A 121,896-nucleotide genomic window follows, 5' to 3' on the forward strand; every position below is an offset into this window, starting at 1 on the left:
TCGTCCTAAAAGCGTCCATAAGCGGTCACATTCAAACTTTTCTTAACCTGAAGATGACCTAGGAAAATCAAAACATTGTTCTCTGCTTATCAATAAAAGTGATAATACCCATACCAGCCATTCTGAGATACAATGCTCCACGATCATGTCACTTTGTATGAAAAAAGTGCTGGAAGTGGAAGAAATATTTTAAAAAATCAAAAGTGTAGAAATAGTTTTACCACAAAGGAGGGAAACAAAATAGAAATTCCCATAGTATAATAAAACTTTCTTTATACAACCTCACAAGGGAACATGTCCAACATCCAGTCTATAACTACATCACTTTTCTGTGTTAATGATATTATATAAAGTATAATTATGTAAGTGGGTTTATAATTCTTCTACTTTTGTATAAACAGTAACAAATCCATAATGCTGATGTATAGAAAACTCTTAGTATTTCTTAACTTTGTATTTTAATTATTTATATAGCTAATGTACACAATCCTGTTGCCTGCTCATTGCAAAAGGGGGAACAAAAGTTGCAAAGAAAAAAATATACAGGTTATGGGTCCACATAACTATCCATTCTTTTGGTGTCATATTAACAGACTTTACAGCATGTGAATGGCTTCCAATAATTCAATTCACAGGAACTTCTAGTTATTGTACAATAAGCATAACTTAAGTTTGACAAGCTTAATTCACCTTGCTTACTGTATATAGAACAGAAAAAATAAAGCACAGACATAATGTAGAACATAACCTCTTGCAAGGTTGTACAGAAACATTTTATAACATCATGCCTCTTCCTACACTGATATCCTCACTCTTTAGTGCACCCATTCCTATACTTTAAATTTAAATTTAAAAGATTTTTCAACTGTTTTATTATAATTATTTATTTTACCTAATGTTTCTATTTTTTACAATTTTAAGTTACTTTTATAATAATAAAGAATACCCATTAGAAACAAGAAGTACTTAACTAGGCCTTTTTTTGTCAACTGTCAATGTCATTAACTCTAACTTTGTTTATTAGAATGATACTATTTTAAAATTTTTTTATCTCTTAAACAGTGCACCAAAGAACAAAACATGCAAAAATAGACAATGTTCCATTCCTATCACAATTTTTCTGTTTTACAACTATGCAATAAGAGCCCTTAAAGATTCAAAAGCTTGTTGAAGTGATTCCCAAGGGAATAAATTTTGAGCTGCAAGTGAAACAAACAATTCTCTGTCTAATGAAAGCAACATGACATAATACACAATTTGTTAAAACTTGTTGTTTTATTGGTTAAGTTATAAATAAAATAATATTAAATGTCACAGAGAATCATTGGTAATTTCTGAAAGAGAGAATGTGACAAATGACAAGGATCATATTTTCTATGTAATAACTCTGCAACAAAATGAGACTGAAGTTTAACTATGTAAAATATATTTTCAGTTGAGCTACAGGAGGACATTAATAAATCAATGCATATAATGAATTGTTTGTTTATATTTTAAAATCTGTACGTATTTATTTATTTATATTAATCATCCATCTTACGGAAACACATCAACATCTGAAAATTGTATAGGCTAAAATCACAAATTTTTTAAATAGTTGTGTTACAAAATGATCTTCAAAATTCAGTGTACCTCTATTTAAACTCTTAATAGAAACTCTCTTACCAATTATGTCCCAGCATTCATGAAAGGAAGAGCAGCAAGTGATGATTTTTCAATTAGTACACAAACAGCATGGCATCAATTCTCCACCTATTCCACGAAACAACTTTTTTTCCATCAGAATGGCTGGAATGTTTTGAATCTCTCTGATAAGTTCAGCACCTAATGTAATTTCAAAGGAAAAAAGGAACTTTTGAACATGCAACAAAATATGCTCATCTACAGAATGTTAGCATTTTCCTTACCTGAAAGCATATTTCTGATAGACACCTTCACACACAGAATATTTTGTTTCCTTACATATCTGCTTATGTGATTTACATGCTACTAGCTTTCAGCTACCTCCCACGTTAAAAATTATATGTTTAAGTTGAACTAAACTAGTGTATGATGATCTCTTTCCACTAACAGAAGGGTGACAAAACCTCCTTATGCAGTAACTCCTCTGCATAACTATGACTTTCTTAAGGTAGCCAAATGTCTCATCATCTAATTAGTGATACTCATGAATTGATTAATGAGATTCTAGATTCCCACTGTCCTATCTACTATCTAGCAAAACCACAGCCAAAGGAATGGGTTTTGAGATATCAGGATCCTATATGATGGAAAAGGGTGCAGAAAAAAGAAAATGTACTTACCATTTTCAAAAATTGTACATAGTTTCATCAAATAAGAGCAACTTGAGAGATTCAAATCCTGCAGTAAACAAATTAACCAGATGATGAAAATAATGGGAGCTGAATTTGCAGATTCTTTCACAAATCAGCCTGAAGGATTTTGTTCAAGGGTGGTAAAATTAAACAGATTCCAGTGTGAAGAATCTAGTTTAGGGTCAACAAAATAAAATGCAAGAGAGTGAGACAGGTAATGATTTTTATGTAACAATATGTGAAAGAGCTTGTAAGCATCAAATTCAAATGGAAAAAGTTGGTGAACCTGTTCAGTAAGAGTAGAAGGTAACAGATCCCTAAACAAAGAGAGGTGCCAAAAAGGTGACATTCATACAAGCTAACACATCTTGAACCAGATACAAAGACTGGGGTCCAAATGAGCATAGATATGAGAGACAGAAAGGAAGATAAGAGATAAAGAGAATCTAGGAAGCACCAATGTCATTTTATCTCTGAATGACTGTAACCACAAGTGAGAAGGATGTATGTCTTCAGAAAAAATATGACATAAAACAGCTCAAATGTAGCACATGTGAGAACATGTAAAAGTGCATCAAGGTCTAAGTCAGTTATAGGAGTTGGATGAGGTGGTTGATAAATAAGGAAGGATCAAACACAAAGTAGTGATAACAGAAGAATATAACACATGGTGGTAATGGGAAAGGAAAATGTAGTTTACAGAGCTGCCCAATAGCCAGCTATGATAGAAATTGACAATCCATGATCAAATAACAATTTAAAAAATAACTAAAAGGTGGGCTATCACAGGATGGCCTGGAAAGTGATTGGTGGATGAATTACTGTTGAAAATCTCAATTCCACTGATAGATTAAGTTGTTGGATGACAGGAATGGGATAAGAAGAAGACTACATGATCAGGGAGTCCTGTCCTAGAGGTGATAAGACTGAACAAATTGTACATAAGAAGAAAAAGGGACAACACCCTTTGGGTGATAGAGATCTATGAGACTGGAGAAAGTGAGATGGGAAACAAGGTAGTAGAAGAAGAAGCATAAATAACAGCAGATAAATCAGAGAAAATCACTCATACAAGCCAAAGTTATGGCTGACAGTGATGATTGCCAGAACTGAAGAATAAGGAACTGTAAACAATAAGAGTGGAGGTTTGGTATTGAGAGAAGTAGCAAAGGTATCAAGGATATGTATTCCCATCTAAGAGCAAATCCAACAAAAAACTTGATTCTGAAAAGACCATTCACAGTTGGTAGAATCTGGTCTAGTTGAGAGAGAGTCAAACTGCCACCATTTTTGAAACTTACCCAATGGGAATGACCCCAAAGTAGTAGGTCCAAAACATGGAAGCAAAGAGCCCTGGAAGAGGTGCCTCTGATTGTTGAAATAAAGTATGACAATGGAATTGTTAGAGTGGATTATGACCATCTTATCCATGAGAAAAGGAAGGAAAGTGGAGCATGCCCAATAAACTGTTAGAAGTTTAGCATGATGTTGATTTGAAATTAATGCTCTTCTAATGTTACGCTATAGTTCAGAGATATAAAGTCAAACAGTTCCTGCAGAAGATTATAAGTAGAAGAGAATGAGTCTTATGGAGAAGGGGTAAGAAAAAGTCATTCATCCTTGTCATTAGGTCACAATTCATCAACAAAGTGGGCAAGTGTATCTCAAAACAGCTAGTATGGGTAAGAATACTTTTATTGATAAGGAGAGAACAATGTCACTTGCAAACTCTCTTTTTTCCTAACCTGAAAATGGCAAAGGAAAGTTGAAACATTGTTCTCTCCTTATCAATAAAAGTGTTAATATCCACACCAGCCATTCTGAGATACATTTTTTATTTAAAGTGGGGTTCTTGTCAACAAGAAAATGGGCAATGCCAAATGATTCAATTAAAAGATAATGTGCACATGCATGCAAGAAGAAAAAAAAAAGAAAAGAGCATGGCACTAGAATGCATAATCCTGATAAATAAAACACAGGAAATATCTAGAGGACAAGGTATTTAAGAAGCTATAAAAAATTGTTCAATATGTTAACCTTGGTCATCCAGGTGAAAAGAGAGCACTGGAGAAGAAAAAATCCCTTCATAATTGCAGGACAACAAGAAAGTAGTTCAGATACAAAGGCCTATAACCAGATGCATGCGTCAGTTTTTTAGGAACCACAAAGAAAAGAAAGTAATATTCCAGAGTAAAGGTTAATACTCTCTTGATGGAGTTCTTGGCCAAGAGATCTTCCTTGTTTTTTTGTAAACAAACATTTAAATTTGGTTGAAATCCAAATTTAATAAACTACTACAAGTCTCACGTACTTAACTAATATTTTAAAAGCATGTACATTCAAGACAATGCAGGAAAAGAAATAAATTATTCTGAGCACAACTGCTTAGGGAGAGTTACTACACAGAGGTTTTGTCACCCCTCTCCTACTGGTGGAAGCCTATTGTTACATGATGATGTCATCATGAACTAGTGCAGTTCACATTAGACATGTGATTTTTAAATGAGAATTACCTCAAGGCTAATGACATACAAATCTCACAGGCAGATGGCTTGAGGAATCAAGCTGTTCTGTGTATGGAGGCAAGGTATTGTGTTAGAAGTTTAATGCTTTTGGAGAATAAATATTTATTTAGAACTAAAACAGATGTACTTAACTGTTTCATCAAAATACATACACACTGAGATCACTGATTCATGCTGCTAGTGCTTGGATTAGCATATATTGTAAAATTTGAGAGAGATAAAGTATGAATCCACCAGATGTATTTGCTAAGTGTTTGTGTTAAAAGTAGAGTCTATCATTTGTTATACTTACCTTGCTTATTGCTTTTTAGAGTTACTACCCTAAGCAGTGAATAATGGCAAAAAAAAAGGTTATTTTGAAAGCCATTTCAAAGCAGCACCTTTTACATTTTTGATAAATACTCATCTTTCTTCATCAAATTCATACCAATAAGAAAAAAATATTTATATAAATTAGCAATTATTGCTGCAAAAACATGAAATACTGAAAACTTGTGTGGTTTTAAAACCAAAGTAAACAAACTGGTGATGGAAATATTGGATATCTGTTCTAGAAGTGTTTATTTTGTTCCTTTTGATTTTGACTACTGAAAATACAATTTTGTTTGATAAATGAACTCAAGAAAAGAAAATGCAGTACAATTCTTCAATCTCTGAGTACATTTACTTTGCAACAACAGAAGTTGTGATCCCATCACATACTCGGTTTATTTTGAATTACAGTGGAAGTTAATAGCATGCTTAATCACTTCATATGTTTTTATATTAGTTTGATATTAATTAGTCATATAACTTTAAGAAGTTTCTGTTCTTATGTTTCAAGTTTTAAAATTATAACACAAAGTATAAATTCTGATCCACCAACAAGCAACCAAAACATGCCAGTTGACGCTGGCTCTCCGTTAATAAATGATCAGCATATGCTGGTCAATACCAATTCACAAGTATACAACAAACAAATGCTGGTTGATGCTGGCTCTCTAACAAATTATATTAATTAATTTAATAAAACATGTTTGTTAATACTGACTCACCAGTAAGCAAACAATATATAGTGGTTTACTTGTCCTCTAGTAGTGACTCATCAACAAGTCACCAAAAAAGGATGGTCAATATAGATTCAGAAGTAAGTGACCAAAACATGCTGATCAATACTGTATCAAGTTCCTAACATATGCTGGCCAACAGTGGCAAAACACCAATATAAGCTTATTAACACTAAATCACAAATAAACAATCAACGCATGCTCTTTGACATTGGTGTTCCAGCAAGCGATCAGCACATGTTAGTTTATAATGTTTTGTTGTTTTTTTGTTTTTTACAGTAGCTGAGAAATATCTAGTGATCAACAATGGTTTATTAGCAAAGCATCAGCTAGAAGTCTCAAAAAATAATGTTAGCAGTTGCTGGTGGATCTAGAATTTTAAGCAGGAAAAAAAGCAAATTAAATAGAAGTTTTAAATAAAGATTTAATTTAAAATAAAGAAATATTAGATGAAAATGTAAAATCGAAAATGGACAGTAATTAGAAACTACAATAGACAGTTGCTCTCAAATATTATTCATACCTTTCCAATCACAAGTCCGAGATTTATTATCTATATGTTCATCTACGTTAGACCTAATGCCAAAACATTAAATGTTAAAACATACTTAATATATTTCACTTTTACACTGAAAATTTTAGGTAAAAGCAAGTGTTATATAAGTAGATTATAAACTCAGAATATGCAATTCAAAAGATATGTATAAAACATTGTTTTAGAACAAAGGTCTAATTTATTTTCCATTTTTATAATTTTTAATTTATTAACTATTATTAAGTTTATATTTTAATCTAATACTTATTTCACATTAATTCTTTATTTGACCTTTCTGTTTAATTTACCTATGAATAAAATCTAGTTTGTTTAAATCAACAGTAACCAAATTTATTTTGTCAACCAATGTAGATTTTGTTTCTGACATGTGCTTGAGCATTTTCTTTTGTTGTCAATATTTATTCTTTGCAAATATTTTTGAGCTTTCTTTTTATTGTGAATCTTTACAGTTACTTATTAGACATCAGTGAATCTAAACACCAATAAGTTACTTTGACCCACAAGATATTAAATTGAAAACATTGTTTAACTGAGATTTATTAACTTAAATGTTCAAGAAATGGATACCAGTCCTTGATGTTTGAGAAAACACAAGGCTGCAAACAGTCTCTGCTGAACAGTACATGGGGTTGATGCCATAATTCTATTCTTTGTTTACAAAACTGGACAGTCAAAGTTAATTTGTTTTGTGTTGTTTTTTCTATTATGCACACCTGTGGTCACATTTCAAGGGCAAAGTAAGGGTAAGAGGCAATATAATATCTGGTACATTAGTTTAACAAATAAACAAAGTAACAATCAATAAAATTTTATATTACTTCCAGTTTTACTAGACACAAATGTTATAATCTTCTTAAAGTATGGAACATAACATCTAGCCTAGAATCCTATGACAATTACCCTTTTTTAACTTATAGACAAGAGTAAAATGGTATTTAAATTTCTTACTAGGAAATGAAATACAAGTTTCAATATTTTTCAAAAACGAAATGTCACAAACTTACATAAATACATATCTCATAAAAAATCAAGTTAATTTCAAGTAAATCTACTCTGTGTATTAATTTGCACTAAGATCCTTTGTCCTATTGTGTTTAACTGTTAGCTAGTGGAGCATAGTCAATCATTATCCTTCCAAATATTGTGTACCTGAAAATCATCTACATCAACAATGTAATTGGTTCTTGAAAAAGAATTTCATCTGTTTCAGACTCATCATTTGAGATGCAATTATCATAATTATCCTCTTCGTGATATCCATAACTGTCATAAGCATCAACACAATTAATTTCAATTTTATTGAACAGGTCTGACTTTCTTTTCTTGGCCTGCAAATTCTATACACATATTAGAAGGATTTTTATCAAATTTTGTTTTCCTCATTTTTACCATAAACTTCTCCAGGGCTCCTTCTAATATTTGTTTCTTTTTCTCATGTGTCCATATAATATCATTTATTTTAATCAACAGCAAGTTCCCAACCACTGCATTTTTTTAAAATTAATCCTTTGGTCAGTGAGGATGTGGATAATGCAATTACACTCTGCCTCAACAACACTATTACTGGACACTATGCAGAGCACTATTTCTACCAGCATACAAACATCCTTAAATTATTTTATTCTGTGTAGAAGCACATGCTCCCAGAGATTCTTAATTTGACTCAATTCTCTTAAATTCTTTTCTTTCTGAGCTTATCTTAACTTCAACAAAATTTATCAATTTTAGTGCCTCAAAAAGATGCTCTATTATGTAAATGTAAACACTCAATATTTCTGGTGTAACATGTTATCCCAGTTTGCTGGATCTATTCCAAACAGCTATAATAACAAAATAACATGTCAACATGTGTGACCACCCTAACTCTAACAGGAAGGAACCTAAGAACCTGAAATTTTTCACATATACTAAGTGGACCTTAAGGTTATAAGGACTTATACACCTGCATATTATTACTTATTCGTGCATGTGCACTTTTTCCGAGGTAAGCAATTGAAAACCACACAGAAAAAAAAATGTGATCACCATAACTCCATTAGCACCCATACTAAGTAAATTCTGAAGATGTGCAACTGGACTATTAGCATGCACACAAGAGTCTTTTCAATGAGGCAAGCCAACAAAAAAACACACAGAAAAAAGTTGTTCCTTATATTACAAATAAAAATCACAGACAAACATGCATGTGTGTGCATGCACATCTTAGTCTGATCATCATAGCTTTGAAACTTGAAACTTTATGCCCATACTAAGTGAATTGTGCATGCATGTATGTATATATGTATGTGTGCATCATTTTAATGAGGTATGCTAACAAAAATGCACATAGAAAAGCAGTAGTTCCTTATATAGTAAAACATGTCTAAGCCAGTATCTGCATAGGGAGGAAACTTGTACAAACCAGAAATATCAAAATTTTGCAGTATTATCTTATGATTTCTCTTATAAAATAAAAGGCCCTCTATATGGCAAAACCTGCGTAGCACGGACAAAAAACTATCTTTCACTTACCTCATCTATCAACAAGTAGAATTAGAACCTGAGTAAGGCAGAAAAAATGTTTGGATTAAATATTGAGTTCTTATTCAGTGAATAATTTCTTTAAATGTTAATAAATTCTTGAACATATTGTTACAGTAAGTATTGATTAAACATATTCTGTTCTTTTTCTCCCATCATTATTTTTGCAGTTAAATTTGGTTCACAATTTGTAGAAATATATTAGTCTTTTAAGTGCAAAATTCTACTCTTTAAATGATTCTCACAAAAAAAATAAATTCCATAACTTCCATAATTTTAAAATTTAGGGAAAAATCACTTAATACCTTCATTTACTTTTTAAAAAGCTATTAAATATGCATGTAATCTTTTAATGAATTTAGCATTAAGGTTAGGGTCAAACTATTCATCATTACAACCCAGAGGATATTGGAAATGCAGATGAAACAGCTTTGTTTTTCAAAGCTCTTTCCAATAAAATGTTGCAAATTAAAGAGAAAATTGTTCCAGAAGTTGCTATTCAAAAGAACAATTAACTGTATTTTGATTGCATTTGCTGATGGAAAACTAGAGAAACCACAGGTAATAGGTAAAAGTGAAAATACAGGCTGTTTCAAAATTTAAGGAAGAATCAACTTTCCATGGAATGGAAAGTAGATAATAAAGCATGGATGACAAGTGTTATATTCAAGGAATTTTTAAACAAATTAAACAAAAAAATGGAACAAGAAAATACAAATATTCTACTTTTCCTAGAAGTTGTTTCTTATGATGATTCTAGTGAAATCCAAACTCTGATTGAGAAGACTGATGCAGATGATTCTGTGAATGTTGACAAAAATGTTTTAACAGAAACTGATAAAATTGATTTAAAATCTATAACAGAATCACAAGATGGTAACAGTGAGAGAGATTCTGAAGATGAACAAAATGGAAAAGATAATGGTTGGTTGGCTTTTGAATTTCGCACAAAGCTATGTGAGGGCTATCTGTATTAGCCATCCGTAATTTAGCAGTGTAAAACTAGTCATCACCACCCACTGTCAAATCTTGAGCTACTCTCTTACCAACGAATAGTGAGATTGATTTTCACATAATGACACCCCCACAGCTGAAATGACGAGCATGTTTGGGAAAAGATAGTGAGAAAATAGAAATCCCTGCTACATCACAAATGTCAAGTTATATTAACACTAACAAATTGTATACAAAATGAAAGGGAAAATGAACTTTGTGAAAAGGCTGTAGAATTGGCATTCTCTTTTAACTGCCTGAAAAAGCCCATTAAAAAAATGAAACAGTTGAAACTGGAGACTTTCTTCAAATAAATTTGATTATGATTTTGTGTACTTATGTATATTTTGAATGACTATTTTTGTTTTTATTCTAATAAATACAGCATAAACAGTATAATAACTTTATTCATACACATCTTACTTCCCTTGAGTCAAGCAAGTATAACGTTCTGCTAAAAAATTATATATAATTAAGGAAATGTACGTTCACTGTCTAAGCCAGAAAATCTGCTTAAGCAAGGAATTTTACTGGTCCATGTGATTCCACCTTAAATATGTTACTGTATTATGAATAGAAATCAAAAGCATGTACCTTTATGCACGTTACCCCCATAGCTCCATGAAGAAAGTAACTAGAAACCTGAAATTTTCTCTAGAAGTGGGTTTTCTCATCATCATGGATTATTATTTCATCACGGCGATTGTACGAGAAGTGCAAGTCTTTGTGTTTTCTTTATGTATTTGTACCTATCTACGTAACCTTTATGTCTGAACTAGCATTACATTACACCACAATTAACAGTACACGTTCATACGGCCGTAAAAGAAACTAAGAAACTTTCAACAGAAAAAATGACATCTATTTCATTCAACAATGCAGAAAGAAACAACTAACCCCTAACTTTGTAAAGATAAAGCGATCAACAAAATTTTAATCAATGCACAAACATTATCCAAAATTTACAGAAAAACTACATAGAGCCATGTTGAACCCAAAATACAAGGAACTACATGACTTACAAAACAAAAAATAAACCTAGACCATCAACTGGCATACTGCATTAAACCAACAACATAACATCAACCAAAACAACACTAGGAGCGACAGGGACAAAAGATCTGCCACAACAAAAATCTGGAGAAACTAAGATGCAATCAACAGAAAGACTCAACACGATAAACTATTGACTAACCTCATAATTAACAGATCCAACCGACAATTAAACACAGATGAAATACATCTAGTTAACAAAGGACTCAACTTCACAACAGCACCTAGATACATCCCAACCTAAGAAATGAATGCATGTTTGGAAGACCTAGCCAGGAGACTTGTGATAACTACCACAGAAAACAAAAAACAATCGAAAACAACCAACAGAAGGAAGACAACTTTGACACTTCTATGGACATCTAACAGCCAAACTTCCAAGGAAAATTACAAATTTATATTTTCCAGAAACACCTAAAACAACATCTTAAACAATTTTTTCAAAGAATTTTCTCACGAAACCATCAACATAATTTCAGAAAACAGAAAACTAAAATACAACCTTACAAAAAAATACATTAATTCCATTAAAACCTAAAACAAGACAAAACATTAAATTCTAAAACAGATAAAGAAAATGCTATAGTCATAATGAACATGAATAAATAATCCAAAAATGAAAACATCCTATCAAACAGAAACAAATTTAAACTAATACACACAAATCCAACAAAGACACATGAAATGCAACTAAACAAAATAATACTAAAAACACTTTATTCCTACCTACACATGAATGTCTCATGCACACTAAAATATGCAGCATCCCCAAACCTCATAAACCAGATTGTCCATTATGACCAATAATGTTGACATATGAATCGTTTAATTACAATCTTGGTAAATACATAGCATATCATTAGACATTCCCAGCAACCAATTAGCAACCCTCATAGATTTCACCACGATGAGGACAAACTTCATGTTCAACAACCACAACTATAGACAAACAAATGGCCTTAGCATGGGCAACCCAGTATCACCAGTTCTTGCTGCTATTTTTATGACACAAGTTGAAACACAAGCAATTAACACAGCATTACATCCATCACTATACTGGTACAGATATGTAGATGACACGGTTGCAGGATTCAGATCTACAGAACACATACTTAATTTTTCAATCACATTAATGCTAAACATCCCAACATCAACTTCACATGTGAACAAGAAGGAAGCAATCAAATATCATTTCTTAACCTCAAAATTACAAGAACCGATACACAATTTAAAACAGAAATCCACCGAAAAATCACCCATACTGGATTATACATTCCTTGGGACTCAGCACATGAAACAAAACAAAAACTCAACATATTAAGAAACCAAATAAACACAGCCATAAAACTATGCTCACCAGATAAAATTAACAATGAATTAGACAAAATAAAACAATACTTCATCAACATCAGTAAGTTTCCTCCACAAACTGTACAAAACATATGCACACACCTAGACATAAAGCAAAATCAACTAACAAAAGTAAATATATCCCAAGAATCAAAAATCACAAAACCATATACTGCTGCATACCATACATTCTTGACATCAGCAGAAAAATAACCAACAATTGGCAAAAACTAGTAACAAAATATGACATTCCAGTTAATACCAAATTTATTCAAAAACTGAGGTCTATACTATGTAAAACTACACTAACAAACACCACACCAACATTATTTATAAAATACAATGCGATAATTGCCACGACTTCTATATTGGAGAAACAAGTAGAAAAATGGAAACCAGATTCAAAGAACACAAAAAGTCACCTTCACATGTTTTCGAACACTACAAATCAAATAAACACAACATAACCATAGAAAACACCCAAACACTTAATAAAGAAACAAACATAAACAAATGCAAAATTAAAGAAGCCTTACTTATACAACAACTCAAGCCTAAAATAAAACAATACAAAGGATCACCTTTATACCTATATTAATAAATATAATCAAACATCTAAGCAAGTTGCCGAGTGGCCCGCAATGTCCAATGGGAAAGTCAAACATAGATAGTTTGCGCCTGTGTGAAGATTAAGTGCTATATAAGAATATGCATTAGATTAGATACTAGATGGTTCCATATTTGTCTCGAGCAATAAAGAAAATTTAATAAGCAAATCTCGTTAATGCATAGGCATTTAATCATTGGCGCAATGATGTAATATTTCCATAAATATGAAATCTCACGAGTTCCAATTGTTCTTCAAGATTTACTTACTTTTGATATTATTTCGTAACAAAAATGGTAGCTAATTGTAAAAGAAATGTTGACGACAAAAACCTGCAGTTTCATAATGATTGGACTGCACAATACTGTTTTGTTCAACAACAGAATACTGTGATTTGTCTGCTGTGTCATTCGACAGTAGCAGTGGCGAAGGTATCCCAATATAAAGCGTCATTATGAGTCGAAGCATAAAGATTTCCATAATGTTGTCAGTGATGAACAAACAGCTCAAATTGAATCTCTGCAGCAGTCGCTGAATCACCAGCAAACGTTTTCTCAAAGCAGTAAGCAGATATAGGTGCAGCATGTGAGGTCAGTTATGAAATTTCGATGATGATAGCAAATTCTGGCCGACCGTTCACTGATGGTGATTTTGTCAAGCCATGAATGATTACTGCATCAGAAAAGTTGTGTCCAGAAGCAGCTCATAAGCTACAGATGGTGGCTTTGAATCATATGACAGTTCAATGAATAATTTCACACCTCTCAGCAGACGTGACAAGGCAGCTTACAAATAAAGCAGCCAACTTTGTCTACTTCTCTTTGGCAGCAGATGAGTCGACTGCCATCAGTTCAACAGCACAGCTTCTAGTTTTTGTTTGTGGTGCGTTGTCATCGTTTGATATCATAGAGGAACTAATTGGCATGAGTTCCATGAAGGGTCAGACAACTGGGTCTGCTCTATTCGAGGAGACAGTACGACTGTGTAGTAGTGTTTCATTGGATTTCACAAAACTGGTAAGTGTGACAACTGATTGAGCACCAGCCATGACCACAGGCTGGTAGCACTGTTGATGAAGCATTGAGGAAAGCAGAACAGAGAGTTGGTGAAGTTGCACTGTATTATTCACCAACAGAACGTGTACAGTAAAGAACTTGGTTTTCAGGCACTGATGGCATAAGTGACGAAAACCTTTAATTTCATCAAATCAGGAGGGCTCAATCACTGTCAGTTTCAAAGTCTTCTTGAAGAAATAGATTCAGACTATGGTGACCTTGTGTATTACTGTGAGGTACGCTGGCTGAGTCGAGGGAAGATGCTCAGAATATTTTGGGAGTTGATTGATGAGGTGATAGAATTCCTCAGAAGCAAGAACAAATCACAGAAGTGATTTCCATGACTGATCCAGCATGGCAAGCTGATTTGACCTTTCTGGTTGACATGACACAACACTTGAATGATCTGAATTTGAAGTTGCAGGCAAAATTCAGCTTGTCTGTCAGCTTGTAAATCACATCTCAGCTTTCAGGACAAAGTTGCAGTTGTTCTGGCAGCAAGTAGCATCAGGCAACTTCATGCACTTTTCAGTCACAGCTACAGAAGAATCAGGACATTGACACACAAGTTTATGTTGGAAAGCTAGATACCTTGATTCAATCCTTCAACTCACGGTTTCATGACTTTGACCAATGCAAATTGCTGATGAAACTTTTTGCTGATCCGTTCAGTGTGTCAGTGAAGGACTTGTCAGCAGAATATCAGCTCGAACTTACTGATCTCCAGGAATCTGATTAACTGCGTGCTATTTACCGAGAAAACAGTTTGCTTGACTTCTACAAAACATTGCCTGATACCTTTGCTAATCTGAAAGAGAACGCACTTGTCCACACCAGCATGTTTGGCAGCACCTACTGCAGTGAACAGGCTTTCTCGCATATGAAACTGAACAAAAACAACACTCGCAATCAGCTGACTGATGATCATCTTGAAGCAGTCTTGCATCTTTCAAAGTCAAATGTCAAGCCGGACATCTTTAAGCTTGTAGATGACATGCAGCACCATCCGTCACACTGTCTTTGTGACAGTTGACGTATCAGAACATTTCTTAGAATAATGTGCAAACTCTTTGATGTAATCATTATTTGTGTGTTCTTAAATGTGATGTCCATCTTGTGTGAAACAACTGTGGGGCGATTTTAATCTTCACTTTTTTGTGGCCCCCAACGGTTACGAGAAGTCTGTGGCCCCTGACTCAAAAAGTTTGTGCACCACTGGTATAAATGACATAATTTTACGCTAAAATGGATTTATAATATACATACTGACACAGCCACCTAGAATATATCAACTTATTAACCTGAGTAAAGCCCAGTACTTTCACTAGTACTTTCATTTCACTTTCAAAATGAGGAAACTATTGATTCAAGACAAGCCTAGAAAAATTGCAGTTTTCTATGATTACAGTTTTCTCAACTGTATACTTTGTTCATTAGATTGTAGTTGACACTGAAGTTAATATATTCCCTGTTTTATTTTCATGTTGCCTTGAGCAAAGTGTTGTTAAAATGACAGGAACCTTTTTACATTTCCAAATTAAGTTTGAACTTTTTAAAAAGATTTTCACAGCGTGTACTTGAAGTTTCTTTGTTAACTTACTGAAAGGCAGTATCTGACAGAAGAAAATGTTTTCTTTTTCAAACCATACAGACATAATAGAACACACATCCAGTACATTTCTATGAGCAATATTTTGACAGAAAAGCAAAGTGCTTCATCTTTTTTAAGAGCTCATGATATTTAGTTAGTACTACTCCCACCTTGCAAATGACAAGGAAATTCTTTATTGTATCCTCCAGTTACTCAGTAAACGATTTGCTCCAAATCATTTATTGGTGTACACGCACTTTACACAAAGTTAACAAGTAACCAAATCTAAATTTCATAAATACTTTGGTTGGTTAGTTAGTTGATTTTGTGTTTTATGGCACAAAGCAGCTAGGCTATCTGCACCAAACATCCAGTAAAAAGTTAAAGTAAATTTAGTAAAATTTATAAAAGGAAATTAAGGTAAAACAAAATAAAGTTTAAAAAACATAAATTGCATAAAACCAATGTTTACATCTAGTGTACAACATTAAGAGAAAAACTACAATAATACAAGTTTTAAAAGGACTTTCTGTAGCATAATTGTAATTATCATAGCTCACCAGGAAGACTAACAAGTAAGTACAAAAACCACCATCAGTCACCAACAGTGCCACCCCACTATGCACTTGTCCATCACACAGCCTGTCATTTCTGTACAAAGAAAACCATCGAAAGATAACTGTATCAGCAGGTTTCAGAATTGTTTCCTGTAAGGAAAGACATACAGGATGGTAGGAAGCAATCAGTGTTTTGATGTCATCTAGATTAGAACATAAACTTCCATTGTATCAAGGTGGTCATTTTTATTTACATGTAGGTGAACTGGGAGGAGAACCCTTCTGTTTAAAACCACGTCTTTTTTCCTTACTGTCCTTATTCAAGGGAGGTCTATCGACCTCCATGAGTCCTGCCCTGGGTCAATTGAGCAGGTCTCTGCTGTTGGAAGAAGATTCCAGTGACTTAAGATGTGAGCAAATGATTGTTTTGCATCTTGGAGTGGGAGAAGATGTATCAGAGGAAATAATAATCAGTGATGTTGAGAAAACCCACTTGTAGAGAAATATATATGCAAAAACGGCTCATTTGGGTTGTATATCAGAGGAAATGCCTGTACTTGCAACCAATGGAAGTGCATCTTGGGATTTGTTGGAATGTATGTGAGGGACAGAGATGGGTGTTGAAACTGTTTCATCAACTTTTTTAGCCATGGAGATCAAAAGACTTTTCATTTGGTTTGAGAATGTTTTTTTTGAAGGCACAGAGAGATCTGTTTGCGCTCCCACTGCAGTTGTGGAACGAAGTGCAGCAGCATACGTCCGAGATGAAGTGGTGGACAGCAACTGACACAATGATGGTCCGTTTCACACTCACAGGCATCATGGTCCTTGCCACTGCAACAAGCACACGTCAAGGGACCACGACATGACGTCTTTGAGTAACAGAACCGCTGACACTGGAAGCAGGGAGGGTTTGGAATGTATGGCCGTACTCTGCAATTAAGGTAACCTGCCTTGATGGTGGCAGGTGGATGTGGTGATGTAAATGTCAGAACAAAGATATCGGTCAGCATCGTAATTCCATCTTTGTGAGATACGCCTCACTACTGAAACTCCTTGAGTAGAGAAACAAGCAAGAATCCCTGACTCGGGAATGCTCTTCAAATCACTCTCAACAATACCTCCTCGTGATGAATTCAAAGCAGCATGAGATGTAATCTCAATAAGTATATCCCTAATGCCTTGAATGCAAGAGGAATTCAATGTGTTGAGACGTGGATGTTTCCACCACTATGCCAACACTGACTTTGGAGAGCCAGCAAGTCCCTCTAGTCTCTTCTGAATGAAAAAGGGAGACATTTGCCCTAAAGGTTTGCCTGAAAGCGAATGTACAATAAGAAAATTAGGTACAACAAATATTACAGATGTTGAAGATTGCCACTCAGAATCTTCAAGACATACTCATTTACCTATGGACTGTTTCTTTTTCTTTTATTTGGAGGATCTATAATATAAAAAGAGATGTTTCAGTGCCCACTGACCCCACCCACCATAAAGCCCTACGAGGGGATGCACCACAATGTCAAACAAGGACACTGCAGCAACACCAGGGTTTTATGAGCACTATACCCAAATATCAGCATCAGATACAATGTCAACAACACCTGATGAGAACATCCAACACTGGTACTTGGCTGACCCTAGCCCAAGTGGATCAGCCAACTGACCCAAGGGGGACTACCCCAAGAGCACCCAACTATGGGAATTCTGGGCCAAAGTGAAAAAGGGAGATTAAGGTTGGACCCCTCAATCACCAGGATCCTATCCTCCCCTTCACAGATCGCCATGCACGGCAAACGTGGGTGGATGTTTAGATCCCAGAGGAGGTAAACTGAAAGAACAGAACCTTCCCTGGGAGGTCCCTCACCATATACAGGAATCCACAGTGAGGGGCAAGTAATTTGAAAATGTGTTAAGATACATGTCATAAAGTTAGGCATTGACTACTAACTTATAAATGCGTACAAAGTCAATAATAATTTTTAATGTAAAATAAGCTTAGTTAATTAAATTGCGAAATGTATCTAGCACATGAACATATGTTCTGGTAATAATAATTTTTTCTCCACTTTGTTGTAATTTGCATACATAGGTATATACAGACAACATTTGGGTTGTATTGAAATAAAGATATATTATATTGACTGTAAAATGTGGGTGGTTGATGATACAGACTGTACATATAATGACAATCCATGTAATAGTTATAATTTTGAGTAATGAGTACAAAAATAAGATATACACATACATAAAACAGTTTCATCTTTTTTTAATTCAAATGATGAATGACAATGTACTTCACACACACATGTATATGCATACACTTCATCACTTGGTGTCAATGCCTTTTCACTTCTTTTCAGATCTTCTTGTGATTAGCACAATCCTTCCACCAAAATTTGTTTACAGTATATTTTCTTAATGTGTCCTTTGAAGAAGAAAATCTAAGCTGTTCTGACATACAGTTTGCCAATTATTAACAACAAAATACTTTTAGCCAAAATACTGGCTAAATGGAACATATTACAATTGAAAATGAAACGAGAACTGAACAATAAACATCTCTGATTAATATCACAGCCCTTGCAGCCTTGTGTCATGCAGAAAATCAAAGTATTTTATAGACTGAAATTTAAGTAATAATGAAATCTGATAAAGCTCTTCTTGCTGTATTGAATTTATTAATAATTAATAACCAGTTCTGTAATTTAAAGATTAACCCACTGGCTTATTACACAATATTATTAAAAATATTGTAATACTGTGCATGTAATATCACTAGTATATATCAATTAGAATTAAAGTATTGGAATCCTAGCCTGTTTTGTGTAAATAAACAATAGCAGACTGCATGAAAAGTGACTCATGACCAATTGGATGTGAGCTTTAATAAGAGCTCACAAAACCCATTTTATGGACATTTCCAATCATATGTTGAATGGCACCCATCAAATATGTAAAGCCAAGGATATTAATTTTTATTTAGTATTGTGAAAAAAATTATAAAGCAATTCATGTTGCACATAAGGCACTACTTATTTCCAAAATAATATCTTTAGAAATTGTATATCAAGATCTATGAAAATAGATGTAGCAACATGATTTAAAGATAACATTTTGCAAATAAATGTAAACCAAGTTCTGGTGGTCAATAATGCAAAGAGAATTACTACCAGAAATAACAATATTCTGAAACTTCTAAGAAACAATAATCAAGCTTACTAGGAGAAGTTCATGAATAAACACTAAGAACTTTGTTTTCAACACTTGATTGAGTCTTTAATTAACTATCACTTGACATAGGCCAAAGGATGAAACTAATTACATGATATTTGTGTGAGGATTGTTTCCTAGTAATAAAGTAATTTATTGATACATTTTGTACGAAGTACTTACACACACGTGATGACAGGTACAGATAATTAAGAAATACTTAAACAGATGAAAACTGCAGATCTCACCATAATGAACTACTAACTTTCTTACTTTTGTACAAAACTTTTATAGAAGCAATGCTTTTATCATTTACAGGTTAACCAACCTATGAAACATTTTTCTGTATAAAGAAGTTTCTGGTGTGTCAATAAATAAAAAGAAAATTTTCCAGGTACAGTAGTTTAGAATTATTTTCAAAAACAGCTAAAAAAAAGTCTTTCTTTAATAGTCAAAATACGTTACATATTAGATAAAACACACAATTTCAGTAAATACATACCAACAATGCCCTGTATCTTCTGATTATTTGATTTTGCATAATTTGCAAGAGCATGAGTGATCTGGGCAACTGCCAGGATTCCTCCATGTCGAGCACATAAATCTATATCTTTGGTTAAAGGTATAAGTTCTGGTAGAGCTACCTCCACCATTAATTTTGGAGCTGTTGATGTAAGATTATACAGGGTTTGAGCTGTCAGTTCTCTGATAGAAGTGTCCCAGTGTTGAACCTTTCTCTTCAAGAGATGGTTAATCAAGGGTACAGTGTACTCTGGAAACTGAGCTATGTAGGCACTAAAACAGAAACACAAATCAAAACTCAATACATATAGTATGATAGTGTAACAAGCATTCTGACACTGGAACAATCAAGATATGAGAAAAATAAATACAAGCCTAACTTAAATCCTGATGAATGTAACTACACTTACAACATTGTCAGTTCTAGCCCTAAATGTATAGAATTGGTGAAATACAGAAGTTAGCAATTTCCTTACCTGAAAATATATTTTAGTGCATGTTCACCTCCACACATGGAAAGATTCTTTCCCCCTGAATTTGCACATTTTGCCAAAGAGATTTGCAAGCCATTTGCCTCATTAAAACTCTCACCTAATTTCACATGAAAGCACATTAATTTGTACATCAATGCAGCAGAATCCTCCACCAAAAGGAGTGTGACACTCCTCCATGTACAATGACTCCCACTAAATTCTTGGTAGTGAATCTTCATAATTTGATAAAGCAATGAATAAATAATCACCAGAAATGCGGGGAGGATGGGTGTGAATCTGTGAGAAGGTATCTATTGAAAATACAGTTTCAGGCAGGGAAAATGTTAACTTTTGAAATTAATACTCACTTCCTCATACAGAGAACTAGAATCCCATAAGAAGATGATGGAGGAAACAGTGCAAAAATTACCTGGGTGAGCTCCTTTTAAAAAAAACATAAGGCAGAACTGTCTGTGGAAGACAGCATCTCCTTGCTCATGTAGGAGAAAAGGCAAAAAAGCCAAAAGTGTGTTGCAAGGACGAGTAGAATAGGTACACAGCCATCTGAGAATTTGCACGCAAACTGTTTGACAGCAGATATAGGTAATAAAATTGGAGTTTGTTATTTGCTCACCTCCTCTACCATCAGAAATTGAAAATTCAAAAACAACTGTGGGAGAAGGACCATAGTGATAAGTGTGCATGGAATAGAAGCATCTCTTGTTCTAGCTTCAATGTTTAGGTCCCAATCAGTAAGAATTCTCCACTGTCCACCATACCAGTGACTGAAAATTGGCTAGTATATGGCAAGGGTTTCTTAGATTCCACTTCATAATAGAGGAGATTTCATGTTGGAAAGACCTGGAGAATGTGCTCAATTCTTTATCAGTTTCTCTGTCTAGAAACATCTTTCACTGGAGACAGTACAGTCAGTGACTGCAAAATGTTACATTTAACAGCTAGCAAGTACTAACCAGAAAAGTTCTTTTTCTAAGAAAGTCCACAGATGGGTTCAGTCTGCACTGCACATTTAATGTAAATAGATGTATAAGTATCATGAGAAAACTTCAAGTAGTTTTGCAGAACATTCCATCTCACAGATAGCACTAGTAGAGCCAAGGTTGATGGTATGAGTGCTTTCTATTATGCAACATGATGCAGAATTTTAAAGAGGATTCAAGAGAAAACTGTGGCACATACATACAAACAATGGTAACCACAAATAATAAGGACGACATACATGGCTATGGAGATGATACACTGAACAAGTTGTTAATGATTTAATAGGATCCTGACTAAAAGTGTGGCAATATGTTTGCAGAAAAACTTAAATGAAACAAATGAGTACAGCACTTCTTTTTTATAAACATAAGATATCTGATGATTTGTCATGTGTGTTGAAATGCATGTGAGTGAAAGGTTTTATTGTTGTTTTTGTCTGTGATGAAGCAGAGGAGCCATAGACAATGGAGAAAGTACCACAAGGGCAGAAAGAAAATGCTCAGTGCAAAACAGGTGACTAGACACTATACGTTTAGTACGAGAATGGAAGAAGGTTGGGCAAAGCTAAGAAGAAATGAAGGGAATTATCCAGTCAATAAGAATTAGGGTCAGTGTGAGGAAAAATTAGGAAATTTTATGGGCTACTCAAATACTCAGAGTCATGAAAAGGAAGTTGGGAGTATTATATTTGAGAACAGGTGAAGAAAAGCCTTTCATCCAAATAAATGGATCACTAACCCAGAACATGAATAAATAAATCAAGAATCTAAATAATATGAATGAAAATGCAGGGAAACTAATGCTTTAATAAACAGAAAAACATAGAACTGGAAATGTAATCCCACTGGATGAATAGAAGAAAATATAGTGAGAGGACTGGGTGGTTGGAAAGTAGAGAAATGTACCCAAAACATAAATCATGGTTATCTATAAGCTGGGATGAATGACTAATGGAAAGAGAAATTCACAATCTAATATTGTGTGACAACCAAGAAGAATAGAAAAAAGTGAGGTTGAAAAATGGATGGACAGTCTCCTCCCCTTCAAGACATCAGAAATAAGCAGTTTAAAGCAGGAGGTGAAAATAAACTGGTTGAGACCAAGGGTGAGAAACAAATATCAAGTGATCATTGGCTTATTTCTATGGATGAAGTGAAAGGACAAAATGAAGACCCCAAAGAAAGGTGGAAGGGTGACTTGAGATAGGAAGGTGTCCTTCTCAGAAGGTTCAAACAACAGAGGAATAACATAATGTTTAGGAACAACAATTGACCTCTTGGTCCATCTCAGTTGTCCCATCCTCTAAGCAAAACTAAAACTAATAAACAAACAAACTGAAAAAAGTTTAAAGCCAGCCCTTATCAATTGTATATCTCATTAAATTCATGTCTTTCCTATATACACAACATCTGAAGGCAAGTCATTCCATAAGCCAACCATCCTATTTGAAAAATACAATTGTTTTAGCTAAAGACAGCTTCTACCATGCCTAAATCTGTATTTATCTTCTCTAGTTCTATGATTCTCACTATTAAGTATGAAAAATGTTGACACATCAACTTATCAATTCCTTTTACAATCTGAAAAACACTTCATTCATATCCCCACTAACTCTTCTTTTTTAAAAAAGCAAATAATTTTAAGGATCTTAATCTTTCTTTATATGACAATCCTTTGCTCCCACACACCATTCTAGTAATCATTCTCTGAACCCCAACAATTTAATGAGCCCAATACTGAATATAATATTCCAAATGTGGCCTAACCAGTAACCCGTACAATTAAATTATAACCTTTTTAGACTTGTATTCATTTTTTTTCTGTGTTAAATACAAGTTTTAAATTTGAGTGAATGCAATGGTTATTTCATCCATTTGAATATCTTCTTTAAAATGACATAAGAAAAGTTCATATTATCATCTACTAGGCTAAGTTAGGGCCAGTTTCTCTTGTAGCTGAAAACATAAGAAAATCATAGGATCTGATCCTTATATGTACAACATACATCCTTCTGCCTATATCATATTTTTATGACCAGATGCTATATTTGTTACATTTTTGTATCAAAATTGAATGAATCTGCTCCTAGATTCTTTCCAAATTAATACACAACTGTTATCAAGTTGCAGGATGAAATAATACTGGTTCACATATTACTGATCTGTTGTAGGCATTATTTACATGACTGCAAAAAACTATGTTGTGGCTTGTGGATACTAAAAGACAGGCTCCCTTTATAATGTCACTATGCAATGATACAACCTCAAGATACTTTAGTGTGCTTCTGGTTCTGTCTGAAGCAAGTATTTTTCAATTATTGCAAGCCATATTGACATACAGTAGTAAATTAAAATTTTTATGATGGTCTACCTTTTATAATTGTTCATTAAACAACTATGATGGTTTAACTTTATTGTTATTTATGAAATTAGTTATATATTAATACAGTTAAATACTATAACACAAATTACTTAAATTTAATACCATAAGTTACTATATGTTGTAGAAATGCAAACAAATGTGCATATTATTTAGAATGTAGCAAGTTCCAACTAGATGTATGCCTAACAACAACACAGCCTGTGTGATAATTGACCACTACGTTATCTTAGAAGAAACTGTAGCCAAATTGCAACAGCCTACTTTTACTGCTGACTTTCATACCCATGAAACAGTGTAATATCTTTTGAACTCTAACTGCTACAATAAACAAAGTTGAGCCATATAAAATCTGTCAATTACTTCAAAGTCAAAAAGTGAGTATCCTTTGATTACAATGACCCACAGTGGACAAGTAACAGTCATCTACTTATGTTGTGTGTGATGGTCTGCTTTGTTTCAATACATAACTGTGAAATTAAATGGAAGCAATCCCACATTCTAAAAACAACACTTTAATACCTTTGTTTCCAATTCAAAATAAAATGCTTTGTGTGGCTAGCATGGATTATATGATTAGTAAATCAATTTCAGTCTTCTTTCAGGTCTGTTACCTGTTCAAGAAATTCTGGAGTATTTTAAACATTCTGATTTACTTGAATTTAATAATTGAAGCAAGACTATGAGACCATTATTCATACACATTCACATACACAGTATAGGCTACATGAGCAATCATTCGTCTTTCAAAATTTATAGATCATACTGGAGAGATTTACACATTTTGGTAAAAAGTTTGGAAAAAACAACATTTATATAATATTTATTTTAACCAATGATTTTGCCTTTGCAGCTTCCTGGGATTTGGAACACAACTGTGTTCAAACACAACTGTTTGATATTAAAATGTTCTTTAAATTACAAAACTAATTGTAATGTGCATCTAAAAGAATATTTATTATTATTGTTTCATTCTTATTCTAATATCACAGATCAGTGTTAATATAAACTATACAAATAAACTATTACATAACATATAGCACTTTTATACAAGATATAAAAATAAAGAGAACTACAATATGTTCTATGGCCAGCAAAACAAACTACATAGGTGGAAAACAGAACCTATTAAGAAACCACAAATGGAAAGGATACAAAGTTTACTAACAGTGTTAAAAACAAATTGCAAGACTTTATGATACTCCAAAATATGCATGTGTTAAACTGAAAGTAAGAGTGTCAAGTGTATTTGTATGTGTTATTTTTAATGGAAGTTGTGGTAGTTTAGTTACATTTGCCACCCATTGTCTTTATTTATTTTTGGATTTTTTTTTGTTAACAAGTATAGCTTCCACATATTTTCGCTGTTAAAATTTTTTTTACAGCAGAGACATTTTAAATAGGTTTTGGTTTTCACATTTGTATAGCAAGTGTTCTGCTGGAGTGACTGTGTTGTACATACATATATAATGCACTTCTGTATTTTGAGATAGTGTCAGCTGCTTTGCAAACAAGTACCAAATGTGTTGGAAGGCTAAAAACTAAAAATTACTCTTTAGATAATACCTTTTTGGTTGTGAGATCTGATTTACTATAAAACTTATAATTTTTCTTATACTAAAAATGTATTTCTGATAGGTACTTCCCTCTTCTCCCAAGATTAGCTTTTCCTATTTTTTGCTGCCCTCTATATGTAATTTGTTTTTATAATTCATGTTACAAGCATTTTGCACCTCCCCTACCAGAATCAGACTCGATATGTTTCTCACACATCATTTCTCCACCAGAAAAAATGTACTACAATCACCTGGCATATATGATTTCCTCTCTGCATCACTACTGAATCATAACTTCCAAGTTTGGCAGAAGATGTAATTACTGGAAGACTGAGATGAAGGATGGGACCAGAATATTTTTAGCATAGAAAAATTATAATTTCTGTTGTGGTTCTTCCCTCTTCTCATAAGTATAGCTAGAATCCCACATTGAAAAGGAAGAGGAACTGGTGCAAGAAAGGGACAGATGTACCCTCTGAAAGTGTCCAAAAGATACTTCTGTTGAGGAAAGAAACAGATCAGATAATCAGACAAGATGTAGTGCATTACTTCTGAACCAGGTATAACATTGCCAGGAACAACTAAGAACAAACATCGCAGAAAAGGAAAGGAGCACATCTTAGTGGAAGATAAGTCAGGAAAGTGATCTCAATCAAAGAAATATATAATTTGATCCCTTAGAAGGAAAGTGGGTAATGGAGGATAAGTCCCATGATGTAATGGCTAGGATATGGTAGACATTACTTGGTAAGTCAACAACATCCAAAACCTCCTCATTAGGTACCAACAACTGCACAAGATAGGAATGAGAATCATACAGACTTTACCTCAAGCCCTAAAACCATGGATGTGAAGAAAATATCAACTTCAGTGGCATGACACAGAATTAGCATTGAGACAGAGATCAAAGAATGTATTATCAAGTATCTGTGGGAAATCCATTACATGAAATCAATTCTAGTGACTAAGAGATTGGTTTTAAAATGTCCAAAGGTTAATAACATTACTGTCACAAGATAGAAGAAGAGTGCCCAGGACAGAAAATTTCCTCATATACCATCCATGACCCACTACACAGAAGGAAGAATAAAGGGAAGAAGATGGACAACCCCAAATCTGTGTGAGAACTTAAGTTGTCTGGTTCACTTTGTATCCAAATCCAGCCTACAGGATACTAACCTCTGTGCAAGGATAACATCAGGGCACCAATCATAAAGATGAATTGCACCAAGATGTCTCACTCAGTGTTACATGTCACTCAATTCAGAGGATGATATGCTGTGTGTCTTCTACACTAGCAGTACAACAACACCTTATTCTGAGCTGAATGGTTATAGTTATCTATGTGGAACCCATTCAGTGGTTTGTCTCCACAGTCAACAACCCCAGCAGTTTGTAACTGTTAAGTGGTAAGGATTCCCATCTACAACTAGAAGAACAGGAGGAAGAACAGGTACACCAAAAATAATGCAATGGGTGATCACAAAACCCTATTTTGAAAAGCATGCCATATTAATTTAATCAATTGAAGCACGGCAGGGATGGACAGCCATATCCTTCTACTTTGCCCATGCTGTCCATGAGCAGTATGGAAGATAAATGTTTGAGGGGTGGTCCACATGCCTGACATCAGAATCTTCTCCAAAGGATGACAAGAATGAGAAGCACATAGTTTTAGAGAAAGAGAGTAGGTAAAACCATTTGCTGTGATCCATTTCACTAAACAATTGAGGGCAGTTTGTAGCTGCTGCTTAATAAATCTCATGCTCAATGGCTGACACTGTATGGTAGACTCAATGGCTGACACTGTATGGTAGAGTTATCCACTAATGCCATTAATCTTTACAATGAAAATTGTAAAATTCAAGATGCATCCATGAGTGCAAGGTCAAATTAAGGGTTTTATGGACCTTAGGCATTTCAACTTACATAGGACCCCTCAACACACAATCTCTATTTGCAATACAATTACAGTCATAGCTTGAGGATTCCTAATTAGTGTGAGGCCCTGGCTTCAGCCCAGTGAACCCATGCCTTAATTCAAGGTTGTCTGAGGGACTCCAAGTTCCAATGGCAAAGAATGGGAAAGTGACAAACCCACATGGACTTGGAATTTACAGTACATTAAAAATGTTCAATAAAAATGGGCAAATGGCCATGAAACCAACATGAGTGGAGGTCTTGCAGGATGCTATACCTCCACATAGTATCATAAACCTTCTCAAGGTAAAAAATACAAAAATAAAATGTTGCTTCATAAAGGCTTCCCTGATTGATATTTCAAGTCAAATCAGGTGGTCCACAGTGGAGTGCTGTCACCCACACAGAGTGGGTGATAAGAGACTGTTTAATTCCAGGAACCAAACAAAATGAGCATTAATCATTCTTGCTAAAATCTTACAGAGACAGCTCATCAAAGCAAATGCATGGTAGTTTTTAGGAATCTTGGGATCTTTCCCACGCTCATGAAAAGGGAGGATAATAGCATGGTGCCACAAATCAGGAAAAACATTCTCCTACCAGATCTGGTTAAAAACAACCAGAAGAAGGGCAAAAGAGGCAGGAAAGAGTTGGCACAGCATCTTGTAATGAACATCATCAGGTTTGACTGATGCACTGCCAGACCAATGAAGAGCAAGCTTGAGTTTCACCAGTATAAAAGGGAAATTATAGTCATAGAGACAATTAGCCTCAAAGGAAAGAGGCAATCACTCTATCCAATTTTGAAGTTGGGGTTGAAGGACGTGGACTCAAGCAGGCACAGGAAGGATTGGTGGGTACAGAGATTGGAGAGACGTTGATTCATCTACTTTCTTAACCACAGAGGGCAAAAGACTCTTCATACAGTTCAAGAATGACTCTGATGGGGGCAATGAAAGATCTGTATACACTACCACTGTAGCAGTTGAACCTAATGAAACAGCATATGTCTGAGATGAAATGGTGGGTAGCAACTTTCAAGCCTCAGGGTAAAAAATGTGGTGATTTTATTATAAAACAATCTACCTATTTTTCTTACACCCATCTAGGGCAAGACAAAAGTAAGAGAGGGTGAGAGCCACTATAATTAATATAATGAGGGCCCATTAAGCAGTGAAAGGCATCATGATCTTTGTCACCACAAAGAGCACACATCAAGGTACCACAACATGATGTTTTCAAGTGACTGAGCCACTGACATGGGAAACATTTGAGAGGGTTAGGAATATATGGCCAAACCTCACAATTTAGATAACATACCTTGCTGGTGGCAGGTGGATGTGATGATGTAAACATAAAATTAGGACACTGTTTGGCAGCATAATTCCATCTTTGCAAGTGAAGAAATGCCTTACTGCAGAAACTCTTTAGGTGGAGAAACCAATGAGGATCTCTGGCTCAAGAATGTTATACAAATCCCTCTCAATAATAACTCCTTGTGATGAATTCAAAGTAGCATGGTGAGTGACCTCAATAGGTTTAACTCCAATGGCCTTTGAATGCAAGAGAAGTTCACTGTTATATATTTAAAAATGGCTGGTATGGGTAGAGAAGGCACCACTAGAAAAACAAACAACGTTTCGACCTTCTTTTTCTTTGTGAACCTGACGATGAGCGAAGAAGGTCAAAATGTTGTTCACTCCTCTACTAGTGCTTTCTCTATCCATAACAAACGTTTTTAAATATATAATTTTCTCTACAAGTAGGTTTTCTCATCATCATGGATTAGAAGTTTAGTGTGTTTTGGAGTGGTTGTTTCCACCAAGATGTTCCCTAAATGTAGCTTTCTGACTGACTTAGGCGAGCCAGCAAGCCCATCTAGTCCACTCTTTTTTTAAAAAAAAGGTAGACCATTTGCCCTAAAGAATTTTCTGATAAAGAATATAATATCAGAAAATGAGGTACAGGTGTGAAGAAGTTAAGGATTGCTGTTCAGAATCTTAAAGACATGGTCATTTACCTATGATCTGTTTTTTAATATTTTATTTTTATTTGTGAATCCATAATAAAGAAAGAACATTTCAGTGCCCACTGATCCTACTCACCTTGGTTCCTAATGAGAAGCATGCTGCAATGCTACACAAGGACATTTCAGCAACACCAGGGTTTCATAAGCATTATACTCAAACACCAGCATCAAACACAATGTCCACAACACATTTAGAACATCCAGTACTGATAATTGGTTGACAGTAACCTCAGTTGACTGGTCAACTGACCTTTGGGGAGACACCCCAAGGCTGCCCGTCTACAGGAATTCAAAGCCAAAATGGTGTGTTAGTTAGACCCCTCAACCATCAGGAACCTCTCCTCCTCTTTATGGGACACCATACATGGCAAACACATGAGTGGACGTTTAGATCCCAGAGAAGGTAAAGTGAAAGAACAGAACCTTCCCTGGGAGGTCCCCTCACCACATACAGGAATCCACAGTGAGGGAGGAAGAGAATGTCCTCAGAAAACCCTTCAAAGTTTCTGTAAAGAACCTTACACAGGAGATGGATTGAGGAGAGGTCCTGCAAAAGAGTCATCAGGATAAGACAAAGATGAGAATACTGAGCATTGGTAAGATGAACAGGAGATAGGGGTCCCACTGCCCATATTCATCTGAAAATAATATACAGACCTAGCCCCCACATTAAACATTTATTTCAGTACAAATTTCAAGCACCTAAACTTTTACCTTCATGGCTCATTGTTCACAATACATCATTTAACAATATCTCTATATTCACCAAAGAATCTTCAAAACTTGACCTCCACATTAATTATAGTCTCATAATTAATAGTCTCATAATATAGTCTCATAGCTAAAAATCACCCAATCCTCAAAGACTCACAAAGCTCTTTATATCTAAAAAATTATTCTAAATTTTCATACTTGGCTGTTGTGTTTTATTTATATATATCATATATATAAACAATGTTCTACCTGTCCATTTACTGCCTTCTTTAATAACTAAGTAATTAAAGATTATGTTACTATATTATAACATTAGTAATCATCTTTGTAACACAATTTTCAGATTTTGTTGAAGATGGAATAAGTTATTTTAAAATGTTTGAACTTTGTAAGTAAAATGCTTTATGTTTTATCAACCATCACCATCTTCAATATTATACAAACAATTACCTCTTTTTGCTTCCAGTTCACTTTATTCATATGGGAAAAACGTCGACAAGCTTAGTTGAATTTTTAAAAACTCTTGTTACATGTTTACAAAACCTAAAAAATTGTGTCTGTTCATTGGTTATTACATAATGAAATTTAAATTATTTAATGTAGTAGTACAATTTAGTAGGGTGAAGTTTCATCAACAGTCAAGAGCAAAAAAGTAAGAGAACCAAAGTAAGTGCTATATTTCTTGATTTTTATGTCTATTTTTAGTTATCATTATAAAAGTAACTGAAATGTAGAAATTAGAAACATTTTAGGTTCAATTAGATTAGGTAAAATAACAAATAACAATAACAGTTTTTCATAAGGTATGTTCACAGCAATTCACAATTAGCATAAGCATTATGCAATTTTACAGGGTAAAACAAGTTAATGTTCTTTAAAGAATTTTCAACAAAGAAATAATTATAAATTTAAAAACTAGAATAAACAAATGTAGTTTCATGTTACAAATTCAATTCATTCTAGAAATAAGAAAATGGTAAATTAGACTTTTTTATGGTTACAAGGTCACTCAAATTAACCTGTATACAGGTAGGTTAGAGAAAATAACAGAAAAAATATAAAGATTTACTGAGAATAAAAACTTTTGAAATTTAATTTGAGGGTTTACAGATACAAATTAAAATTTAGATTTTTAGCTGAAAATTTTTTTAATTTTAAAATGAAAAATCACTTTGCGCACAGTGCAGTCAACACTTTGATTCCATATATTCATGGAAAAATTTTAATAAAAACACCTTAAATAATTCAAATTTACTGTCTCCAAAAGATTCTTAATGATTACTAAAAGCTTGCAATATTTCCTGTAGATACACAACACATATCACAAGTTATAGCATGGAAATTATAAAGGTAAATTTGGGGTCAATTTTTAGGTTGGATTGATCCAACACATTTTACTTATGCACAAACAGGCTACTTCTTTTATTGTGAACTGTACAGCTGTTTATATTATACTTCAATATCATTTATGTTTGTCACTAAACATTTGTTCTTTGTGGTTCCTGATTTGCTGTCATATGAGGTATACCATGAATATATGACATAATCAGCCAGTTGTCTAGGTAGTAATGAAACTGAATTCCTTGCTGAAGAAAATAAGTAACTATAGTGGAAAGGACCACTTTGGTTAGGAAAAAAATGAGCTGCGGCCAGGTCAAACGGAAGAGACTAAAACTGATAAGCATCAGTTTTGTAAATAATCCACAAGAATGGATGAACCAGACAGCAAAAAACATCTGCAATATCTATCTTCATCTATTTGCACATTCTATTTATGGCAAAACTATTAAGGCTGTCTTCTGCTATCCTTAATTTGAAAGCATTGAGAAAGAGAAGGTAGACAGTCAGCAGCATTCTATTAGATACCATCTAAACTAAAGAATTAAACGCCACTCTTATAATACACCCACAGTTTAAAGTTTGAGAAATAATTTGTGGCATTGCAGGGATTCAAATCCAGCTTACAATCATTGAAATCCAAAGCTCTAACATAGAGCCAAAGCTGCACCCTTCCTCTGTCATCCAGTAGCTCTTGTTTAGGTGAGCCCATAACTGAAGAAAATTCTCATATTAAATAAAGATCAGCACAATATCAATGTAGCAACAAAGAAGAAAGAAGATGCCAATCCTAACTCTTCTGGGGTATGATGAAGAGATGTAAATAAAACTTCAAAATGGGGTGGATCACCTCCACAATTGACCTCTCAATCACAATGGATCACCATTTGATCCATGCTCCTAAAATAAAAATAATCCACAGAACAATTAAATAACAGAGGAAGTAAGATGTCCCAAGAAAGGCAAAAAGCTTCTATCAAGTCATCTACAATCCACATTTCAAACATTATTAGTTAACAAACCTGGTAAGACAAACCATACTGTCCTAGACATTTAGGACTGAAATTTTGGCTTCAAGTTTATCTTTCTACATAAAAAAGTAATCTGCTCTTTTATAGCAGATGATGGAAGGAAAACTGGCCACAAATGTTCCACAGTGCCATAAGACAGTGCAATTCAAATACAGAAGGAACTTCCTCATATTCATTTTCCACAAAAGATGAAGCTAAAAAAGGCTAGTTTTAAATAAAATTAATGACAAATGAAACATGACTGGAAATGAAGACAGCATAAATGATAAGATGAACAATGGACACAGAAAGCCCACATAAACCTCACAGCTTACAGCAACTACAGGTTAAATTTTTTTTCCAGAAATAGTATGTCTAATATTGTCATCACTAATGTTCAACTTGAAATTTATAAAAACTTCAATAAAAACAACAGTTAATAATAGAATTAAGAAGCATACAAACTTAAAAAACTCTTAAACTTCCAAAAAAAAACCCTTTAAGATGTAGTCACTCAGGGCACCAGGAATTGTGTTAATGAAAAAGTTAAAAAATGCACATATAAAATGTATCAAGAGTAAAATGTACGCATATTTGTTAATAATAAGTTCCAAGTGAAGTGCAGTTAATGTAGTAATACTGAAATGACTAAATAGTAGGGATAACAGACACATGATAACATGTAATAATTGTTCCAAGATTATTTTAGAATTACACAATGCAATGAGGATGTTAAATAGGCTAGAAAGAAGTAAAGTAAAAGTGAAAATGTCCAAGTCATGGAACGAACCAAGAGTTATAGCTCAAAGTTAAGCAGAGAAACTGTTTCTTACAATTTTTACATACTTTTATTTCACTTATGTATTGTTGTTACCCATGTACTGTTGCTTTTCATACATGCAAATTTGAGAACATAAACATCAAGAATATTAATAACCTGATTTTAGATTTGTATCTGCACATCGAAAAATATTAAACACAAGCTAAGTACCTTTTCTTTGTCCAAGTTATAAACCTAAAAATACTTGTAAATGAATGCTATGATAAACAAAACAAAATTCCTAATTTTCATTCAATTTATTTATAACATATTATTACAGTGTTCATTATTACCTCATCAAAAGTTTTGTAAGCCTTTAAGAACTCAGTATGTATACACTATACAATGCTCAGGGTGACTTTATAGGAATACGTAGCAGCTAAAGTAGTGGCAGTAAAGATGTTTTTTCTTATCTGCTTTCAACAGCAAATTCTTAATGTCTTTCCATAGTGTTTTGCACTGTTAATTAATAGACAGTCACTGACCACAAAAGTGTCTAACAGGTTGAAGTTGAAAGGTCACAGGTCAAAGAAGGAAGTTAGTAAACTCAAATACGGCTCTTCATATCTGCATTATGGTGAGCACTGGAATAGAAACTTCAGCTGAGTTCATGTGTTAATGCAATAGCAATATTTATGTTCCCTCTGTATATATTGTGTTATGGAAACCTTATTAAAAGTTTGTTTTTGGTGTAAGTCAAAAATAACAAATGATCAATAGCAGCTATAATGGAGGTGCAGGGAGTTGTGAAACCCAATCAATATGATCCTTGTTCCAAAATATTATCCCATAAAGTTTAATTTAAATTGACTCAGGGATGTAGTAGTAATAGTTTGATAAAGAACTAACAAACAGATACGGATTTTTGTGCTTTATATGTAAATATATATACACACACACACATACACATACACAAAAAGAGTTTGAGTCTTAATAGTTTCTAATATATGCTAGTGGTTTTTATACTATTTTGTAACTTTTCTTTAGCAAAGAAAATAATGACCTTTAAGGCCACTGAAGTTATGCAAACATATACATTTTATTTATCATATTGACCAGTAATGCAGTTGACTGATTAATGAACTACAAAATTCAATCAGATGTTAGCTTTAAATGAATGCAAGCTTTTCTCCTGTTACTTCTAATAAACTACTCTGTGAAATATAACTATGACGCCATTTTTAAAACCCTTTCTGAGTATGTTACTGAGTAACATTCAGAATTTAATTAAACCACTTTACTGACAATGTATTTTAATGCAATTATCATTATCATGTAATATTAACTATGTTTTATTCTTTTATTTCAAAAGAAACTTCTCAAATATTATTTATAACTTGAGTTTTGATTTTTCATTATGTGCTCAACTTTAAGAGCTGATATAGAAGAAATTAAATGTCTCAGAGACATTCAAAGTAAGATGCAATAAGTTGTTTACCAATAACTTGAGTACATTCCAAGAACTTGTCCCCAAAGACGTGGTTGTAAATTTTTCTCTAAGATAAGCCATGCCTGCTTGAAAATAAAAGCTGTGTTGCTTAGCAACAGTTTTGAATTAAATGGTATGCTTATATCTAAGAGAGCTGATAGTAATAACCAATTATTACTAATACAGCAGTAAACACACTCATTTACAAATGAAGTAACATAAAGCTTAGTCTGTTGTTGCTTCATTTGTAAATAAGTATGTTTACTGTTATATTAGTAATAATTAGTTATTGTTGTCTAAAGCTACATCTCTAGAGCTTGGATATTTTTTCCTACCTTGTACATATTTTTTTTTATTCACATTTTGATTCACTTTTATTAATTATGTATTAATTGTGTTTTACAAGTTATCTTTGATAGCATTAATAATTTTTTTAAAAATTATTCCATATTTTTTTCACCCAGTTTTAACAACATTTTGCTGGAAATTAAAAATTTCTGTAAATTTTAACATCATATTGCCTGGGGTACTTTACTTATGTCAACACACATGAACCTGTGTGTTAAACACAGATAAAACAAAGATAAAAAACAAAATAAAGGTAAAACATTAAAAATAAACAATAAGTGAAAAGATAAGGATGTGAAATTACACATATGGCCCAAATAAGATATTTTAAAATTATTTAAGGAAGAGTTAAAAAGTATATATCAGGTCATCCCATAAGTAATGTCTGAAAATTTTATACAGAAAGTGCATCATCATTTCTGACTTTGTAGAAGGCTTTAATGACTACAATATGTAATAGGACGTGTATAAAAATGTTCAGACAAATAAAAGAAATTAACCCAACTTCATTTTTTCAGATCATTAGTCAAATAAGCCCTTATAAAGATGGATGTGTCTGAGGAGCACATTAGGCATATAATGCTTTACGAGCATAAACAAGGTAATAGTGCAGCAAAAACTACACAAAACATTCAAGGTGTTTATGGTGCAGTATCTCAATGAAAGAAAATGTTGAAGGTGGTTTTAGAAGTTCAGATCAGGTGACTACAGATTAAATGATGTGCCACGTTCAGGTCGCCTGCTGAGTTTAATTATGACTTACTGCTGACTGCAGTTGATAAAGATTGTGCTGTAATAGTTGAAAAACTAGCAGAGAAGATTAATTCAACTCATTCAACAGTTCACTCTCATTTGAAACAGCTTGGAAAGGTGTCAAAACTTGGAAAATGGGACCCTATGATTTTACAGAAGCCAACCTCAGAGAAAGAATGAACATTTACACTTTTCTGCATTTGCGTGAACGTAACTCACCATTTTTGGACAGGTTAATGACTAGAGATCAAAAATGGATACATTATAAAAATATTAAGTGCTGTAGATAATGGCTCAGTGAAGGTAAACTGGCTAAAGCATAGCCCAAAATGGACCTCCACCCTAGGAAAGTCTTGTTAAGCATTTGATGGTAAATTGTTGGTGTGATCCACTTTGAGTTGCTGCCACTCAATGTAACAATTACACCAGGCTTCTGTTGTCAACAGTTAGAGCACTTGAATGATGCACTGAAAGAAAAGAGGCCTGCTCTGATAAATCATAAAGGTGTTGTGTTACAGGAGGATAATGCATGGCCCCATACAGCAAAGATCACCATACAGCAAGGATCACATCTTCAAATATTTAAGAGATAGAGTGGGAAAAAACTTCCACAACCTCCTTATTCTCCAGACCTTGCCCCATCTGGTTATCATCTATTCTGAAGTTTGCAGAACTATCTTGATAGACACAAGCTTGGAACATCTGAAGATGTCAAAACTACCCTCTCTACATTATTTACCTCCAAACCCCAAGAATTTTATAGAAGTGGCATTCAGAAGCTTGTGAATCATTAGCAGGAAGTAATTAATAGTAATGGAACATACATTACTGATTAAATAACATTAAAAGCTTTTGAAATCCTCTCTCTTTTTCTGAACCTGAAATTGAACATTACTTAAGGAATGACCTGATACATATATATTTCTATTTCTTAATGTTAAGCATTTCAATGCTCTATAAGTTGATGATAATTGCTAGTTAGTGATGTAGTAAAAAAATGGAAAATAAAATACATCCACTTAACATAAAAAAAACTTTAGATAATCAATTAGGATGTTCTAGAGATTATGCGAGTGAAAAATGAAAACTGTAAGATAATAAATAGTACTTTTACACTAAAAATAAAAATCACCTTGCAGGTGAACTATCAGAGTACAAGCACTAACAATTACACTAAATAAGGAATTATTTCAGAAATAAGAAAAAGACATCATCAAATATTTTACTTTTCTGAAACTACATACTTTTATGAAAGTTCTTGTAAGTTATAAAACAATTTTAACCACTCATTCTACTTATCGAAAGAAATATAATGAGAGTTACATAACATTCTACATTTTGCAGCATATTGTTGTTAAAATGAGAGTTCTAGTTACATACACATTCAAGCACATAATTACAAATAGAAGTGAACATACTGGAGTTAAATACAACTTCATCAATTTGGTTTCAGTTTATGGGTATTTTAATGGTATAAAACCAAAGTTTTTAAATTTTTTTAAACAAAATTCCTTTTTTCTAATAAATTCACAATCACTTAGCAAGTGTAAATACAATTGCAAATTGTAAATATCAGGTTTAGTATGAGCTGAATTATTTATAGTACTGATTTCCTTCATAAATTTGGTGAATATGTTTACTGATTATAAATAATTTTTTCTACAATATTTATTAATGTGCACACTTTGAAAACTTACAATATATCTACATAAGTCTTGTAAAATAATTACCTTAGTTTCAGATAAGATTTAGTTCGAGAACCAACAGAAAAATAATCAACAGCAGTAACTATGTCAATACCATGAGGGAAAGTTCCCTGTCTACCGACGTTCTCTTGAAATGCTGCAGATGCTGCTCGCCTACAGTTTATTTCCCTTAAAATAATAAAAAAATTGAGTAAATGGTCATAAGTAAAGAAAACAAGTGTAATTAAACCAAAAATACAGAAATTCCATAATCTGAGTTACTTCTAAACAAACTAACAATTTAAATTCATAATACAATATTAATATGTAACAATTTTTAATTTGTCCAACCTTGTTTCATGTATTTTTCTATTCAGAAATAAATAAACAAGCACAAAAAATAAACATTTAGAAAAAGTAAAAACATTGGACAATATTAACAATGTGTACAATACAAAGAGCAAACTTATACTTTCATCAATACAAATGTATTTTAAATTTTTTATTGCAAGTCTGTTTCAAATTAATATATTTTTCATATCCAATGGTACTGGTCTTTCCTACAATCTTAGTAAACAATTTTTTTTTCTGTGAGCATATTGCATAACAAATTTCTAAAAGAAATGTGAAATTTTCTCCATGTATTATAGAAATTTTGCAACCTTGTGAAACACTTATAACAATCAGTTCTGGGTCCTTGAGGACATTTTCCCAGGTCTCATCCTTCACTTTTGGCATTTCAAATTCATCATGTGTAGTTTCTCAGAATGATAACTTTCAGCCAGCATTTGAAAATTTTATGATTGTTAATTTTAACTGAAATAAATAAATTGTGATAACTTTAACTCTCTTAACACAGGATCAGTTAATTTTATCAACCACATGACTTTTTTGTGTACATATTTTTAAAGATTTAATACTTCTAATTGTCAGTGTAGTGTGTTTGTCTTCATAAAATTTGGTAGGATTTCAATTGACATTGAGTTTTTCAGATATGACAAATATTTCTTTAGTGATGTATTTTTAATTCTTTCACGACAGGTCACAGGTCAAAGGCCATTTTTCCCTTAGTTTGACTTGCATTCAAAATTTTATAGAACTACTATTTTATGAATTTATGTCAATAAGTTTGAAATCAAATTGTAGATTATAATTCAAACTTTAATATTATATATGAGTTAATTTCATAACTTAAAATAAAATATGAAAAGAACACACCTAAGTATAAATATTTTTAGTGAGTTATGTGGTATGTTGAATGCAGCACTGTTTAAAATTAGATGCTTGTGATGTCAAATTAGGAACTCAAATTACTAATATTACCAAACTAGAATATACAATAAGAACCTGATATCCTTTTAATGTGCTGAGATATGGCTTATGTACTGAATCAAAGAGTGGCAATTTGCCTCATTCCATTTCTGCAAATGGTCCCTTACATACATTTACTTAAATAAATGGCATGTGAATAATCAGTCAATAGCTCAGAATGTCCACAGAGCGATTTTCTCAACCATATTAATCTGTGAAAAGGCTACCATGTTCTTTCAGTTGAAGATTTCAAGGAGATAGGTTAAGTCTGCTCAAAGTTTCATATTTTTTTAAATCTAAATACATCTTAGTTACTAAGCTTAATAAAGTATAATGGAATTGCATGGTATCAGTGGTTATTTATGAAATTTTGGTTATCCAAAAGTGTATGTAACACCTAAAAAAATATTTATTTGCTATCCTCCACCTCTAAAATTTTAAAAGGTTTAGTAACATGCGTCAATCAGCAACCAAGTTCAAAGGTGGTAGCTAGAAGAGATAATTGTTTGTTTTACTTCTTTATTATTCTATATTTTACAAAAAATAAGTATCATAACTTATTTTTAACAATAATAATCTAATTAGATACATAATGTATAATATCTTAAATGTTACTGTATAATATAAAATACTAGTCCACTGTAGCACATCCAGCACCTTGTCAGTTTTACATTATTAAATACAGTAACACGATTGCATGTGTATTGCATCAGTGCAAATTACACTATGTTAGCTAGGCATGACTAGAAGGTCAGTATAATAAAAAATAATAAACACACATGGTTATAAGACTTAACTCATTTAAATTAAACATTTGTAATTTTATGTTATGATACATAGTCATTCTAGCATCAAAGAAAAACATAATTTATATTTCCTAATTTTTTTATAACAGCTACAACATGGGTGAATTGGCAAATCCCCATACAGATTATAGAAAATAACAAAATATAAAGTCTTACTGAAAACAATCATTTTAAATGTATTTAGGAGGTTTTAGAGATTACACAAATAATATTTCAGATTATTGGGAAGAAGAATAATTTTTTTAATACACTTGGACTAATGACCAAACTGACTATTTACATTCAAATCTCAAGTGAAAATATTTCATTAACAAATACGATTTTTGTGTGCCAAAAACTTTACTGAATGTTTGCCAAATGTTGAGAAGGTACAAATTCTGTTTCAAAAGTTATTGGGTAAATACTTAATATGTGCAAATGTGTATATGAACTTGTGTATTTTATACCAAGCCCACTGTGAAAGTATTAGTAAAGTAAAATAAAGATTTGTACATAAATATACTCAGTATTTGTTTTTAATAATCTGTGTGCAAAATGATTTTCATGTCAAGATTTAAAATACCTTCCCTCATCTCAAAAATATCAAATTTCCTAAGTGGAATCCCTTAAAACTCCTAAATTCATTTCAAATGTCTGTTTTCAATAAAACTTTATATTTTATCTGTTATTTTTCTATAGCCTATATCTATAAGAAATCAGTCAATTTAATGGACCTCATTATCACCAAAGAAAGATAAAAAAATTAAGTTGTTTTCTTTCTAGAATAACTTCAAATTCTACCATGAAACTACATTCATTTATCCTAAGTAGCTTTAAACTAGTAACAGTATACATCTATCTATACTTAAATTTTATTGTTTTATTGCCCTTTGAATCATGCCTAACCAATAATATGCACACCATTTATAAGTTGTAACTGACTCAGTTATGTGGAGCTTATGTTACACTAATGAAATACAGTACCAATGAGCTACTTTGAGTTGCTCATTGGCATATCTCATGAAAATGTTTATTATTATTATTATATATTTCACATAATCTAAACTAGCCTAAAGATATCCCTATTTTTATATCTTAATTACTTTTATAATAATAAACATGAAAAACAAGAAATAAAGTTCTTACCCAGGTCTTTTATTTTACTGTCGACTGTCAATGATAATTATACTTATTTATACTAATAGTAGTGATGCACTAAATAAGTTTTATTCAAACTAATAATGTGCTAAAGAATGTAGAATAATGATATGCAAAAAGCAGACAATTTCTACTAACTATAAAAAAAGCCCTTACAAATTCATCCAAGCTAATCTTTATCTTTCCTGTGGGAATGGTGTTTGTATTAATGGAGAAAATAGCAATATAATATAATGTCATTTGATAAAAGAAAACCTTGGCTTTCTATTGGTATACATAATGTAGTATTAATATAAATCCTGAAAAGAGAAATATGTGACAGATGGGTGTGGCATACTATTTGTATTCAAATAAAGTAAGAAAAAACTATTAACAAATAATGAAAGAGTGAATTAGACAGATAGGACTGATAGGAAGGGTCCAATTTTCTATTTGATCGCTTTGTAATCAAACAAAATTGAAAGCTGTAAAAATTTTTTTTTAATAGTGATGATTTTATTATAGTGAATAATTTATGTTAAATTACATACTTATTGGAGGGGTAGTGAATAAAATAGAGAAGAGGAGATGTCTAGAAAAATATATGTTGCATTCCTCAAACTAAGAAAAAATTCAGGACATTTTCAAAATATTGCCCAATAAACTTCAAACATATATCCTATTAAAATATGGATTACTGGTTAAGATTTAGTGCTATACTAATTGATATAGCCTAAACAAAATGTAGTTTAATTAAATTTTGAATGTAAGTAATTAAAAACTTGTGAAAAGTGCAGTAAATGGTGCTTTGGCAGAGAAAAGTAAGACAAACCTGTCAAACACTGAAGTTATAAGCAGAGCTCCAGCTATTTCCATTACATAAGGTTTCAAGATTTCAGGACTGTAAGCTCGAGCAAAAGACCAACAAACATAGCAGGCAGCATCCCGAATATGTGCTCCAACAGAAAAGTTTCCTCTTATTTCATCATACACAAGAGCTTTCAGGACAACTGGAACTACCTTTTCAAGATATTGTGGCAACAGTATCCCACGCCTCCCTGTAAAATAAAAAAAAAATAAAAAAACAGAAGCAAAATACTGTAAACTATATTAGTTTTAGTTTATTTATAAGATTTTCCTACAAACAAAAGAGGCTGTACCAATCATTGATTGAAAAAATGATTTATATGCTATTGCTATATGGACTGGACTTATTATTTTTATTAAGCAAAACAAAATAACTTACCAAATGATGGAACACATTACAAAAGTATTAACAGTAGTTAACAATTCTAAACAATTTTCCATTAAAACTTGAAACATTTTGATGAATTAAAATATAATTTATGTTGATAGGAAATAAAAAAAATAATTGAACAAATATTGTAACTTACAATAAAGATAAATAACAAAAAGCAGCAAGGCTGTCCATGTATACAAAACTTTATTGTTCATTATAAAACAATCCAAAAATGAAACAAGTGTATGACTTACAGCTGTTTGTTAATTTTTTTGTTTTATTATAAACAGTTTTTTTTTTTTCTTTTGCCAAGTTTCATTCTACAAAAATCGTGATTATTATCGTGAGAATCTCATTAACTACAAGTTTTTCAATCTAATTGTTCCTAATCTTTAACAATTACTCATTCTCCTTTAGTGATTAGCCTGCAGGCTTAAGCTAAAAATCAGATTTTAATACATGTAATGGGCAAAGAACATATAGCTTATTATGTAGTTTAGTGCTTAAAAACAACCAAATATTACACTCTTCAAAACATTTTGCATCAATAAAAGCTATTATAATAACATACCAGTTACACTCTCATACATCTGTTTTACATAATTAACTCTAAAAAGTGGTGCCCAACAAATATCCTTTATGATTAACTCTCTCCCTATGAGTTCTGTTGATTCAACCTAAATATTGATCCCAAAATTGACCTTTAAAGTTTCCATACTATGATTTCTGATATGTTTTGTTTATCTTCATGATTATGCAAGCTTTCAGCAAGCATTAAGTCATTTATAAACAAAAAAATCAGGATTTTAATGAAGAATTTTCACTAAACATTTTCTATCCATTAATGTACAAAGTCAAAATGTTGATTGCCATGAATACAGTGATTTTCATGTTAAAAATAGAAATACTTCTCTTCATCTGAAAAATCTCAAATTTAATTTCCATAACCTCTAAAACATCCTAAATAATATCAAACAATTTATTCAGTAAAACTTTTTATTTTATCTGTTATTTTCTATACCCCAACTTTATAACAAGTTGATCAATTTGACTAACCTCATAACTACCGAACAAAATTTCAAAATGAATCGAAATCCCCCTTTTTCTGTCTAAAATGACTTAAAATTGTAACAAGAAATTAGTTTTATATTTAAAGTTTAATGTATAAAATTTATTGCCCTTTCAACTGTGTTTAATATTTCAACCATAGAAGTTGTATATCACAAGGTAAAACACATTTATTTTTGTGTTTGAAAAATTGTTATTATGCCATTATTTTAACTATAACCTTAACTAACTTAACTAGTTTTTAATTTTTTATATTTTAGTTTCTTATAAATTAATAAATCAAGCATACACATAAAAAACAAGAATACAGAACTTACCTGGGTCTTCTTTCTTTTTGCTGTCAACTGTCTATAGTACTTAATCTTATTTTTTACAATAAAGTTTTTTATTTAATTAAATAATGCTAAAAAAAACAATAATAATAACATGTAGATAACAGACAATGTCTTATAACTATTATAATTACTCTGTTGTTTCAACTGTGATGAGTATTATTAAAAATTCAGCTAAGTTTATCAATATGTTTCTCATTGGAATCAAGTGTGAACTGAAAGTAAAACAAACAATTTTCTGTACAGAAAATAATGTAATATAATATATGATTTAACTGATTAAAACTTTGGCCTTCTAATGGTTATAAATAATATAGTATTAAATGTCAGAGAGAGCTACTGGAAGTTTCTGAAAGAATGGATGTGAAAGATTAATGTGGCAGGAGAGGTTTCTATTTCTTATCTTATGGCTCTATAACCAAATGACACTGAAGGCTGTAGAAATTATGTTTTGCCTAAATTATCACAACATTATAGTGAGCAATTTAATGCTAAAACAAAACACAAATGTAATAACGGGAAGCAGTTACTGAACATTTTGAAACGGTAACCTCGAAGTACAAAACAAACAAACAATATTTGTAATTATAACAAAAATATGATATACATAAGAAGTGAACAATTTGAATATACAAGGTATAAAATGTAGCACAAATGAAACAGTTTAATTAAAACAGATTTAAATCAAGTAAAGAATGTGTATTACTTAGGGACAATAGAAGAGTTTTATGTATTATGCTTCTTTTATTTGAAGTTCAATATGATGTTTGGTTGTCGAAAGAAATCAATGTCCTGTTTCTGTGTTGTGCTGGTAGATAGCAGAGTAGGTAGGGTTTGTAGCCTTATTTCCAACTTTTATAGATGTGCCCATGAAATCACATGCTTGTAATTTAAGGCCACATTTGGTTTCACCAATATAGGAGACCTTACAGTGTCTGCATAAGTACAAGTAGACAAGATGTGAACAATGGGCAATCAGCATATAATCTTTCTAGTTGAAAGTATTTTTAAGTCTGAAATTGGATTTCATAATAACTTTCATGTCAATTTGGGGATAGTAAGAGTTATATAATTTATTCAACTGTTCTGAGATAAAGTATCTCTATTTTCCAAAATATGGTAAGCAAATGTAGAAAGGAAGTTTAGGTAGAGTAAGTACCTTAGGTAGTTTGACAAATAAATTAGTTAAGAATGAGTAAGTTATTTTCTCTAATAAATGTTTAGGGTGGTCATTTTAAAACAGAATGTTCTGTATGGAAGAAATTTCTTTTGAAGGGCAAGGTAGGAAGAGGTAAGATCCAAGGCACAATGTATTAGGCAAAAAATAAGATTGCCTATTAAACTGAATGAAAAGGCCAGTAAATGTGTTCTTATGAAAGATAGAAGTTAAAAATCCATTAGCATCATGATTAATAAGAACATCCAGAAAAAAAGAGTAATTTGTTTCAATTCCATGAGTAAAGTATATAGATGGATTTAGTGAATAAAAGACAGTCAGTAAAGTACTGGATATTATCTTTACAACAGAAAGTAAGGAAACTATTATTAACACACCTCCTGCAGAGAACAGACTTGAAACTAAAGGGTAGTAGTTGTCAATCCAGTTAGTTGGTGGTAACAAAGAAAAACTTTGGCAAGAATAGAACCCAGTGTAGAGCTCTTAGCAAATTATCTTTATATAAGCTATCTGCTTGTATAAAGTTTTTTTTTTCCTCTTTAACAAGAGTCTTTAGTTGAGAGTTCAAGCATAGATCTGAAATTAAATTTAGAAATACCATTAAAATGTGTTTTTAGCACAGAGATTAAATAAGGTAATATTAATGGTTTTGTCCAAGGGAATATTTGTCAAAAGAGAAGAAATATTGAAACTAGCCATCACATGATGTTAAAGGAGGAATTTACTGATTTATAAGGAAAATTGGAAGGAATAAAATGTAAATTCTTTCCTTGTAAAAGGTTTTAAGATTGGTACAAGGAATTTAGCTAGGTTACTACTATGAATACCTAAAGTGGAAAGTACAGGTCATAACAGGTGTCTGCTTTGTAAACTTTTGGTAGGCCATATAATATTCCAGGATGGAAGCCTATAGGATATAATTTGCTGTAAACACAATAAAAAATAATATTGCTTAGGCTTCTAAAAATCTTTTGAGGTGTTTTTTTTTAAATTGTAAAGTATGGAATAATGGCCTTTTGTTTATAAGTTTGAACTTATTCATATTGTATAAAACTTCAAGCACTTTCTTAACACAGTCAGCTTTGTTGAGGATAACAACTCCATTTCCTTTGCCCAATCAGGTGAGGATGATATTTTTGTTTTGGGTGAGTTCTCTGATAGCTGCCAGTTCTTCAAAGAGGAGAATATCCTGCATGTGTTATAGAAGATGGAGAGTGCTAATTTTTTTAATTCAGTAGTAAATAGTTCTCATGCTTCCAGCACAAGAATTCCCAAGGATAGAGAAAGTTGATGTATTTGTCACAAGCTGTCATATTAAGAGAAATTCAGGATTTTTTAAAGATTACCTTATAATATTAAGAACTTAATATAAAACTTACATGATAATAAAATTTGGATTATTAACTATATTTTATCCCAAGCATAGTCAAATACCATGAGAGTTTAATTAAATTTTGAATGTAATTCAAGAAAAACCTTGTGATATTTGTGGTAAAAATTACTATAGTGAGAAGATTAATTTGTTATTTCTTTGATATTTCATAAACATACGTTTTTGGTTGCATTACCAGAAACATACTGCTAGAAATTTGATAGTTTAACTCTCTCATTATGGACTTGGTTAATTCAACTGAGTTTGTGACACCAATCAGACCATTACAGTTTCAATACAATAAATTTTAGTATATTTTATGGATCCTCACAAAACTTTGCAAGCTTTCAGTAAATATTATAAATCTTTTGTTGAGAAAAATCAGTTTTTTTAGGATTTTTACTAAAAACTTCTCTATGAATCAGATGTGAGGTATTCATATTCAAATGTACTTGAATAAAGCTTTGGGAATATTTGTACTTGTATTCAAATACTCTGGTAAAGAAAATTAATATATCAGAATTTCAATTCAATGGTACACTATTTGTATTCAACAAAGTAAGAAAGAACTATTAAGAAATAATGAGAGAGAGAATGTGACATGTAGGAGGAGTTTGATTTTCTATTTGATAACTCTGTAACCAAATAAGACTGAAAGCTATAAATATTATAATGATAATTTTATAATGAGTTATTTAAGTTACGTTTCACTACAAAAAAATTTACATTTCTCAGACAAGGGGAAATTCAGGATATTTTAAAACATTGTCTTACAAAACAATAAACTTAAAACTTATACACTATTAAAATATCTAGTGTTAGCAACAATTTTATACTATACTAATTAGTATAACAAATAAAAATGTAATTTAAAATTCATTGGGGTTTGTGTAATATTGGTTGTTAAAAACTAGTTTAATTACATTTTGAAGGTAACTCACTTATAAACTATATTCTATATTATATAACTGAGATATTTATTATGATATTTTTTATTATATTTATTATTATTATTATAAACTGTATTCTTTATTACATAACTGAGATAAGCTTTTGTATTTCTATCACCACCATGAAGAACAACTACAGAAGTCTACATCTTTCTCTGGTACTTTGCCAAGTTGTAGCACCTTACAATAGCAACATCAGATAATGCTTTCAACATGGTCAAGGGTTTCTGCTTGCCTGGATTTGAACTGAAAACACTACCTAATGTGAGAGCTCTTCTACAGATAATGACTAAGAAGATAAAGGTTTTAATAAACCTAAATTAGCTGGCAGTTTATCCAATTTTTTTCCTGAACAGGACCTCTGCTTTTCCCACGTTACAGCTTTTGGTCAGGGATAGCACAGAAAAAGCTAGACCAGCTAGAAAGTAATTTCCAAAGCATCAGCCATCATGTCTTACAATTTAAAATCAATGCAAGCAACTGATCTACTTGAGAGAGTGGCCAGAGTTCAGTTTGTAACGCCTACTCAGAAGTTAGGTAATCTAGATACTGGTACATCAAAAATTACTTTTCACAGATCAAATTGTGCTTACAGATTTGGTGAAGGTACTGATAACTTTTGAGAAGGCAAAATATTTCATCCACGGTTATAACAATATTACCTCTAGTTATATTATATTATGGACTAATGCAGTCCAGATATAATTTTATGCTTGTCTCTGTACTTAAGAAATCTATTCATGTTCAGTTGACTCAGCATTAGATCCCAGATTTAAACTTGACTGGTGTTTCACTAGACCTATGGTCTAGGAATCCAATAAAATTCTCCTGCAGCAAAAAGTAAGAAAGTGTTCTCAATAAATAATCCTACAGCCATGGAATCAAAAGAGGACCATGATTCTCCCCCCCCCCCATTGCAAAAGAAGTAAATTCTACTTTTTTGCTGCCTTCACAAAAACCAAGCCACTTGATCTTCAGAGGATATAGAGATCAACACCTACCTCTGTTGTCCTTGATTTCCTAAAGAAAGCAACCATATAAATTGTGGACACTTTGTAGAATGGAAGGAAACTGCCTGTTGTAAAGACATAAGTGTAGAGAATATTTTGCAGGTTTTCCACCCTTCATATTCAGGCAGGCAGACGTGCGTAAGGTGTCGTCGGTCATATAAACTATTGTAATATCCACGAGAAAAACACTCCTATGCTATCTCTACTAGTCAAATGCTACCTAAGTGTTCCAGCATCTTCTTCTTCCATTAAGCATATGATTAGCATCAAAGACAAAACTCACTGATCTGATTGCTACAGCCTCATTGATAAGCCTGATGTCCATAAAGAACAAGAGATATAATATCTATAAGTGTCATATGAAAATATAGTTTTTGTTTTAAACATTTGTTATTGCATTTTGAAAAATAAAAGTATTGAAATATTATTAGTTGTTTACATTTGTTTCAGTTTTTACACAGTTTATTTTGTAATATATTAGTATTGAAGTCTATAATACAGTAATGATAAAAAACAAAGTATTCATGAATACATTCTTATGCAGTTGTATTCAAATACTTAGAATCTTTTCTGTATTCATAAAAATATGGTGCATTTGTATTTAAATACTCTTCTATTCAATATTTGCCCCAACCCTGATGTGAATATAAAGTGATGACTGCTCCAAGTGTAAAATGATTTTCATGTTCAGATAATACTTTCTTCATCTGAAATATCAAATGTTTTATGTTAGTAAAACGTTATATTTTATCTTATGTTTCCTCTACCCTAAATCTATATGCATCTGGTCAATTTGACTAACTTCATAACCACTATAAAAAATACAAACCTAAATTTTTTCTTTCCTTCTAAATTATGACTGCTAATTGTAACAGGAAATTGCAGTCGTTTATCCAAAAATAACTAAAAACTCATATCAGCATACATCTGTTTCTACTTAACTTTTATCGTTCTTTTGCCCTTTGATTTATGTTTAACCAAAAGTTCTATCACACAAGTTACAAACAACTCTGTGAATGTGTAACTCACATTACCCTATTAAACTGTGTAAAGCACAAGGTACTCACAAGCACACTTTTTGACAAATTATTATTAATCTTACCTAGTCTAACCTTATCTTACCTAATAATCTTCTAATTGTTATATTTATGATAATAAGTAAGGAATACACATAAAAATAAAAAATATAGCACTTATCTGCTGTCAAGTTTTAATGAAACTTAAGCCTACTTCTTGCCATTACTACAATTAATAATGTACTTAAGAACACCAAATAATAATATACCAAAAGCTAAGTTCTATAACTATCATAATTGTTCAGGCTTTCTAGCTATACAACAAGAACCTTTAAATATTCAGTGAAGCCAGTCAATGTGATTATTACAAGAACAAGTTTGCCAATGAAGCAGAAAATAGACAATTTTCTGTACAAAAAACATAAAATAATGCCATTTGATAGATTAAAACTTTGGCTTTATATTGGTTCTAAATAAAATAGTACAAGATGTTTAAGAAAACTACTGTTAATTTCTGAAAGAGAGAATCTAGTAAGTTGGTCTGATTTTCTAGGTTATTGCTTCATAAATAAATAAGATTGAAGGCACTATAAAACTTATGCTTTGTCTGAATAATATTTATATTATAATGAGTAATGAACATTAAATTTTGTACTTCTTGAAGGGGTGGTAAGTAAATTACAGAAGAGAGAAGACTTAGAGAGCAAATGTCACAATTCTCATACTAAGGAAGATTGAACATTTTTAAGAGTTTCCTTGTAAAATTAAGAGCTTAAAACTATATGATATTAATTTTGACTTATTATGTTTGATGTAAATTTTATTTGTTTACAATGATATTAAAGTAGTTTAATTAAGTTTTGAATGTAACTTTCTAAAAAGTCCTGACATGCAGACTTTGACCTACCTGTAGTGAGAAAGTTAAACAGCAATATGTTTAAAATATAAATATTATTCCATTGTAAGATGTATTCAGATTAAGAATTTTCTTTCTCTCTTGGTCAAAAGATGGGACAGAAATGGAGAAAACAAACTTGTTATAATAAGTTCACTTTTTAAAATGATTTTCTTCTATGACAGTACCTCAAGCAAACAACTTATATTTCTGTGCTGTGTATTTATTTATTATTACTTTAATTTAAAATATTTGATACACTTATAACTACATGAAATGTCACTAATTTTTATTTTTATTTATTTTTTATTAGTAAGCTTTTAATATAATAACTGTTTTGTATTGTTAGTTTAATATATGCATTTAAAAGTAAATTATATTTTCTAAACTGGATGTACTTCAGAAGATGGTACCTGGATTGTGGCTGAAAACATCATTAATAACAAAGGTACCCAAATGATGCAGTGCAATCTTTATAAATAAAGATGTAAAAACCTTATCTTTCACTAGCCACATTGATTACCAGGTTGAGTTTTAGTTTCACTCTAAGTACATAGTTTACTCTGATCAGAAGGTATATTAATAGCACCTTAAGCTTTCTTGCCTACATCACATTGAGTGGTTTCATATAAAAAAAACATTTACATAGAAATTACAATACATAAAAATAATCTCTTAAGGTTGTGAACTCTTCTAAAATCTGATTAGAAATAAAAGAAAAACATACCAAGTTCTGCCAGTGCAAGACATCCACCATGCCATGCAGAATCTTTTTCTCTAAAACTGAAAAGTTCTAACACTGATGATATTATGTCACCAGATAACACCTCTGGAAGACGGCCAGTAATGCGTCCAATACCTTTAGCAGCTGACCATCTATATCATAAACATAAATATATGATAAACCTATCAAATGTAAAAGATTATTATAATAATAATAATTATAATAGTTTTTCTACTTATAAATGTAGTCAGTTATTTGTTATCATCCTCATATGAAATTAATATAAAAATATCAACACCAATGAAAACACCAACTGATGGACCAACATTCTAATTATTGAGTTTTTGTCTTTCGGCATTGCACACTCCGAGATAAACTAGTATATCAAGCTAGTTAGTTACTACCTTCTTTAATGTTTAGTTCTGAACTATAATATACTGCTTGATTTTATCAGAATCTTTTGAAACATTAAAAGTTTTTTTCAAATTCTAAACCTACAGTGCCAACAGGCACTGCCAGGTACCATAAGATGTGTTAGAATGTCACAAAGAACTACAATATAAAAAAAAGAAAATAAATACTGTGCCATTAAAAAAACAACAGTTATTCCAATGAAATCAAATATAAACAAAGATAAAATTAGCACATACAATTAAAGTGTTTAAAAAAGATCAGCACTTTAAAAATTACTAAACAGACCTTCAAAATGATTAAGAAATGTTAGGGTTTGTAGTTTGTGATCATTAAGTTTCAGTGTGAAAGTTTTAAACAAAATATTTAATGAAAATACTTGTAATTTAAAGATCTGCTACTATTAAGCTAAATAAATATCTTTAAAGGTCTTATTAGAAAGATTACAATTTTTGTCTACAATGTATGAATACCTATGTCTAAGAAATGGAAAAAAGAGAAATATGTAATCAATATATATGTGTGTATAAACCAATGCTTTCACACAGTGATATCAAGAAACTATCATATTACACTACATGGCTAAAAGTATGTGGACACCACTTCTAATTAGTGGGTTCAGCTATTTCTGCCACACCCATTGCTAACATAGGCATAAAATCATACATACAGCCATGCAATCTCCATATGCAAATAATGTCAGTAAAATGGGTTGTACTGAAGAGCTCAGGGACTTTCAACGTGGCACTGTCATAGGATGCCACCCTTCCAACAAGTCAGTTCATCAAATTTCTGCTCTGCTAGAGCTGCCCCTGGTCAACTATAAGTGCTGTTATTGTGAAGTGGAAACATCTAGGAGCAACAACAGACCAGGCAGGAAGCAGTAGGGTACACAAGCTCACAGAACGGGACTGTCAAGTGCTGAAGCATGTAGCATGTAAAAAACCATCTGTCCACAGTTGCAACACTCACTACAGAGTTCCAAACTGCCTTTAGAAGCAACATCAGCACAAGAACTGTTCATTGGGAGCTTCATGAAATGGGTTTCCATGGCCAAGCAGCCACACAGAAGCCTAAGATCATCATGTGCAAAGCCAAGAGTCAGCTCAAGTCATGTAAAGCACACCACCATTGGACTCTGGAGCAGTGTAAACTTATTCTCTAGAGTGATGGATCATGCTTCACTATCTGGCAGTCTGATGGACGAATCTGGGTTTGGCAGATGCCAGGAGACCGCTACCTGCCTGAATGCATAATACCAACTATAAAGTTTGGTGGAGGAAGAATCATGATTTGGGGCTGTTTTTCATGGTTTGGGCTAGGCTCTTTAGTTCCAGTGAATAGAAATCTTAATGCTACAGCATACAATAACATTCTAGAGAATAGTGTGCTTCCAACTTTGTGGCAACAGTTTGAGGAAGGCCCTTTTTAAGTTTCATCATGACAATGCCTCTATGCACAAAGTGAGGTCCATAAATATATGGTTTGCAGAGGTTGGTGTGAAAAAACTTAACTAGCCTGCACAAAGCCCTGGCCTCAACCTCACTGAATATCGTTGGGATGAATTGGAACACCGACTGCGAGCCAGGCCTTCTCACCTGATATCAGTGCCTGACCTCACTAATGCTCTTGTGGCTGGATAGAAGCAAATATCTGCAGCCATATTCCAAAATCTAGTGAAAAGCCTTCCTAGAAGTGTGAAGGCTGTTTTCCATACCCCGTGCAAAACTAATCATGATGTGACATAAAGTAACTATCATATATACTAATGCTTTCACAAAGAGGTATACAGTAACTGTATCACATGTGTATATACCAATGCTTTCACACAGTGGTATAAAGTAACTATTATATATATGTATATACTAATGCTATCACACAGTGGTATAACATGGCTGTACTGTACTTATTTAATGAAAAGTTATTATAAAATCATGCACGTAAAACATGAAAGTTCAAATGTGTAAAATAAAGCATGCTATATTAATTTCAATCACATTTCTAGAAAAAGTGCATTAAATGCTGTACAACTTGTAAAACAAAACAAGTATTACTAATTTTTTTGTTTCAACTATGTAATTCATTGATTTACTCTTGGATGCTTTGATACAGAAAAAGAGAAAAACTTTACAGCCTCTAATAGTAAAACAATACATTTTCATAAAATTTTGTTCCACAATCTTTAAATCCTTCACTGAACCTAAACAGTCTTGTATGAGCTTAATTACATGAAAATGTTGCAAAATATTACCCATGTGCTTAATACATTGCACAAGACTTGCAAAAAAAATAGGCTTTGATATAACAGAAGTAGATATAAAATATACCACATAAATAATGGATTCTTCAGCTTGAGATTCTACAACCATTCAAATATATTTCAGGATCATTGATCAAGAATAAATGTGAAACCTGAGTTATTTTTAATTTGGCTTACAACTTACAGAAGTTCACAAATGTATTAAATATTTCAGAAGTGAACTTTTTATTGATACATATGAAATCATACTCCATATTGTATTCACACTATAAACGTTAAGCATTTAACACTAGCAGTGCATTTTTTTTTGTTGACCAATTCCCATTGTTATTCAACAATTTATAAACATTTTTGATGGACAAAACAAAATTGCTATTTCAATTGCTGTAATTTCATATTTTCTTTCCTTCTACTTTATAACAGGAGTTAAAAGTATTATACAAGGGGTAAAAATTATATGTGAAAAACATTATTACTTTTAAAAAAGATTGCAGAATACAAAGAAAAAAAATTACAAAATGTACTGAGGCCTGCAAAACTTATGTAGATGTATATGATACATCAAATAATGATCTATGTCAAACATGACACTGTTACAAGTTACAAGATAAGTAGAATTAAATATTAATATATATTTATAAAAGGAGAAACTGAATAAAGATAAAAAGATAACTTACACAATGTATGATAAAATGTTTACAAAATAGTATAAAATTACAAGTGACTATATACACCAAAACAGCGAGTGATTTAAAAAAAATGTGCAATTCTCTTTCAAATACATGTAAGATGTTCCTTCTAAAGTTATATGAATACTAAAAACTTTTATGATATCACTCATCACAATATGTAAATTAATATACTGGATAAACTTTGACAGAATGGTATTTATATCTTAATTTAGTAAACACTCATGGGCTTCAAAAAATGGGAAGAAGAAGCATTCTAGTAATTTGATAGAACAATAATCAAATATATGTGGTATATTCAGTTAAAAACAATATCCTGACAAGTATCAACTCGTCAAATAATAAATTCAACCAAGAAGTAATAGGAGTGTTCTGCAGTTATTTGAGAATTAAACAGGCTGGATGCACTTGAAAGTGAGTGGAAACAATTTTTATTTAGACAGAACAAAAAGTTTTATTTAGTTGCAAAGACATTGCTGCTACTGAATCAGTGAAAAGTTCCTTAGTTTCCCATACCCATGCAAAACTAATCATGATGACAAGCAAGCAGGCATTAACACAAAGTAAACAAATTCAAAAGGTAAACTTGCTTCTTTTTTTTTTTAATCCAATCTACAGTATCATCTTATAAAATATGTTCTCTCTTAGCAATGACAGGCTGTTATATTTACTTAATATTCTACTTGGCCAATCCTTTTAACCATGAAATATCCTTTCAGACAAAGTAGACATTATCTGTAATAATGAACAAAGAAACAAAGCCACTAGAACAAGGTAAGGCTTAATTACTTGCTGGACCACATATTACTGACATCACAGCACATAACTAAATAACTGTAAGTGTTAACAAATTTCTATATCATAAAACATGCAGAAAACATATCTCTTCACATTGTATATATTCTACTTATGATGTTTTTGAGTATGTTATCCCGAAACCAAAATCTACAGAATAATAGTGTTGCCTCTATTTAGAGAAAGAAAATTAACAATTTTTAATCACTGACTAACCATATCTATAGTTGTCAAATAAATGTGTATGATTGTGTGATAAGCAAGCACATCATGTTCTGTTGGATGTTGTTGTTTAGTGATTATTGGTGCAAAGCTGCTAGGCTACCTGTGCCAAACAACCAGTAAAAAAGTAAATATAAAACTAAAATTATTAAAACACTTAAAAAAGGAATCATGCTAAAACAAAACAAAGTCCAATTTTTGAATTAAAAACTTAAGAGTTAAAAAGGCCAATGGCCTTTAAAAATTTAAAAACACAAATAAGGGGAACAGTGTAACCACTGCAATTGACACTGCCCAATGTCAAGGGCGACCCCATGGTAAAAATGTGTTTAAAATGGTGCTGCCATTCATTATCATAATAAAAGCATGACAGTAAAATGTTGGCTAATGTGACTTGAGTGTCACACAGATTACACACTGGTGCATCAATCCTAGATAAAAGAAAGTGATGAGTTAAGAACTGTGACCAATGTGTAGCCTTGCCAGGACAACTTACTCCTTCTGATCCTTATGGAAGCAAGACGATGAAAGAGCTGTAGAAAGTTTGATCTGAAAAAGTTTATCACATTGCTCATTCAAAGTTAACTGCCAACTAAAGCAGAACCAAGCCTTGAATATAGGATGTCAGCGAGCTCGTTCCAGCAAATACTGACGTGGGCTGGTATCCAGAAAAACTAGATAGAAGTAAAGGGTAGAGAAATGAGCCAGTTGGTTTTGAATATCAGCAATAACAGGGTGAGAACTAATGTGAAGCAATTCCAGGGCAGGTAGAGAGCTAAGCAAGTCAGTATAAGCAGTACAGTTCAGGTACTGCATAGTTTCTCTGTGATTCAAGGCAAGAGAAATGGTGTACAATTCAGCAGCAAATGCAGAAACTGTTTGGACACAGAATCCACAACTAACACTGGTAGAGCCCACAGAGTCACCTGATTTCAAGCAATCAACATAAATGAAAATGGAAGGATGGTTCAAAAGGTGTTCGGCAAATAGAAGGCAGTACTTCCAATCAGGAGTATCCACCTTCTTCAGGTGACTCAAAGAAAGGTCACATTTGGAGATGGTAATAAGCCATGGTGAGATGGGCTGACCAGTGGATACAGCTATGTTATCCAAGGACAAACCCAATTAATTCAACTGCATTTAAATATAAATTCCAAAAGGAACAATGGCAGACTGTCTTATCTGAAAAAGCATGGCCCACTGAGGAAGGTAAACACAACCCCAAGTAGGTAATGATAATAGTTTTGAACCATACATTAAAGATAATTGCAAACAGCAGAGATGTAGAGGAGGTTCATGAGACTCAGGGTACAAACTATGGACTGGAGAAGTGCAGAAGGCCCCTGTGCAGAGCTGAAGCCACTGATGGTGAATAGGGTACAACATCTTCAAGGCCAAGGTCGTGGAAGAGCCACAGACCAGAGACCCATAGTACAGTTGTGACTGAATGAGGGTGCAATAGATTTTTAGCACAGAACATTGATCAACTCTTCAAGAGGTGGAAGAGAGGATATGGAGAATGTGTGGAATGAAGGTCATCTTTTAGTCAAAAATAACCCCCAAGAACTTTGCCTCAGGGACCATGGAAAGTACAACTTTTCCAAGATAGAGGTCAGGATCTTGGTGAATATACCATTGGCAGCAGAAGCGTATTCAAATGGTTTTAGAGTAAGAAATGTTAAAAGCATTTGCTGTGGTCCACTTCAGTAAGCAATTGAGGGCAGTCTGTAACTGCTGTTCAATAAACCTCATGCTCAATGAGAAATGGAAGTCATCAAAACTCTTTGCAACTGTAGAGGGGAGTTGTCCACTGATGGCTTTAACCTTTATTTAAAAAGTTTGACACTCAAGATACAGCCCTGAGTGACTCCAAGTATTGAACCCACATGGACTTGGAATTGCTGATCCATTATAATGTGTTTAACAAAAATGGATACATGGCCATACAACCCATACAAGTGGAGGTCTTGCAAGAAGCCAATACCTCCATGTTTCATGATAAGCTTTCTTAAGGTAAATAAATACAGAAACAAGATGTTATCACTTGAGAAAAGCTTCCCTGATTGGCATTTCAAGTCGAATCAGGTGATTAATAGCGAAGCTTTGTTATTGGAGCACACACAAGGTGGGCAAGAGACGGTTGTTTGATTCAAGGAACCAAACAAGACGAGCATTAGCCATTCTCAATAACATCTTACAGAGACAGCTCTTCAAAGCAATTGAATGGTAGTTTGAAGGAATCTTGGGATCCTTCCCACACTTAGGAAAAGGGAAGACAACAGCATGGTACCAAGAAATCAGGAAAAACATTCTCCCGCCAGATCCAGTTAAAAACAACCACAAGAATAGCAAGAGAGGCAGAAGAGAGATAGCACAGTATCTCATAATGAACATCATCAGGTCCAACTGATGAAAAGCAAGCTTGAGTTCCACCAGCGTAAAGGAGAGATTATAGTCATAGATATGACCAGCCCTAACAAAATAAAAGACAATCGTTCTGCCTGTGTCTTGATGGCTATGAAGGTGGGGGATGAGGCATAAATGCCAAATATATGAGAAAAGTTTTTGCCGAGAGTACCAGTGATGATTTGGGCATCAACAACTTCCTGGCCATCAGAGTAAGATCAAAAGGGGGGAGAAGTATACTGTCCACTGACCTTTCGAATCTTATCTCATATGACTTTGGAACTGGTGGTAGAAGAGATGCTAGAGGTGCATTTAATCCAAGATTCCTTCTGGCTCTGATGTCTTACCTGCCAAGCACGTGCACAGGCCTGCTGAAAAGTGGTGCGATTTGAAAGTGTGGGAAACTTACAAAAGGTATCCCAGGCCTGTTTTTCAGCCTTTTATACCTTTCTTACTGTGGAAAATGTGTTGAGGTTTTAGGAATACATTGAGCAGCTGCCTGGATAATACAGTCAGTAATTGCTGCCACACAGTTGTCTACCAATAACTTACAGATGATGGCAGGACGAAGTTCTCTGAAAGCAACTTAAGAGAGCTAGTTGGCTTGATCCAGATTCTGCCAGGGCATGTGGTTCAGGTGGCATAATCCATGGCCGGTCCTTCTCAAAATGATAGAAAAATTATCACTGCCCTGTGGATTTACTGTAAATCCTCTAAGAAAAGTATGAGAAAGGTGAAGGGGAGAAGATAGAGAGATCAATAGCAGTGAAAGACTGATGCATGAAAATAAGTAAAAGAACCAGTACTCCCATCAACATCAGCACCACCCCAGAGGAGATTATGTTCATTAAAATCTCCCAGTATTAAAAAGGGAGACAGTGAAGGCATCAAGTTCTGACTTATCATAAGTATCTTCATGAAACAGGTAGAGAGAATAAATAATGATGGTATGATCCAAGGAAACACAGATGGTTACAGCCTCCACGGGTATATCAAGTTGTAAAAACATGGTGAGCACATGTTGGTCAACCAGCAGCACAACCCCTCCCATGCACTCGTCCATCACAGAATTGTCATTTCTGTACAAAGAAAACTGCTAAAAGGTGATTGCATTAGCAGGTTTCAGAAACGTTTCCTGTGAGGAGACACATACTGGATGAATAAAAATCAATCAAATCATTAATGTCCTCTATATTCAAATTGAAACCTTGACAGTTCCACTGGATTAAGGTGGCCATTTTTATTTACGTGGAGGAAAATGGGCCAGGGATCCCTTCTGTTTTCAACTATGTTTTTTTTCTTTATTGGATGACGATCTAACAACCTCCCTGGATCAAGTAGGCAAGTTTTTGTCTGTGGAAAAAGGTTCAAGTGACTGAGGACATGAACAAATAATTGTTTTACATCTCAAGGCTGTCAAAGAGGAGGAACCCTAGGAAACACTCAAACCCGAAGGAAGTGGAACCAGACAGTCAATGGAAGAAGTGGCAAGGAAAGCGATGGAAGTAGACATAGATCCACCAGCTCTTCTAATTGTGGGGGGCAAAAGACTCTTCAGGTGTTTTGCAAACAACTCTGCTGAAGGTACTGAGAGATATTTCTGCACTCCTGACAGTGGAATGGAGTGCAGCAGCATATGTCTGAAATGGAGAGGGGGACAATAATTCCCAAGCATCTGGGTAAGAGAGATTATTTATAGTCTTCAAGCATTGCACCTCTTTCTCATCCAACCTTTTAGGGCAAGAAATAGAGTAAAAGTGGTGTGGACCATTACAGTTAACACAGTTTGGTTCCAGTTTGCACATGCAAGCATTGTGGTCTTTGTCACTGCCATGAGCACATGTTAAAGAATCATAACATGATGTTTTTGAGTGACAAAACTGCTGACACTACAAACATCTGAGAGGGTTGGCAATGTATGGTTGGACCTTACAGTTCAGAAAACTTGTTCTGACTGTAGCAGGAAGATGTAGTGATGTAAATATCAATACCAGAACATTAGTTGGCATCATAATTCTGTCTTTACGAGCAGAGATTTGGTGCACAGCAAAAACATCTTAGCTGGTGAAAGCAGCATAGATCTCAGACTCAGGAATGTTCTTCAAATCCTTCTCAACTCTAACTCCTCTGAAAGAATTCAAAATTGCATGAGGATTAACCTCGATGGGTATATCTCCAAAGGCCTTCAATTTCAAGGAGTTTGGTATGCTATGGTGAAGATGTTTCCACCAAAATGTCTCCAGAGCATAACTTCTTTACTGACTTAAGGAAGCCAGCAAGCCCCTCTAATCCCTTTTGAATAAAAAAGGGATACATCTGGCCTAAGGATTTCTCAGATAAAGAATGCATAATTAGAAATGGCCCAAAGGACTTGTACAGTGTCTTTCGTTGGCTTGTTGAGGCATCAATAGAGGTAAAAGCAAGATAGAATCTTGCTATCAGAAAAGACATTATCTCCCAATTAATATATGCAAGACTGATCAAGTAGCAATAAATATAATAGTCTCTCATGTGCACAATTACTTACTGAAAGCATGTAATAATTGAGCTGTTTAAGTACAATGTATGTACTACTATCCTATTAGCAGAAGCCAAGGAAACAAGTGTAAATAGATAGAGTACCTAGCACATTAATAGTTTGTAAAACTATAGATGGTAGGTAGAAATTTAAAAATACAGTTTAAAGGGCTCTGCAACTTTTGCTTTCTGAGTTACCAGGTAGTAATGCATGTACAGTTTAAGTTCTAGATTTTTTGTGTCTACCACTTGATTTACTTCACACTAATTTTGTTGCAAATTTGAAAAAAGAATCTTACCTTTTTTTTTTCCTATTGATTACAAACATGTACACTGAAGAAGGCCATGCAAGTTTGAAAATTGCTTTGAAAGTTTAAGAACTTTTTAAGATTCTGTAATGGGTTGGGAAACTTTATAGGTAACTTACAGTGTAGATCCTACACTGATGAGCTAAGGAAGGGAGAATGTATAGAATGAGAATATTTTCAATGTTTTCTTTCAAAATTAAGAAATTATCACTTAAATATTATAAAAATTGAATTACAAACTATACTTTTATACTAATTTTATTGACATAATTTAACTTTATTATCAATTTAAATTTTGATGTCACTGTGAAATTAAAACATCACGAAATCCATAGAAGAGCCAGGCCTATACTTAAACAGTTACATTGTGAATACATCTTGCTAAAGGCTTTTCTTCTGTGTAGTGATGAAAATCAAATATAAAGGATGTGAATTTATACTGAACATCTTGAACTTTATCTACAGTGAGGATGCTGATGCTACTACCACTCTTGCAACCCCAGGACTGGATTAATGTTTACCATGGCCAAGCTAACAGATAATGATATGTTTCTGGCTAATGTTTGCTACATTAGTCATTGGACTAGCCATAAAATTATTAGGAGCTAAGAAGCCTAGTTCAGTAGAGGAGGATTCCACCAATGCTAAGCTTGTGATAAACATGATAACAAAGACAACAAAATTAGCCATTACCTTGTCAATTTGAGAGGAACAAAGCTTTTAAGCAGCCCAAAAGCTCTCATGATTACTGCTTTTGATGCCATTAAAGTTAAGAAGTGAAACTTGAGAACTGACACCTATTGAAATTGCAACTTTTTGGTTTCACTATATGGAAGTGGATCATATCAAGAAAGTATAAGCAGCCTTACTCTCCAGACAGAACCGTACAGATGCTCTCCATGAGATCAATCTCTGGAACCCATTGCAAAAAGGTAGAACAACTAGAAGATCAAATGCCATTAACACCAGCAAAATACCACTACCCCACTCTCAACTGAATAAAAATGATTAGATTCAGAAAAATCCTCCATACTCCACAAGAAAAATATAGACAAAAATGAAATCGGCAAGAAGTAAGAACGTCTCTCATAAGCCATCAAGGTTTTGGGGATAAAACCTAATATGAATAAAGGAGAGTATAGTTATGATGGGACAGTGCGCATGAAACATCAATTGCAAATACACCAGATCAATGACACCAAAGGTTCAAGAGCAGGTGCAGTAAAGCAGTGAAGAACAATAAAGACATACTAATCTGGAAGAACTATCCAACAAGGGGGTCTATAAATCTGAAAGGAACATAATGAAAGGTAAGAGAGGAAAACACTAAACTGTACTTGCAAAAATAGAAGCTGTGGGATAAGACTGCTTGATTACCAATTTTGGAAGAGATATAATTCCCATAATCAAACAGCCTCATGAGGAAATCTGTAAAAAAAAAGGAACAGTGGGCCAATAAGAGGGAATTAAACCCAACTCAAGGACCAGCAGTGAAAGACATTCCATTTTCACTGATTAACCTCAATAAAGGGAGAGCATATGGGCTGTGCTAAAAAAGGAAATGACAAATCTAGACAACCTCAATCTGCCAAGGACCAAATAAATGTCAGGCATGAAGATGGAAGGATGGCATGAATGACTGTGAGTGACGTTGACATAATAGGGATGGAGTTTTAGGAAAAGGCAACAGAGAGGTAGTTTAGAGCTAATAAAGGAGGAAAGAAAACCAAGATTATGGCAGCTGGTAAGGAGCAAACAGAAGAACCTGACACAAAGTGGCATGGATTACTGAAGTCACCTTCAGAGGATAAACATAATAGTACTGATTGGTCCAATCCTGGTTGCGAGCAATAATATCTAAAGTCTGAGGATGAGGAACTGGAGACCAAGAAAAAAGTAATTTGGTATTGAGGCAAACAGCAAATTCATAAAGCTGAGGAGTACATCACTGACTGTAAAGCTACTGGAAAATCTGAATGTCAAGAGACCACTCCATGGGATAACTTTTACCTGGATGGGAAAGGCAATCAATCATGAAGTTAAAAGCACACAGAACATGACAATCAAGAAGACATGCAGACTGCAATAAGGAGTTCCAAAGTTCGACTGCAAAGGGAGCAGGTGTACCTTTGGTGACTGATGTAAGCCACCACTGTAAAATTGTCTGAATGAAACATGATTAGTTGATTGCATAAAATAGAAAGGAAGTAATCCAAAGCATGTGGTCCCTTGCTGGGACAGCAGTAAGTCTACAGATTTACAATGCTAAAGTCAGAGGTACAATTCCTCTCAGTGAACACAGGAGATAGCCCAATTTGGCCTTGCTATAAAAACATACAAACACACACACTCACTCTCAACCAAAGCATGTGGTATCACTAAAGGTTTCAAAATATTGATATGGTGAAATATTTTAACCAAAGACCATCGTCTGGAAGTTTCCTGCTGATTGGCTGATACCTCCAAACCATGGAAAGAAGTATTTGTAAATATGTGTAAATCTGGATAAGGTGGAGGAAGTGGTACACCTATGTTGTCCTTATTTAACTACCAATGCAGATCATCTAAAAGAAAAGGAAGAAGGGTACTTAGGGAGTTCAAGGGATCCTGAGCAAGATTCCATTAGTTGTGCAGAGTCTAGTGAAAAGGCTGCATATGTCCCAACCAAATGGGTTAGATACTACCATAGAAGACAAATCTATAAAACTGATAGATCCTTGTAAGCAAAAAGAGAAGAAACAGTAAGATTGTGGAGAACCGATAGCTCCACTGAGCAAAGAGGAGAAGGTTTGGACTGACTGAAGTAAGAGTTGAAAAAACATTCAAGTGTATTAAATATTGAGCAGCTGATAGGAAATATTCCTCCAACTTGAGAACCTAACCCACTCTATCTGCTTCTGTCAGAAGCATAGATCAGGCAAAAGCCCTGATAACTTGACAAAAACATAAGGAGGAGTCAAAGCAGGCCTGAAGAACAATGTATGAAACTGATACACAAACCCTGTGGTGAGCAAATCAAAGACAGCATCTGGACTGATAAGAAACAGCAATAAGGAGATAAGCAATCAAGAAATCTACTTTGGTTATTCCCATTCCTGGAGAAAAAGTCCACAGTGTGAGAAAGGACTCCATGGTAAAAATGGGAAGATCCAAAATGATTGAGATAGGAAAGCTTGATCACAGAATGCCAGTCTCCAGTTTTCTTGAGGACCACAAAAAACCTGGAGAAGAGTAGTTGGCAGGCTTGGTTGATCTGTGAGAGAAGAGCCAACACTTCTTCAAATAGACACTGACTGGTAGTAGTATCCTGAAGTAATGGGAAGAATATATGGTAGAGATACGTTGTCTCACAGGTTCCACCCATGATTCCAAAGATTCAAAAATACCTCCAAAAATAGACTGATGGAGAAACGAAACCATCTACATGTCTCAATGGCCAGTAGATTATAAATAAACCTGTTACAAGACAGCATCCCTTTCAATAAGATCTGTTGTTGTTGTTTTGGTGTTTTATGGCACAAAGCAACTAGGCTATCTGCACCAAAGGTACAATAAAATGTTAAAATTAAAGTAAAATTAGTAAAATTCATAAAAGAATATTAAGGTCAAACAAAACAAAGTTTAAAAAACATAAATAGCATTAAAACCAATTTTTACATCTAGTCTACATTGGTAAGAGAAAAACTACAGTAGTACAGGTTGTAAAGGACTTTCTGTAGCATAATTGTACTTATCATAACAGCCAGAAAAGACTAACAGGAAAGTTCAAAAACCACTGTTATTCACATCAAATTGGCCTGGTTCAGAGTTATTTGACATTATGGCCATTTTCAGAATGTAAAGTAATAAAAGTTTTAAAAGACTTGAAGCAAAAGTTATAATTAAACTCGCCAGGATGACTAACAGCATAAGCCACCTGAAGTTGGCCTTTCCAATCCTGGTTTTGAGTTATTTGAAGTTAGGGCCATTTTCTAATTTCAAATCCAACTAGATGTACTTTGATTCTTAAAAGGGAATCGCATTAAAAAAGGTTGAATGTACAAATTAAAAACCTTATATGGCATTAAAAAGATTAATGGCCTTTAAAAAACTAAAAACATTTCCAAGGTGGACAGTGTCACCATTACCAATGACACTGTCTAACATTACAGATAAACCTTGGGACAAAACATGTTTAAAATGGTGTCATCTTTGAGAGTCATGATGGCTGCAAAACAGTAAAATGTGGCTTATTGTGATTAGAGTGTTACACAGACAACCCATTGGTGCATCAATCCAGATAAAAGAAAATGATGAGTTACAAAACTATAACCAATGCATAATCTAGTTAGAACAACTTCCTCTTTCCAATCCTTACAGAAGCAAGATGGCCAAAGTCCAATATAGGGATTTATTTGGAAAAGCTTGTTTCCACTTTGCTCATTCCATGTCAACTGCCAAGTGGCACAGAACCAAGCCTGGAATACAGGACCATAGTTCATGTATAGAACAGACAGCAGCAACAGCACCAGAGCAGACAGAAAAGAACGGGAAAGTGTTGAACCCACACAAACATGGAATCACCTGTAGCACAGAACATTGATCTGTTCCCCAAGTGGTGGAAGAGAGCACACGGAGAATGTTTAGTGCTCTTGTACACTTGATCCGTAGCTGCTTGATGTGTGGTATAAAGGTCAACTTACGATCAAAGATAAGCCCTACAAACTTTGTCTCAGGGACCATAAGCAGCACAATTTCACTGATACAGATTTCAGGATCAGGGTGAATACCTTGTTGGCAGTAAAAGTGCATGCAGCTGTTTGCTGTGGTCCATTTCGGTAAATGATTGAGGGCAGTCTGTAGCTGCTACTCAATATACCTCATGTTTGACAACTAACATGAGATGTGAAAGTTGTGGACATAAAGCCCATTTCCAATAGTAAGAGGGAGTTGTTCAGTGATGGCATGAATCTTTATACTGAATGGTGTGACACTCAAGACACAGCCCTGAGAGACTCCAACTTCCTGTAGAAAAGAACAGGAAAGTGTCGAACCTCCACGAACTTGGAATCGCTTATCCATTAAAACACTTTTAATAAAAATGGGCAAATGGCCACACAACCCATATATGCCATACCTTCATGTTGTATCATAAGCCTTCTCAATGTCAAGGAATATTGATACGTTATTTGAGAAAGGCTTCTCTGATTGACGTTTCAAGTCAAATCAGGTAATCCATGGTGGAGCACTGTCGTTGGCCAGTCTCTCTCAAAATTATAGGAAACTGCCTCATGGATTATCATCAACCCTCCATGAAAAGTGGGAGAATAGTGAAGGAGAGCAAATTGAGAGATCAATAGCAGTAAAGGACTGACTAGGTGCATGAAAATAAGTATAAGAACAGCTATTAAAAAGAAAAAGGTTGTGATCAGAGAGCAAACGAGCTACAGAGCGACCACTCCCATCAATATCAGCATTTCCCCAGAGGGGATGATGTACATTAAAGTCCCCCAGGATTAAAAAGGAAGCCAGCAACTGTTCAATGAGAGCATCAAGGTCGGACTGGTCATACATCTTTCCAAGTGACAGGTAGAGAGAACAAGCAGTAATAGTACAACCCAAGAAAACATGGATGGCTATGGCTTCAAAGGGTGTGTCGAGCGACAAAGACAGGGTGAGCACATGTTGATTGACCGACAGTGCCACCTCATCACACAGACTGTGAACAAAAATTATCGTTCTGCATCTTGGGGTGAAAGACGGTGTGTCCAAGGAAATGCCCGTACCCAAAACTAAAGGAAGTGGATCTTGGGATTTGCTGAAATGTATGTAAGGGACAGAGATGAGTGTTGAAGTTGATTCATCAACTTTTTTAACCATGGAAATCAAAAGACTTTTCATTTTTTGGAGTATGATTATTTTGAAAGCACAGAGAGATCTGTCTGCACTCCCACTGTAGTTGTGAAATGAAGTGCAGCAGCATAGTCCACGATGAGGTGGTGGACAGCAATTTTCAAGCATCAAAATAAGTAATGTTGTGAATCGTTTTCAAATGCTGCACCTCTTTTTCTTCCAACCATTTAGGACAATAACGAAAGTAGGACAGGTGAGAGCCATTGCAATTGACCCAATGAGGGTCCATTTCACACTCACAGGCATCGTGATCCTTGCTACTGGCAATGAGTACACATTGAGGAATCACGACGTGATGTCTTTAACTGACCAAGCTGCTAATATTGGAAATATATGAGAGGATTTGGAATGTGTGGCTGTACCCTGCAATTAAGATAACCTGCCTTGATGGTGGCAGTTGGACATGGTGATTTAAATGTCAGAATGAGGACACTGGTCAGCTGGACACTGTCCATCTTTACGAATGGAGATGCACCTCACTGCAGAAATTCCTTGGGTGGAGAAACCAGTGAGAATCTCCAACTTGGGGATGCTTTTCAATTCACTCTCAACAATAACTCCTTGTGAGGGATTCAAAGTAGCACGAGATGCAATCTCAATAGATATATCCCCACTCACCTTTGAATGCAAGAGGAGTTCACTGTGTTGAGATGTGAATGTTTCCACCAATATGTCACAAGAGCAAAGCTTCTTTACTGACTTTGGAGACCCAGCAAGTCCCTCTAGTCCCTTCTGAATGAAAAAGGGAGACATCCGTCCTCAAGGTTTGTCTGTAAGAGAATGTAATATAAGAAAATGTGGTACAACAGATGTTACAGATGTTGAAGTTTGCTGCTCAGAATCTTCAAGTCGTGGTCGTTTACCAATGGACTGTTTTTTCACCATTTTATTTAACTTTTTATTTCGAAGATCCATAGTATAAAAAGGAATATTTCAGTGCCCACTGACCCCACTCACAATGGAGCCCTATGAGGGGATACACTACAATGCCAAACAAGGATACTACAGCCACTCCAGGGTTCCGTGAGCACTTTACTCAAACACCACCATCAGATACAATATCCACAACACCTGTTGAGAGCATCCAACACTGGTACTTGGTTGACCCTAGCCAAAGTGGGCCAGCCAACTGACCCAAGGGGGGCCACCCCAAGACTACCTGTCTACAAGAATTCAAAGCCAAAATGGTGTGTTAGGGTTGGACCCCTCAACCACCAGGATCCTCTCCTCCCCTTCATAGGTCAACATGCATGACAAACATTTGATAGATGTTTATATCCTAGAGGAGGTAAACTGAAAGAACAGAACCTTCCCTAGGAGGTTCCCTCACCACGTATAGGTATCCACACCGAGGAGCCAATAAGATCTGAACAGCAACAAAATCTCAAGTGAAGAGATACAGCTGCACCAACAAGGAAACAATAAAGGAAAAGCTAACCCTGAAAATCTTTCAGGAGATCAATGGAATGCCTTAGAAAGGAAGTATATGGTGGACAAGTACAATAAGAGCAGTAAAAGTCAGAGAAAGCAGAAAATTTATGTGTGAATAGGATTTTCAATGTCAACTCCCTATGCATGAAAAAGTGACTCCAATTGCCAGGAGTCAATAAAAGGTTGATCAACCTCACAATAAGCCAAGAAGAGTGTAGGGGGAGGCATACTAGTACCCACTCTCAACTGGGCAACAAAATGCTCAGCAGGAACTCTTATGTCAGGAGGAGGAGAAAATAAAATACTCTTTTGAAAGGGTGTCATGTAACACAGAATAACAGCATCAATCAAAAGTAGGGAAATGGACAAGTGGAATAAACTTGAGAAATCATATCAAAAAAGGCTGAGTGAGCCCAGCAGCTTTTGCAGAAGAGGCCTGGAAAGGCATGGCAGAGTTAGGTGGAGAAAAAAGGCTGTCATATCCATCTACATCATGAACAAGTTCAGCAGACTCATGAAGACGTCAAGCAGTATTGGAAAAGTGTAAGGTTGACTTAAAAGAAGGTAAAATTTTGTTTGTTTTAAATGTAAAATGTTGTATTTGGGTGAAGTATTTGACTCCATTCATAAGAGTTCTTAATTCTGCTTTTTCCCAATTTCTTTTCCTGTAAAAATACCTACTTTTTAAGCTTTGTACTTGTGAGTTGCAAAATTTCATTAGTTTTAACGTTTTCCAATTCAATACTTTAACTGTACTTGTTTCAAAACAGTAGCGAATGTTTTCATAAGCAAAATATTACTTTTGCTTTTCGTTATATACCAATTTACATCAAAATGTTGTTGAAAGTTCTCAGCAATTTAAATTACCTTCATTTATGCTTTATAAAACAAAGATGAATAATATCTAAAGTAATTCAGAGACATTCTATGAAAGCATCTATAAACATAAATTTATGTAGCAACCCTTTTATTATTAACCCTTTAACATTAGGAATATTATAGGTAATAGCATCAATTGATGATGGCTGCTATTTAAGGGTTAATGAAATTAAAATATTAAATTATCACTGACAATTTATTTATTATTGTGTCTTTTGAACTTAGCTAAACCTTCAGTGAAATACTTCATCTATAAAATGAACAATAAAATCACTCACTTTAAATTAAAACTAACAGTTCTCTGACATAAAACCTACTAGTTAATTTCAGTGTACAAAAGTTATATATGACTGTTATAAAGAAATTCTGATTCATCTAAATTTCTGAAAAAGACATTTTATGCAGGAATATCTCTACTTTAAACATCTGAGCTGCTTTTTTATTCTATAACTCAATCAAAAATGACTGCATTTTGATGAAATTTGGTGGACATGTGTAAAAGATTCTTTCTTATTGTCCTGCCAGAAATAGTCCATGTTCATTAATAACAATGGACATATGGACACATGTTTCATATTTTTTAAGAGCCAAATATGATCAATGCTGCAAGGTAGAGATGCACTGTACTGAATGCTCCTCTACATTTCTGATTTGGCAATATTCATGGGAACAAGCAAATTAATTTAATCAATTCAGTTGTAAAACAAATTTTAATTATAAAGAGAAAACTCTTTACCTGACTGATTTATATCACATATAAGCCTGATGAAACACACAAACCTTAAAGTATAAACAAACCTGATTACAGTGTCTTTATCACGTAGTCCACACAGTAACTGTTCAATTATATCTTCCATCTCATCAGGTAGTTCATAGTCTTTTTCTGATTTGTGTTCTTCATACTCATTTTTACCTTGATTAACAGGTAACAATAAATGAGCTGCTGCTAAGTTGGCTATAAGAGAGCGACTTCCACGATTGTATCTCCAAGCAGAAACTTTTATTGGTAGGAAACTCAGTCCTTTAATTATGAAAATAAATGCAACATTATTATTTTTTTTAGAATAAACATTTCTAAATAACACCAAAACATTTATGCATGTAGTGTTTACAGCAATGGAGCAATTCATGTTTCAAGGGGAAATTATACATAAAAATAGTTCAGCCCTTCAAGAAAAGTGAAACATTTCAATTAACAACCTAATTGCAACCAAATTTGGTAAACACCCGATAATGTTTCATTGTTACACTTTTCATTTAAAAACTTGTTACTAATTGAACTCAGGAACAAATTTAAGGTATAATAATTTAGCATGAAAATAGCAGGAAGTTTATTTTACATATTAGCGAAAATCACAATTGAAAGCATCTAAGCACCAGAAACTATTATTATCAAGATTTTGAGGAGAAATATCTCTATATTTTTAAATATCATTGTAAAAAGTTGTTGTGAACAATACACCCCTATGTATTATAAGCAGTGACTGGTTAACAAGAATAATATATATTTAAAACAGTACAATGCAATCACACAAAAATTAAAGACATTAGCATAATATTAATTTATTACATTCCCAACTGAGTGAAAGGAGAGCTGGGGAGTCAGTGCAATTTGTTAATTGATTTACCTATCCGTATTCAAAAGGTTAAAGAACCTAAAAAGTAATTACAAATTAAATAAAACACAAGATAAACATAAAAATTAAACAAGTAACTAAACTATGAATAAATATTAAATGTATTCAACCAAAATACTATAATAATCAAGAATACAGTAACGATACAAATTTCTATATTGGGGAAACAGGTGCATAAATAATTAAAGCAAGGAACATCAAAAACTGACACAATTAAATGCAAAGAAATATATAACTTAAAGATAAACACAAAAACGTTGAAAGTGTGCATTTATATAAAAACAATGAAAGCATTTAGAATCAAAATCATAATCTAACATAAATAAAACATGAAAAGCACCATTATGTTTGTATCAAAATATTTAAAAACAAACCACATGGAAAGATAATATGATTGAATGGAAACTAAGTTATTTAAATTTATTTGTACTTTAAATGTTGCACTTAATTACACCTCATAGTTATAGAGAAAATTTGGGACCCAACTAAATATATTATTCTACAAATAGCTCTGTTTAAGAATTTTACATATATTTGATAATTACGTGGATACCTTTTAAAATGACAATAAAAGTTCAACTGTCATGTTTTATATATGGATGGACAGGATCCTTTACAGTAGGTGTCTGTGACTTGTTGATGATAATTTTCAGCAATAAGCAAACAGTATATGGGTCATTTGTTTCAAAACAATATATTAGAACAAGTCAAACATATACACAAATGTTTGATACACAGTTAGTCACCACAAATATATCCAGAGCTCTCTAAAACTACTTTTTTCATACCAATAACATAATTTACATAAACACATGAAAAATGTATACAGCATGGAGCAAAGAGGTTGCATAACCAAAGATTCCTTCATAGCTTAGTATATGCATCTTGGTATCCCAGTGTTCAAGTAAACCTTCTTGGTACATGCAATAGGTAGTTCAATTTAAAAACTTTCAGTTCCTGAAAGGTAACCAGAATTGGTCAGAAACTGTTGCCTTCTCCCTGCTTGTGGAATTAAGGATTATTCTTTCAGTAGTAAATTTTGAACTACTGACCTAGATATGAAGTAACTTGATTAGGATTTACTAGCAGGGTTTGAAGATTATTAACTCACAGTTTGTTAAGTGATAGACTTGACTGATCTGTGTGGTAAGCATAGTTGAGTGACAGACTTGACTGATCTGTGTGGTAAGCATGGCTAATGAAATGCTTCAAAACATCTGGGAAAGCTGTGAATGTCACAAGCTGAGAACAGGGATTAGCTGTCAAGAAGAAAGAGACTCAAAGTGTTGATATAGAAATGTGACATGGATATTGATATAGACCAAAGTTGTGATGAAAGCAACAAAATAAACAAAACATGGAAATTGGAGAAATTTTAGTCAACTTGCAATTGTTTAATACAACATATTACATTTTATGTAGTATTTGTATACAGAGAGGATTACCTACTTAGGTATTGGCTAGAGTCTAACAATAATTTATTTCAAATATTTGTTCTTATTTCTTTACTATTTTGTTTTTTTAAATTCGTAGAATGGTCCCTTCTCAGAGCTGGAATCAGTGGATCCAAGTTTCAAGATGAAATTTTAGTTTAGGGTGGGGCTGATTTGTTCAGTTAAGATATGTAGCTTCTGACAATTGGTTCTTGTTTAAAATTACTGTAGACTTTTTGAGTTGTAGTGGTTGTAAATATGGGTTGTTGTTTTTTTTATTATATTTGGTGAATCTGGTTTCCAATTTTCTTCTAGTTTGTCTGATGTAGACTGATACTACAACCATACTCTGAAAACTAACAATGAAATGCTTCTTGAACATTCAAAATTCTGGACATTTATTGCACATTATTTCATAAATTGATACAAAAACCTTGCTCAGAAAACTAATGACAAAATGCTTCTTGAAAAAATAGTAGCAAGACTTAAACATTCACAGTGACTCTGTTAAATGTACAAAACAAACAAAGATGGACAAACCTTTTTTATGAGATAAATTTTGTCAGCTTGTAATATTTTATATATGTATGTAATAAAAAATGTGATATGTAGATGTTTATGAAATAAATGTGATTGATGAATACATTATTTTACACAAAGCACAAATAAAACAATTTTAACTTATCTTTTTGAGCTGTCATCAATCATTATTATTATTATTATTATTTTAATACAGTGTACCAGTTTGATACATTATCTGACTACATATGTAGTATTATGCTCAAATCTTGTGAAGAGCAACTAACACAGCTTGAACTTGGCTGTTCATTATCTGGTTTCTGATCCTTTGAATAATGACTTCCTGTCATATGCAACTTTTTTATCATGGTAAACAGGCCAGTCATATCTAATAGGTACTACTGTAATAACATAACTTCACAACATTGTCATGCTATGTAGTTACTAAGTTACTAATAAAATGTAGTGTTATATCTATGTAATGAAAATGTAACTTTACAATATATATAATGCTACCAAGTAGCAATAACATGAAAATATTACACTGCATGTGAAAAGCAAAAAGAGTTCATCATCTGGCAGTGTAACTCATAGGCTATTACATATTCCAAAGGGAGTATTTCGTTTTGGTGTTTAAATATTAGTTTTTGTATAATTAATGTTACATTTAATAAAACTATTTAAAATTGTGTGAAATATTATTTTCCATTTTGAGATATAAAAAGAAAAATAAATTCCAATTTATTTGCCCATATTTGACATATTTGTTGTAACCTGGATAAAAGCAAAACTTCAGAAATGATAAACAGCGTTATTACACTAAGTCACCAAGTATGAATAATATCTTGACTGTCCAGCATTTTTGAATCAGTAACTATAAATTTCCAAAATACTTCATCATCCACAGATATATAATGACAAGATATGCTTCTTAACATCCATATACAGTTTGTAGACCTTTTGATTTGTGATTTTACTGATAGGTGTATTGGTCTTTTATATTTACATGTACTAGTTGCTTTGAAATCTCTCACACCAACACCCACAGTTAAACAGTCCGATTCAGATGGACAGAGACTATCAGAATTACAGAGCTGAAAAATGTATAATTCATTTTTGTAATTTGTAACATTATATCAAAAGAATGTTCAATTTATTTTCGTAATTTATAATGTTGCATCAACAACACTGAATAAATAATATTATTATTTACTTATTTTTGCAAATGAATATATTGAAAGTATTCTGAGTTGAGTTGAAGGGTATAAACAAGGTACTAAGAAAAGGTAGTAAGCAATGGTGGGTAGTGGGAAGGTGATTACAATGTAGTAGAGTGGTAAGAGGAATATAACATATTGGTAGTTCCATTGCGTAATATCACTATGTAGTAACAATGTCTCTAGTAGTCCACACATTTACATAAAAGCTATATAAATTAACTAAGTAATCACTACCAATCCAACCCACCATGTCTTTAATATGTAAATGTGTTTGCTAAATATTCTCTACTCTGCTGTTACAATGTAATCTGCAATAATTTCTCTACAACACAGCACTACTATACACTCTAAGGTGAAGATCACAAACACACAATTTAGCTCTAGTTATCTATCTAACTGTCTGTTTTACTTTAACTACATTTTGTACATGTATTTATAGACTGAATAAAGCCAACAACACTCTACACACTATGCAACAATATGATCAATAATATTCTACTGAAACAACAAAAAAAACCTAGAAGTTTCTGGCAACATTATACAACAATACAACCACCACCAATTAACAACTGAACTGAGAATATTCATACATGGTTGCAAGAAACTATCACTTCCAAACATAACTAAATTTAATACTCACACTATACTTAAACTGAAACAATCACATATATTTCCCATTTATATAAGACAGTAAGATGAGTTTAATCATATTTTTCTAGCAACATTGTAATTGAAAAATGACTGCTAATTTATATAAATAAGCATAAAGGCAGGTATTAATAAGATGAGAAAGCATAAAACAATTTGGGTGAAGTAAATTCTGTTACAGTAATATTGTAATGATGTTAAATTTGTGATTCATTCTTTTAGTTTCTTTTTCAATATTCAATAATTTAAATAAAAGTAACAGATCAAGAATCATTTGATAACTTACCAATTCTCTGAATTAATTTCAGAACCATCTTCCTTACTACTGTGCTCTTACTGTCTATCAAACTGCATCCTAAAACTTTTTTAAGTATCTCAATTCCATAACCTTTTTACATCTTCTCGTTTGCCATGCTTAAATAAAAGAGCTAATGCAGCTAACACTCCTGCTTGTAGATTAAGTCCATTCATACTGCTTACATCACGTTCAAGAATCTATGGAAAAGTAGGGAACAATTCTAAAAAAATTAAGTTTTTATTTAATCTTTTCTGAATCTTTTTATGACAAAATTAAGTGCTTTAGTTTCTTACTCTCAAATTTTTCACACTTAGTGACTAATAAGCTACTTCAGTAATCCTGTGTGTTTTTTAGATAGATTCAAAAATACAAATAAAGAAACTAAAGTAAACTATTAAATGAAATAAAATTAAAAAGTGGAAATGTATGCACCTTTTATGTGTTCTAAATGCAATTTTTATTGTTAAATTAAGAATTCAGCAATACATTTCTACAAGTACTATAGTGTATCTTCAAATGCTCATAGTTGCAGCTTAAAAAACTGAAATATCTTTAAAACTCTTATGAAAAATATAGCTGATGCAACCACCTAAATATTCTTGTGGCTATATTAGAATATACAAGGTGAAAAGCTTAATTAGCACTGAAAGCCAGTATCAAAACAGTTCAATTTGCAGTGGTGATTCTTAGCATCTTTCCAGTGATACACATCTAATTCCGAAATCCCACTACATATGTAAAACGTTTTTTCTCTTAGAATTGAAGGAGTTTTGTAACATTCCAGTGATACAATTCAATAAAACTGATTTTTGAGTGATGCTGGATATCAGAGGTGGGATAGAATAAGCTAATTTAACTTACAGCAGGGATGACCAGCTTTAAAGTAGCAGAAGTACACAAAATACAGTAAAATGTTTTGAAAGGCCATATATTTAGCTGACTGTATATCATACATGGTTAATATGTCCACTTGCCAATTATTACCAGACTAACTAAAATTGCCTTATGACTGCACTTTTCACAAATGGGACTGATTTCTCAATAAGTATTATTCCACAATAATGGCAGTTTCTCACAAAATTTAAGAGGAGATTTTGTGAATATGATACAATTAAATGGAGATATTTCTGTTAGGTATAAACAATGCACCTGGACACATTTTGAATGAACAATTTTTATTCAAAAAATAAAAGGAAATCATTGTATAGACTTTCCTTTTTCCCTTAACTGGTGTTTATTAATTAAATGTTTAACCACCAGTTACAAATATATACCACAAGCATTATCGAGAGCAGCATCAACCTTTCTTTAAAAGAAAAAATATGCAATTAGCCTATAAATTTGTTCACTGGGAAAATGTGGCACTTACACAAAATGGTTAAGAAACAATGTTTTCACTTACACAATGAAACCTGATTAAAACATACTAGAAAGAATGGTGACAGATTGAGTAGTATTGAGAACAGTATCAACCTTTCTTTAACATAAAAATATACAATCAGTCTATGAATTTGTTCACTAGGAAACTTCTTGCCTCAAGAAAATTTCCAACTTAAAAAATCTGTCTATTATGTTTTACTGAAGTGTTTAAAAAGTTGAAATAATGTTTAAGCAATCAAGTACAATAAGGCATAATTTCAAGGAGCAAGACAATTTTGAATTCAATAGTTAATCCATTTTTCTAATCTAAATTTATGCTAAAAATGCTATTCAAACAAGGAAGCATTTGACAAAATATATGTCCACAAGTAATAACTGTAGATCACTGACTGACAATATCTATGAAATTCCCACAGCTAGAAGTGGCTGATTATCACTAATTAATTTATAGGCTCAATAATTAATTAACTATTCCATCTCCTCTGCTAGAATGTTAAAATAAAAGCTATGGTAAACTAGCTTCATAACTTTGTGAATCAATGAGTTATTCTACCATGTTTCAACATGATATTAATTTTCTTATTTTCATTTAGTTGTGGTTCGTTGAAGTAATTTTCCAATTACAATTTATTTTGTACAACAGACTGCCACATATTATAATCTATCCCAGCCGAGTCTCCGATTTATTATGTTATGTATTATGATTTCAAATAAATGGAAATTTGAATTTAGAATTTAATTTAATATTGATGTGTAACATTTATAATCTTTGCCAACGAGACTGATACACACAACTTTCTTTCTTAATACTAATACATTTTGATACACAAACAACAATACAATTTGTATTAATTGTTATTACAAATAATGGTTTATATACCAGAGTTTTAAATTTTACAAATTATACTGAGTCTTCTATCTGGTCAAAAACTGAGTATTTTATTAACAGTCCTGGTCCACAACAACCTATTAGTTCCGAGTTGATACTGTTACACCTGTTATTTATGCTAGCTTGCTTGACTGGCCTCACAACCTCTTATAAGTTAAGTATGCATGATATCACATCATAATAAAAGTAATTTTTATTCTCTCTCTCTTTGCAGACCCTGTACAAATGTTCAGAATAAAGAAAAATACAGCATTTAAACTGCACCTTCATCTTGTTGAGCATTGCTGCTGACCAAGCCTTTTATTCAATCAGTACTGGGGCTCACCAGATTCTTATCTTTTAAATGACTGAATATTTTTCAACTGTATGTTAATATTTTATTTCTTGTATATCCCTTAATTCTACAAACACTTATGGTTGGCATTAACTCCTTATTCCCTATTAGCATAATATTAATACTCTAAGAATGGAGAACTATTTACAGTTTTATTTAACCAATTTATTGTAATTTATAGATGGTCATTTTTTTTTTTTTAAATTGTAACTTGATTGGTTGGTTGGTTGATTTAGTGTCTTATGGCAAAAAGCAGCTAGGCTATCAATGCCAAACATCCAGTAAAAAGTTAAAAGTAAATTTAGTGAAATTCATAAGAGGAAATTAAGGTAAAACAAAACAAAGTTTAAAAAAACATAAATAGCATAAAACCAAGGTTCACATCTAGTCTACAACATTAAGAGAAAAACTACAGTAATACAAGTTGTAAAGGACTTTCTGTAGCATAATTGTAATTATCATAACTCGACAGGAAGACTAACAGGTAAGTACAAAAACCACCGTCAGTCACCTGAAGTTGGCCTTTCCAGTCCTGGTTTCAAGTTATTTGATGTTATGATCATTTTCAAAAAGGAAAGTAATAAAAACGTTTTAGAAGACTTGTAGCATAATTTCAATAATAACTTGCCAGGATGACTAACGGATGGTTCAAACGGATTGTTCAAACAGCAGCCTTAGTCACCTGAAGTTGGCCTTTCCAGTCCTGGTTTTGAGTTATTTAATGTTACAGCCAGTTTCTGATTTCAAATTGAGCTAGATGAACTGTGATTTTTAAAAGGGAGCCACATTAAAAAAGGTGTAACGTATAAATTAAAAAACTTAAATGGCATTAAAAAGATTAATGGCCTTTAAAAATCTAAAAACATTGCCAAGGTGGACAGTGTCACCATCACCAAAGACACTGTCTAATGTTAAGGACAAACCTTGGGACAGAAGATATTTAAAATGGTGTCATCATAAGAGAGTTATAATGAAGGCAAGAAAGTAAAATGTAGCTTATTGTGATCTGAGTGTTACACAAACTATACATTGGTGCATCAGTTCCAGATAAAATAAAACAATGAGTTAAAAAACTGTGACCAATGTGTAGTCTAGTCAAAACAACTTCCTCTTTTCGATCCTTACGGAAGCAAGATGGCCAAAGTTCAATATAGGGTTTTATTTGGAAAAGCTTACTTCTGCACTGATCACTCTGGTAGAGGTGCAAAGAAGGTTCATGAGACACTATGTATAAGCTCTGAACTGGAGAAGTGCAGAAAGCCCCAGTGCAGAGGCAAAGTCCTTGATGAAGAATAGGGTCCAGCAACTTTAAGGCTGATAGTTCCATTGTACCAGGGTGGCCATTTTAATTACGTGCAGGCAAATTGTGTGCAGAACCCTTCTGTCTTTTTTCCTTACTGTTCTTATTCAAGGGAGGTCTATCAACCTCCATGACTCCTGTCCTGGGTCGATTGGGCAAACCTTTGCTGTTGGAAGGGGATTCCACTAAGTGAGGATGTGAACAAATTATTGTTTTGCATCCTGAGGTGGGAGAAGAAGATGCCTGTACCTGGGACCAAAGGATGTGGATCTTGGGGTTTGCTGGAATGTATGTAAGGGATAGAGATGGGTGTTGAAGTTGTCTCATCAACTTTTTTAACCATGGAGATCATTTGGTTTGAGAACAATTCCTTTGAAGGCACAGAGAAATCAAATCTGTCTGCACTTCCAGTGCACCTGTGGAACAAAGTGCAGCAGCATACATCCAAGATGAAGTGGTGGACAGCAACTTTTGAGCCTCAAGATAAGTAATGTTATAAATCATTTTCAAATATTGCACCTCTTTTCCTTCCAACCATTTAGGGCAAGAACAAAAGTTGGACGGGTGAGAGCCATTGAAACTGATTCAATGAGGGTCCATTTCACACTCACAGGCATCATGGTCCTTGCCACTGCCATGAGCACACGTCAAAGAACCACGACATGTCTTCGAGTAACTGAAGTGCTGATGCTGAAAAGCAATGAAGATAAGCTGCCTTGATGGTGGCAGGCGGATGTGGCGACGTAAATGTGAGAATGAGGACATTGGTCGCCATCATATTTACGAGTGGAGATACGCCTCACTGCAGAAACCCCTTGGGTGGAGAAACCAGTAAAAAAACTCTGACTCTGGGATGTTCTTCAAATCCCTCTCAACAATATCTCCTTGTGATGAATTCAAAGTCACGTGAGGTGTAACCCCAATAGGTATATCCCCAATTGCCTTTGAATGCAAGAGGAGTTCACTGTTCACTATGTTGAGATGTGGATGTTTCCCCCAATATGTCAACAGGTCGAAGTTTCTTTACTGACACTGGAAAGCCAGCAAGTCCCTATAGTCCCTGAATGAAAAAGGGAGACATTTGCCCTAAAGGTTTGTCTGAAAGTGAATGCAATATAAGAAAATGAGGTACAGCAGGTGGAACAGATGGTGAGGATTGCTTCTCAGAATCTTCAAGATGTGGTCGTTTACCTACAGACTGTTTATTTCACCATTTGATTAAGATTTTTAATTGGTGTATCCATAATAAAGAAAAGGAAATTTCTGTGCCCACTAAAGCCCTACGAAGGAACGTACTACAATGTCAAACAAGGACGCTGCAGCAATGACAGAATTTCATGAGCACTATACTCAAACACCAGCATCAGATACAATGTCCACAACACCTGTTGAGAACATCCAACACTGGTACTTGGTTGACCCTAGCCTGAGTGGACCAGCCAAATAACAATTTGAAACAGGAATCCACTGAAAAATCACCCATACTGGACTATACATTCCTTAGGACTCAGCACACGAATAAAAACAAAAACTCAACATACTAAGAAACCAAATAAACACAGCCATAAAACTATGCTCACCAGATAAAATTAATGACAAATGAGATAAAATAAAACAATACTTCATCAACATCAATAAGTTTCCTTCACAAACCATAGAAAACATTATATGCACACACCTAGACAAAAAGTAAAATCAACAAAAGTTAATATACCCCACGATTTACAAAATCACGAAATCATATACTGCTGCATACCATATATTCCCAACATCAGCAGAAAAATAACCAACGTTTGGCAAAAACCAGTAACAAAATAGGACATTCCAGTCAATACCAGATTTATTCATAAGCCAGGCAAAAAACCTAAGTTCCATACTATGTCAAAACTACACTGACAAACACCACACCAACAATATTTATAAAATGCAATGTGATAACTTCTATATTGGAGAAACAAGTAGAAATATGGAAACTAGATTCAAAGAACACGAAAAGTCACCTTCGCATGTTTTCGAACACTGCATATCTAATACACACAACATAACCATAGAAAACATTTAAATACTAAATAAAGAAACAAACATAAACAAACGCAAAATTAAAGAAGCCTTACTTATACAACAACTTAAACCCAAAATAAACCAACACAAAGGAACACCTTTATACCTAAGCATCTAAGCATGCCCTCTACATTATTACACCTAATTACACAACTGCCTTCAAACATGTGGTCAGCTATTGGTAAATAACTCTTTCATTGTTTGTGAATCTGACAATGAATGAAGAAGGTCGAAACATTATTCGCTCCTCTACATGGTACCAGCCGTTTTTAGATATATGCATATGTTTGTGTGTTTTTGATGTTTGAAAAATGCTTTAAATTAGCACTTTACCTACTAAGCTCCAATATTTATTTTTTCAAATATACGTCAACATTATTTGTCTAATTTTGTGTATACTTGAATCTATGCTGAATACTAATTTTCTTTCCAACAATCAAAGATGTATCCATCTAAGTGATATTTAATATGGCCACAACTAGTTGTGTAATGTTTAAACCCTTTGTGAAGGTAATGATGTTTATTACATTAACTTAATGTATTAAGTTATTCAAAACTGTCATAAAAATTCTGTATTTTCAGTACAGTAGTCCTGTGAAAATTTGTCAGGAGAAAGTTGCAGAACAGTATTATTACATTTACAACTTGTTACAGGTATTGTACTACTCTTCATGTACAACAGTTTAATTCTAAAAAATAACTTAATCTTGTACTATTGTACCTGAAAAAAGTTTCTTCTGGCTTTTAATATTTTTTGTCAAATGATTTTTTTTCACCACAGGTTTTTATTTCAATATTTTATGTTATTTATAACTCTTTCAACAATTCCAACTCAAATATACTTTAGGCTTCATATGTTAATTTATTTAGCAAAATTTGTGAAGAAACATGGAAAATAAAATAAATTTTCATTTCTGCACAGCTTTGAGAAGTTTTGCCTATAAACAAGACACTTGTCAAGAATATTTGAAACCTTTTTTCCCTTTCCTGAAGAATAACTTTATTCTTGCTGAGATCCTATTACTTTTTGACAATATACTACACATTTCTTGATTTTCCAGCAATTCTATTTTTTTTTCTACTTTATTTCATAGAGACCTTAGTTACTACACTTCTAAAATGTCATATCAAGTGGTTTGTTATATCATTTACTGCTGACTGAGTTTTGAGAACAGCTCCAAATAAACTTAAAATATGACTGGATAGAGAAAGAAGTAAGCTTTTCATATAAAGTATAGTAAATTCAGTTTTTGGAAGAATAGTTTGTTTGAAATATATACAAATTTTGTTGAACAAAAAACATCAGGTAAGGTTTAGTGAGTATTGTATGTTATAACAAAATATCCTCATGACTCAAACCTTTATGCATGGAATATTATTTTTAAGTTTAACGTATTCATATAATGAGCATAAATAAATGTACTAGATAACTGCAGCTATGATATGTTTACATAAAAAAACATTATTACTATTATCAGTGAGAGTAAAAAGCATTTCACTACTTTATCATCAAATTATCCAATTTATACACATAAATGGGTAATTACTGCACACATTAAAAGCAGAAAATGGCAACAATGTAGTCATATCAACATTTTCTATTTGCTTTCTTTTTGCCACCACATAGGTAAAATATTCAATTAGAAATATAATTCCACTAATTTCTCAGCTCTAATATTAATTGGCTTCTAACTACTATGAAATTAATAATCAAACCATGCAACAACCTTCCACCAACAGGAGTGAGATATACCCTCCTATCACAGCTGACTTCCTTTATACTGATTGTTGAATCATCATTTGCAATTATGCAAGAAAAGATGCACTGGAAGTATAGAGAGAAGATGGAACATGCAAGTAAAGGTAAATGTCTAAGAAATACATTCTCAGTGTTGAAAAATATTCACTGCCAATAGGATACCTTACCTCCACTTGCATATTAACTAGAATCTCACAATGAAGTGATGGAGGAACTGGTGCAAAAACTACCTAGATAAGCTCCCTTTGGAAATTGCCTGGAGTGTGACACCCTATACCATGAAAGTACAGGAACACACCCATGTGAGAGATCATACCCCTTCTGTACTGGAATATACTCTTCTCCTGTAGTGAAGATGTGTGTTGCTAAGTTGGGTGAACAAAGAAGCAAAATCAGAAACACAGTATGGAAAATGGATGTGTTTTATAGTAATGTGTGACTAGATTGTACATGGTAGATTATCTCCAGTCTAAAACCAGAAATGTTTCACCAGTAGGAAGATCCCAATCATCTTCACCTCAATACCAGGAAACAGAACAGAAAAATAACTTTCATTCTGCCATCCTCACATGTGCTGACCTCTGCACACATCCAATAGGCCACCTAGGAACATGACATCTGGATAACAATAGGATGGGAGAAAGCAGTCAACTCTAGTCCAAAACCAGACAGTGGTAGAAAATTTTTATCTTGCCAATGAGAAGAGAAGGGTCCCTACAAACCACTGCTTCATCTCAAGGGCAAAATTAGGCAGCATCAGGACTTTTCCATCTGTTTGACAATAGGAGGAGAATTCATACTATCTCCATCAACAAAACATCACTACCCTACTCTACTGTGTGGAACTGGTGACACTCATGATTCACTACTACAGTGGCTGGGATCTAGCAAGTGGCAGAGACTCCATAATACTCCACTGGAAGAATGCAGGATAAAAGTGCAAAAGTGAGCTCGGATGGAATGCAACACCTTAAGATTGTGCAATGGGTTACCATGAAACCTTATATTTAAAAGCAGACCAGACTAGGTGTATTCAACTAAAACCAGACTGATTGACAGCTATCTCCAAAACTGCTTTAATCATGATAGTCCATGAATAAGTATAGTCTGGACTGGGCCTTGTTTAGTAAACCATGTACCAAGAGGAAACCTCTAATGGTCTTGAGAAATATTTTACTTCATGAGTAAATATTAAAGACCTGAATAGCCACATGGTGTGGATTTAAACCAAAGTATACCCTGGTAGATACCATACACTCCTCAGCTGAATCCTGAGATGTAGATTACAGTCCCTGTTGATAAGAAAAGATCTAATCAATTACAGCAGGTAGAATGTATGGAGAATTGTGACAGGAATCAGTCAAGTTATATCTTGATGAAGAAGATATAACCAGATGATGAAGATAATGTGAAAAAATGTATGCCAGCCTAAACAACTTCCTCCAATGAGCAACAGAAGTGAGCAGTCGGTGTGAGAGAAATGTGTCAAATATGATGAAAGGAGACCTAAAAAGTCAACAAGAGTTCCCCACTAGAGAAGTATATGTTAGATGTGCTGTCATAGCCAATCAGTGAAAGTACTGAGAGAAAGATCCCATATAGAAGAATAATTCCCATAGGTAAAGAGACAGAAGTGGTAACCACAAAAACAAACAGTGCAGGTCGAATAACAGTGAAGTGCCTGAATACCACAGAAGAAAATACTGGGATCCAAATTAGAATCGAGATGACCAATGAAGAGAAGGAAGGTAGGGATGAACAGGCTGTTCCCCCTATAACCTGCAGACATTTAGGTAGAAAGGTATGATCAGGATAAAATAGAATACAAGAACAATGGAAAAAAAATACAAGAAGTATCTATGGCATATACATCTGACCTTCTACAGCTGCATGCAAAAATGATTAATAAATTGATCTTAAGCAAAATATTGCCCAATAAACAAAAAGATAAAGGTCCAAAAGGAGGAAGGGTAAGGGTGTGGAAAACATTTAGGTCCCAATCAGGAAGGACAGCAGGATGAGGACGACAAAAAAGTGATGATGGAATGCAAATACCACTAGATGGGAGAAGTAAAAATGCTGTTGAAAGAGAAGGGATTATGTCAGAGATAGAAGGTAAGAAGACATTAGAAGGTTAAAGCAAACTATAGTTGAGCCAACCAATACAGAGTGATCAGGAGGAATTAACATGGAGTGGTCTGAATAAAAGAAAGCAGATACAGTACAAAATGAATAAGAGGATAGGCATAAAGAATAATGTTGAATCAGCCCAGACTGAATGCATCCACAGTCAAAGCTGCAGGACCAGGAACAAGGAACCAGAACAGGGAAGTATAGTGAATGGCAAAACCACCCAGAAAGGGAGTACCCAGTTAACAGTATAGCTGCTTCAATACCAGAGGATCAAGGAACCACTCTGTTGGGTTGTGAGAGTCAATTGACAACAAGATTCAGGACACCCAGGACTCAAGCAATAATGTACGCTTGCAATGAAAATGCCTATAAAATAAGGTCTAGAGTATGAAAACACAGAGTGAGACCAGACATTTCCTTGATGATTGATATAAGAGACAACAGAAAAATTGTTGGTATAGATCATTATTAAAATGTCCACAGGTATTTCAAAGAAAATGTTCCAAAGCTTGATGTACCACCAACAGTTCTAAGAGATGGATATGAAAAAAATGAATTTGACATTTAACCACTGGCATGATATCTCAAGAGTCCAAATATACCTCCATCTCATCAGGGATGCAACTGTAAATAGTTAAAGATCTGAACAAGGAAGAGGAACACCATGCTGAGGTACAGGCTTTGTTAAGCCACCAAGCAAACTCAACCAGCAGGGAAGAAGGAAGATGAATGGTGGAGGACAAGAGATCTCAAATGAAATTATCCTGCTCCTGCAGAGTTCGTTGAAGATGACCTGTATGATTATGACTAACAACGACAAGAGATTCCATGGAAAATCAAGACCCCAAAAGACAGATAAAACCAGCAGTGCAATGACAGTGCGAGAGGACATGGCTGTGTAAATTAAGTGAACCATGACCCTCAAATAAAGAGTAGAATTGAAAAACTCACCCAAAAGAATGAAATTGTGAGTGGACATGAGATGCAACTTCTCCAGTTTGACCAGCCAATCCAGACATGATGACTCCTGAAGGAGGAGAAAAGTATGGTTGTAGGAGGCTTTCCGCAATTGAGCCAAAAGAAGTCAGTCACCCATATAATGATAAAACGACAGTTTCAGGCCACAAAAGTGATGAGCAAAAACTCTTGACCACCTGAAAGAAAACATATAGAACCAAAGTAAGGCCAAAGGAGAGAGCACAGCATTGAGACACATGGCCTTGTTGAACAAATTTAGGATAACCCCAGGAAGTAGAGAAAATAGGAATGAGAAGGTAAATATCTGAGGCACTGACTTTGATCATCAATAAACCTGAAGTAAAAGACAATCTGAAGGTAAGAAAGAACTCCATGGTAAAACAAGGGAAGTTGATGAAGTAACTGAGGTTAAAAAAAAGAAGATATTAGGGATGATGAACAGACAAAAATAAAAGCCTGGAAAAAGAAGAAAAACCTGTTCAATAACATCTTTCTCTAAGATATTCAAAACTCTTTCTGGCAGATGCTAGTAACAAATTGGATTACAAGAAGTAAAAGAAATGGAAATAGGAGACAAAGGAGGAAGGGAGGAAAAACAAAGAGTCAATCCCTCTGATAATACCTGAATGACCCAACAATCAGCTACAAATGGGTGCTACAGGTGAGCAAGCTATGCTATGCCTGAACTCAAGGGATAGTACCTATCAATATAGATAACATTGAAGGCAATGGTGAGATTGCCAACCGATCAGAGCAGAAAAATAGATTGGGTGAACAGGGAGAAAAATGGTATCCAGAAGATGAGAAACAAGAGAGAATTACAAGAGATGAGAAATCAGAGAAGAAATAGAGGAGTGTTAACATGCAGCTTCCACTCAAAATTCCAACAAACAAGAGACATCCCAAAAACAGAATGGCAAAGAAAAGGAGCCAGAAGTAGTAGAATACTAAAGGTGAGACAAACATGTGAGAATGTGGATAGGGATAGGTAAGGAGAAAGGATGTAGCATCTATGCTAGAACAAGAGACTCCAATTTTGATAATTAAGAAAGGGAAACATCCCATTGTGAGCCTGAAGTATGCGTCTCTGCCCAACAAGGTGGACAATGCATGATGGAATCCATCATGCACGTGAGAAAAAAGTTGATATGTATGGACCTGAATATACAGAAAAGAGAAAACAAATAGTCAGTAGCCAAGCCAAGATGAAGCAAGGAAGGTGAAAAATCATACAACACAAGAGAAAGGGACAAAAAGTAACAAAACTAGGAAACCATATTGAATTATAATAACAAGGAAGAATGAGGTAAATCAATAACAGAAGTATAACAAAAATGTGGAGAAAACAAGCAGTTAAAAGTGTCACTCTCTTAAAAATGATTGCCAAGAAAAAAAAAATCTCTCCCCAAGCCAAAACTCCAACTCCAAATGTAACAATGGTGTGGCAGTAGCATGAACTTGCAAGTTCATACTGCAAACAGGAAAGAAAAAATAATCAAAAGCCTTCCACAAGCTAAATAACTACAACAGAAAAACAAACGTTGTCAAAAAATCACTAATCACTGGCACAAGAGAAAAAAAATTACATATCTACATGCATGAATGCCTATTTTAGAAGTAATGATTTAGCACTCAGAATGAATTAGCTACACTAGCAAAGTGTATCATAATACTATTTGTGGAGGGTTGTTGCACATTTATTTGCATGCTATAGTACAGCAACATTATATGGAAATACATGAATTTAAGTAGAAGCCTCAAGATTAGTGGCATGCAAAAAAGTGCATATAGAAATAGCAGCACAAAATAAAGGAAAGCAAATATGTTAGCAGAGGCAAGGTATCATATCAGAATTTAACAAGTTGTTGATGATCAGCAAATACTAGCACTTAAGCTCTGAAACATTGGTTTTCCTCAGACTGTGATTTGGAAAAGTTCACACTCTTCAAGCAGAACATCTCTTCATACACGCACTTCAAACTTAATTCGAGGATTGCAATGAGATCTCTTCCATCATTCCTACATGTTTTTGGATCTGCACACATTCACTTTGATCACCTAATCCTATCATCTTAGCATGTGCAAAACCTTATGTTTTTGTCTTACTTAGTTTTTCAATCTTGTATTAGCTGTTTTAAAAAACTGATATTCAATAAGTGAAGAACCTAACTTGTTTTATTAAGTAGGTAAAATAGATAGTGTAACATCATATGAGAGGAATAAGTTAAACATGATTCATTTCATAGCAAACAAAGAGTATTACATTCCTGTAATTTTGTAGATGATGTAATAAAAACTTAAGTGAAAGTATATAAAAATGTAATAATATATCATCCACAGTGTATCTGCTCAATCCAATGTCAATGAGGCCTCTCATCCAATACAAGGGCTCATCAAACTGGCTTAGATGCAGCCAATATAGTAGTGATCAAGAGACTTAATAATAATAATAATATTAATAATTTGTTTGAACAATAATTTTTCATGTAAACTAAACAAAGTTGATGAACAGTAATTTTTATCCTTTAGGTTCATGATTTTTATTAACATCATATCATTTATTTACTTATTTTACTTTACTAATAAACTTTACTAATTCTGAAGAAAAACTGACAAACCAATAAGCTAGTATTTTTGCTCACAGCAGTTCAAAAGCAATGACACCAACCTTTCATTAAAATGTTTCCACAACTGTATTTCTGAGGTTTGACCATCAAGTCAATGACAAACACTTGTCATGTTTCAAATTGTATTTTTGGAATTTCCAAGCAGTTTCCACTAAACTACATGGTGTCTGAATAATGTTTGAACCATAAATGATTTACAGCTTTCCTTAATTTCAGATATGTGACTGATTATGGTACTGTCAAAGCATATGGAAGTAAAGTTAATCTTGTTGTTAATCCAAACTTCAATTGATTTAAAAGTACAGCACTTTGAACAATTAAGTGCCTATGCTTCCAATCTTTTTGAATACCCTGTATGACTTACAGAAGTATTTAGCACACATAGTTTTAAGTAAAGACTGAATAAAAAGCAGAAGAGGTAACTATTGACCAAATTTTTATTTTCTATACTTTATGATCCCTGATCCTATAAGACTGAAAATTTATTTTCTTCCTATTACACTTTGCAGTGAACATAATGTAAATCAGAGATAGTAAGGTTTTGTCTATTGAAGGGCTTGTTACATGACAATATATTAAATATTCTTTCCACTAAGGAATTTAGTTATTTCGAGAGTATAATAGAAATTAAAAAAACAGCATCAGATTCCAATGTGCTACAGAACATATCTTATATAAGACTAAAGATTGGTTCTGTTGTGTCTGAGATTTCTAAATTAATCTTTTTTTTTATATAACTGATAAAATGAAGGCAAAAACATTAGTGAAAGAAGTGCCTGACATTTCAATGAACACTGGGTCTCATTTTCAAGGATCTGATCATGATATTTGGAACTTCATAGTCCTGCAGCTTCAAAATCAGCTACCTTAACAATTAAAGACTGAAACAAAAAGCTGCAAACCTTTCCAATATTTCACTTGTAAAATGGTACACATGAAGAAGCTTGGACTAAAATATGTGAAAATGCATAAAACCCTATGGCATTGTTAGTTCAGTTAAACTTTGATAAGATGTTTCTGCAGATCATCACAATCTGCATTCTGTTTTAAGATACAAGTTAATGCATGACATTATTCTGATACACAATCATACACATGTAATTACAGTTTGTAACTCTAGTCATACCTTTAAAGTCCACTTCAGAAATGAAAAAAAGTGCACTTCCTTGACATCTGGACGAGTAATGAAACGAGCTGCCAGAAAAGCAGCAGCATCCTGGACCTTATCTCCAACACTGAGATATAATTTAATGACATCACTGATTCTGAAATAAATCATATTATACAATATCAAAGTTTTTGTAAAGAAAATTAATAATTTTGCAAATTGCACAATAAAATTTGCTTCTCAACTTCAAAAAATATCAATAACAAATAATAATAAAAATTAAACTATGAAGTTATGAAATTCAAGTTAACCAAACTATGTAGTCCTCAATTTCCTGTGGTAGAAGCACAAAAAATATCTCAAAGTAATAATGAATTACAGAGAACTAAAAACAAAATATGGAAATAAATTTTTCAAAATATATCATGACTTTGAAACAGAAAATTTAATCAATGCTTTCACAGGATTTAGCTCTATCAATATAGGCTCAGTCAATTTGACCAACCACATGAACTTGCTGTACTTGGTTCAAAATCTTTATACTACTAATTTTTGATACAGTGTAAATATATCATCATGAAATTTGTCAGTTTTCAGTAAACAAAAAATAATGTTTTTAATGAAGTATTTTTAATAAACTAAAAAAAAAATTGTCAGAGAATATATACAATATTTGTTTTGAATAATCTGTGTGCAAATTAACTTTAAAAATACTTTTCTTCATCTCAAGTCTAAAATTTCATTTGTATAATCATTAAAACTTCCTAAATACATTTCAAATGTTTGTTTTCACTATAACTTTACATCTTATCTGTTATTTTCTCTACCCTAACTCTATACAAGTTTGGTCAATTTGACTGATCTTGTAACCACCAAAAACAAAAATCAAAATAAAACTAAAGTTATAATTTTCCTATATTGAAAATGTATTTCCAATAGGTACTTTCCTCTTCTCACACAGACATCCATGCGAGGCTAGGATGAGAATCAAACCATCTTTATCTGAAGTCCAAGAGAAAATCTAGAATCATTCTGACTTCTGAACATGACACATTAGCTTTGATCAATCAATCAATTCAGGGACCTGACATTTACTACCAAAAGGATGTCTGTATAATATAAATCAGCTCCCCCAACAGCTAAACTAACTGGAATCATTCAAAAAGCAAGAGCATCCTCACAATAAAATACATGGTAGTATGGTCTAGTATAATCATGAAAACTATGATTGAACTGACCAATAAGAAGCAATAAAGCACTTGACATGGAGTGGTACAGATGAGAGAGATCACATGATGAAGTAATTTTTGTCTTACTTCATCATGGATAGGAGAAAAAACAAAAAAATTTGTGGAACCAATCCTAACAGAATGCATCAACAGCTAGAGCTCAAGGATGAGATACTGGGGACTAAAAGAGGGGTAATGTGTGATTTTTGAGGGCTGTGACAATGGAGAAATTCTGTCAGGTGAGAAAAACAATCCACTACAAGACTGAAAGCACCCAGAACGTGACTTGCAACAAGATGAATGTGGTGCAAGTGTTCCCAACATGAAGATTCACTACAAGAAGTTTATGAGTATGGCTGGCCAACTCCAGTACAGAATGAGCCAGAAGAAACCAATCATCCATATAATAGTGGAATTGTAACCCCAGAGCATAGATAGTGAGAAAAAGCTCTGAACACCCAACAGAAAATGTAAGGGGCAGAAAAAAGCCCAAAGGATAGGGTAAGAAGCTGATAAAGCACCCCATAATGGATGAAACAAAGATACGGACAAAATTAAGGGGATAGAGGGATATGGTGATAAGCACTAGCAACACCTGAGTTATCCAGAAGCCCAGAAAAAAAATGCCCACAATAGGGTGCGAAATGACTCCATGGTAAAACAGAGCAGTTGAACAAAGCAATTGAGGAGAGACAAATTGATGACAGGATTCTATTCCCAATGTTTCTGGAAAACAATGGAGAGTTTGAAATAAAATCCTGGTGAAGAATGTAGAAAAAGTTCGATTGGACTACTGAGATAGTAGTTCCTGAACCTTTTCTGTCAGATACTGGCTGGTTATGGAAACTCAAGGCAGAAAAGACACAGGAAAGTGGGAAAAAAATGAAATTGTGAATCCTTCTAATAAAGCATGAAAAATACAATGATCAATAACAAAAGGATGTCAGTGATGAAGAAATTTGGTTAAGTTTAGCTCCTACTTGATCAGAATCCACTAGATAGTACCAAACACTGTTGGTAACATTTGTGTGTATTGTTGAAGAAAATTATGAGATGATGCACCCTGAAAAGATGGAAGAGATAAGGGTTGAAAGAGACAGGAAATACTGGGCTCCAACGGAGACAAATGGGCAGCAAAGTTAAAAATGATAGACTGCTGCTGTACTAATGTAACTCATGATTCAAAAGACTCAGGGATTGTCTCAAACACAAATTACCAAAGAAATGGAGCCATACCATATCCCAAAGAAGAAATACAAGTTAAGGTTGCATCATAACTTAAAAGGTCCCAACAACAGAGAAACCACATATGTAGAGCCAGAGTCAAAAATTAAAACATGTCAAACTGTGATCTCAAAACCTCATGATTTTGGTGGAGAGCCTCAGAGAGGAGATAATTGGTAGAAAGATAACACAAAAGATTTGTGACAGTAAGAAAAAAGTAGCAAGATTGAGCATGGGTCATATTTACAGGAGATTTGGGATGAAAACACCAAAAAGGCAAAATGGAACCTAACAATTGCTGGTCCAGAAAAGGGCAGGCTTTATGATGACATGCAAGAGCAAACTGATTCAAAGCTGACAAGGGATGAGGCATACTAATCCCATCACTTTATTGTGTCAGCATGTACCCAAATATTTTGGAATGGGGGAACCAAGTTGGGATGGAAAGATTGGCCATAGTAAGGAAGGAAGCAGTTGATAGGAAATAGAGAAAAGAGTTAAAATGTCACATACCCAAGAAACAAAACACAAAAAGACCGTATTAGCCCCAACTGACCCCTTTGGCAACAGCATGAGAGAACATGGCAAATTCAAGTGGTAGAAACAGGTGATATAAGCCTCTGTCTGCTGAACAGGCTCAACTTGTTCAGGAGGTAGTGAGGCAAGGTCTACAGACACAATTTGACCCATGTAACATTCTATCTTCCAGCTAATAAACACAGATAAATACTCTGCGAAGTCACCTGCACCTGAGGCCAGAGATATAATGGTAGTTGCAGGTGTGACCCTCAAAGTGATAACATGAACTTCAGAATTCAAAATAAGGAAAAATCAACCAATAATTGAAAGCATAAATGAAAATGTAACTGTACTAAAATGGAATTGAAGTTAAGAAACAGTCTTAATAGAAACTAGAAGTGAAATAAATGGAGACCACTTTGTGATTATGCTGAAGTCAAATGTGAAACTTTAAATAAACAATAAGGAACATGTCCAAGCAGAAACACTGCCAAATAAAAAGTGATAGTTTGGTAGAGGCATATGGAGGGAGTCACATGCACCACGTATGCCATACTTCCAACTGGTGAAGAATTGATGCATGGTGATGATTTGTATAAGAGATATATTGGAATCATTTCATTCCAACAGGGGCTAGGAGAAGGCTTGTGGTATGTGTGAAAAAAAAATCTGTATACTGAAAGGAGCACTCAACGAGAATGATTGGAGGGAATTACCATATTGGAATTAACCTCTCTTTCTTTCCAGAATAACTTCAAAGGTAACATGAAACTACATTCATTTATCCTTAGTAGACAGTATGTTATTGAGATTCTCCGAGCTGCTCACGTTTATTTCATCAAATATTTTTATTATAATTTATTTTACCTAATCTAACCTTACGTAACTTAAAGATACCTACTTTTTCATTTGAATTCATTTATAATAATAAGGAATATGAAAAAAAAGAAATAAAGTAAAGTACTTTCCCATGTCTCCTTTCTTTTTTTGCTGTGTAAAGTACTTTCTCATGTCTTCTTTCTTTGCTGTTTACTATTAAAGACACTTAACCCTTCCTGGTAATAATGCACAAAATTTTTATTATTTTTATTATTTATTAATTTTATTATTAAAGTACTTTCTCATGTCTTCTTTTTTTGTTGTTCACTATTGAAGACACTAAAACCTTCCTGGTAATAATGCACAAAATTTTTATTTAATTAAATAATATAAATAATATAGAATAATAACATGCAACATGCAGGTAATTTCCTCAATCAAAATATTTCTGGCTTTCTGATTGTGTGACAAAAGCCATTACAAATTCATACAAGCTAGCTGTTATTCTTCCTGTAGGAATTAAACTTGTACTAAAAAAAACTGACAATGTTTTCTTCAAAATACAACATAATACAATATGTCCTTTGATAGAAGAAAACTTTTGCTCTCTATTTATTATAGATAATATATAATTAAATGAAAGAGAGAACTATTAACAAACCCTAAAAGAGAGAATATGACAGGTAGGTGTGGCAACAGGGGTGTGTCTGAGCAACACCACTTTTATAATGAGTAATTTACATTGAATTTTATACTTATTGGAGGGGTAATGAATAAAATAGATAAGATGCAATGCTTAAGTATGTCACCTTTCTCACACTAAGGAAAATTCAAAATTTTAAAAATATTTCCTTATAAAATTAACAACATAATATTTACATGCTATTAAAATATAGATTATTAGCTATAATTTTATGCTACACTGATTGGTATACCATAAACAAATAGTTTAATAAAATTTTGAACATAAGCCACTAACACCTAGTGACACACTCCGTAAACGATACCTGGCTAGATAGGTTTAATAAAGATTAGTTGGTTGTTTAGCCTTAATAACTGTAAAGCAAGTAGGCTATCTGTACCAAATGGCCAATTAAAAAAAAATAAAAGTAAAATTATTACAACAATTTCCAAATTTCAAACTTAAAAAAACTTAAATACAATTAAAAAGATCTATGGCAGTAATAGTATCAGAATAGACTGACTCAGCTGCAGTGTCACCAAGTTCATTCCCACAAATACCAATACAGGTTGGCATCCACAAAACTGAATAGAAAGGGATGATAAAAAGAATAGACTGACTCAGCTGCAGTGTCACCAAGTTCATTCCCACAAATACCAATACGGGTTGGCATGCACAAAACTGAATAGAAAGGGATGATAAAAAGAAATGGGTCACTCTGTTTTGATTATCAACAAGAAAATTGTGAAAACTAATGTCATGCAATTTCATGGCCACCAGAGATCTAAGCAAGTCTGTATAAACAGTACAATTCATGTGTTACATTGCTTCTACATGATCAAGAACAAAAAAAAATGGAGTACAGTTTGGCAGTGAACATAAAAAATAACTCTAGAATCTAGAGATCCTAGCAACCAATAAACCACAATAAACCATGTCAGAGTTCACATCGAACCATCTATAGAAATTGGAATGGAAGGATGTTTTGAAAGGTGTTCGGGCAAAAAGAAGATAGTATTTCCAATCTGGTGTATCCATCTTTCTCAGATGACTCAAAGAAGGGTCACAATTGGAGATGGTAATAAGCCATGATGGGATGGGTTCACCTGTGAAGAAAGCAACATCATCCAAGGACAGACCCAACTGCATCTGGATATGAAAACGTAAAGGAATAATAACAGACTGTTTATTCTGAGAAACACAGCCCACTGAAGAAGGAAGATGCAATCCCAGTCAGGATCAAAGTTTTGAAGCATACAGTAAAGAAAGTTTCAGATGGCAGAGGTGTATATGAAGTTCATGAGACTTAGTGTACACACTCTGGAATGAAGAAGTGTGGAAAGCCCCACTGCAGAGCTGATACCACAGATGGCAAACTGGGTTCAGCATCTTCAAGGCTAAAGTCCTGGCAGAGCCATAGATCACAGACCCATAGTCCAGTTTCAACTTATTGTGAGAACAATATATCTTTTGCATAGAACATCAATCCACTCCCTGAGAGGTAGAAGAGAAGACATGGAGGATGTTGAGTGCCCTTGTACACATGATGCATAGCTGTTTGATGTGTGGAATGAAGGTCAGCTTACGATTAAAGGTAAGTCCATAAAACATTGCCTCAGGGATCACTGGAAGAATAACTTCATCAAGACGAAGCCTGGGATTGGGGTGAATACCCCATTGGTGGCAAAAGTGCATGAAAAAAATTTTATAGAAGGAAAGGGTAAAACTGTTTGCTGTAGTCCACTTCAACAAACAAATGAAGGCAGTCTGAAGCTACCAGTCAATAAACCTTATTCTTGATGACCGATACAAGATGTGAAAATTGTCAACATAAAGGCAATTTGCAATGGTAGGAGGAAGTTGTCCACTGATGGCATTAATTTTCACACTGAAAAATGTGACACCCATGATGCAGCCCTGATGAACTCCAAATTCCTGTGAGATAAAACAGAAAAGTGTCAAACCCACATGGTTCTTGGACTTGCCAGTTCATTATAAAATTTTGCATAAAAGTGGGTAAATGGCCACATAACATTAATGGAGATCTTGCAAAATGCCACACCTCCATGTAGTATCATAAGCCTTCTCAAGGTCAAAAAATACAGACACAAAATGTTGTCGCTTGAGAAAGACTTCTCTGATCAATGTTTTAAATCAAATCAGGTGGACCACAGTGAAGTGCTGTTGATGTAATCCACACTAAGTGGGCTAAAGGAGATTTTTTATTCAAGGAACCAAAGAATATGAGCATTAATCATTCTCTCTAAAATCTTAAAAGAGACAGCTCATTAAAGCAATTAGACAATACTTTGAAGGAGTCTTGAGATCCATCCCAAGCTTAGAAAAGGGAGGACAAAAGCCCAGTGCCAAGCATCAGAAAAAGCATTCTCCTGCCAGATCTGGTTAAGAAATCAAAAGAATAGCAAGAAAAGCACGAGACAGATGGAGCAATATCTCAGTGAATATTATTAGGTCTAACCGATGAAGGGCAAACTTGGGTTCCACCAGTGTAAAGGGGCAATTATAGTCATAGAGACAATTGGCCCAAAAGGAAAGAGGTGATCAATCTGTCTGAAACTTAGTGGCAGAGAAGGTGGAAGACAAAAAAGAAGCACCAGATGCATGAGAAAAGCTTTCACTGAGAGTATTGGTGATGTTCTGGATATAAGCATCTTCCTGGCCATCAGAGAGCAAAAGTGAAAGGGGAGAGAAGTATACTGCCCACTGAACTTCCAAAACTTGTCTTGTATGATTTTGGAACTGGTGACAGAAGAAATGCTAGTTATGAACTTGATCCAAAATTCCTTTTAGCTACAACATTTTACCTGCCATGCATGGGCATGGGTCCAGTGGAAAGCAACGAGGTTAAAAAGTGTAGGATACTTACAAAAGGTATCCCAGGAACATTTTTTTTTTTATCCTTCTGTGCCATTTGGCAGGTAGGATCTTCACTATGGGTGGGAATACTGTGGAAAACATGTCAAGGCTTTAGAAACAGACTGAGCAGATGCCTGCATGATACAGTCTGTCACTGCTGTCATCTATTGATGGCTTACAAACAATGGCAGGATCAAATTTTGAGAGAACAGTGAAAGATGGCTGGGTCCAGGTTTTACCAAAGCATGCAGGTCAGGTAGCATCAACCAGGGGTGGCTTCCCTCAAAATGATAGGAAAATTATCACTGCCCCATGGGTCACAGTCAACCCTCCAAAAAATGTGAGAGAAACATGACTGAGAAATCAATAGCAGTAAAAGACTAAGTGCATGAAAATAAGTATGAAAACCAGTATTGGAGAGAGAAAGATTGTGATCTGAGAGCATACATTCTATGAAACAACTTCTACCATCAATATCAGCACCATTCCACAGGGGATTATGTCCATTAAAGTCCCCCAGGATTGAAAATGGAGATAAGCAACTATTCAATATGAACATCAATGTTTTATTGATCACAGGTGTCTCCAGGAGACAGGCAGAGAGAACAAACAGGGAGTAAGAAGACTTGTTGGTGCTAATAATGTTTTTTTACTACATATAACGTATCAATCCCTGAACTGAATTTGAGTTGTTTTTCAAAATATACAGAAAAAACGTTTAAAAAAAACCATTACTGTAAACATTATTTATGAATCCCATGCATTCAAAATTCATGTTATTTCTTAAATCATAAAGAAATTACTTTGTGACACTGCTAAAAGACTTGAACAAAACTCAAACCCTTACAGACATTAACATGTACTGAAACTAAAAATATTTTTAATAACAAACAATACCATCAGTTAACCACCCAAGACTTTATTATGGTTTATCTAAAATTCACAAAGAAATTTCATTACGATATATTGTTTTGAATATTGGAACACATAAATATACTTTAGCTGGTTTTTAGTTTAATTTCAGAAGATATTTATGACCAAATGTATTTTAAAACAATATTTTAAATCTTCTCAAGAAATCCAACTATTGAAGTTTGAAGGTAATGTTTTGATGTGCTTGTTTTAATATTTCCAACAATGTGACTATTCACAAACCAGTTTTTGTTTTTTATTGACATTACAATTTTGCAGTTAAAGGTTCTTATTTTCTACTGAATGGAAAGATTTAAAATCAGATTAATGACATAAGTATGGGTTCAAAACTGGTGCCAATTTAGTTTGTTTTTAATTTCATGCAAAGTTACACAAGCACTATCTATGCTAGACATTCCTAATTTAGCAGTGAAAGACTAGATGAAAAGCAACTAGTCATCACCACCCATCATCAACTTTTGGGCTACTCTTTTACCAACGAATAGTGGAACTAACCATCATATTATAATGCCCCATGGTTGTGAGGGTGAGGATATTTGGTGATACAGAGATTTATACTCTATAAAGCATTCCTTCATTCACACCAACAAATTTGTAGTAACCACTGTAAAAGTTACACCCCATTATAATACCCCCATGGCTGAAATGGTGAGCAAATTTGGTAATACAGAGACTTAAACTCTAAAAAGCATTCCTTGATTCACACAAACGAATTTGCACTAACCACTGCTGAAACATTTCCACACAGAACAAAAACCTTAAAACTCAATTCACACTGATACACTAAACAACAATAAAATATCTCACTGCAGTTTACCATTTATCCCCGACATCAAATTAGAAATAATCAACACTTGAAGAAAACTTGCTACCAAACACAAAATCTCTGTTGACAGAAACTGGGTTACAAAGATACCTATGTTAAACTATGAAGCAATATCCTCTCATGGGACATCTTTCTTTTGTACTGAATGTATCTCTGTAAACTACTTGTACCTGAGGATGATAAAATCTTGCACAATGTTGTACATTTATAATAAAGTTTTTCATTACCTAATCAAGCCATCTTAAAACTTTATTCCCAATTTGTTGCAAGAAAAACTAGTTAAAATACTGTTTCTAGCAATGTTCCCAATAGCTAGTGTATCCACACAAAATACTCATAATATTTTGAGAGATACATGTCATTTACTTTATTTTAAATGTATTAGTTATAGATGTACTGTCTTCAATACACTGCAATATGAAATGGTGTGTCTAATGGTTGCAAACTATGAAAATTCTTATTTTCTCACATAGGTGCTTGCATCATACTCAAAAAGAAAGCAAAGCTCAACTAAAATATAAAGATACATCAAACTATCAAAAGATTGTGATTATGAATGCTCTGATACCAATGCATTGATGGTAAATTTTAAGAATTAAAAACAATCACTGATAATACCTACAGCTAACAATATTTTCCAATGTTCAAAACATTCATTATTACCCCCATCTTGTTTATGATATTTAAGCCATTTCTTAGTAATTCCCCTTTCTGTTAAGACTGGTTTTATGGTCTGTACTCACCTGTAAACCCAAAAGCATGTGTATTCCATTTGCTATTAGCAATGGACCAAGCACACATTGGAGAATTAATGATTACTACAATTCCAAATTGTACTTTCACAAAAATTACAAATCTTTCAGTAAATGTGAAAACTATGTTATATACAAAAGTTCCATTACTTTTTAACAAAGTATTTCCATGAACTATGGATTTTGACAGAAATATCATGTACTTGTTTTCATTCTTAAGTTTTGGTAATTTACTTCATATTCTCTAATGTCCTAAATGAACATCAAAATATTTTTTTCATAACATTGTGTATGCTTCATCTGTAGATATTTCTACACAAACAATGTACCTAATTCCAGGATGATTAGAGATATCATCAAAGAATAATGAAAAGAATGATTGAGAAAACATTATATAAATTGAATAGCATAGTTACTGTTGTTTTTTTTGTTATTTTGCTGTAAGGAATATACCCCTCCCTCCTCAGACATTAAAGCTACAAAAAACAGTGTGAGCCACTGATCTATTTCTTGCAAAGTCATATATGCTTTGAGAAGCACAAAATGTGTATTCTTTTATTCTACCTCTGTGTAAACAAGGAAAACAACACATGTTGGACAAATTTATAATTATACAGTAAAATTGGCCTGCAACATACAAATCTGTGGTACCATATAGGTATTTTATTAAAAAAAATAAAAAAATTACAGTTCAATTATCATGTAGTAGAACAATTTTAAATTAATTCCCACAAAGATAAATACATATAAATTTTATACCCACACTCAACTATACAGCTGAATTGCAGTAGTCAAAATCTGCCTCAATAGTAACTCCCACCATAACAAGCATTTGGGAAAATATTCAACATTGGATGATCCATTATCAACCAGCAAACAGTTGCCTTTGCAACGTAAGTGTACTTATTTTGTGGATTACATTACAAAACCATTTTTGAAGAAATTATTGTTGTTGTTTTTTTATTACAAAAATTAAAAGAAAGTGAAACATGATTGATTTATTAATACTATTTATTTTCCTATACTAAGTCATTCAATGAGAGAAGTAAAGCACTGTGACAGCTTCTTTTACCAAACACATCACTTGACCAATATTAGGATTTTACAACTGAGTGCCACATTTTGAAGCTGAAGTTGGATATACTTTCATGCATGACTTTTATATTCAAAATGTCCCTGTCAAAACATACACTGATTATAAATTTTTACACTCATACTGGAAACACCTACTTCAGTTGTTTTTTCCATACTGGATGAAATAACTTGAAATGGTACAATTAAAATGAAAAACATAAGTAAGTGCCATGTTTAAGATCACTGCATGACAAATAGGCTCTAAAAAAATTTCTCTCCCTCACCAAAAAATTTCAAATACACCAGTGAATACTGGTTTTATTATGTTTTACAGAGCTGAATGAAGAGTGAGAGAGAAAAATTAAAATAAATCAACACAGTGTACCATGAGTGTCAGTTAGAAAATAATATTGCAAGTCAGTTGGAAATGGGAAAAGGAACACTACACTATGTCTGGATTAATGTAATGTTAATTATACAGTAGTTCAAGTTGTGGTAAGTGGTTGACCCCTAAATATTTACATCAATAATCTGCCAGCATTATAAAAAAAAGTCACTGCAAATTTAATTTTGAAATGTCAAGAAACAAGCTAATTTCATAACACAATTATGCAATTTGATAAAATTTACAGGGTGGCAGTACAGTCCTTGACAGAACAGGTGAAAGTTGGATAAAACAATACCCATGGGTAGAGACCATTACAAAAGCAGATGGACTCTAATCCATTTTTTGTCACCAGTACAATAAAACTAACAGGTAAGTACAGATCCAAATGTTTTCTAAAGGTGGGTCTTTCTTCTTAGTGTAAAGTTGTTATAAACAAGAATGTAATGACAATAAAAAAGGGTTAGATAAGAAAATTAAACTGATGGAAATTAGGAAACCCTAGTGAAGTAAATTGTAAGATGATAAGTGCTTAGTAGTCAAAAAAACAATTAAGCCATACAATTTGAGGATATATTTATAGAAATATTGATTAGAAGTCACAAAAGTATATAAATAATACAAGCATCAGTGACTTGTAACAAGGACACCAGTGTCCAGCAGAAACTATTAAATCCTGGAACTTAAAAGGTCTGTTTTTCTATACCATAACTCAGTTTTACCACTCATATTTCTAAATGTAGGAATTAGCAAGCAGTGTTCAAGTTTCAACACCTGAAAATTCCCTTAATCACCTGTTAACCTCAATCCCATACAACAACCGAGAATGTGGACACAACTCTCTTGATAGCTAGTAAAAGTTCTGGCTTTGAAAGTGTCTCACCTTTAGTCATTTCAAGTTCCCAGATCATGTCCTCATCTCAATATCATTTTTAATATATATAAGTAAATTTGATTACCTTTTCAATATATATATTTTTTTATCTGTTAAAATATTATAGTAACTAAAGGATTTACCTTTCCATAATTGGCTTTTTCTGACCTTCATTAAACTTGTTATTACTATCTAGTCTTCCCATATGAAATGGAATCATGACAATGATGGAAAGCCACAGAAGCAATATGTAACGTGTCTCCCATGTTTCATGATCAAATGGATCTTGTTCTGCCAACAGTGAGAGAACTGGTTCAACATCAGCTACCTAAAATATCAATCATATTAGACAAACTCAAAAAATATTAATAACATACATAATGTTCATATACAATCACCTGTATTAAAGCATTGGTTACATTAACTAGATCTGCATGTATTATGAAATATAGTCTTTATAAATTATAATGTACACAGCTATTTCACAAGTACAGGAATACTCAGCATCAAATTTTAAATAATGGTTCATGACCTAACAACATCATGATAATTACTCTCAATAAAAGAAGCATACAGATATACAACAGAAATAAGCAGACAAAAAAAAAAAAGGTTATACTTATGGTAATTCCCAAACAAGAACAAGTTGTAAACCTAGCTAAAGAAAATCTCTCACTTTTATTTATGTGCATGTGTTAAATAAAAACAATAATAAAAGACTATTAATGGATACCATAAAGCAAAGTAATCCACAATTCAACAATTTTAAATAGCTCTTTTGTCTAAGAAGAATTTTCAATTTAGGCCTCATTATGTATACCATCTCTAACAACTACTAAATCATTAAGAACTTCTGATAAAAACTATATATTAGATGATACAAGAAAATTATTGTAAATCATGTAAATAATGCATTAATGAAGTCAGTCATGTATAACAAACTAAATAAAAAACTGGAGAACCAGAAATTTACTTTCTTTTTCTTTTTTTAACAAAGTGCATTAAGTAACCACAGTGTCACCAAAAAACACCAACATCAGTAATTCCAACAAATTAAGACTAAACAAAAAATGTATAACAACATCTTAAACATGATGATGAGAAATCTACTTGAATTAAAAATGTATTCTAAAGACAGCTAGTATGAGTATCAAAACTTTAGTTAAGATAAAGTAAAGAACAACATTTCAACCTTCTTAGGTCGTCTTCAGATTACCTGATATCAAAGAGCACCAATCCCAAAGTGCACAGGAATGATAAAATGATGTGAATAAAAACCATGAGTGAGATGGAAGACAGGTTCTAAACCTCCTGCTGCCAATAGAGAGGGCACTATAGCCTGAAGATGATCAAAGAAACAGAGGATCAATGGGAAGAGGACAATGAGAAAAACAATATGGAGTATGAAGTGGAAAGAGAGAGAGAAATAATGAGAACCTCAAAATCAGTGGAAAAAGTTTCTTTGTTATTAAGCACAAAACTACATAACAGAACATCTATGCTTTGTCCACCACAATTAATAATACATATAACTAAGAGGTAGTTGAAAAAGGAAAAAGACAAAATGTAAAAAATTCAGGATAAGTTCTGAAGAAAAGTGAGCCAAAATCCATGATGGCTAAACATATGAAAGATGATGACAACTAACAGAAGTGAGAGAATGAGAAAAGGGATGGGATCCAACAAGGCTCTCAAGAATGATTGGCAGACAGAGAAAAAGAGAGAGAAACTAAAAAAATAACTAAAAATTGCAATCAAAAAACCTAAGCCAGGGGTTCCAAGAGGTTTATAATGCTCCAAAAGAATAGATCAAACAAGCAAGTAAGCAAGACAGAAGTCACAGATGTAAGAGGAAGGATGCAGACCCAAAAAACAAAATAAATACATTAAAATAGAGACAAGAAAAGAAGAAATGGAAACCAAATGTGTACCTATCACAATTATTTGGGTCACAATGAAGATCCCCTAGAAAGAGTTGATGGGTAGTGATAAGGGAGTAAAGCCAAGCAGAACTAAAGACAGAGAAATAGGAGTACCACCAAGCAGCAAAAAAGGACACAAGAGACTGGGGATAAAATATATATAAAAAAAGACAAGAGGCCATAGTAAGTAAATCACAATGATAAGTAGGGCAAGAAAGGTGTGGAACAACAGTCACAACATAAGAAGTATATGAAGTAAAACAATCATAAAACATTATGACATACAAGAAAAAAAGAATAGCACATACATGATTCATAAGTGCAGCAAACTTAAAAGGATATGGTCCTGTTTTTCATCAGGACATGAAGAGTCAGGAACAAAGGTTAGATGTGGAAAAATAAGGCATGCTCTGCAGAAGGCAAAGAAACAAAATAACAAGGGACTTTGGGGAAGCAATGGGCAGAAGAGAACTAATCACCTGATGCATGAAAGTGGGAGCATCCTCAATGAAACTTGTGTGGATACCATGCCTCACCCCAACTCAATAAAGATGTGAAAGTTAAATTATTCAAAACTTCTGTATTACCTCTCTATTGAATAAAAGCCGAGATCTATATGTAGAAGTGTGCTCTATTAAGTTAGCTAAATAGATAACAACTTAATGTAAATATAAATCCATAAACAAATCAGTGAACAAACTTAAGATATTTTGAACGGTCGTCTTTCAAAACAACCATTAATAAGACTTTGGTTGTCCTGCTCAGAAAAGGTTGTCCCTCCATAAGTAAAAATTTTCTCTCCTACACCTATTCTGAGTTTTAACAGTGTTTGCTGAGATGGTCCCGTAGTGACGATATCAGATGAAAACATAACACAGAGTAACTCACAAGTTTATATATGCAGTGCCTTTCATCAATTTCACCTTAGCATTATTAACACAACATTGTGCATCATTCTTTAAAAATATCTTGGGCCTACACCTAAAAACAAAGCTGTAAAGCACTCACTAAAAACCATAAAATAAACAATGATACATGTTGTTTTAGCAACTTGAGTAATTATGATACGCAATCTCACTCAAGTAAAGTAGTGGGATATGGTGATGCAATCACAAATTGAATCTCTCAAAAATAATTTAGTGAATGTTGTGCATCAAGTGTACTGAATTTATTTCCTTTCTATCATAAACATGGGTACATTATTCCTATTATACATAATGAAAAAAAACTTTGTTTTCATCTGAAAAAGCATACAAAAAAAAGCTATTGTTTTTCTCTTTATTTTCATGCATTTTGCATGCATTCCTATCATACAATTTGTATACGGCAGAGATTAGGGGAGGTTCTCATTAGTCACTACCATATAACAAACAGGTTTTCCACAGTAGCAATGTTTATGCCGAAAAACTTAACTTTCTAAGCATTCAAAAAGTCCACATATATGTTTTACCTAATTACTAATGGCATTTCTTCTCAGCAATACATTTCCACTGAAAGACATCGATAAATTTTTCACCCTCCAGTGGAGCTGCCATTTTCTACTAAAAAAACATATAACACGATAAGTGGAGCAATCATCAATTGCAATTGGTAGACTGTCACCCATACACTGCATTTTAAATAAGAATGTTATTAATTTGAAGATGTCTTCAATGGTGTGCACATATTTGGGGCAATTCCTTTGCATTATTGCAGGTGCCTTGAAAGGCAGGTTATGATTAGTTGGTTGGTTTGGTTGTTTATGGAGCAAAGGAACAAGGCTATCTGTGTCAAACTTCCAGTAAAAAGTTAAAATTAAAGTAAAATTATTAAAATTCATAATAGAGAATTAAGGTAAAACAAGACAGTTTAATTTTTCAATTAAAAACATAAATAACGTTAAATCCAATTTTTACATCCAGTCCACAGCAATAAGAGAAAAACCACAGTAATACAAGTTGTAAAGGACTTTCTGTAGCATAACTGTAATTATCATGACTTGCCAGGATGACTGAAAAATAACTTCAAAAAACAACATTAGTCACTTGAAGTTAGCCTTTCCAGTCCTGGTTTAGAGTTATTTGACATTAAGCTGTTTTCAGAATGGAAAGTAATACAAGTTTTAAAAGACTTGTAGCAAAATTTTAATTATTATAACTCACCAGGATGACTATTGGATAGTTCAAATAGCAGCATTATTCACCTTAAGTTGCCGTTTCCAGTCTTGGTTTCAAGTTATATGACGTTATGGCCACTTTCTAATTTCAAATCAAACTAGAGGTACTTTGATTCTTTAAAGGAAATCACATTAAAAAAGTCTAATGTATAAATTTAAAAAAAAACTTAAATAGCATTAAAAAGATTAATGGCCTTTAAAAAACTAAAAACATGTTTAAGGTGAGCGGTGTCACCATCACCAATAACATTGTCTAGCATTACGGATAAACCTTGAGGCAAAATATGTTTAAAATGGTGGCATTGTTAAGAGCAGTAATGATGGTAAGACAGTAAAATGTGGCTTATTGTAACCCAAGTGTTACACATAATACATTGGTGCATCAGTCCCAGATAAAACAAAACAATGAGTTAAAAAACTGTGACCAATGCATAATTTAGTTAGAACAACTTCCTCTTTCCGATCCTAACAGAAACAAGATGGTCCAAGTCCAATAAAGGGTTTCATTTGGAAAACCTGGTTTTCAGGTTGATCACTCCAAGTCAACTGCCAACTGGCATGGAGCCAAATCTTGAATACAGGACCACAGTCCATGTATGGAACAGGCACAGCAGTGATAGTGCCAGAGCAGACAGATTTAGCTGTGGTGTCAGAGAGCCCGTTCCCACAAATACCAACATAGCCTGGTATCCAGAAAAGCTGTATAGAAGTAGATGTTAGAGAGAAATGGGCCAGATGGTTTTGAATATCAGAGAGAACAGCGTAAGAACTAACGTGAAGTGATTCCAGAGCCAGTAGAGAACTAAGCAAGTCAGTATAAATAGTGAAATTTGAGTACTGCTTAACTTCTATGTGATCCAGGGCAAGAGAAATGGCATACAGTTCAGCAGTGAACACACAAGCTGTAGAGGGGACTCTGCATGCAACCACTGAACCACAACAAACCAAAGCAGAGCCCACAGAGTCACCTGACTTCAAACCATCCATATAAATAGGAATGGAAAGATGGTTCACAAGATGTTTAGCATATAACAGTATTTCCAAATGGGAGTGTCTGCTTTCTTCTGATGACTTAAAAAAGGTCACATCTGGAGACTGTAAGAAGCCATGGTGGGATGGGCTAACCAGTGGATACAGCAATGTATTACAAGGACAAACCCAATTCATCCAACTGCACCTGGATACGAAGGTCAAAAGGAGCAATGGCAGATCTATGTTCTGAAAAAGTATGGCCCACCGAGGAAAGAAAACACAACACCAAGTGGGATGCTTTGATAAGGAATGAAGTTTCAAAGCATATGATGAAAACAGTTGCAAATGGCAGAAGAGCAGAGGAGGTTCATGAGACTGTGTATAAGTTCTGAACTAGGGAAGTGCGGAAAGCCCTGGTGCAGAGCAAAAGTCCCTGATGATGAACAGGTTGCAGCATCTTCAAAACCAAGGTTCTCCCAGAGCCACAAATCAGTGATCCATAGTCTAGTTATGATCAAATAAGAGCACGATATATCTTTAGCATAGAACATCGATCTGTTTCCCAAGTAGTAGAAGAGAGAACATGGAGAATGTTCAGTGCTCTTGTACATTTGACCCATAGCTGCTTGATGTGTGGTATAAAGGTCAGCTTACAGTCAAAGATAAGCCCAAAGAACTTTATCTGAGGGATCACAGGTAGCAAAACTTCACCGACACAGAGTTCAAGATCAGGATGAATACCCCATTAGCAGCAAAAATGCATGCAATCGGTTTTAGAGAGAGAGAAAGAAGTTAAAGCCGTTTGCTGTGGTCCTCTTCAGTAAATGATTTAATGAAGTATGTTGCTGCCACTCAATATACCTCATATTTGACAACTGACATGAGATGTGAAAGTTGTCAACATAGAGTACATTTGCAATAGTGAGAGGGAGTTGTTCAGTGATGGCATTAATTTTTATACTAAAAAGTGTGACACTCAGAACACAGCCCTGAGAGGCTCCAAGTTCCTGTAGAAAAGAAAGGGAAAGTGTTGAACCCACACAAACTTGGAATCACCTGTCCATTAAAAAATTAATAAAAATGGGGAAATGACCATGTAACCCATATAAATGGAGGTCTTGCAAAATGCCATACTTCCATGTTGTATCATAAGCCTTCTCAATGATAAAAATATTGATACAAGATGTCATTTAAAAAAGCTTCTAATTGACATTTCAAGTAAATTTAGGTGGTCCATGGTTGAGCTGTCATCAGAATCCACACTGGGTGGGCTTGTTTTTGAGCCTTCTGTGCCATGTGGCAGGCAGAATTCCACCATGTAATGAGAATATGACACCTTTTTTTCCTTTATTGTCTTTATTCGAGGGAGGTCTGTCAACCTCCATGGATCCTGCCTTACGTCAATTGGACAGGTCTTTGTTGTTGAAAGAGGATTCCAGTGACTGAGGACATGAATGAATGATCATTTTGGATCTTGGGGTAGGAGAAGATATACCCAAAGAAATGCCCATACCCAGAACCAAAGGAAGTGGATCTTTGGGTTTGCTGAAATATACGTTAGGCACAGAGATAGGTGTTGACATTGATTCATCAACTTTTAACCATGGAAGTCAAAGACTTTTCATTTGGTTTGAGAACGATTCTTTTGGTGACACAGAGAGATCCATCTGCACTCCCACTACAGTAATGGAATGAAGTGCAGCAGCATACATCCAAGATGAAGTGGTGAACAGCAACTTTCAAACCACAGGGTAAGTAATGTTTTGAATCATCTTCAAACGTTGCCCTCATTTTCTTCCAACCACTTAGAGCAAGAATGAAAGTAGGATGAATGAGAGCCATTGCACTTGATGTAATGAGGCTCCATTTCACACTCATGGGCATTGTGGTCCTTGCCATCGTAACAAGCATGAGTCAAGGAACCACGACATGTTGTCTTCGAGTGACTGAATTGCTGACACTGGAAATATCTAAGAGGGTTTGGAATGTATGGTTGTACCTTGCAATTAAGATCACCTGCCTCGATGGTGGCAGGTGGATGCAGTGATATAAATGTCAAAATCATGACACTGATTGGCATAATAATTCAATCTTTACAAGAATAGGTGCTCCTCACTGCAGAAACTCCTTGAGTGGAAAAACCAGCAAGAATCTCCGACTCGCAGATGTTCTCAAATCCCTCTCAACAATAACTTCTCATGACAAATTCAATGTAGCATGAGGCATGACCTCAATAGGTAAATCCCCAGTTGCCTTTGAATGCAAGAGAAGTTCACTGTGTGGAGATGTGGATGTTTCCACTAGGATATCACCAGAGCAAAGCATTTTACTGACTTTGGAGAGCGAGCAAGTCTCTCTAGTCTCTTCTGAATGAAAAAAGGAGATATCTGTCCTAAAGGTTTGTCTAACAGAGAATCTAATATAAGAAAATGAGGTACAGATGTTGAAGATTTGCTGCTCAGAATCTTCAAAACATGGTCGTTTACCTATGGACTGTTATTTCACTATTCTATTTAAGTTTTTACTTGGAGGATCCATAATAAAAAAGGAATATATTGGTGCCTACTGACCCCACCTACCATGAAGCCCTACGAGGAGGCATTACAATACCAAACAAGGACACTGCAGCAACACCAGGGTTTCATGAGCACTATACCCAAACATCAGCATCAGATACAATATCCACAACACCTGCTGAGAACATCCAACACTGGTACTTGGTTGACCCTACCTCAAGTGGACCATCCAGTAGACCCTAGGGGACCACCCTTAGACTGCTCATCTACAGGAATTTAAGGCCAAAGTGGTATGTTATGGTTGGACCCCTCAACCACCAGGATCCTCTCCTCCCCTTCATAGGTCACCACACATGGCAAACACATGGGTGGATGCTTAGATCCCAGAGGAGGTAAACTGAAAGAACAGAACCTTCCCTGACAGGTCCCCTCACCACGTACTGGACTCCATACTGAGGTGGGGCAGGCTATGAACCAAGCCTTGTAGTACACTGTGTTCTGCTAGAACTAGAGTGTTGCTGGAAGTTTCTGGGCCAGTCTGGATTTGTAGTGTGCAGAGCATGATTCAGAAATAAAAACCATTATATATGCATGTTTGAAAGTTGAAATAAACCAACAGAGTAATTCAATACAAACATGAAGATAACATGGGAATTACCCCTTCACTGATAAAATTCTTGCATTACTTAGGTTCTGTTGCATCTCCACAGTTCAATGATCAAATTAATGCTCACATAAGCTTGAAATAATTTAGTTACTAAATTTCATAGCATTTGGTTGTCTGACAGAATATCTGGTCATCTTAAATGGCCTTTAAATTTGGTCACTTTAGATTAATTGCTGAAAAAGGAATATCTGGTCGTCAAGACTTTATTAATATTCTCTGTGGTATACATGACTGAAAGTAGCTTAAAGTAGAAAAGTAATGGCCAGAGGAAACAAAGATACAATCATGTAGATAGAATAAAAGAGCAATAAGAATAAAACAGTGTAACAAGAAAGAAAAAAAGGCAGTCAATTATATCTGAATACAGGCAGTGCAAAGGAAAGAATGAGCCTATTATTATGTGCTAGTGATCAGAGGAATTACTGTGCATAAAAGTCATATCACCTCCCCTATTGTTGAAGGGCTACAGCACAATGGCGCATTACTTGTTAACACATGTTGAGGTAATAGCTGTGTTTAAGTTTTGTGGCATTCAGAAGGCATTCTCCATGGGTTATAATTACAGCAGCAGGAAACTGGACTCCTAAGTTCCACTAGAAAAAAAAAAAGGTGAATAAAAGTGCAATAAGGAGTCAGGAGGTGTATATCACCATAAGACAGTGAAATAAGTGACCATAAAACTCCTATTTTTAAAAGCAGGCCAACGCTAAGTTTTAAACTCATGCTAGTCCATGAATAAGTGTGATCTGAATTGAGCCTTGTTTAGGAAAATGAGCTCAGCAAACATATCTTGAGCATCTTATATTGGGCTAGTATATTGTCTAGAGCAGATAACACTTGTTACTAAGAAGAATCCAGTAAGAGGGCTCTGTAAACAAGGGTAAGAAAAAACTGATAGAGAACAACAAACAGAAGGAAATAAAATCCCAGGAAAAGGTGAGACACTCTTTTGATAGGAGCCTCAACTATTCTGACACTGCCTCATAGAAATATTGATGGGAAACAGGATCCTCTGGAAGAAAAAAATGAATAGGAACAAAAAATGAAGGAGAGAAATAATGAAGGTTAAAGCCAATGGGTATAACTTGTAGCCCCTAATAGTTGGTTGCAAAAGAAATCCATAAATATACAAATCAAGCCAAATCGGGACCCTACTGTTCTTGAAACTCAAAAGATAGTCATTAATCAGACTATTAGCACCAAAACCTATAGATTATGGATGTGAAAAAAGGAACAGGGTAAAATAACAAGAGAGCAGAAAGAAGACAGGAAAACAGTACATTGCAACTGGAAGAGAATGACCTTAGAAAAGACAGGACACAAAGGTTTTCAAGGAAAACTCTTAGTGTATATCTTTTAGCACATGACTACAAAGAATCAGTTACCCCCAAAAAAAAAAAAAAGAAAAATATTGGTGAAAGAAAGGACTGTACTTGTGAAAGAAGAGCATTCTTCCCTAACAAATCCTAACAACAGAGTAACCAAGTGAGAAGAGACAAGGCTGCAAAAGAATAACACATTCACATAAAAACATGGAAGGAACAAGTGTCCACTGGAAACTCTCAAAGGAATGCTGGATTACTTTTAAAAGTAAATGGATGTAGGACAGATAATGTAAAAGGATACTAAGGAAAATGCAAAATACTGAGCATGAGAAAGATTAGCAGAGGAAAATGGATCAGAATCTAAAGTCTGAAAAGTTCAAGAAAACAACTACATTCCAATTGTAAGTGAATGCATATGTGCAAACAGTTAAGGAAGATAAAGCATAGTGGCATATTAACTCAGGTATCAGGATAAGGAGGAAAACATAATATTCTAAAGAAGAAACTGAATGAAAAAGGAAAAGTAAAAAATAAGACAAAATAGGGCACAGAGTAGAAAAAAATAAAGGTAACATACCTGAAAAGTCATTCATGGAAGGATGCAGAAGAAAGACTGTCTGATATGCATGCCCTCATTAACAGGAATTATAAGTGAAATTCGTGTTAAGGCCTAAATAATGTCAAGGTCACATGCAATACTTCACCACCCACTGCAAAAAATAGTTGTCACATTCCCTTACAAACAAAGATGCACCTGACACTGCTGTGGTAGCTTGTCTTGAGTGAGAAAAGTAAAAATGTTCAACACCAAACAGAAAGTAAAAGAACATTTCTTTGTAATTCATGTCGTGGAAATATTTTCTACAACAGTTAGGTTTGTAGGTACTTCAAGCAAACTTTGATGATGAAAACTCTCACATGAGAAAAAAAAAAAAAAAGACAAAGGCACATCCTTACACACAACTATTAAACTGTGCAGTCACGACTGAATAATCAGTATAGAGAGTGACATCTATAGTGTAAAGTAATGTCATACTCCTGTTGATAGAGGGGTGTTTATGCTTATTTACATGCAACAACAAAGCAATATCACATAGAAACATGCAAGATTAAAAAGTATGCCTGCAAGTAAAAAGCCATGCTGGCTCAAGGATAAATGTAAAGAATTATAAATGGGAGAATTTTAATCAGGCTGTAACAATGAGAGATTTGAAGGATCAAGAAAGTTGGTCAAACAAGAAATTAGAAAATAAAAAATTATATGAAAACTAGATACAAAATAAAAATTGAAAGGCCTTCAAAGGATGATAAAAGAATGTTACTATTTCTTGATTATGGGATGACTGGGGTATTAAATTCTGCTTTTCTGCAATTTTTACTAATGAAAGTTTAAGCACAGTTTCTAACCCAAAACAGTTGATAGATGGAAACAGGATTTAAAAAGATGATCACATTAATTATGAGCTTTAAAAGAAAAAATTGGGGAATTCAAGGAATGCTAAAGTTCATGGGCTAGATAATATTTACTCAATGATCTGGAAGGAGGTTAAGGATTGGCTATTTAAAACACTGCATACTATTTTTTCTAAATATTTAAATAATAAGCAAGTGCCAAGGAATTGAAAGTGGATTAATGTTTTTCCTTTTTTTTCGAGGAAGGTGGTCAAAATTGTATATGTAATTATAGACCTATTAGTCTTACATCAATGGTGAGAAAACTTTGTTTTGAAAATATAATAGAGATGCTTTGCAAAGTTTTTTAATAAAGTTTAAAATTTTGTTAGATAGCATAATTTCACTAGGGAAAAATTCTGCCTTTGGCATTCTTTGAAGAGGTTAAGTGTTTCTGGATTTTAGAAAACATTTTATAAGGTAACACATAAAAGTGTTTAAAAGTAACCTCTGTAGGTGAAGGAAATAGTTTAGCGCATTGGATAGAAAACTGGATGGATGGAAAAATACAGATGGTTGTTATGAATGGAGTTCAGTTAAACTGGATTTATGCCACACACGAGGGACCTAAATGCTCAGTTGTTGAGACTTTTGCTTATTTTAGTTTACATTAATGACATAGATGAAGGAATGGTCAATAGATTAATTATACTTGCTGATGATATTAAGGTCTTGGAAGTTGTTGACTGTGAGGAGAATGCTGCTACTTTACAAAAGAGTCTGGATTATCTGGTGATTTGGGCAAATTAATGGCATATGGGTTTTGGATATAAAAATAAATGCATGGTAATACACCTGAATAATTATAATTTCAATTATAAGTATAATTTTGATGGAATGATCTTAACATTGTTATGATAGAAATTGATATTGGTGTTCTGGTTGATTAGTTTCCTTAGTCATCTCTACATTATGCCATTGCTTTTGCTACAGCTACAGTATACAGGATTTTAACTTGTATCTACAAAAATACTGAATACAAACCTGAAGAAGTTATAATTTTATGGCATAGGTCACTAACTGGGCCATATTTGGAGTACTGTGTTCAGTCTTTAGAAAGAACATTGAATTGTTGAAAAGGATTTAAAAATACATTTCAAGATGACTGGTGTGGGTATTAATGCTCTTATTAATAAAGCAGAGAACATTGTTTCGGCTTTCTTAGGTTGTCTTCAGGTTAACAAATAAAAATTTTGCTACTGATCATTGCCTGGCACGTCTTAAGAACAAGAGTGTAAATGAATACAGGACTGTAGGGAGCATTGTAGTTAGATGTTATGTCTTCCATCCAAGACCTGACCCATTGGTACACATCTCCAGCAATAAAAAGGTAGTAAATGTAAGGGAGTTTAAGGAAAGCATGATAAATATTTATATGATAAGGACTAGCTCTGAATGCTTTTGATTTGTTTTATATTCTTAAACATGTGGAAAGACAAAAATTCCAAATTTGGAAGATGTGATGGACTTTAGTTTAAGATAATTGAATTTTTCAAACTGAGTGGATTATGAAATAAATTAGAATTACAATCAGCAGAAGTGAAGACTTACATTTTACAGGAACTTAAAATAGGAAATTATTTCCTGAACTCAAATTTTCAAAAACAGCAAAATTTCTAGGAGTTACAAACAATAATAAATTAACATGTTCATAGCACTTTAAAAATCATAATGATTAATGTCTAGATAATAAATTATTACCTAAGAAAGACAGGAAGTTAAAGGATGCCACACAAAAACAATAATGGATATATAGTATATACAAAACGTACGACTCTCAATAGAATATGATAATATAGTTATAGTCGACATGTCCTACACTTAGTATATCATTCACAAGGCACAAAATCCAGCAATCAGCATAGCATATTGACCCTGACAATACACATCATACAAATACTGATAGACAGTAAGTGGGATACTAGATATTAGAAAATATATAATAATTCTGTTGAATAAATACTTTAAAAAAGTCAGTGAATTATATATAATGCACAGACAAACCAATTTCATCACTAGTTGCCATTTCCAAAACTTGGCAATGATACCACTCACCTCTAAATATAATACACATCCTGAATGAAAATATTTAATCATACATATCTCAGTCTTCCTTACAGCCTTTGGCACTGATAGGATAGAATATCCTGCACTCTACCAGTTAAAGTGGGTTTTCTCAAGCACCCCTGTTCCCTTCCCCAACAAAATTTTACTGATTTGGATCTATAGATCCCAACTCTGAAAATGACTGTACAGTAATATACTTGAAAGAAAATTTTTTATTTCCAAGTTTTTCTAATACTGTAAATGACTGATCATGTACAAATCAGATACAATATTTTAAAACAAACCAAACCAAACTAAATTAACAAGTCAAGATGATAAAATTAATTTTAAATCTCATTTCTACAATATATGTTCAGTATTTTAAACATAAAAGGATGTGTTTCATTTGGATCATTCTTTGCTCTTCTCTACAACAGTTCATGCCTACCCACACTACCACAATGAACAAACACAAACCACTTGTTTCAACAAATGCATGTATCATCCACAGATACCTTCCTGTATTTTAGCAAGCCATTACATAAGAAACATCAGCACAGTATTCAAGAAACTATCATTCCTTCAAATCTCACAGCTTCTCTTGATGTGCTGTGACAAATTCACTTGCTATAATATTATCAAAATTCCTTTCATAGTAATCCAAAATTCTCAAAGTTAGGCACCACTTAGTCTCAAATCTTGCAGCGGAGTGAACAGAATAAGAAGTTTAAGATCACTCATGATTATATTTCATTTCCCTTAAGGGGCAATGAAATATATTTTAACCAAATTCACACCATTTATGAATCAATCTTGAAAAATATATTATGGTTTTCAGCTTTCACTTTCCTCAAAGAGTAGCCTTTAAGGTCCAAATGGTCCTTGTTGTCCACATGTTATGTTTAAATAAATCACTAATAGCTCTAATCTAGAAAATTTGGTCTCCTTTTCTTGGAATGGATATTGAGATATTAGAAAGGGTTTAGAGAGCTACTGTGATGTTTTTTGGAATGGAAAGATTAATTTATGATGGCAGATTGAAACCTATCAACTTGTTTGCTCTTAATTAAAAAAAAGGGTTAAGAAGTGCTCTTTTTGAATTTTTATAAAGCAGAGTATCATCAGCGTAAAGGTCTACATCATTAACAGAAAGCTTACATAAGAAGAATCAATGATTCTCTGAAAAGTAAAGGATGTGTTTAACTTTTATTTTTTTTCTTGAAGATGAATAGGTAGAATCAAGCTCTTAAGAACCAATCAGTTTGTTTTTTATCCTATATATTATACTTTGATGGCAATAGCTTTTTGAAAATTCTGAAAGAAAAACTATCTTGTTAAATAACTTTCATGTATAATATGTACTTATATATTTATATTGTTATAACTAAATGTATTGATTCAGTCAGTAAAAAAAACAAAAAAACTAACAAATTATAGAAAATAAACTAACGTCAAATACTCTTTGATAGATTGTTTAGGCAAAGTTTCATCAATGTCAAATACTGTTTTATTGCATGTTCTTCAAGTAATCCAATAGTGAAATAAAATCTTTTAAGGAAGAAAATGATATGATTGTCTTGTTTAGATAATGTGAGTAAACTTCTGACTAGTTAAAATCATGTCTGGTAGCTAATAAAATGTACATGTAAATATAACATTAAACAAAATAGTGAGAAACTGTTGATATACAGTGTCTGAAAATGAATACCAAAACTAGAGTCATCTGAGATAACAACAAAAACTAAATAAAGACAAGAAGTACAATTGTAAATTTGAGTTTTAATCATTAATGGGCTTCTACAAGTCTTCTATCATTTGTTATAATTAATCTAATTCTGCATTCAAATTATAAGAAAATATTTTCCAACATAGCAGTAGGAATGGACAAGATAGCATCACAAATCTGATGTTTCAGTTCTTTCAAATTTTTTGGTTTGTTACAGCAAACTTTTGTTTTCAAGAAGCCCAGTAGGTGAAAATCGAAATAGGTTAAAATAAGCAAATAAGTGGGCCGTATGATAGGCACTCTCCTACATATCCAATGCTCTGGAAAAAGTTTGGTTTAAAACACTTTAACAATTCAAGCAAAATGGAGTGATGCTCAATCTTGTTAGAAATAAGCTCTTTGTAACAAGCCAGGAGTTTCTTGGAGCTCCATAATAAAGAACTTGTAGTATTTGTAAATACGAATTTCCAATAACAATTCCTAAAAAAAAAAAACAAGAACAAAACTTACAAGCCTACTACTCGTATTTATAATAATTTTTGTTGTTATCTCAAATAACAATAAAGTTATTTAACTTTATTTTCAATATAATCATTTTCGCCCCCCCCCCGTCCTGTAAACTTTATGAGTTAGTGTACAAAACTAGAAAAGTACAATACAAAGTTCGTAAGAACTAACCTCATGTGGTAGGTGTCTTACCACCACTTTATAATTCCTAACTTTTGTAACAATATACAAAAATTGAAATGCCTTATGTCGAAGTCCGACGGGAAAACTGGAGTCTCTTCCTATGTTCAACAAATTTTCAAGCAAAGTATCCAAATAAGGATCGAGAAGATGGGGTTGTTCTTGATATTGGCTTAAAATATAAATAAAACGTTCGTATGTGATATCAAGAATAGCACTATCCCTATACACATCTGGAAGTCGTTTAATTATTTGTGCAACTTCTTCATGTTCTTTAAATAATTCAAGAGCACATCCCAATCCTACAGCTTCACTCTCAAAATTATCTTCTCCACCGATCGCTGCCATTTCGAAAATAAAAGGTAAATACACAGCGACTTCTGCTGATTTAATACTGTTTCTAATTCTGAATTTTTACACACGGGTATAAATAATGTTAAGAAGGTTTTTATTACGATATTAAAAAAAAAAATAAATCTAAATCTGCGAAAAGATGTTTAATTGTACATTTTATTAAGACAGTTTTTGCATTTTAATTAATAGAAAATAGTTAATAGCTTGCACTATTGGCATTTTTTGGTTGTGTGCTTGTTTGTTTGGTTTGAATTTCTCATAAATCTACACGAGGATTATCTGCGCTAGCCGTCCATAATTTAAAAGAGTAACAAAGTGACAGAGTGAAAGGAAGAGCGAGCACCTGGCAAAACTGGACCATCTTATGTTGTGCTTCTAGATAGAATCATTTTAAGGATTCATCGTTCTGAAACCATTTCTTTTCCTTAAAACAATTAGTATACATCTGAGGTCTAAAGCTACATAAATCTAATATAGACATTTTTGGCATCAATCATAATTTTTCATATTTCAACATATACCAATCGCTTATTAATTTTGCAAGTTCAGTGAATCATTTTTCAGTGTATTATTTCACATATTAGTAAAATGTACAAATGTTTCTTCCTCGCAATATCAAAAGACTGGTGGACCTATTATGTGGGAAGAGTGTGTGTGTGTGTGTGTGTTTTTCGTATAGCAAAGCCACACAGGGCTATCTGCTCAGCCCACCGAAGGGAATCGAACCCCTGATTTTACCATTGTAAATTCGGAGACATACCGCTGTGCTAGTGGGGGGCTATAGAGGAAGAGAAATAGTAGTGAATTGTTGTGAATGAAAATCAGAGACAAGACACGATTTTAAGTTTAAATAAAATGAACAAGCTTTATTCACTGAAAAGATGGTGCATTATAATGGCTAATCATAAATTATAGCTTTGAAATAAATTTCTTAAACGTTAACCTGAATATAAAATTTACACAATCTTCAGGTATTAAATCAAACACTGAAACAAGTGTGAGACTTAACTAATGGGTCCAATATTCTTAAAGACAGAAACAAATCTGGTTAATAAAGTCAAATCTGTTGTCCTCATCACATGCTTTTTACGACCGTCTGATCATAAACATGAAATTTAATTATCTATTATAATTTTCTTAATCATAAACTGTCACACATATTCATGATAATTAGAAAATAATACAACTCTCCTATCAAATGGTAAATAGTTTCAATGGTTAAATCTTGCTACGAGTGGTAACACCTAAAGTTGAGTTGGAACATGACACTGGCTATATTTAGTACATTGACCGAATCAAAAATCGAGAAAAATTGACCTATTCTCTGAATATGAAATGTATACAACATGAAAGCGAAATATGTAATATTTAAATAACACATTTGTTCCGTTTAAAACAAATTCGTGTCCGCAAGTTTCACTATGTAACTTATTTAAAAAACAATTTGGAAGATGTGATAACCATAGGCGCTCTTACCTATCGGGCAAACTGGTAAATTGCCCGGAGCCCGTCGCATGAAAAGAACCCCAATATTATGCTTTTTAATTTACTTCTGTGTTTTCTTATCATTATGGGGCCCCATTCACTGCATTCTACACAGTGCTTCATAATACCTATAAGACCACCCCTAGTGATAACGTTGGCATATTAAGTAAAAATACAAAAATGAACGAAAAAGAAAGAAGGGCCCTTAAAATAACCGATCATTTAATAATTAAATTCAAAATGTCAAATGCATTCCAGGAATATATTTTTAGTGCTTCTACTACAAAACCATAAGGCTTCGAATAATATTTTTATGATGTTTTGGTTATTTCATTTCAAAGAAGCTTAAGTTTTTCCCGTTTTAGAAATAAGTAATAATGAAAAATTAATAAATGTATTACTTCCACTTGTATCTATACAAAGATTAACGATTACCTCTCAGTGATTCGCTTAACCTCATTAAAGTTTTTGTTTGTAATTTTACAATAAAACTTGAAGATACTACTTATAAGTCAAAATGAAATTTTAGAAATCTTTCAATACGCTTCTTATAAACCCACGCATATTTAAAATCATAAAGGATTTTCTAAATACATACAATGACACTGTTTTGAAACATGAAATGTGGCCCGGCATGGCCCAGCGTGTTAAGGCGTGCGACTCGTAATTTGAGGGTCGCGGGTTCGCATCCCCGTCGCACCAAACATGCTCGCCCTTTCAGCTGTGGGGGCGTTATAATGTGACGGTCAATCCCACGATTTGTTGGTAAAAGAGTAGCCCAAGAGTTGGCGGTGGGTGGTGATGACTAGCTGCCTTCCTCTAGTCTTACACTACTAAATTAGGGACGGCTAGCACAGATAGCCCTCGAGTAGCTTTGTGCGAAATTCAAAAAATAAACAAACAAACAAACAAAACATGAAATGCTTTATAAATCCTAAAATGTTTAGATTTATTATGAATATTTCATTCCTACGCTCAGTTACACAACTCCCTTCAAACATGTGGTCAGCTATCGGACAGTTACCTTTTTCTTTCTTTGTGAACCTGACGGTGACCGAAGAAAGTCGAAACGTTGTTCGCTCCTCCTGTGTGGATTCTGACAAAAATACATTTAAAGTTCTGGATACAGCTGTTTTTGTACACACATTTGATTTTCTATATTATTTTAAAACAAGTGGACTGTGTGCTATCTATTTATAGTTGAAATTTATCGTCAAAATTAACAGACACCTACTGTAAAGAATTCCTGCTCATACAAAACCTGACATAGCCGTTCTTCCTTGTCAAGAGAGAGCAGTTTGCGGTATCCATTTACATCACATAAAACTATTCTCACACACTCTGCTTCTTTGCAGAGTGTTGTGAAAGGCTGATTATCACCTAGCACAGACTTGTGAATGTGTCCATAATGTGATTAATGTGTTTGAAAACTTGTGTTTAAACGCAAAGAAAGAGGTAATGAAGTTTTTGAGAGTGCTGGCACAATGTTTAGAATTGTGGAAGGCAAAACATCAATGTCACTGCCAAGGTTCAAGTTTCAGGCGCATCGGGATACTCCAGATAATTGCTATACCAACATATCTTTATTGCATTGTATCTGAGTCAAAAAAATATTACCTGGTCAAAACATATATACTGCACAGTTGTAGAAGCTCCTGCCTAGCTGGTGCCAAAATTTCTTTGCTATAAACCTCGATTTGTACATGATTTGTCTTTATTTCAAAGATTGACGTCTGATGGGTAAAGGCCCAGTAGGTTAAGGCATTCGACTCGTAATCCGAGGGTCGCAGGTTTGAATCCCCGTCACACCAAACACGCTCGCCCTTTTAGCCGTGAATGCGTTATAATGTGAAGGTCAATCCCACTATTCATTGGTAAAAAAGTAGCCCAAGAGATGGCGGTGGGTGGGGATAACTAGCTGCCTTCCCTCTAGTCTTACACTGCTAAATTAGGGACGGCTAGCGCAAATAGCCCTTGTGTAGCTTTGCGCGAAATTCAAAACAAACAACCAATTAGCAACGCTTATAGAAGTCACTACCCCAGAAACTAACTTCATGTTCAATGAATAAAATTACATACATATAAATGGCTTAAGTATAGACAATCCCATGTTACCAGTTCTAGCCAACATTTTTAATGACACAGATTGAATCTCAAGCGATCAATTCAGCCTTGTACTCACCATTATACTGGTACAGATGTGTTAACGATACAACATCTACAGAACACACATTTAGTTTTCAACTACGTTAATTCAATAAACCCTGACATTAAGTTAACCTGTGAACAAGAAAAACTAACCAAATAACATTTCTCAACCTCAAGATCACAAGAACCGATACACAATTCAAAACAGAAAAATCACCCATGTAAAAAAAAACTCATCATATTAAAAAAACAAATAAATGCAGCCACAAAACTATGCTCACTCGATAATAATTAATGATGAAATTAACCAAATAAAATAGCACTTCATTAACTTCAACAACTTTTCTTCACAACTATTGAAAAAATTATACACACACACCTGACCAACAACACAGCCAACAACAAACTAAGACATTAGACTGTTGCATAATATATATTTCCATAAATAAAATATTTAGCTCCAGACCAGATGGAAGACTGATTATTGTTTGTGAGTTTCTAAAATTTTTGTATATAAATAATTATTTGTATTAACTGTTTGTTATAACCTTTATTATAAACTGTATTTTAATTGCAAATTAAAATGTATTTGTGTTAAGAAAAAAAATTGCGTGTATCAGTTTTGTAGGCAACTTTATAAATTTGATATGTATCAACATTCGATTAACTTCTGGATTCAAATTCAGATTTCAAGCTACTTGAAATCGTACTAAGTAACATGATAAATCGGAGAATCATTCGAAGAAAATTATAATACGTAACAATACTAAAATTACTTCTTTAACTTAATTGATATAATTTCGTATTGATAGGACTGATAATAAATTTTCGTGAGGAAGATTAAGTGAGTGACCCGTGCAATGAATGTACAAAGCCTTTCTTTGCATATCTCGAATTAGGTTTTTGACTCCAGGTGTTTTGCCAACTTTAGTGGGTGCTCATTCATTTCATTTAGAGGTAATCCATCATCAGTCAATATATTTGTAATTGCATACACAGCAATGATTGTTTTGACCTTTTGTAACTTAACAAAGCCAATAAATTATCCCCTAATTTTACAGTTGTCATCTATCTACAAAGCAAATATACATTGATAAAAGTTATACCTTGTGAGAAGACATTTCATCAGCAAAACAGTGGATAAGTCATCCTCTTTTACTCCATCAATAATTGTATTCTACGACATTGATGGTGTTATTTTGTGAGGGGGAGATAAATACGTAGTATTTTCTCCTTGGGATTAAATAAATGAGATTTCACTCTATTATTATTTTTAGTATATTGTTTCAACAAGGCCAGAAAATTGCTCTGATTTTTGAAAGAATTTACACCTTTGGTATTTCCATGAAATGCAAAGCTCTGTTTCCCTGAAAATAAAATAGCACGAACAATATAATGAAGAATATGTTTCTTCTCAGTTATGCATGACTGAAGGGAGTTGTTGGTAATCATATGAATTATACAAGATGAAGGATGTTCTCAAGAAGTCTTCAAAGCATCAGTATTATCCAAATGGTTGTTTAAAGTATCACTGATTTTTACTCAGTTGTTAAATGGTTTGTTGACAGTACTGTTTTGTCACATCGACTATGCATTGGAAAAAGGGTAGTACAAAAACTACAAAAATGTCATCCAGTTTTTGGCTGAATAATAACTATGGGTATTTTTAAATCATGCTATTTTAACTTGTAATTATATCCATAAGAAAAGGTAGTAGGAAAACCTTTTGTTGAGACG

The 121,896-nt window shown here is 33.5% G+C and overlaps 1 protein-coding gene across 1 annotated transcript; it reads right to left on the bottom strand.

The window, feature by feature from the left end:
• Positions 1–1,665: 1,665 nt before the first annotated feature.
• Positions 1,666–116,562, bottom strand: LOC143258499 (tubulin-specific chaperone D-like). Its single transcript, XM_076517553.1, is given in 11 exon segments — positions 1,666–1,824; positions 19,884–20,176; positions 37,405–37,548; positions 41,425–41,650; positions 50,380–50,528; positions 68,985–69,207; positions 73,930–74,035; positions 74,037–74,138; positions 88,529–88,667; positions 100,848–101,032; positions 116,164–116,562. Coding segments are annotated over 11 exon segments (2,034 nt in total). The 5' UTR covers positions 116,521–116,562; the 3' UTR covers positions 1,666–1,714.
• Between the last annotated feature and the right edge of the window lie 5,334 nt (positions 116,563–121,896).

This window comes from Tachypleus tridentatus, chromosome 8, assembly GCF_004210375.1.
Source record: "Tachypleus tridentatus isolate NWPU-2018 chromosome 8, ASM421037v1, whole genome shotgun sequence".
Taxonomy (NCBI): Eukaryota; Metazoa; Arthropoda; class Merostomata; order Xiphosura; family Limulidae; genus Tachypleus; species Tachypleus tridentatus.